Source organism: Myiozetetes cayanensis, unplaced genomic scaffold (genome assembly GCF_022539395.1).
Source record: "Myiozetetes cayanensis isolate MyiCay16 unplaced genomic scaffold, myiCay2020 scf6-25, whole genome shotgun sequence".
NCBI lineage: Eukaryota > Metazoa > Chordata > Aves > Passeriformes > Tyrannidae > Myiozetetes > Myiozetetes cayanensis.
The window spans coordinates 31,164,204-31,283,975 of NW_026087853.1; the positions used below are offsets into that span (position 1 = coordinate 31,164,204).

Consider the following 119,772-nt stretch of genomic DNA (forward strand, 5'->3'; position numbering starts at 1 on the left):
AAAAAAAGAAAAGAAAAGAAAAAAAAAAGACCACCACAAAAGTATTGTTCTCCACATCTCTCTCGTTTTTCTGGCCATTGCAACACACAATTAACCACTCTGCTCCTCATATGATATGACACACTCATACTGACAGTGATTCTCCTCCCATCTCAAGAGGATTATTTAGTATTTCTTTCAGAGGTCTTCTAAAAGACAAATATTTGTTCCCATTCTGCACATCCTGAGTGTTTATCTCAAACTCTTTTGCTAGAAAAGTGTGCTCTAGTGTATGTTCTTTTGTATGAATAATTTGTACAGTAATCTACTTTCCTTTCCCCACATGACTGGATTAAAGTTTTATGGGGCACAGGGTAAAACCAAACAATAAGAATAATCTTACTGTCATCATCACCAAGTTTCACAGCAATTCTGTTCTCATGTTTTCCTCATTCCGTCCTTTTCCTTCTCTGTTTTTTAGTCAATTAATTTCTCTACTTGCTGTCCCCCAGTCTAAAGTCTTCCCTGCTGCTCACATGAAACAGTGTAAGTTACTGACTGTTGAAAACTTCAGCTGAAATGCAGCCAGGTCAAGATGAGGTTATATAAAAGTTTAAAGGCAACATTTTTAGGTCACATTTTCAGCAGCGCAGATTCCAAATGTTTCAGTAAGCAGACTGTATTTAACACTGTAGATGACAGTATTCATTAAATAATTACTGTGCCCATAGACAGTTCATAAAGTGCATTTTTACCATGCACACCCTATAAGCACATGCTGTACTTGTACCATTCCGAGACTACCTATATAGCCAGGCATTTATTTGTACTCATGCACAGAAAGGAAGAAACTTTGAAGTAGTTGTTTTTACTAAAATAATTCAATAACAAAACTATGGCTTTTCTTTTTTTTTTCTCTCTGTATGAAAATGACGTAATATTTGAAATTATAAACAAAATAAAAAACCTAGTCATTCTAAATACTTTATGTTGTGCATGCTTATTTTCCTGTCTTAAAATCATTGCATGTGCCAACTCTCACCACTGTGAGGAATCTTCACGAAAGTTTACTTTTGTTTTATTCCCTTAGTAAAATGGCCTTTCCAGTATTTTGGTTAAGTATTCTTATGACTGGATATTTATTTGGACATTTTAGATGTGAAACCTCTTGGTACCTCTGGGTAACGTATTGTTTGGTTGCAAATCCTGAGAAAACATGTGTATTCATTCATAGTTTCAATAAATTCATAGAGCCTATGACTGTAAGTATGGACAGACCAGAAAAGAGTAACAATACAGTTCTAACAGCAGCTGCAAAACTTATCCTTCAGAAAAAAATTACCACATTTTCCTTTTGCACTTCCTTACATCATAAACTTATATAATCCCATACTATATGGCTGCAGATACTCTAGTTTACCTAGTGGTCAGTATGTTAATGAGAATAGTACATCATTTTATGAGTTTAAGATGTACAGCTTCTCACTCCAAACACCACCACACATTACTCACTGTTCTGTGGTACGATTCAGATACATTGGTCACACCAATGGATACAGCTTTGCATCATACTCTAGCTATACTCTTTGCTAGAATTTGAATAATGAGTTCCATCTCCAGCCAAAAACTAAAATCTGAGAAACAAATGCTTTTCTCACTGAAAACTTGGAAAAAGAACATAACCCAAAGCAAAATACAAATGACAGTAAAAAAGTGGATTCTGCCACTTGATCATCAGGCCACACACAGCTTTCTGGTCTTACTAGACTAACACTCCAGTATAATTTCCTATGATTTTCTTAGCATCATTTCCCATATATGCACTCAGAAAGAAGAAGAAAATAAGAAGGAGTCCCTGTAAGCATGATTCAGATTGTTATTCAGGATGGGAGTCCAGGGGGTTGATAACAGCTTGTTCTATACCCCTAAAGATATGGCCCATGTGGGGCACAGTTAGTTGCCTGGAAGTTAGAGCTAGGTTATACTGTTCAAAAGGATCAGAGCTGAGCAGAGAATGCAGAATAAGAAATCTGCAAAATCCCCAGAAAAATTCTACCTTAAAAACACAAAGTGTGCAAAAAGCAACAGGCCCATAAATATTTTCAAATCATTCCCATTGAATGGTTTTTGTGTAAGAGATAAAAAGCATTTCAAAGTACAAAGTTTACTTACAAATTTAAAACAAAACAAAGTAAAAAAAGGCACAGCCTTCTTCTATCAGTCTTGCTCTCTGAGAGTCATCTTTGACTGTCCCACCCTCCAGAAACTTCCCTGAACCTTCAGATCTTGGTCATGTCTTGTTACATCATTGCAGACACCTGAATAAGATTTATACTTTGCTAATGCAGTTTTATTGAAACATCCTCACATCTCCCATGCCAACAGCATTGGTTTTTAAATTATTTTTAAAGCAGTTGTATAAAGGAACTAATACAACTCATTACCCTCTATCTCCTGCTAGCTTTTGACTGAAATGGATAAAGATAAGTAGTGGAATCTATCTATCAAAGCAATGCATTATTTGACAAGATAAAATTTTTTCAAACATTTTGAATTCATAACAGTATCATCTCTTTCATATGCTGTATGTATTTCATGACTATCCTACCATTTGTGATCCTCATTGAAGACGTGGGTCGTCTGAGGTATGGAAAATTGACTTGGCTTGCCACATGGGAAGCAAAGCAAGTGAACGGCAAGGCTCAGACGTGTAGGTTGTTTATCCTTTGTACTCCCACCCAGTGTACTCATAAATGTTCTTGTTTTTTCCTTTTGCCATCCCAAGTTCAAATTTTTCACTTCCTACTTGACTCTACAGTTACCCATCTTTATGTGGAAACCTCTGAGGCTGTTTTGCTGCTAGACAAATTTACATTTTAATAATTGCTTAAGCAGAATTATACAATCTGGGAAGGCAAAGAATCAAGAACAAAACCAACATTCCAAAACAGGGCGAGCTTCCCACTGTAGAAACAACAATGGTAATTAAAGAGGAGTTTTGCAATTATAAAAATGCTTTAACTATAAAAAGTAAATAAATGAAAATACTCTTGGTGTCGCTAACACCCTTGCATGATGAAACAACTACAAGCTAGTGTCCTTAAAGCATCATTTACAGGAAAAAAGAAATAAGCCAACATGCTCTAAAAGCAGTTGGATTACCATACACGATCCAGCATTCCCTCCATAAATGCATCAATGCATGCATTATAAACCCTGTCAGAATTTCCCTTTTGTGGTTAGAAGTGGTATGCCAATTAAAAACCCCATAACCTTGATATACATACTTTCTGCATTTTGGTTTTATATATTCAGTTATACAGTCCTCTTTAACCTATTCATATATTCAGTATCTTGTTTATATATGAAGAAATTCAAGACACAGGATTTCTTTTTTGAAAGAAGAAAACTTGTCATGTTTCCTTTGCATGAGAACAAGATGTGGCTACCAATGTATTCCCCTTATTGAGGATGTCAACGAAGAAGAAAAACAGTGTTTTCACCAACAATCCACTATGCGTGAAAAACGTGGATCAGAATGTGGCCAATAACAGCTAGCTCATTCAGGGTTAGGTCCCAAAATCAGGGTTATAACTGCTACAGCAACATCTGACTACTATCACATTCCAACCTGTTAAAGTCAACCCTCTCTCACAACCTTATGGTCACACATGTTGGTGTGCAAAAAGAAGTGCAAAATGCCCTCTTTCCGGTAAAAGTTCATATATTTAGGTGCTTACTTCCAAAATCCAGAGACCTGAGCTGCTCAGAGAATTTCTCCACAAACATGACGTTCTTTAACGTATTATAGGCAATGGGGTTTGGATTTATGCTTTTTTTTCCTTTTTTTTTCTTCCCCTTCAGCCTACATGGGCTACCTGACCTCAAATAACATCTTCCAACAAAGAAAAAAGGAAGGCATGGAGGAAAATGCCTACTTTTTCATGCCGATCCACGTGCCACATTCCACTGCATTTTTGGTTTCTAACTCCTGAAAGCTCTGATTAAATGTGTCTTCCTACTTGTTTGTAAAGTGTTTATTTTGTATGGAATTTTAGTGGCTCAGAAGTAAAACTTGGACACAAAGCAACATAAAGTGATTTATTCAGCAACACAAGGGCAGTTTCTAGCTTATGGTGAACTGAAAAGCTACATGCAGATTTATTAACCCCAGAAACTAAATGTCTTCCTGATTTTAATCCTTCTTTTTGTGTATTTTTATTTAAAAGCAGAAATACTCTGTTTTTCACTCTCTGAGGATATATACATTATTAAATGCAATATACACATACTTTATCCCCTTATGTTTCTGCAAGGGAATTAGAGGCTGTACATTTTCCCTGACTTGGGACACTTGTTCATGTTCTGAAACATGTTCTAGCAGTTCATTTTCTTGCACATGTATGTCGAATAGTATTCTCTCTTCAGCATGGCAAAAAAATTGTTCACTGACACAAAGCCAGCATCTGGTTTTGTTAGGCCTCTTAGCATAGGGAGTATGTTTGAGTAAGAGCCCTAAGAGGAAAATATGTATACTGAAAATCAGTTTCTCAGAGTGAAACTTCTAAAGTTTGAGAGTTGTTTCTCAAATGGAAATTCAGTGATGAGAGAGAAAAGCAGAGAAAAAGAATTTACATTAACCAGAAAGGTTAGGCACTTCGGATTAAGAATGATATCATTTAAATCTGTATATGCCTGAGAATGTGTGCAAGGATACTGGATGTGCACAAGTGCATGCAACAGCTAGCAATTTAAAGGAGTATCTCTGCACTGATGAATCGTTCTTTTAATAAGTACATTTAGCACCATTCTACACTGGGAAACTACAGGTAGGTAATAGCTTCTGAGAGAAAATTGCAGTCGGTATACTCAGATCTCAGCTCTCTTATCACTTGTGAGAAATGTTAGGCTGTCAGTGTAAGGCAGTACAGTGCTTCATCTACCCCCTGAGGAAAAGACTGAAAACAAAGATTCCGTGTTTGTCTAAATGAACAGTGCAGATAATCTTAACATAGATAATGTATTAAGGCCACTGATAGACTGAGCCAGCCAGACATGCACCACCTGTGGTATAGAGACACTGCTGGCTGGTGCTGTGCCCGAGTTACCCAGCGTAGCTGCAAGGCTGTATATATATTTGGCCTCAGACCCAATATGCTAAGATAGTACTTACTCCTAGATACAGACACTCAAATTACCTTCCAGGTTTTGCCTTGGCATGGTGTTTTCAGATAGGTTCTTTTAGTCAAAATTTTCCAAACACCCTTCAAATTTGGATGCCTTCACCATTGCAGGAAATCAGGCTTATTCTTAGGAAGCGAATCGTTTACATTTGGCCGATACATCTAAGGCTGTGCTACAAGAAGACAAATTTTGCACTGGCTATTTTTGAAAACATTACTGCTAAAACCTTCCTTCGTGCCTCTAATATCCACCTCTGCAACTGAATAATATGGGTTTTATATTTACATATTTTTTATATTTACAAATATTTAAAGAATATTCTTCAATAATTCTGTAATAAATGCTGTAATACAGATAATAACTTCCAAACAGAAGATAAGCCTTCCTGGCCTGCTCTGTGTAGGTATATCAGATCCTTGGTCTACCTTAGCAAAGTCAGCTAAAATCATGTTCCGATACAAATAGCTCTATCCTATAAATAGTCTTGTATACAAAATACCTAAGTGGAAGTTCATCACTGTGAAGACCAAGTCCTGTACCTATGGACAAGAAATCAAATACAATGCAAAAATAACTGGCAAGACAACAGAAAACATGGACAGGACTTGAGGCCTGTATTAAATAGGCAGCATAAAGATTAATGATATGACACTGTTGCAAAACTAAAACGAAAGGAAGCCACTGTCATGCCAGCATATGCCACCAGAAATATTCTATATAAAAGACAGTAAATATTTTTCTTCACTAAATTTTACTAAAATTTCAGCTGGAATATTGCATTGCATGAGAGGTTTTGTTACCATGCTTTCCAAAAAGCTAAAGAAAAGCTGGAAAAAGTCCAAAGTGGAAAAGAAGAGGTTCAGAAAATATGAACTATGAAGAGAGATTGAAGAGATCAGGTTTGTTTAGTCTAGAAGACTGAGGGAAGACATGATGGCATGAAAGATTGCTTGTAAGGGGACAGTAACCAATCTTTATGTCTATTGCAGGAAGGTCAAGAAGAAATCAGTTATTTGAAATAAAGAAAATTGTAATATGAAAGCACATCTACAAGTGTAAGCAAGCTGCATGGGGAAGCTGTGGAACTTAATTGAACAAAAATAGGTTAGGCGATTGGGACAGTCTGCTGTCCTTGATCCTGTTTTACTGTAGAAGACTGGATTAGACAGATAATGATCTGAGATCTCAATCTCATTTTTCTATTTTTTTCCCTCATGCTGCTGGTATCATTCTAGAATTCTGCGTACAACACAGAATTTTTACAGAAACAAGTAGTAGTTTGGGTTTCTTTTTACTTGTATGCCATGTTGCATATCTTCTCATCTCACCTAGTTCTCTGTGCTCTGAGGTACCATTTGACAGCCCTAGTTCCTTCCCATACTGACAACCTAATCTATCTATGTCCTCGGTTCCCTGCTTATTTCATCTGCATGATGTCTGGGAAAAAAGAAGCAAACATGGGGGCTGGCTAAAAGTGCTTGCAAATAAAAAGCTTGGATGGAGCAGCCATCCATGAGTGGGCTGGTTCCTACAAGTAATTGACTGACAACTCTACCTCTAGTTTCAACTCCCCTGGCATGGGCAGGGACACCTTCCACTAGACCAGGTTGCTCAGAGCCCCATCTAATCATACTTGGAACACTTTCAGGAATGGAGTGTGGGAAATCTGGTCCCGTGCCTCACTACCCTCACAGTAAAGAATTTCATCCTAATATATAATTAAAACCTACCCTCTTTTAGATTGAAGCCATTAATCCTTGGCCTATCACCACATGCCCTTGTAAAAAATCCCTCTCCAGCTCTCTTGTAGCCCCCTTTAGGTACTGGAAGGCTGCTATAATATCTCCCCAGAGCCTTTTCTTCTCTAGGATGAACAACCCCAGCTTCTCAGCCTGTCTTCATAGAACAGGTGCTCCATCCCTCTCATTATCTTCATGGCCCTCCTCTGGACTTGCTCCAGCAGGTCCACAAATTTCTTCTGTTGTAAGTCCCAGAGCTGGACACAGTACTCTGGGTGGGATCTCACAGTGGCAGAGCAGAGAAGCAGAATCACCTCCCTCAACCTGCTGGCCACGTTTCTTTTGATGCAGCCCAGGATGCACTTGGTTTCCTGAGTTGCAAGTGCAGACTGCTGGGTCATATTCAGCTTCTCAACCACAAACACCCCAAAGTTCTTCTCCCCAGTAGTAGTAGTTTGAGATTGCCCCGACACAGGTGCAGGACCTTGTACTTGGCCTTGTTGAACTTCATAGTTCACCTCTGAAGTTTGTCAAGATCACTCTGAGTGACATCCCAATTTGGGTTGTCTTTCCTTACCTAGCTGCCAATTTCCATGTGACTTGTTAGAACCTCCTTAAAAATGCTGCTCCTCTGTTGAATTTGTGTTTGACTGTGTTTGAAAACAGTTTTAAAGTTATAAGAAGGATAGGAAGAGAGTGAGTAATCTGTTACATAGACATAGCCAAACAGACCCAGAGCATGATTACATGTATCTCGTTTTCTTACAAAATTTGGCTAAAAGAAAAAATCTACCCCTACTAACTCCATTCAAATCATAGATAAAGCAATTTTGATGTCTACATTCTTAGTTCCTAGCAACTATTTTCACTGTTATGTTTGTTAGACTGAAGTGTTTGCTAACAAAGCAAGGCTACTAAAAGAATATGCTAGGCTGTGACTTTAAGGACCACATGTCATTTCCTAGAGGATTTCCCTAATATTGAGTGAAAGCATCCCTAGGCAGAACTGTTGCAGCGCTCTGCTTGTGCTTTAGTTCTTTTTTGCAGATTGAGTCTTTAGCCTCAAAAGAGCCATAAGATTTTTTCCTCACTAAGGATGAAATTATTTGGTGTCTCTAATGTTACTGAAGGAGTCAGATTTTTTCAGGGGAGAGAGGGAGGTATGTGCTATACATGACACTTCTTTAGCTCCTGCATGACTCTCTCCAGAACTGCTTACTCTAGTCCACGTACTGTGCAACTAGGCAACACTATGATTTCAAGCAAACTGCAAAGACAACTTTCTCAAAATTTCCATCCATCCCCAACAGTAATTAAAATGACACAATTTGGGAGATTACTGCAATTGATATAGATATTATACCACATGTGATTTGAATTTAGAAGCATAGAAGTCACAGCAAGCTGTACTTCTGACATGGTTTAACCCAGCAGGCACCTTAACACCACACAGCCACTCGCTCACTCCCCCACCAGTGGGATAGGGTAGAGAATCGTAAGTGAAAAAAAAGTAAAATTTGTGGGTTGAGATAAAGATAGTTTAAAATGATAGTAGAAAAAGAAAGGAAAAAGAATGGCAACAATAATAATAGTTGTTGTTATTGTTAATATTATTTTTATAAAATAATTACAATATACAAAATAAGTGATGCCCAGTGCAATTGCTCATCACTCACCAACAAATGTGCAGTCAGTTCCTGAGCAGTGGGCCACCACCCCTTGGCCAATTCCCCCATTTTATCGTTCAGCATGATGCTGGATAGCATGGAATATACCTTTGGCCAGTTCAGGTCAGCTGTCCTGGCTGTGTCCCCTCCCAGCTTCTTGTGCCCCCGACTAATCCCTAGTGGGGTGGGGTGAGAAGCTGAAAAGTCCTTGGCTCAGTATAAACACTACCTAGCAACAATTAAAACAGCAGTGTATTATAAACATTATTCTCATCCTAATTCCAAAACACAGCACTGTACCAGCTAATAGAAAGAAAATTAACTCTATCTCAGACAAAATCAGGACACCTTCAATAAAGCAGTGTAAGAACCTATAGTTTCTATACACTTTTCACTTCACGTATATACATTATGTGGCTTGCAGTTCCATTAAGCAGCAGTCTGCTCAGGAGTTTCAACTGGGGCGTGTCAAGGATTCTTAGTCATAAATTTCACAGGTCATTTTATTTGCTCAAAATAATCTCTTGGCAAGACATGTTACTTCCCTGCCCCCAGGGCATTGTTTGTAATAAAAGCCTGCAAATAACTATACCAGGCAATTTTGTTATTCAGTCTCCTCTCTCAACATGAAACAGAATCTCTTCCAGCCTGTGTTCTTCCTAAAGTGTCTACTATTACTCTGTATGTGCACGTTGTGCAACAGCTGCTGCATCAAACTGCTGCAGAAACTTGTGCAGAATAAGGGAATGACTAAATGCCAGTATTCTTTATTTTACAGCTCAACAGTGAAGTTCAGCATTTGTCCTATCTTGTTAATCTAGATCAAGTTCATAAAACAGATAAATTGTAACATAGGATGCCCTCACGGTTTTTGTGCAAGAAGAAAAAAACAGACAGCTAAATATGTTGTGGTAACACAGAGAGGACCTTGGAAATTACAAGACAGGCTTTTTACAATATATTTCAGTCCCTTCCAGACACTGTTTTAAGAAACTGGTCTTTAAGAAACTCTAGGCACATCACTTCCAAGCACAAGGTTAATCTTCCCTCTCATGAGCCCATTACTGTTTATTCATCAATTCTCTTAGTTATTTTAAATGCATATCTTTCAAGTTGTGTAATGACAGCACAGTCCTTTTTTAATATACAAGTTATCCGCTTTCTCTACCACATGACTGCCAGCAACACCAGCTATGTATTGCACAGATCTTTCAGTGCCTTTTTCCCTTATGTTTAGAAGAAATTATGCAATATTAAGCAATTAATAGCATTATTAAGAGTGCTCTGTTGGGTCTGTGAATAATGAATTGCTTCTGCTTAATTAAAAGAAGAAAATAACAGGGTAAAGCTTTGTATATAATGTGGTATTCTGTTCAAATGTGGTTTCATGTTGTGGTAAAACGCGTATGTTCTGTCTAATTGAGCCTTGCCTGATTGTGTAATACGAAGTTAATAATGGAGATGAAAGATACTCTGTTTGATAGGTAAACATAAACATCTTTTTCACTCCATCTGTGATTATCTTGTGAGGAATATAAGCTCTGCAGCTACTTGCTAACAGCACACAAAAACACAGGGACACAGACTGCTAACAGATGCAAATGAGCAGCTTTCATTCACCTCATGGGATCAAAGGTCCCAGTATATAAATGTACAAACATATGTACTTATGGTCACTTCTGCTGAGTAAAACATCTGAAAACACATGTCCACAAGTATGTCTTGAATTCTAATGAAAACCAAGGAAACTCTACCATGTGCTTGAATTTGAATACATGCTCTAAGGACACACTGACTAGAAATTCACTGAGGCAGAGACTAGGTGCCCATATCTAAGGTTACCTTTGATCCACTGCTGACAAAGGAAGAACATGAAAAAGCCTTTCGACAGAGAATACTAGGCTTATTCCTCTTTATTCCTTCATAGACAAAGGAAACCCACTTGAACTTTGAAGTACAGTAAATATTTTTAATTTCAGGAATAGAGTGGGAGGGTATTTCTTTTCTTCATGCTTCAAGTTCTAAATAGTTCTTTAAAATAAATGTTTTTTCTTTCTGAGAAAAAAAAAAGGCTTAAAAAGTATTTAATGGCTTCACCTTTTCTGGTGAAAAAAGGCTACTGGTATTACAGTGGTACAAATCTATATGCAACTCTGTAAGAAATTCTATCACTACAATGAATCCTTTTGAAGCCTATTCTTCTCATCAAATTGGAGTACCTTTTGCCAACCTCAAAATCTGAATAATAGTAAACAATACACTGCACATCCTTTACAATTTAGAAGAACACATCCCTCCTTGTTACGGTGCAAAGGCTCACCTTAATGAGTCAGCTATCCATTGGTCAGACATTGCAACTTCCCACACGTTTTTGATATGGGAGAAGGTCTGCATTTGATGCAAGAACTTTGAAGACAAAAAATATCCAGTCTGACTGGTGTATGCAGACAGATTATGACTGTCATCTGCACATGGAATATGCCTGCAAAGAAAGAGTACTGATAAGCAAGGCATTCTTGTCAAACACATATGCACCAACTTAATCTTTTACTACAAATTATGTACAGTGACTCTTTCACAGACAAGACGTAGCTTCGTCAAAGAGCAATGTCCTGGATTTCACTCCAGTAGGGAAGGGTTATGTCCTGAATTGAAATCTGCATTCCTCCAACAGTTATCTACCTCCTCTGGGAGCCAACCATTAGCTTCCATACTGTTAGGATAATAAACACCAACAGAGGATATGTCCCAGAAAGTCATAAATGGTGAGATCCTTTTCATCTGAGTTTAGCCACTAAAACTAAACTCATCAGCTGTTTCTTTAGAAAACACAGAGCACCTCTGGAAGGGGATTCATTTCATTCTAAAATAAATGAGATTTTCTGAAGATGTTGTTTAACGAAGGAAGGAATGAAGCAGCAAACTGGGATTAAAAGTCTACCTTTCAGATCATAGGCAAAATTAATTCCATCAAAAACAAGCCAAAAATATTTTCTGAATCATAAAATTTTATTAGTTCTTTGCTAAATTGTAAAATAATAACAATAATAAACAACTCAACTCTGTATTTTTAATGCTGTGCCAAGAAGTTGATATTTTACATATTTATACATGTACATTCATATACTTTATACCTTTATAAAAAGGTATATTATGTACTCTTAAAGTTCACCTTCTATGTGACTAAAACTTAGCAGATAAAAGTGTGAATTGTTTTAACATTCACTTCAGTAGCATCATTTCAATGCACATTGCCTATCTCATTAACCCTAAATTACAATTTCAACATAAGTTATTAAGAGTCCTTATTGCATTTATCTAACTTTAAAAAACCCACACTCTTTCTTCATTCCAAGGAATAACATTATCAAAAGATTCTAGACAGAAGGTCTTATCTAGAGAAAACTTCACTTCTTCTATTACACTAATTTTGCATTTATTTGTTGTTTGTCCTAGAAACAAACCACACTTGAAACCACACTGATTGATTCTTTGATCTAATTTGCATATTGTTATTGTAGCAGGTACTATAGAATCATATAATTGTTTAGGTTGTACGGGACCTTAAAGATTATCTAGTTCCAACCCCTATGCCATGGGCAGGTAGACCAAGTTGCTTGGAGCCCTATCCAAAATGGCCTTCCAGGGATGGAGTAAAAATTTTCATCCTAGTATCCAATCTCAACCTACTCTCTTTCAGTTTGAAGCCATTACTCTTTTTTCCTATCCCTGCATGCCCTTGTAAATAGTCCCTCTCCAGCTCTCTTGTAGGCTCCCTTCAGGTACTGGAAGGCCTCAATAAAGTCACCCCAGAGACTTCTATAGGCTGAACAATCCCAATTCTCTCAGCCTTTCCTCGTAGGAGAGGTGCTCCCTCCCTCTAAGCAAATTGGTGGCCCTCCTGTGGACTCCTCCAACCTCCCTCCCTAATGTCCTTCCTGTGCTGAGGACCCCAAATCTGGATGCAGAACTCCAGGTGGGGTCTCACTAGAGCAGAGTAGAAGCACAGCATCTCATCAACCAGCACCGCCAAGTCCTTCTCAGTGGGCTGCTCTCCACCTGTTCATCCCCCAGCCTGCACTGATACTGGGGGCTGCCCCAACGCAGGTGCAGCACCTCGAACTTAGTCTCATTAAACCTCACGAGATTACCATGGACTTGCTTTTCAAGCTTGTCCAGGTCCCTCCATATGGCATCCCATCCTTCAGGTGCATCAATTCCACCACTCAGCTTGCTGTCATCTGCAAACTTGCTGAGGGTGCACTTGATTCTTTCATCTATGTCATTGATAAAGACATCAAAAAATACTGGCCCCAATACAGACCCCTGAGCAACACTCCTTGTCACCAACGTCCATCAGGACATCGAGCCACTTACCACTGGATGTGACCATCACACAAATTCCTTATCAGCAAACAGAAAACAGATAAGCTATTCTTTCTTGTACTTTATACCATTATACTCATGGATGTGAAATACTCTGTGATATGATCTGATATCCCATTCACTATGCTCTTCAGCTTTCTGCTGAGGAGGAGGATACTGACTGCAAGAAGGGAGAAAAATAATCTCTAGCATAAAATGTGAGCCATTAAGGAGCTCAGACAAGTTGAAGATCCAGCTGTACCTTTCCTCAGTTTTTGTTTCCAACATCAGCAATTTGGAAGCCATACTTGTATCGATACTTTGTCTCACCTTTCCCACTGAAAATTCATCTGTTTCTTCAAGTCCATGGAAGTTTATAAAAAGCTCTTACATTTCTCACTCAAGGCTTTTTGTAGTAAGTAAAATTATTCTGTGTAAAAGTCTAAATTAATTCTGCATATATCACCAATTAAAGGAATGGAACTGCAACAGAATTAATTATTCAAATTCTGAGGATATCATTAACATATGAATTAAGTCCGAGTCAGTAACTACAATGGAGTAGGACAATATTTACACTCACAGGAGTGAAACCATTATCAGTGTTCTTCCAGATACAGTATATTTGTTACATTTTTTACAACTAATTTTTTTACAGTCTCAAATGAAACAATAATAAGAAGTTTTGGATTTGTAACTATATTCTGCAATGACCATTCAATGAAAATACAAAAGGACCTTGAACTCAAGAGAAAGTAAGGAAAAAGAAGAGACTCCAGGATTCAAGACAAGAGAGTGAAAAACAGACTAACCACATAAAATATCCATGCACTCCCAAGACCTGGCTACCAGTTTTGACAGAGCTTACATTCTTGAACACATCCAGTACACAACACATAAATTCCACTAAAAGTGTTTCAACAAGTTGGTCATTTGCCTACTAGAGGAGATCTAAGTGGCATCAGCAATAAGTGTGTAAATTGGTATTAGCTCCACAGAAGTCAACAGAGCTAGGTCGACATACGGTAGTAAGAATTTGAACCTGAAGTGTGGGACATGCTGAAAGAATGGGTCAGATTTTGACCTCAAACATTTTAGTGTATTTCTGGTGTAATCAACTTCAGCTCGAAGTTGAATTCATGTTCTAAACACATTCTTTAAAATTTAAAGATGGGTCCAACTTACAAACTGTCACAATACAATTTACAAATTCTCACAATACCCATCAATCTGACCAAGGATTATGGATTCATCCACACACATTTGGATGAAATAAGAGACAACTTTGGATATTATTTTTCATTTTGAAGTGGACTGTTACTGGTTGCCAGCCCAAACTCCTCATTGATATACAGAACACTTTTGAGGTTCTCTCACAGCCTTTCAAGTCTAACCTCATCTTGACTTACTGCCACATAAAGAAAAGGTCATAACTTCCCAGGCTTCAAGACACAAGCTCACATTAGCAGCAGCCCCTTTGGCTTCCGTGAGAATATCCATCAAAGAAACTCACTGGTATATAAACAGCTTAGTGAGCTGACCACTAAGAATTACAACTACCTGTCAGTTAAACCTGTCTACGTAAGAGTAACAGTATGTTTTGCTTGTTCTCTCTCTTGCTGATCTTTTTGGGTTTTTTTACTGACATGTTTTTTATCTTGAGATGCTTGACGCTTTTTTCCTATGAATCACTGTACAGTAAAGAGGCCTACTTCAGACGGTGTACTCTATCTCCTAAGTTAAAAGGGCAGACAATCGTTTTGGCTTTGCCCTAATATACACAGCACTGCAGCTATCTCATTCTCTGGGTCAAGAATTTCCCAGAGCATTTCCTGGAATAATCTGCAGAGCAGTAATGCCTCCTCATACATTAGCCAGTCTGCTTGTCTGATGCATTTTACACAGTTCTGTTTTAGAGTCCAACTCAGTCACTGCTCACTCCAATTTTCCCTCACCACACACACAATTGCGTGACGAGATCCTTCTCTCTCAATGACACTCAGCTTTCCACAGGAGCACATGCCAAGCATACAAAGGCCAGGGAATGCAGAGGAATTAACCATTTTTGGAATTCGATTACTTCAAAGCTGTTTCATACGTTCAAGTCACTTCTAGTCATTCAGAGCATGATACGATGTAGGGAACCTGCCTTTTAACCTTTAAAAGATTTCCTGTTATCTGAAATTCGGATTACATGGAAAATTCTTAGCTGAAATAGTCATTTTGTTCATTAAACAAAGCTGCTTTGGGAGAGTCTCAACTGCAATATAGCGGTGGTCATTTCACTCCTAAGGCCAAGTTGTTAGCTGAGGGTTATCCCCACACCTTTCTCCAGTGACAAGGAGGGTTGCAGTCAGAAGCAGCATTCCTCCAGCCTGAAGTCTTCCCGACCGTGTTCCCCTCTCTTCCCCCACCACAGCCCGTCTCTTCCAAGGGTGGTCAGGAAGAGCTAACGAGAATTCACGATATTCCCCCTTCTGTGGACCCAGTGCCCCATGTGCTGTGTATTGTGACCAGTGGGCAGGAAGAGAAGCTCTCATTAAGTGAATTGGGTTAATTAAGCGAAGGATGCTTCAGCAGCGCCTCAGGACAGCCAGGGGCGGTGGCGTCTGGGCGCACCTCTCCCGCACGGCCCAGCCAGGTGCCGGCGGTGGGAGGCGCCCCCAGCGCCCCTCCCGCGGCGGTGCGAGTGGCTGGGAACCAAGGGGCCGGAGGGCAGGGCCGGGACGCCGGCCGGGCGGCGGGATAGGCGGGAGCGGGTGTCCGGCGGAGTTCAAGGCCGGTTCGGGCAGGAGGCCCCCGGCGGCCCCGCTGCCGCCGCCGCCGGCGGTGAAGGCGCCGTGGCCGCGGCGCGGGCGGGCGGCCCCGGGGGAGCAGCGCCCTCTCGCGGCGCAGCGGCCGCCGCTGCCCCGGCCCGCGGGGCGCGCCCGCCCCCGCCCCCCGGCCCCTGCGGAAAGTTGTCCCTGGCCCCGGAGCCACCCGCCTCCCGCCTCCCGCTTCCTGCCCCGCCGCCGCCGATTGGCCCGCCGAGCGCCCAGGAATGTGAGCCATCCCTTTAAAGCCGCGCGCGGCGGCGGCGCCCGCAGTGTCCCGGCAGCGCTGCCGCAGCCCCCGCCGCCGCTCGCCCTCCCGCGCCGGGGCAGTCGGGGCTCCCCCGGGAATTGGTCGCCGCTAACTGGAGGCCGGCGCTGACCGCCTAGATCGCTCTTGCCGCAGGTGAGTGCAGAGGCGGCTCCCGCCGCGCTCGCTGTCCCGTCCGAGGCCGGCCGGGGGCACCTGGGGCACCTGCCCCTGCCCCGTCCCCGCCGCGCTCCCTCCCTGCCTGCCTGCCTGCCTGCGGGAGCCGCGCTGGCTCCGCGGCGCCCGGCGGGGGTCCCGGGTGGGACGGCAGCACGCTGACCCTCTTACCTGTGTGTGTGTGTGTGTGTGTCCGCAGGCTGGTTCGGACACAGACCTTTGCCATGGGGCCAGCGACTGCGCTCTGCCTCCTGCTCCTCGTGCTCGGCGGCTCAGAGACCAAGCGCACCGCAGGTAAGGCCACCTCTGTGCTGGTCCCGAAGCAGGCAGAGAAGGGGGAACATAAAATAAAACACTTCTTTGGTGCCTGTTCAGGCAGATGGAGTTGTGCTCGGTGGTGAAGAGCTCCAAAGCTTTCAATGAACAAAACCGTTTCAACTTGAACATCAGCTAGTTGGGAACAGAAAACTTCCTCTGGTGTGGAATTTGTGAAACCTTCAGAAATAGGAGTGCAGAGTCTCCAGGACTTGAGCGTGTAGCTGCACTGGGCAGAGGAAAGGGGGAATATAATGCAGGAACTGTCTGAAGAAAGAGTGGGGGAGTAGGGTACCATCATGGTGCCATAAAGAAGCTGCTACTGTGCTTGCTGTTACTCAGCTGGATTAAGCAAATTCACTTTGCCGTGTACTAGCATAGGAATATTGCAGTCAGGACTTTGCTGTCTATTTCTCCTCTGCTACAGTATACTGAGGTGCCAGAACGGCTGCTACCTTTGTGTGTCAGTCAGCAGGTACCTGGCAGTCCTGTGCTGACTGGCTTCTGTACAAGAATGCACATGTTCTGCCATGCTGCAGCTCCTGGGGGGAGTGCTGCACCATCAGAGCTACTGTCTGTGCTCTGATGTGAGGTGCTCTGCCATGCACGATGTGTACCAGGAGCCAAAATGTTAAGTAATTGTGGAAGATATGCACTTACTCAGCCTTTTCTTGTCCTTTTCTCATGATGCTTCTCCTGATTTCTCTCTGCAGAGTCCAGGAATGATGATAACAGTGTTTTCGATCTCTTTGAACTCATTGGCTTCATGCGGAAGGGAGGTGGGCGCCGGGCACCCGGGGTGTACCTGGTGAAGGGACCAGAATCCTCCAGCCCTGCTTACCGCATTGAGGATGCCAGTCGCATCCCTGCTGTCCCTGACTCAAAGTTCCAAGACTTATTAGATGCCATTCATGCTGAGAAGGGCTTCATCCTCCTGGCCACTCTCCGGCAAGCCAAGAAAAGCAGAGGCACGCTCCTGTCCGTGGAACAGAAAGATGGCTCTGGTCATGTCTTCAGTCTAGTATCAAATGGCAAGGCAGGCTCCCTGGACCTGAGCCTTTCTGGTGATGGCAAGCAGCAATTAGTGTCAGTAGAGGATGTCTTGCTAGCTACAGGACACTGGAAGAATATCACCCTGTTTGTGCAGGAGGACCGAGCTCAGCTCTATGTGGGGTGTGAAAAAATGGAGAATGCTGAACTGGACATCCCCATCCAGAACATCTTCACTAGGGACCTGGCCAGCAGTGCTAGGCTCCGTATTGCCAAAGGGGGAGTCAATGACAACTTCCAGGTAAGACTTTCACCAAGGTTTTTGTCTAGTATTTTCAGTCATCTGCTTTGAAGGTGCATTAGCTACTCAAACAGCTTAAAAAGCTACAAAGACCTCTCAATCTAGTAAACTTTAATAATGGAATTTGAAGGGTGAAGTATTAGATTTGTAGGGATGGAACTTTCTGCAGCAATAAGAAAGCACTAAAGCTTCAATACAGGTAGCTTCATAGCATAGTTGTAGCTTCATTGCTCAGCTTCTTATATGGGGTTCAGAAATTCATGAGGTTTTTTTGTTCCTGCCTGGAGAGTCGCCAGGTCCTTGTGATCAAGGATGAGATTGTTAGGAAGCAGGGCTTGTTTTCATTAAAGAGACTAGAGAAATATGTTTCATTTTTCCACGTGTCTGTCATGAAATTACTCTTAAAGATCTTTCATGGCCTTCAGCCATGGACCACTTGTCCATGCAAGTGGTACTTCTTTCCCTTAAAGTTCCTGCAAGTAGCTGTAATTCTTCCTCCATCCACAGGGACTGCTGCAGAATGTGCGGTTTGTGTTTGGAACAACTCTGGAAACTATCCTGAGGAACAAAGGCTGCTCCAGCTGTAAGTTTACAATCTTCTGAATTCAATGACCTATTAAAAATAAGATTTCTCATTACATTAGAAAGACAAGTTGAAACAGAACTCAGAAGTATGCTGACATGCAAATCCACATTGCATAAGATATAAGATTATATTTCTGCAGGCACCCTTGTGAATCTGGTGGCAGCTGTTTAGCAGGTGTTAGCCTGGAATGATAAATGCACATGGTAAAAAATGCCTTTCCTATGCCTGGTTTTTCTCTTAGCCACTAGTGCAATCATTACTTTGGACAATCCCATCAATGGTTCCAGCCCAGCTATTCGCACTAATTACATTGGCCATAAAACAAAGGACATCCAAGCAGTCTGTGGATTTTCCTGTGATGAACTAACAAATATGTTTGTGGAACTGCAAGGGCTTCGGTCCATGGTTACAACACTTCAAGACAGAGTTCGCAAAGTGGTGAGTGTTGGTTAAATTCATGATACATTTTTTTTAACTGGCACTTAGTGCATTAGTTATAACCTGCCTTTTGAGAGGCTGTATAAACAGTAATAAATTTACTTTGACTTTTGTGAAAAAGGGTGTTTTCTGTATTAACTTCTAAATATCTTCTCTTTGCTTCTCACACTCCTTCCCCAAGACTGAAGAAAATGAAATCATTGCCAAAGTGGTCCAGATCACTCCTGGAGCATGCATTCATAATGGAATCTTGCACAAAAATAAAGATGAGTGGACTATTGACAGCTGCACTGAATGTACTTGCCAGGTAAGATTCCTCACATCCATAAATCCTCTGAATAAAAACTCAGGAGAAAGAATTAAGATATTTCTAAATTATATTCTTTGTTAGCGTGAATCATATCCGGAATTGGGCATACTAGACTACCAATAGAATTACTCAGTTTATTTCATTCTACTAGATCTCTGGTAAAAGCAGCTTTCATACAGTGTTACAACAACAGTATTTTAGAAAACTGTACAGAACGTTGCTCTGATATGGCTATTAACACCCTTTTACTTCCTTAATTTGGGGAATGCCTGTATTCTTGACACAAGTCCATAAGTAAACTAAAAGTCAGCATCAATAGAACAAATGTATAATACTATGGGCTTTGCTTCCTAGAATACTTTAGATCTACCTTCTGTCTTCACTGAACCTCCTGCTGGCTTGGTAGGATACGATGTTCTAGTACTCGGTAAAGGCACTTAAACTTGAGGTGTTTATCTAGCAAATGCTTCTAGCTGTTTCCTATTAGCTGTTATAGATTATATGGAACAGCAATCCCTTTCAAATTTCAGGTTAACTGTTTAAATCCCAGGATCACCTGGGAAGATATCTGTGCTTTGTTTCACTTCTGCGGAATGTTGTAAACATACACAAAATATGCAGATTCAGGATTTCTTTAAACTATTTGCTTGTTCCTTTTAAGTATACCCTAGCAAAAGCTTCTTGGAGTACCAGTCTACTGAAGAATGGGTTAACTAGCCTTACAATCCTTAGAAACTAAAAGCTATTTGTATGTGTGCAATCCAAGGCACCTCAAATTCTGCATCTGCTTCTTTAGCTCTTGATATCTTTTGTCTTGTAGTCAGCAAATGATACTGACTTCTGTATCTGTGTCTTTCTTACTGACCTTCTTACTCAATGTTAGCTGTAATTGCCTTAATCTAGTCATTTGCTTGGGAAGACTAAAATAGTAATCATGAAAGCTTTCTTCAGACAAAGCTGCTACCTTCAAGAAACAAAACTACAGACTACCCTTTAGCTCTCATTGAGATTGGAGGTGGGTGTTCTTACCCTGCCTGTTTGGCTTACAGATCAAAAACCTCTAAGTATAAGTTATAGATTTCATAGCTCTTGAGCAGAGTCCACTAAACTCATTTTATCTCTACCATATAATTACCTTAAATCCATATTAACTGAAAAGAAAGATGGCTTCTGCTCTTGTTTTGTTTCCTTAAAGTCTGACCTTATACTTTGGGAATCACATAGTAATCCTTTACTCTAGCCAGGATCTGATAGCTACTCCTGATAAACTCCTGCAAAACAAAAAATAATGTGTGAGAATGGAAATGAGATGAAGTTTGATGAAAATGCCTGGGACTACTCTTGGGTTATATTAGTTCTAACTACAAGGATCTCTGTTTTAGATATGCTGTTGAGTTTTAAGTGCTGCAGAAAAGATCTCTATTATTTAACCAGACTCTAGACACTATTTATATTCCACTTGCTTATTGCAATTCTCACAATTCTTTATAGAACTCTGCTACTATATGTCGGAAAGTGTCCTGTCCTCTCATGCCTTGTTCCAATGCCACTGTGCCTGATGGGGAGTGCTGTCCCCGGTGCTGGCGTAAGTACTTAGTACATTCATACTTTTATAGCGCTTGGCTTCATCTAACTAGACACATGCTGCTCTAAAGTATCTCACAACTGGATATACAAGGATAACTTTGCACTGCTGAAGTACAGTTAGTCTGATACCTCTTTAAGGTTAATCACTTAGGGGATGCATGTTCAATATTTTCTACAATACGCAACATACTGAAATATTCAAGTTCATGGCCTTTATCTTGTCCATGAAAGGAAGCCTGTGGCTTTTGAGGACAGCTGTGATCCTTTTGGTGGAGAGAGGGGTGGGAGAAAAGACTATGGAAAAACATGAAACATGTACATGTAGTCTTATTCAGAGCTGTATCCCTCTGCAGCTAGTGACTATGCCGATGATGGATGGTCTCCTTGGTCTGAATGGACCTCATGTTCAGTGACCTGTGGTAATGGAATTCAGCAGAGAGGACGTTCCTGTGACAGTCTCAATAACCGCTGCGAAGGGTCTTCTGTGCAGACTCGGACTTGCCACCTTCAGGAGTGCGATAAGAGATGTAAGTACTTAATCTCCTCATGCTGGTAGTAAAACATAGGCTGCTTTTACTGGCTTGACACTAACAGCAAAGATTACCATGTAGTTCTGTTGCCGGTGTGGATCACTGTCTTGTAGCTTTAAGGACTTTTATTAAACAGGTAAAGGGGAGCAGATAGTGCAGTAAACAGGTGTGTTTGGGCACTGCTCCCAGAACAAAATTTGACACCAGTTTAGGTATGAAATTTCTCTAGCACCAAAACTTGACCTGTGACCGTGCAGAGACTATCCATTATATATGGAGTCTTTGGTGCAGTTCTAGTACTGGCTAAATCCTAGGTGCTCTGCAGCTGAAGTCTTCAGAAGCTATTAATAACAGACATCTCTCTCCTGTAGTTAAACAGGATGGTGGCTGGAGTCACTGGTCACCATGGTCATCATGTTCTGTCACTTGTGGCACGGGCATCATCACTAGAATTCGTCTCTGCAACTCTCCAGTACCACAGCTGAATGGCAAACCTTGTGAGGGTGAGGCAAGAGAAAACAAAGCCTGCCAGAAAGATCCTTGCCCAAGTAAGTGTGTCCTGGTGATAACTACTATTTGGTGGCTTAAATTGTGATCTTCCAGAGTAGTTGCTATATAACCTAGTTCTAGAATTCTTCTCTCTTTAAACTTAGAGGTGGGTCACGTAAAACCTCATAAGTTAGTTTCAGATAAAACTAAACTATTTTCTATGCCTCCTCCATGGAGTCCTTTAATTCTGTCACTTATGTTAGAACAATGTCTGAACTGCTCTCACTACAAAAATAATAGTTCTTAGCAGGTAGAAACTAGTTGTAGCACTGAATTGAAAGCTATACGTGTCTTCTAACTTCTATCTCCCTTCAGTTAATGGCAACTGGGGACCATGGTCTCCATGGGATGCTTGCACAGTGACATGTGGAGGAGGACTTCAAAAACGTAGCCGTCTCTGCAATAATCCTGAGCCTCAGTATGGAGGGAAGACTTGTGTAGGTGAAGCTAGAGGGACTCAGGTCTGCAACAAACAGGACTGTCCAATTGGTGAGTATCTGTTTTCCCATAAACTTCTGAAGATTGTTGACAATTTTGAAAATATTGATTTAAAAATTTTACATAAGTGCTAGAATTTTAAACCAGGATATAAGTCAAATACAGTACTGTAGCCTCATGGTAAGAATTCCCCACTGTAACATTTTCTCATTTGTTTTACAGACGGGTGTCTGTCTAATCCCTGCTTTGCGGGGGCTACATGTACCAGCTCCCCTGATGGTTCCTGGAAGTGTGGTGCCTGTCCTGCTGGCTACCATGGTGATGGCATTCACTGCCAAGATATTGATGAGGTACAAAGAATGTAGCTTGCTCCTTGAAAGGGAAGGAAAGAAGACGGAGAGGGAGAATAGAATCAGTGTTTTCTAATGCTAACTGTTGTTCTCCTCTATCTCAAACTCATTTCAGTGCAAAGAGGTTCCCGATGCCTGCTTTGTCTTCAACGGAGTGCACAGGTGTGAGAATACTGAGCCTGGGTACAACTGTCTGCCTTGTCCACCACGTTTCACTGGAACACAGCCGTTTGGTCGCAGTGTTGAGGATGCCATGACTAACAAACAGGTACTGTCAACTTGAAAACTGTTCTGGGTTATGAAATCTCACGAAGTTTCTAAAAGAAAACCAAAAAATACCTATGCTTTTTAGGCAAGAAGGACTTGATATGTCTAATAAAACACCATCTTCTGTGATTCAAAACAGAAGGAGCATTAAGCAGTTTCTACTGGAGTTCAAAATGAGTTCTAAATATAAATGCTCTCCCCAGCCATGGAGGGCTAACATGTTATACACAATTTTAGTTGTAATTTAGGAGTAAATCAGTATTCACTAATGATACAACAATATGTGCCTCAAAGGTATCTTAGTTCTTGGTTTCATTTGAAAACATAAGGTTTGAACAAGAGAAATAACTAGTGCCAAGACTGGTACTGGAGTTAGGGACTAGAAGAATGTCATGCATGAGGTGTGGGGTTTTTTTTCCTGATTGAAGGATAAAGATCTGTTTGAATTTCTGGAGGGAAAAAAATGAGGGATAAAAAGATGTTTTTAGTGAGTTTTTAATTTCTGTATGGTCTTCTAGGTCTGCAAGCCACGTAATCCATGCACTGATGGAACACATGACTGCAACAAGAATGCCAAATGCAATTACCTTGGCCACTTCAGTGACCCCATGTATCGCTGTGAATGTAAACCAGGCTATGCTGGTAATGGCATAATTTGTGGAGAAGATACTGACTTGGATGGATGGCCAAATGAGAACCTTGTTTGTGTTGCCAATGCCACTTACCACTGTAAAAAAGTGAGTTTATCCTCTTTTCCCATCTACCATTATAACAGCCTGACTATCTAAGAAATGCACAGAACTTGTTAGGTTTGGGGTGTACAGCCAGTCTCTGTCTAGTTAGAGCTATTAAACTATCTTCTCTGCAAATAACCCTCTAGGGGTAGAGGAGTTGTAGGGATACCACTGTAAAGGCATTGCTAGGAGGCTCTTGCTGTTGCTGTATTGCTTTATATATTCTTGCAATATGGGAAAAAATGAAGCCTGACACAATTATAAACACTTGTTGTAAATGTTCTAGGAAAATTCTAGTTTAGGCTACACCTATATCAGCTTTGCTCTGACACATAGTTATCTCCAGGGGAAGAAGAACAGTAAGATTCTTAAAAGCAATCCAATCTTTATTTTAAAAATTATTTGCACTGTGGCTTTCTTATCTTAAGTCATTACTTATCACAGTAATCACTAGCTTAATTTGAGAGAATTACAGTAAGATAACACCTGCCTCGTTGAGGTATTGTGATTTTTGCCTGATGGTTAGATGTTACCTGCTCAAATCCCTGTTGTATTCACACCAGGAGTGAATGCATCTGTGTACTTTATCCTTTCTAGGATAACTGCCCTAATCTGCCTAACTCTGGGCAGGAAGACTATGATAAGGATGGGATTGGTGATGCCTGTGACAATGATGATGATGATGATGGCATTCCTGATGACCGGGTAAGACAACAGCCTTTGAGAATGTGGCTCTCTCATTCCTCTTCCTAAACATGAAGTCTAGCTTCTGACCTTAAGATTAAGAGAACACCATAGGAAATTGCTGGCACTGACAGCTATCCTAGAAACCTTTGTCCTGCATAGTTATGCATATCTAACTTTCTGCAGCTGTTTGAGCTTTGGCAGTGAATTTTCATTTTTATTCAGCCATTCTTACACTCATGTAAGGAATGGAGTGTTTTGATATAGTAACATTCCAGTCTTAACTGTTTCCCTGCCTTTATTTCTTCTGGTTAAAGATTTAATTTGACTCTTTTTAAAGCTTGACTTCTGTCTTGCTTTTTCAGGACAACTGTCCATTTATCTACAACCCCCAGCAGTATGACTATGACAGGGATGATGTTGGTGACCGCTGCGATAACTGTCCCTACAATCACAACCCTGATCAAACAGACACTGACAACAATGGAGAAGGAGATGCATGTGCAGTAGATATTGATGGAGATGGTAGGTGGCCTCTAATCTCTGAAGAATCAAATGTACCCAATGTACTACCGATTTCCTACAAAAGTTTCATGCCTGAACACAAGTTCTCCCGTGGTGGTTTCAGGACATGAAGGCTACTGGAGGGACAGTTAGGGCTAATGGAGACTCACTTTGGAATGTATATGTTTTGGCACAGTTCAATTCTAGCTCCACTCTCACAAGCAGTAGGAACACATGTGTGTGGCAGACCTAGTGATGAGTCAAGCTTCAAAGCTTTCAAAATGCTTTCAAAAATATATCAAGAAGTGTGTGAGGCTTTACACAGTCCTTTGCAGCATTTATGTCTGCCTTTCATTCATGAACTTTTCCTAATTTTGCAGGGGTGCTTAATGAAAGGGACAACTGCCAGTATGTCTATAATGTAGACCAGAGGGATACAGACTTGGATGGTGTTGGAGACCAGTGTGATAACTGTCCACTGGAACACAATCCTGACCAGGTATGGGATTTGCATTGTGTAAGTAGAGGACTGGTGTGATAAATATATATGTTGTGTCTTGTAGAAAATATTTGAACAAGTTACACCTTAAATTTGACTTGTCATAAATCATTCTTAATAATTTCCCAAATGGTGCCTTTATCAAATAACATACCCTCACAGTTTGAACAGCTGTTAGGTATTTTCTGAAAACTAACTCTAGTTAAGATCTGTGAGAGTACTGCTTGTACTTGTATCCTAAATATTTATTGATTTTGTCAGTTGCGGTGATCCTTATAGTGAGAATATGAAATACTTTGGGAGCATTGTATGAAACCTAGGTAGTAGGAACTACCTTCTTCATAGCCTCTAGTGATGTGTTTACTTAGACACAAAGTTGCACTTCAGTCTATGTCTCTAAGCTTGAGGCAACTGCATTTCAGAAGATAACTTTTATACCAGTAAGTTGAAGGCAGCACAAGTTGATTTTCTCTAAGGAAAAGGCATATTCATAGTTTTAAAAGCCCCTTCATAAGATATAGGGGGATCCAGACTCTCAGACAGCTTACTGATTCAAAAACATTCAAAGGCAGAAGTAGATAAAGCCTGTGCCATCCTGTCAGCTCAAAGACTTAAGTTTAAGAGCTTCAGGGACATGGTTGAAGGGTTAGAGAAGCTTATCAGTGGAATGTAATGTCGTATGGTCATGTAGCCTAAAAGCAGTGTTATTCAAAGGTTTTAACAAATAATATAAAATTTCTTAGTCATTGTCACTTGCTTTACTACTTCCCCACCTGAGGGAGGGAATTGTCTGAAGATGCTTTCAGGCAGCATTTCTCTTATGACTTTGTCTTAATGTAAGGCTCTAACAGCTTTCCCAACACTTTTCTAATCAAGGTCTCGAAGTAGTGATAATAGATTTCAAATGGCAGAACTAGTACTACTCAAACTGTGTGGTATGCCTCCTGCCTACACCAGCACCAGGGTCATCCACCAGTGTTAACAAGACTACTAAACTAAGCCTTGAGGCAAGCTCAAGGATGATGGGATTGTTTTTATTTCAGAAGCTGATTACGCAAATGACAGGCTAAAATATGTGATCAGCAAGCACAGCAGTTAATGCAGTCCATGACCACTACGGGAACAACTGTCTTGACTGATGAATCAGGGGACGTGAAGAACATCATAGGCTTTTATGATAAAGAAAATTACGATATGGTGTAGAAGCTGTAAACTAAGACTTTATAGACTCTGTTTTAATGTTGCGGTCTCTAATGACTAAGTACAGAGTAGTCCTACCCTTGTATGGCCCTTGAAACCACACTGCTGCCAAGCAAGGTGAGTGGTAAAGTACCCTGCATCCAGTATAGTAGACTAGTGACAGAAGAGTCATGTGGCAGGAGGGAGAAGATAAGCTGATGACTACACTGCTTTCTGACGCTGTGGATTCAAATTAAAACCAGGGCAGGACAAAAGTAGGATAAAACCAGGTAGCACAGGCAGCTTTGTGTGTATTAATCCATTCACTACATCCATCTTTGCTCTTGATAAAGCAAGCAGAAATCTCAATTAACTCTAGACATTAAAACTTCTATTTCAGAGACTCCTATCTCAGCCTTCTTTAATTGGCTTTTTAAAATGTTTCTTTTCTCCTCTCATAGGAAGACACAGATTCTGACCGCATAGGTGATCAGTGTGACAACAACCAGGACATAGATGAAGATGGCCATCAAAATAATCTTGATAACTGCCCCTATGTGCCCAATGCCAATCAAGCTGACCATGATAAGGATGGAAAAGGTGATGCCTGTGACCATGATGATGACAATGATGGTATCCCTGATGACAAAGATAACTGCAGATTGGTTGCCAACCCAGATCAAGCTGATTCTGATGGTAAGATGGCCAGTATCATAATAACACTTAAAGAGTATCTTCCAATAGTTTGATGCTATTTTTTTCATGCTTTTCAGCATTGAACAAAAATTCCAAGTAACAAAAAACTAGGATGTCTGTACTGTTGTTGTCATGCTTCTCGGGAGTAAAGAGCAATGTAGAAATGGCCTCATACTCAACTTATTCCTAAATCACTATCAGGCTGGAGGGAAAGGGCATTTATACACTATCTGTTGCAGCTTCTTTCATGTGTCTGCCAGGAGTACCTGGGCAGTCAGAGTCCTGCAATTAAACTCCCAAGTTGTAAGACTCAGATTCAAACAAAGTTGGTGATATAATGCTAAAATTCCTTTTATCCTGCAGGTGATGGACGTGGAGATGCTTGCAAGGATGACTTTGACCAAGACAGCGTGCCAGACATTGATGATATCTGCCCTGAAAACGTGGAAATTAGTGAGACTGATTTCCGAAGATTTCAGATGATTCCCCTGGACCCCAAAGGAACATCCCAAAATGATCCAAACTGGGTTGTTCGTCACCAGGGTAAAGAACTGGTTCAGACAGTGAACTGTGACCCTGGCCTTGCAGTCGGTAAGGGAAAAAATGTAACTCTAACAGGCATTACACTGTTGTTTGGGGTTTTTTGGTTTGGTTTTGTGTGGCTTTGTTTGTTTGGGTTTTGGGTTTGTTTTTTGGGGGGAAGGGGCGGAGAGTGGGTTGGTTGGTTGTTGTTGGGGGAGGAGAACCTGAGAAATTACTAAGGAGTTGTTTAAGAATTGCAAAAGAGCAGCACCTAAAGTTTTATCCTTTAATGTCTCCATAGGTTTTGATGAATTCAATGCTGTGGACTTCAGTGGTACCTTCTTCATCAATACCGAAAGGGATGATGACTATGCTGGCTTTGTATTTGGCTACCAATCTAGCAGTCGTTTCTATGTTGTTATGTGGAAGCAGATCACTCAGTCTTACTGGGACTCCAAACCAACCAAAGCTCAAGGCTATTCAGGTCTCTCCATCAAAGTTGTGAATTCCACCACTGGTCCAGGAGAACACCTTCGTAATGCTCTGTGGCACACAGGAAACACTCCTGGCCAGGTAAGAGTAGCACTTGCTACATGCTAAAGTACTCTTAATGTGACAACATGATTATTCCAATGCAATAACCTACTCTTCTGTACTATAAGATAAGCTGTTCTTCCAAAAAGTTAGACTTACAGGGGGTCTGCACATGCTGATTAGAATGGCATAATCTTTTTGGCGAAGACCAGTAACTTTGTAATGACTTACTTGAAGCCTTTAATAGTAATAATGATGATTGACAAGGCATCTTTATGTCAAAATAATGGCTATGTTATCTCAGGCCTCTGGTTAATAAAAAATATTCTTTCATAGGTGAGAACTTTGTGGCATGATCCTCGTCACATAGGCTGGAAAGACTTCACTGCGTACAGATGGCGTCTTAGCCATAGACCAAAGACTGGCTTCATCAGGTGAGCATCATCCATCCTTTTATCTGAAATAATTATCCACAAGGGAAGTGGATGTCTGTAAAGATGAACCTAACAGAAGCTTGTCAAAGGTGACTGAGCTATTTGTCTCTTTGTAGGGTTGTAATGTATGAAGGGAAGAAAATCATGGCAGACTCAGGACCGATCTACGATAAAACCTATGCTGGTGGTCGGCTGGGATTATTTGTCTTCTCTCAAGAAATGGTGTTCTTCTCAGATCTTAAATATGAATGCAGAGGTAAGGATGACATTGTATTTAAGAGATGCCATATAAATTCAAGAAAGCCACTGTCAAGAAAAGATGAAGACAAGATATAAGAGGGAAAGTTCACCCCTAATCTTTCATGGCTCAATCTCAAGCAAGGTCTGCAGGCAGACATAGAATACCTTCTTGATAAACTTTTCACAGTTAAAAGTTTTCAATGTGTAAAATCTAAGTATATTTCTACTGTGTTATTTCAAAGTATCAGAAATACATGTTGAGTTCCAGACACTAAATATATCTTGAATCTCCTTTAAAATGCTGACTAGAATGAAACAACAAAACAGGTAGAAATGCAAAATATTGGCTTTAACAAGCAAAAACTGATTTTTTAAAAGCAAGCAAAATATAAGGTTGTCCATATATTGCAGTCTTGTAGTTTAATGGAGCTAGGTGCATACAACTAGTTCCAGATGCTCTAGTCTTCTTAAATTGTGACTTCATCATGTAATGGTTACATAGACTGGATTCTGAAGTCTAACTCAAGAAAGTGCCTAAGCACTTTGAATTTTCTTTACAAATGTCTCTAGGCATTAATGACTTGGACAGTCATGGATAATACACAGAAGTACTTAAATATCTCAATATTTTCTTTTTCACAGATCCATAATCACAAGGTTGTTGGATTCAGAGACTATTTAAAAATGCTGGTAATTGCACCTTTTGAAATGTTTAGCCTTACAAATCCTGGGACCATTATATTATTCCTTCCTTTCTTTTTTCTTCGTAAATGTGGACTCGAAACACATGACCTGCCTCAAGAGAATGCTTTTGAGAGAATGAAAGTGAGAACGTACTTGGTATCTGACCTCTGCTGAAATGGAAGGAAACAAATGTCTAGCGAACGAGAACTGTCTTCACTGAATAAGCACATTTCTTTCAGTAGGAAAGATATTTGTTTGCTGTTTATCACAGTGCAGTGTCACTGCCTCTCTAACTGGAGGTCCCATGGAGTAGCATTTTGTAAAAAGAACATCTTTGGATGTGCTGTGGACTACTTAAACTGAAGACCTTTCATTGTGTGGGGAAAAGGGGTCTTGGGTGGGAGGGGGAACTCTACATCTTTATTCTTTATGGGGGAGAGGAATTTTAAGGAGGGCTGCGCTACCTTGGTTTACATCCATTGAACTTGGAGAAAATATTTGTTTTTTATGTCATATCTTTCAGATAAAAACACAGCCTTACTCTATTTGTGGTGAGCTAGATCAGCTTACTGTAACTACACAGGACAAAACAGATATCCATCCTAAAACTGATGTCTGTCATGGGAGGAGGGAAAGAGGACAAAAACTGGTACACTGGATCAACCAACTTTGGGAGAACTGGGATTTACAATTAAATTCTGTTTTTTCCTGATTAGATGCAGATCTTGCTTACCTTTAAATGTGTTTCAGATACGGTGCCAGAAAGCACCACCATCTCAGCTAGCAATGTGCTGTCCTGCAGGAGACTAGCATGTGCTTCACTTTTTATAGTTAAAGAGGCACAAAAATAATAGTAATGAAAACATTCCTTTTCTACATGCCATAGATGCCTTAAACCCTTCACTTCTTTGGAGGGGAGGAAAAGGGGCCTGTAGATAAAATTGTAAAATATTTATTTTTGCCTATTCTTGATTTATAATGAGTGAGGGATTATTGATTAAAACAACAAGAAATGCGTCAAGACTATCCACCTAATCATTGTTACAAGTCTTCATGACTGTAAGATTGTAAATACAGATTATTTATTATCTCTGTTCTATACTGAAACTAGAGGGGGTTTAGTTGAGGAAAAAGAATCTTCTCTGGAGCAGATAGTGGTCATCTATTTGTTACAAAGAGCAATTTTCCCATAAAGGCTTTGAGGTGCAGGGAAAAGTGATGGGGTGGGAAGTGGGATGTTTGTTTTTCTCAGTCTGAGCTCAGTGTTGGCTTTTTCTTTCTTTGTGCGAGGCAGTTAGTAGCCTGGCAGGCAACTGTTCTGCAGTGCTAAAATTCAAGTCCCTTTAGCTGGTAGCAGTTTCTGTCCCATCCATAGTGCTAGAGATGAGGGAATGCCATTTACCATATTAGTGTTATTCAGTGCTGGGAAATGTCTGTGGTGCTTTACCACGGGTCAGTGGGCCTAACACAAAGCCAGGATACCTGCCCTGAGGAGATTGCAGGAGAGTCACAATGACTGCCATCAGTAACCATTCAAACCAGCTGCTTGAGCCACTGCACGCTAAGTATTGTAACTAGTGATGTGCAGCTACAAAAGAAGGAATTCTTCATGGACTAGACAGAATTTCAGGAGCTCCTTGCAAAAGAGGGAGAGGGCTTGATGTACTTTAAAAGACTGTTTTCCCCAACAGAAAGGGCAGCATCCTTATATGTATAATACTTCCTTGTCTTTTCAAAAAAACAGAAAGAAACGATCATGGTGAAAGTTTTACGTACAAATATTACCTCATTGTTGTGTGACTGAGAAAAACCTTTGGATTAAGAAGAGTTCAAATGTCTAATAAACTTTAAAGCTACTGTAGTACTAAAAAGTTAATGCTGTACATAGTCAAAATTTCTTTGCAGAAAATGTATTCCCAGTAAGGAAATGGCATTGGAAAAAAAAAAGTCAAATACAATTTCTAATGTTGTATTATATTTTTTCTGTCATCTCATATACCATTGCTTGTATTTTTATAAATTATTTTTCTCATTGCCATTGTAATAGTTAATCACATAATTTTGTAGATAGGCTATTTAAATAATTTATCATGAAATGCTACCTGTAGAGTTAGTATTTCTATTTTTATAAAAAGTTTGCACACTGAAGATTTTTTGCTTCCTTCCTCCCGATGTTTTTGCTAGCATAATTTTCTAAGAATGTGCTTTTTTTGTAAACATTTTTAACCATTTTCCATTTTAAAGTTGTGGAAGTTGTACAATAAAGCTTCTTACATACAAAGAACAATAAACCACCAAGGACATTTATATTTATACTTTTGTGCTCTGGTTTTATTTGTGTTTTGTAATCTCTGGATCACTGATGTGTTATTTTTTGTCAAATGTGGCTTCAGTGCAAGATACCTCTATGCTGTTTAATATTAAAACTATGCTGAGGGGATGACACCTGAGCTCTTCCCTAGGTACAACAGCTGCTCCCCTTCAAATAACTTCTGCAGTTATGTAGCACAGGCAGCTGGCACATCTGATTTTGAAGGCTGCAGGTAAAGACTTCTGTAAGTGTAGACACAGTCATGCTGCTCTCGGTGCAGCCACAAGGCAAAACCCTCTTGAGAGGTTTCAGTCATACCCAGTCACGCCTATCCCCTTTCACATGGAAAGAGGCAGCATACTGGCTGTTTGCAGGGGCAGAGGAATCTAGACCCTTCAAGACTGAAACCGCTAGTGTGATCAAAAAGCTGATGACATGGCACTATATCAACTTCCAGAACATGCAGCTAAAAATAAGAGCAGTTAAGACTGGTTGCTCAGTCTTTACTTGCAGCAGCTTGTCTCTTGTGCTGCTCAGCAAAGCCAGGTGCTATAGTAGGAGTGCTAGATACCCACACGAGAAGAGTATTTAGGGGCTCCTGCAGATACAGAAATTAATCTCCTTTTCCTGAGGAGAAAGAGTCCTGTTCTATGTTGCTAAACTTTTGAGGGCAGTCATGTATATCTGATTTTTTCCCATTGAGAACAAGAACAAAGAAAGAGCTCCTGTGTTGCTTCCACAATATGAGAGACAGCTGAATTTCTGCCCTCACCAGTTACAGGATTGTCTGCTTGATGGGGTCCTAGGAGTGTACTGTCAGTGTAACCCATCTGATTTTATCTGGGGCTGCCGTACCAAATGTCCCGCAGTTCTGATCTCTAACTCTCTTCTTGCCTCCCAAGGACACCAAGAAGACTGAGAACTACAAAAAACCAAAGACATTTCCCACCTGGAGGGATACCTTTACTGTACTTGCAGGAAGAATGAGATACCTTAAAGTCAACCATTTGTCTAAACAGATATGTCTCCATAGAGATATATGTAGGTTTAATGAGAAGTTTGAAACAGAGATCTGCTGCTGATGTGGGGAAGGTAGCCTTGGCAGAACATTCCAGTGACCTTGTCTGAGCCCATGCCAAACTTTCATCTAATTTATTACATGCATTTATGTAGCTTTTACTGTCACTAGAATAAAAAAGGCAAGCCACATGCTTTGTATTAACCCATAGCTTAAGTAAGTCCACCCACTTTTTGTTTGGTGAGTGTGAATACAGTAGGCACAAGCAGGAGTCATAGTTAAGGTAAGCTGGGCCTTGACTTGTCCAAAGAAACAACTACTAAAGAAAACCAGGAAGAACATGAATAATGGCCACACTTCACAGGGCAGAAACTCTGCAGGTGAAGCCTGTCAGAAATTTGCTGCTCCCACCACCTTGGAGACTCATTAGTGGGACAAGTAAGTGTACCAACCAATGCATGCCACTTCTAGTGTTATTTGGTATCTGGCCACCTTTTTTTGCATAGGTAATCTTTGAATTTGAGGCTATTGAAGAGAACACAGTGTTTTCTTACCACAGCACGCTTTGCTCAGAGCCCATGCAAATGCAGTACCTTACATTTTAAAGTAGTCATCTGCATCAAATCTATATTCACCAGGTGTAGCAGTTTAACCTGCAGATATTTATAAGCTATAAAGACTGAGATAACCATAGCAAATCTGCATCTTAATGACAATACTGCAATTTTCATTGATATTGGCATGATTTTTGCAGTGAAGTCCATAGTATGGTTATTGGCAGATTTTCAACATAAATTCATTTTGGAAAGGATTGCTGAGATTACAGAAGTGAGCATCTTAAAGAATCCACAAAGTGAGTTCTACTTCTTATTTCTCATCTTTTCCAGGACAGAAAAAACAAGTGCACAAAGTTATATAAATATTCAAGCAGAGTTATAAAAGGAGGAAGAGAACTCATTAGAGAAAAGTGTTTGGCAAGCAGAAGTCTTGAAGATAAAATCTTCCACAGGAAATCCATAAAATTAGACAAGTATCATAGAGAAACTCGATTTTCAAATTTAAACAAATCCCAGGAAGCCCAGACATTCTTTGTCTTTAATTTTTCAACTGCTTTCAAAGTCAAGAACTGCTAGCCTAGGCAACATCTACAAGAGCTAAATCGAGTGCTGCTTTGATACTGTGTCAGTCTGCCTTGATGACTCTGCTCACAAAATGCATATGGAGAGACCATTTCAGTGTTATTGGAAAATTAGGGTAAAATGCCTCTGGCAATACTCTTCCCACCAAAACTATGCACACCAAATACACAAAGCAAACAGTAAGAAAACAATGGCACAGATCAGTATTTTCAGAAGTTCTAACTGCAGAATACTTGCCTACAAAGCAAAATTATTCATGGACTTAAGAGAGTATTCCAGTTTACTGGGGGCTTTTTAAGCTTAACAGATAAGATACCTCAGAGTCAACTGCAAGCAGTGAACTATTTCACATAGACTTAAATGACAGGGAGCCTTTTATTCTAACTACTGCAACTGGATTCCAGCCAATCCCTCAACGAAACGTATAATTGGAAAAATGTAGGTTACAGTATTAGTAGTATTCAAGTGCCTCTATTCTATCTAAAAATGAAACAATTTTTCTGACCTTTAAATGTCCCTACAAAAAAAGGAGCAATTATTTCTCAATAAATGCATCTGTTGAAAATTAAAGAAAAAAATCAGTTCTTTTCCCCCAGATTTCATAAACCCTCCTAATTTATCAGCTTCCTGAGAATCTGCCAAGCCACCTTGTCTTCTGTGTCTAGCCTTCACACTGCATGAGATTACCAGAGGTGAGGCTCTCTATTCATCAGTGGGGGAGGAAATGTCAGCTCTTGAAAGTGTCAACTGTGGCAGATTTTGCATATAAAAAGCAAGAGAGAGAGGTATTATTCAAAGTGGTGCTTAGAAAGCCTTTTTAACAAGCATAACAAAAAGGTGCATTCTAATTTCATTTGCTGAAATTTTATCTAGCAAATAAGGGGTTTTAATAAAATATCCAAAGTTCTTATAATTATTGAAATTACAGAAATTGAGCCAGAAACAACTGCCTCTCACCTATCCCTCCCTGATCTGGAGGTAAAAATGCACCCTTTCCAGCACATGAATTTACTGGCATACTTTTTTGCATTTCTAGACTAGTCCTTGTTACTCTGATGACATGTTTAAGCAGCCCTTTCCTCTGATCTATGCAGCAGATAATTTTTGCACAGCCTGTTTTCACTCTGCGCTCAGCATGCCCACTGGCTCTGCAGGAGTTCTGCTGGGGAAGTGAGAGGGAAAGCATACACTACAGATCCACAAAGTAGATACCAGCCAATGTCTGGCTTGGAAAGAGGCATGAGGCTGAGAATTTTTGTGGGGCGTTTTCTTCTTTTTTTTCTTTTAAAGATGAAACTGAAAGTTTTTTAACCCTTGGTAAATCTCCTTTAATTTAAACTTGAATTCTGAGCATGTAAGAATAATTTCATTCATTTTACTGTCTAGATGCAAACTTTTTTTTTTTTTTTTTTTAATCAGGATATTTAGTTTGTTCACTGCTCTTTGAAATAAAAATCCCTCAAACCACTCTAAATCTGCATAACTGTAAGGCTGGACTGAACTTCTCACACCATTACAGTATATTGAAATCAATACTGTAGTTCTTGAAAATATCCTACTCAAAATTATAGTATATTTTGTAAATTATATCTTCAATTAATACATATAATTTATGTATACATATATATACACACATGTGGTTCACAAAAATGAGTGAATTACCCTTATTTTCCACTTTCAGAGGAAAACAATGTGGGGTTTGTAATTTAAAAGGGCAAACTGTGCAGCATTGAAACATAACCACTTGAGGAACTCAGTATCAACAGCTGAGCACTGGCCACTACAGACAGCAGCACTGTATGTGTATTACTGAAGGGTCTCAGTGACAAAGACAGAAAGGTTTGGTCATATATTGCTCAGAATTTGACACAAGCACACCAAAACCTCTTCACGGGTATGTTGATTTCACCAGCATTAAATTTTTGGAACGAAAGCATCTATCTTGTCCTGTAAAATCATAGTAAGAAATAAGGAAAGCAAACAGCATAAACCTACATGCACACACAAAATTTCTTATTCCTCAAACATCTCAAAGCCCAAATGTCAGAAGGATAACTTTAAAAATCAGTCTCCTCTGCTCTGCTGTGTTTTGGGATGGAAGGAGCTAGGAAAGACAGTTAAGAAGCTAGTTATCAGAATCTTTTGCCAAATACAACTTACGGCAAATGAAGGTATGTATTTCAGAAAATCTGTTTCCAAATCATGAGTTAGGCTGCAAAAGAAAATTCATTTAAATATCTTAATCATCACTGCAGCATCACTCCCTGAGGAGAAGCTGCCACATTCCAGTGCAGCTGGAATTCAAGTGGTGAGCCCCGACAGAGGGGTTATTGCAGGTCACAACACAGAGTAACTGGAAAAACAAAGAAAAACCCATGAATCCTCCTGGGCTCAACTTTCCTTTTACCCTGGTATTGGTGATGTTTCAGCAAATGACCTTGTCATCATATTTTATATAAGATCTCTGTTTTTGTGTACATCTTACCAGTAACCATATTTTACTAAATAATTTTATTTCCTACAGTTTTACTTAAAACTGAAAATAAAAGAAGAAATAAGGGCTGGAATTGATAATTCACCTGTAATACGAAGCAAGAAAGAAAATATTCCCAAAGAACCTGTTATTTAATATAATGCCGTAGAAAGCAAGCACAGATAAATACTAGGTCACTAGTTTATGACAGTCTCTGTTTGGGTACTGACCCAATGCACCTTTGGAATACCAGGCCATGAGTGCTACATCCCTGTGGTTTGCAGTGACTACAGCTGGTGCTGGGTGCTCAGCATTTCCCAAGACTAAAAGTTAAGTCACAGAGTTCCTGTTGGAATATACACTTCAAGTCAATAGTCATTCAAACTTACCTCCTTATCCCTGAAATGGCAGACGTGAATAAAGAGTGCATTCATGGCCTCAGGGATCTTGTAAGGCTTAGTCAGCAACAGTGACCCTGCCTTGAGGAAAAGCTTTTTCATAACATCAGGAGAGTTAAGATAACATAAAACCAAGAAAATTAAAAATTATTTACTATATATAATCTCTAAACAAAACCTGATTTTCTTAAAAAAATACCCAAGCACCTGGAACACTTGTTTTTGAGAAGGTCTCTATAAAACACAGGTTCATTGTGAAAATAACTGGATTGTGGAAAGATTATAGTCAGTGGCCAGCAATGCACGAATATCATATAGTCACAGAAAAGAGGCTTGAAAAAACTTGTTGGTATTCCTTTGATTGTATTTACGCTACTGAAATTATGACACAGGCTTAATATCTTTAAGGAAGATGAGAAATACATCTAGGTGAGATTTACAAAGCTCCATGAAACGTGCTTACAGGAATTCTATGCAGAACACCCAGTATCCACAGGTTTGTTATTGCTGTTGCAGAGTAAGTAAAAATATCAGAAAATAAAGGAAGAAATAGCACTTGCCTGTGACAAACATAATGTCCCATCCTGATTTTAAAGAAAAGCAAGTAGGTTAGATTCTGATCTCTGTTATATCCACACAATTACCACTTCCCCAGGAGTGAATCCACTCCTAATGGCAACTCTGTAAATTAGATTAAAATCTGGGCCAATATGTGCATTAATTTAAACATTCAGATTAGATCAAGTAAGCCCTATGTGGTAACAGCCGTTGTAGAGTTGTATCTATACATCTTTTCTTGGTGACTGTTAAATGGCTAGATTTGTCCTTTTAGGTCAAATCACAGGATAGTTTGTCAATGGGAAAAATCTATTGAATCCTTTTTGCTAGAATATCTCTCCGCCTTAACAAAAGAACTTTTTAAGAAGAACCACATTTTTTAATAATGTCTTCTTTTTTCTGACACTGCAGTGCATGAAATTAAAAACTGACCATCAGCTGAGTAAATAAGGAGAAAATCAGGAAAAACAGTAGTTAAAGACTAGACAATCAAACACCTGTAATGAATTGTTACTATTGTCCCAAACACAAGCCAGCTGTGTTACCCTCTCCTCAGGTAGCCATTACTATAACATTTCACAATCAAGTAACTTCTGAACTCCTTCACTTTCACTCACACCAAGCCTTTCACTCACACCAAGCCAGGGACTGTGATTTCTCCTCATTTAGTTACATTTCTTAACTAGAGGATACCACCGTTTGCTGTGTGGTCACACTCTATGCAGGCAAGATTCAGGCAGACCTGAGCAGACAAGTGCTGATGTTCTAACTCAGCAGAGGACTTGTGCAAGTCGAACCTTCAACCAAACCAGCTGTCCAGCCAACAGACAGCCCCAGGGCAAAAAAACAAGTACATAGCTGGATCCTTCACATCAGGGCTCTGGTTCAGACAGGCTTCAAGCTCCAGCAAACTGCAGTGGGGTAACGAGAGGCCAGGTTTTAGCTAAATGTATGAAAAATCTAGACTGTGTGTGTGAAGAAAAATAAAATTATTACATACATTTCACATCTGCTCCAATAAAGCCCTGTCAGTAGAGACTGAACTTTCCAAGTTTTATTTTACATTTTTCACAAACAAAGACATGCATATCTATCAGACACACAGCTACACAAATGTGTGCATACATTTATTTCTTAGGTATTTAATTTAATGAAATGCAAGAGTTTATTTTGAAATCAAACTGCAACACTATATAATAATGACAATAATAATTATCTCTTAAGAATAAGTCAACTCATGGAACATTTTCAATGATGATAATTCATACCCTTCAGGTTGCTTGAAATTATACTGAATCAGAATAATATCACTGATGGAGGTTTAACCACACCACACTCGCAGAAAAACAGTTGGGCAAAGAAGCATACAGTCACTCTCCCCTCAAATTTCAATGTTCATATCACCTGGGGAAAAAAAAAAAAAAAAGAAAAATATGCTGAACTGTTGTAAGTATAACATTATTTGCAATACGAAAAAGTAACAACAGTTTGTGATACAACTTCTACTTAAAACTTAATATAGCCCCCCAAAACAGAGCTGGAAATAATTACTATTTGGCTTATACAACTGAGAAATAATAGCCTTGGATTCTGCTTCCCTCAGTAAACATCATCTACGTTTACATGCATGTGAGCGGGATGTAGATTACTGCTTCTTTCAAGAAACAGGAATTACTTATCTCTGAAGGCACATGAGAGTTTCCTTCATATATATATATATACACATATACACACATATATATACACACACATATATACATATGCATTATGTTCATAATTATGTTTCCCTTAAAATATGTATCATTTAATGTATTACAGTAAATCAATATCACAGACTACAGTACCATAAGGACTGCAAAACCAAAATTGTGCCAAACCAGTTTCACACAAACACAAGTTTCTTTGCTTACCCAGCACTAAAGAGAATTTAAATCATGTGTAAGTTGGTAAGAAAATCAAACTACTTACAAAAGATTACACATACATGCTTAAATATCCTTTAGAATTAAGACCATAACAAAGCTCAACTATGTAAATATCTCTTAAAAATAAAAATAACAACTGACACTTCTCACACCTTCATTTGCAGATGTATTTATCTTAAACTGGATTCCACTGGGATCTCCATTCCTCAATATAATTAGCATATCTAATCATGTCTGAACTAACAACCAGATTATCTACAGAATACATTAAGCAACTTTACAGATTTGATAAACATCACACCCTTTTGCTTATGGCCAGGAATAATTGCTTCAGACAGAAATGAATCACCTTCGTGGGAAACAAATTAATTCCACGGAAAGGTACCAGGATTTTCTATTTTATGCTATACACTTACTTGTAAACAGCACATTAACAAAAATAGTAAGAATGGACTGCTGACTATTAAAATGCTAATTTTGGATGTTTGTTTAATCATAACAGTAATACTAACAGAATACAATACATCTGAATATAATTAATTTACACTTAAACATCTATATCTGTAAAATATTTAGCAGTTACAAACCTCTGAAGGGGGGGTGTTTTTTTGCACTTTTATTGTGCCTAACAGTTACCTGTTCACACTACTTTAAAAAATTAGACACTGATACAAAAATTCAAAGCCTGATGACATTAAAATATCTGTAATTATCTCCTTGGTTTTGTTTTTATCTTTCTGGCAAAAAATTTAAAATAAATCAGAGACTGAAAATTCAGAATACTTCCCCCCTCAAAAAAAAAATTGGTAAGCAAAACAATCATAAACCCAAGCTGTTTATTAACCATACAGAATTGAGTTCTACATGGTTGAACATTACTCAGTCACTACTGAAAACAGATAATTAAAATACCCCTCGCATTACTCTGGCACACACGATTTTTACTCAAATATAATTCAATTATTATGTGATAAATGTTAACAAATTCACCTTATAGACTTTTACCATGAGATGTCCTATATGGAAATTTACTTAATAGTGAAAATCTTCCTCTCTTGTGCAATAAAATTACGTCATAGTGACTATGTATACGGTTACCTGCTCACTTCACTACCTAGTGGTCACACTGCATGGTGTTTTGCCTTGATTTACCACATCCCACCTTAAAACACATTCATTATGTGAGGTGGTAATTGTGGCTGAGTCACACTTGGCTCTAACTGTACTACATCTGTTTGGACAAAAAGAACTAAAGTTCTAACTAAAGAACTAAAGCTGTGAAGGCAGCAAGTTACTGAGTTTTTCTCACTGTTGGTTGCCAAAGAAGACTGGTGGCACAGTATGTAATCATGTCACTCCTGCGGGAGATCAATTGCTGCTGGCAGAGGTGACCCTCTGTGGTGTTCCCTATGAGCACCACTGCCACCCTGCTCTCCTCTGGGGCAGATGGCTTCCTCCTTCCCTTGCTCTGCTCTTCTGATGCTTGCATCTACATGAAGAGCACAGCTGGCATGTAAAAGTAGCTGAAAACTAACCTACCAAAAGAAACCCCAAATCACCCAACCTTTTCTACAGGTACTATTTTCTTCGTGTTGCAGCAGCTATGACATAAATCTCATAAGGGGCAAATATGGCAAGTGACTCTGGATATCAAGTTGTTTGGCAGTGTAAAAGCAGCAATAACAAGACTTCCTGCTTTCCGACAGGTGGAATCCCTCTGAAAAATAATAACATTCTCTTCACTGTAGAAAGGTTAAGTATAAAAAACCAATGAAACAGATGTGATCATAATTAAGAAATTATAACACAGCAAAGCAATATTAGGATGTTCTTCTAAATCACCAAGGTATGTGAAAAAAAAAAGTTTCTCTAAATTCAGAATAGATTACTAGTATAACGAAGACCAATCTTGACAAACAAAGCAGAATGTATTCTTTTCTAATAAAATTAAACTGTAGCACTGTAATCACAAACTTCATACTGTCACAACTTTTATGAAAGAAGTGAAAGATTTACCCGCCTAAAATCTGGCTTATTTGAACACTTGGTTTTACAGGAAGAGAAGTAATCTTAGGCTAAAAATCTAAATGTAAATTTAGATTACAATATCACTATATAATTGCACATAAATAAAGGACATAAAAACCAGAGGCATTTCCACAATCCTTTTATAATGCCAAGTAGAGGTTTTCATTTTTTGCTGGTTAAAGCCTATTCTTTCTTTCTTTCTTTCTTTTACCAAACTAAAAGTAATTAATAGAAATTGTGCAGTATTTATTAATTTTGGTATCTTCTATGTGTAAATCTGAACTCCCTGAAAGCAGTTTAGTATTTTTAACACAGCTAAATCATATTTGTTTCTATACTACTGAGTGTACTTTATTAAAAGTTTGCATAAAACACTTGAATTTTTGAGTGAATTATTGTACCAACTACTGGGAGAGTATTTACTCTCCACAGAACAGTGAACGGGACTTCCTACTACCAAAAAGATAATCCATATGTGTTGTCAACACTGTTTTCCAGTTGACAGAATTAATCAACATCAGTGAAGTATTTCATAAAACTCCTAGTCAATTATGTCAGAGCAAAAATTTTAATAAACATTCTGTTACTTTGTGTGTATTATTTTTGGCAGAGTTTTATAAAAGAACATCCTTGGTCCACCATAATGATCAGTGTGTATTGATGCATACCTTTGGTGAGAACCTGCTTAGTTTTTTTTCTTTATAATCAAAAGCCTATTCTAAAGGGTTGTTAAGAGTCTCACCTCCTTTGGTTTGCAGTGGTATGCTGAGAATGTCAGCCTCTGTGCATGGCTCATTGTTCATGCTGATGCAATATAATGGTTCACCCAGGAAAGAAGGTTTCTTCAATCTTTTTGTGTTGAGTGCTCTTGACATAAAGTAACCTTCAGTAATACTCTTATCTTCCATCTTCTGTAAACCTTCTAGGTCATCAGGTTCCTCTGTTTGGGCCAGTGAATCCTTTGATAAGTGACTACCAGCCAATGCTTTGCTGATATAGTAGCCAGGGATTTCACTCTCTGCACATAAGCTTTTGTCTTCGAGTCCAGCCTTTTCCTGAGCCATTAACATCCCTACAATATGGTCTTCAACTAACATTTTGGAAAGAGTAGATGTGGAGTGAAGAGTGGAGTCTTGACTTGTGTAACAAGGGGGACTTAATCCAAAAGAAAGAGATTCCTGAGACTTTGGCATGGTAACGTTACTTATTGTTCTCTGAGGCTGCATACATTCTTCCAGAAGGGTCTTAAGCTGCTCTTCAGAGAGGCTCATTTGTTCTTCAGTCTGAAAAAAAAAAAAAAGGAGAGAATTTCTTCTGTCAAAATATAATTAATTAAAAGTAGCACCATAAAACAGTTTGAGAGATACAAAAGCACTGGCAGAACCCTTAAACCAATATAAATGTTTTTTCAATTCAAACTTAATTTAAATATACATTTACATAATTACATCATTTACGTAACATTCTCACTAGGTTCTAGATAGATTCTGTGCTCAAAGTTAGGACAGAAGTCTGATGTCTGCAAGGCACTGAGGCCTTTGCCTTGGCATAGTCTTGCACTAGATCTGACTGCTTTTTAATTACCAGAGCATGTACTTTTTCATGTATCTTGGTTTGTTGTGTATACACAGACATGCACACATTAAGATTTTAGTTATTGAAAGAAAAATAGCACATTGCTAAAAGACTGTTGGGACAATGCAACTGGGGTCAGAAACAGTTTTGGGCAGCACCAGCCCACAAGACTGTCACATACTGACTGAAGTATTCCCAGCCTCTCACTGTAGAAATGCCACATAGTCTCTCTCAACCACGTCAAGCATGACCCATGGCATGAGACAGAAGAAATTATTCTTCTGCCTTCTGTAGGACAGTTTTAGTGCTTCCTCCACGCTGTCACTGCTTGCATAGCTCACAGATGTATCTTTTCGGTGAATTTCTTATTCAGAGTGTCACACTCCTATAATTTTTTATCATACAGGTCTCCATTTCTGGACATTTCTTAACATTTGTTATTAAAGATAACAACTGATATTAGCTGGTTATGGTGATGAATAGCAAAGGATATTTTGCTCAAAGAGGTTTGCAATGGGAATTTACTTCCAGCATTTACAATCTTTAATGCTCCTGAAAACAGAGAAGCACAATACTCTCTGACACTTTAAAGATTATAATGGTAAGTACAAGACCTATTTTTGATACGCATAATGCACTTGAAATGGGAGATACAGAAGATTTATTAATATGTATTAAAATGTTGGAAACAATATGCAAAATTTAATGGAAAAAGATGCTTTCTACAATAAAAGCCTCAGTTTTACCCAACCTCCAAGAGACAAAGGATCAGCTGACAGTCTAGTGAACTCTTAGGCTACAGTGATTTATGTCAAACAACAATTTTATTCATTGTGTAATGACTATTACAGAGAATTTACTTTCCATTGTGCTAGAGGATGGAGCTACTGTCATTTCAGAGGAGAGATCAATATCAGATGTAGAGTTGATTTTTTTTCCCCTGAAGGTCTCTATTCCAACTACAGGAGTGACATGATCCTGTTTGATGCATATGGCATGAGGAGATCACAGACCAAGTAGCACTAGGTGTATGGATTACACCTGAAACTGAATATTCATGTTGATGAATAAAGATAATTTTCAATCAGGAAGGAATAGAATTTCTTTGACAAAATTGGGGCTATCAAAAATTACTAAGTGGCACTACAAAGTGAACATTTCAGGTTACTCTCAGTGACCATTCTGTACTTACATATTGAATCATTAAGAATAGCTAACAGTCACTGCTACAGACGGAATACCATACAGTTCAGGCACTAATTGATGTGCTTAAACTCAGCTTTATAGATTTTCTCAAAACACTAGTCTTTCTGCACAGATTAATTTCTTTCCCGAAGATACTACAAGTTCCCTTCTTACACCATATACAACAGAAGACAACTGCATTAAAGAAAGAGATAATAAGGGCTTTTAAACATGCCAAAAAAAAAAAAAAGGAAAAAAAGGAGCATCAACAGACTATCTCTGTGGGTATGGATCATTAGTTAGGTGAACACAGAATCAGGTAACTACACTGGCATTCAGATAACCTTGTATTTTTGATAATATAACTGAAATCAAATCACTAGCTTAAACACTTATTTAGATAACACGGAAAATATTATGATTTCTTCAAACTTTTTTCAGTCTTTCAAATTTTAATCCTAGTGCAGAAAGCACTCACTGATGAAATGTAAATCAGACAGGGAAAAACAATTAGCAGCAAAATACTGTGAGGAATCAAAAACGAAAACATGAAATTTTTCAAACTTCCACTCTCAATTCAATCTACTAGCTCATGTTGAATTCCTTACATTTCACGAAAGAATATTTTAACTCGCATGCCAATGTTTGTTTACAAGTAGCCGTTACCAGAATGGACTCGCTGTAAGAAACAAGACGCATTCACTAAGGCAGAGCACCACATAACAGACCACTGCTGAAGCACAGCTGCATCTACAGTATATCCACTGAGCAGATTATTACACTGCATAAACATGACTATATTTGTAACACAGAAGATTCTCACATCTGGAAGCCCACATGGATTCCCACATGTTTTTGAGTGTGTGGTTCTATACTAACATATTTCAAAGCTCTTGGCCAAGACCATTTGGAGCTAATTTTATGTTAATGACAGGGCAATTCACTCACTGCAGAAAGGAATTCTGCATCTGGAGTAAATGAGTGACCAAGTACAAAATTAACATTGTGAGGAAGATTATCTTGTCCTGCCTTTCTCCTCTCCTTTTATTCTCCCCATTCCCACCCCATTTATCTGCAATCCACTTTTCCCCATCCAAATTTACTTTTTTCTTTTTTTTCCTTTCAGGAAAATCATATGGTTTGTATTCATAGATTACCTTGATTATTACCAGAGGGTTAAGTCGGATGATTTGGAGCCTAAGGCATATGGGGAGGGAAATGAGTATAACAGCTATAGAGTGAAAAAGTTTGGGAACTTGTGGGCTTTTCCTCCAGAGTGGTAGGCCTGCTGGTAAATCAGACAGTGTAAAACATTACTTTTTTTTTGCTTGTTTGCTTTTTCTTTCTTTCTTTCTCTCTCTTTCTTTCTTTCTCTCTCTCTCTCTTTCTTTCTCTCTCTCTCTTCCTCCTTCTGGATTTTTTTCTAAGATATGCATGCTAAGATACAAAGATAAGGAAAGAAAGTATTTAATAAACCTCTCCAAAAATTACATTTTAAAATACTAAAGGTTCACTGTTCATTATTTTCTTGTGCTGAAGTCAAGAGGCGACTACAGGCTTAAGGAAAAATATACAGTGGAGGAGAAGACAGCTCTTAAATAACTGTCAGTCATCCACTCAGCAGCAAGGAATTTACATTGAAATGAACACAGAAAGGCTGCTGTGGAACTCAGAAAACTGAGTTTAGGGAAACATGTAACACCATAAGGAGAGTCACCTCACAGCAAAAAAGGCTGTGCATTTGCAGACAAATGAGCATTTTAACTTATGGAATTGCATAATACAGCAACTGTATTAGAAGTTTGCAAAATATACACTTGCACACACCAGAAGCCACCCTATCACAATTAACTGTAATAGTTTAGAGTCACAAGACCTGGATTCAATAACACAGTCTTAGGGAGACACTAGATTCTATGTCTCCCAAGATTTCACTGCCCTCATTGTAAATAATTTACAACTCCTATACAGAAAAAACAGTTCAAGATATTTCTTTGCAAATACAAGGACATAAAATTAATGTCATTCAAAACACAGAAACAGCCCACTAGACAAGGAAAATGAGGCATCAGGTCTGGTTCCCATTAAAAACTGGAAAACCTTTTAATTGTTCTGGCTAATTTTTAATAGGACACTGAGTCCTATTCATTTCCTAGGCTTTTTTACCGTTAACAATCTAAAAAACTAATTCCTAGCTAGGAGTTTAGGAGCCTGCTAATGACCTTTAGTGTTTATGTGTGGCTAGCTTTTCACACACTTGTGGCCCTTCTCTGACTGAAGACTTCTTGTTCCTTGCTAAATTCCTCGGTGACAGGAGTCTATAGAGAAAACCTTACTGCATGTGGTAGGAATGCAAACCTGTAGTTCGCTGCGGACAGCCCTGCTGTGACAACAAGTTTGCAAGTTCAAATCTTTAGGCTTTTTTCCTACATGTACACAGTAACAAAAACAGACTAACAGTGAAAGCCCTTATCAAATTTTACCATGGGGAAAAAGCTAGTATGTCAGGATTATTTCTAATTACAGTAAATAATCATAAAATGACACACAGTAAATTAGTAAGTCCGGACTATTTAAGGACTCATATAGCTGGCACATTTATAGACACGTAAATTTTGTTGCTTAGTCTGAAAGTATTACAATAATAGTTCTCATGATACTTTATTTGCTTGAAATAATTTACTTTGGTACTTTATTTTGCTTACATATTTACTGGTGCGTGGGACTGCAACAGTCAATTCTAAAGTAACTGCTTTCTTCCTGATAAAACTACTCCATTTTAAGAGTATACTGATCTATTGAGACAAAGTTCAGATTTTTGACAGACCAGTACATGAGAGTTTTGAAAGTTTTAGTTACTTAATAACTTATTAACAGTTTCTCAAATAGCTCTATTCCACTTTGAAAAGGCAATTCTTGCCTTCTATCTCCATGCTACTCAACTCAACGTGCACCATCAGCTCCAAGGTCTCACCTTTCTGTATCTCAAGAAAGCATCACGCACATGGCTATGAACCCTACTGGTCAGTGCAAATGTGGAATATTATTAATATATTACATACAAACCAGACACTTCCCATCATTGTGACCGGGCTTCTTACAATTTCCAGAAATGTTAAAAGCCCAAAGTTCTTTTGTATCACACAAGTCAGTCTGATGTCCATAACTTGTAAACTAATTTAAATTACTGGAATATGTCCTTATGAGACCATTGTGGATTAACCCCAGTAGGCAGCTAAGCATCACACAGCTGCTTGCTTACTACACACACCCTCACTCCAGTGGAACAGGGGAAGAAGAAAGGAAGGGTAAAACTAATAGACCTCGTGGATTGGAACAAAAATTGTTTAATAACTGAAGGAAAAGAGGAAAAGAGAAAGAGAGAAAGAAAACAAAACAGGCATGCAAAGGAAATAACTCACCATCTCCCACAGGTAGACCATTGCCCAGTCAGTTCCTGAGCATAAGATGGCTAACTTTGTAGAACCCTCTCTTTTCCCTTTTATTGCTGTGCATGATGCTATATGGCATGGAATTCCTGTTGGGTTAGTTTGGGTCATCTGCCTCATATCCCAGCCCATTGCACATTCCCAGTCTCTTCACTGGTGCTGTGCAAACACTGTTTGGCAACAGCTAAAACACAGGTATGTCATCAGCACTGTTTTGGTCACAAATCCAAAACACAGCACCCTGTCAGTTGCTATGAAAAACATTAACATCCCAGATAAACCCAGTACAGAGACCCACACATCCACTTTCACACAGAAATTATGTGTCCAGCAAGTCATTTTACTGCTTTCAGTGCTTGCTTGTTTGTCTTACAAATGCTACATTACCAGAAGAAGCTTAATGAATGTAAAAGAAAAAGTTAATCTTTCCTCTGCAAGGCTATTTCAGAAGGGTTAGTTCAGAACGTAAGGAGAGAAAATGTTAAATAGAATAGACCAAAAACATGCTTACAACTCAGTGAGTTTCTGGAGAGGACAGTAATGTGTATTGATTTGATGGTGTTAAAAATTAAGAATGGAAGCTGAATAATGGGTTGGGAAATTAAGAGCTCTTCATGCTACAATCAGGATTTACCATCTGGTGGTTCTGTGTTTATGTCTTATTTTAGTTGGTTTGGGGATTTCTGTACTGTTTCAGGAAAGACAAAAATCTTCAAGAATGAACAGGATTCCTGAGCCACAGGAGAAAATCTGCTTTTGCTTTTTTCCTTCTACTGCTGTCTTTCCTTCTGTTAGTGACATTTTCCTTTCTCTTATTTTTATCCACTGCTTCTGTTTGTGTAAGGGCAGAATGAAAAGGTCTAGTAGTCAATTTTCTGGAGCTGCAGCTGCTAAGAGCCAGAAAGCAGAAAGGACAGAAGCATCTTGGCAAGAAAACAGAAGCACCAGACAAAAAGAGGCTGAGATTAGTGGGCATCTGGTAACATCACTGTCTGAAAAGAAAATTCAACTTGTAACATTATGAGCCGTCAGAACCATAACATCAAAGTCATTATCAACCTCACAGAATAAAACAAAATCTCCATGAAAAAACTAATTTAAGAAGAGTATAAAATTTCAGAAGAGAAAATGAACTTCATTAATAAATTGAAAATAAAAGCCCCTAAAATACTTTTCTCCTCTCCTCTGACAAAAAGAAATCTTAACAAAAATCAAAAGGAGACATGAGTTTATACAATTTAGCTCTTATTTAGAGTAGCAAAGTAGATGAAAATTGTGAAAAAGAGACATGATAGTTGCAGCAGTTAATTTTTTTTAAAGATAGCCTACAGATTATACAGGTAAAAATAATTAAATTATTTTTGCCTGTAAGAACTTATAATATTTCAGTCATTACAAAGAGGCATAATACTTGCTTTAGTTTTAGCTTTCTCAAAAATATCAAGTCAATCATTTCTGGTTTGAATGTGCAAATAAAGGGAAACTGTTTCATCAGCTATGCCACACTGTAAACTTTAGAAAGAGAAAGCAACTGGTTGCCAGAGGTAACAGAAGTAGTAAAAAAACCAAAACCAAACAAACAAAAAAACCCCTAAAAGATGTTTCACAACCCTTTTCTTTTCATTTGACATTTCAGACACTAAGCTACATTGCTTGCAGCTGCAAAGTTTACACGGTACTCTACTAGGATATAATGAAGAGGTTTTGGTGGCTGTGTGAATTTATTCTTGGAAGCCTATGGAAATAATTCTATAATTTTTAAAGATCCAAAGAGCTTTATTTCGGAATTGCTACAAGTTGTACTTTTCACCTTTCATTTTCTGAAGCCTATTTTCAATTTAAACTTCATTTCGTGGTAGCTTTTGATCTACAGGTTGTGTAATGTTTTCTAGATGCCTATATATTAGGAGGGAAGTTCTCACTATGGACACTAAAATCTAAATTTGTACATCCTCATCAAAATTTTAAGAAGATAATTTTAGGAAACAGAATTTGAAAATGCCACAGAGGTTTAAAGTTTCTAACATTCCTATCAGGCATGTAATTATTAATAAAAAAATAATATTTTTCAAACAATTGAAAACTACTCTCATAATTATTTTTTCTCAATTGAGTATATACATATGAGAGGAAGATTATGTCTTTGAAACTCCATTTTCATTAATTGTATCAAATATGGTATTTGTAAGCTTTAGACCATAAACAGTATTGAATTCAAACCTAAAAAGCTAAAATACCAAATATTAAAATCTGTATCTACATTAGCATGATGGCTTTTTCCGTCATTTTAGGAGCCAATAGAGCATAAGACTTATGTATCATGTTATATCATACCTCTTGCCCTGAGATTCAAACCCTGGCTGTAGTTGTATAGCAAATTTGACTTTTGTATTTATTTTACAAGAAACATTTTCTTTAGTCAACAGTTTTTAAACAGTGTTGTCTTGCTACTCAAGTTAACACCAGTTTCCATCATTAGCAGCATGGCTCAAGTTTCTATTAAGCAGGAATCAACAAAGAAAGCAACTTTATTTATTATTGTTAATAGAACAAAAGAACTATAATTCTAAGTAAATACATATTAAACTGTATATTTAAATGCGCATGGAGTATATTTTCCTGGCTAGGGCAAAAAGTACTGACTTGATGTAATGAGCATATTTAAATGAAAATTGGCATATCCTAGTAGTCACTAAACAATGAATCAAGCATTCTTTAGAGAAAATAATTTCAAAGTTTAAGAATTTTAAAAGTTGCATAAATCATTATATAAATCCCCCTTGATTTAAATACCAAACTATGAGAAAATTTACTGATTTAAATCACTTTGAATATAAATATCCATCTACTCCAAGGTTGCCAACAGATGTTTTGCAAGAATTCAGCTCTTCTAACTTCAGATTAGTTCAAAATTAATCTAATTAATCTAATCTACTGCATTTGTAGATAGAAAAAAGCTTAGCATTTTACTGTATATGAGTCACTGTAAAATTTTTCTCTCATTTATAAAATCTTTCTCAACAAATAGTTCCTTGTTTTTAGAGCACTTGATTTCATACAGTTTCAAGTCTTTGTAGGTTAGAAAGCAAGCTGGTTTTAATTGAACACACTGACGGCGTGCGAAAATGCAAGACAAATTCGTGAATTGGTATTTACAATCCATCATTCAGAATTAGCCTCTCATTTTCTAGCCTCTACTGAAGAAACAGAACTTCTGCAATCTAAGTTATTTAGCATTCAAACCCAGTTTCCTAAACATCCCATTTTGTGTTTTTAACTGTTTGTTATTAAGCATTTAACAGATTTCATTCCATACGAATACCGTCCTTGAATATTAAGTTGTGGCTTTAATTTTCAGCAAAGCCAGCAGAGTAGACAAAAATGCCTTGATGTGGTTGCAGCTGTTTTCTGTTAAAAAACCCATTTCTTTTCCTTTTTTTTTTTTTTTTTCTGGTCACATTGGCTTGCTGGCTTTCCTTCCTTCCTCCTCCAAGAAATAGATACAGTGTAGCATGTCGGATCACAGTATCATGTAGTATTAAGAAAGTATCTTGAGATTTTAAGAATGCTTACAGGTCTATAATCTACTTGGGGAACAGAAAACAAACAGCAATAAAACTAAAGAGCATACAGATTTACTTCTTAATGTACAAAACTTCACTGCAAGTGCTAAAACACCTATAAAACTGACAATTCATCCAACAAGAAGGAAAACTTCTCTTAGACCTTAGAAAGAGTACAAAATAAGAAGGAAAACTTCTTATACAGACCTGTTGGAGTGAGTCCAGAGGAGGGCCACAAAGATGATTAAAGGGATGGAGCACCTCTCCTATGAGGAAAGGCTGAGAGAGTTGGGATTGCTCAGGCTGGAGAAGAGAAGGCTCAGGGAGACCTTGTAGCACCTTCCAGTACCTCAAGAGGGCTACAAGAGACCTGGAGAGAGACTGTTTACAAGGGTATGTAACCCTTGTAAATGGGTTGGACCAGGGGACAATGGCTTCAAAATGAAAGACAGCGGGTTTAGATTGGATATTAGGAAGAAATTCCTTACTGTGAAGGTGGTGAGGCACTGGAACAGGTTGACCAGAGAAGCTGTGGATGCCCCATCCCTGGAAGTGTTCAAGACCAGGTTGAATGGGGCTCTGAGCAACCTGGTGTAGTGTAAGGTGTCCCTGCCCATGGCAGGGGAGTTGGAACTAGATGACCTTTCAAGTCCCTTCCAACCCAAACCATTCTATCCTATAATTCTATGAAAGCAGAGAAGCCACAAACAAATGATCTAGGTTACCTACACAGTTAGGTGTACTTTAATCTTACTAAATATGGAAAGGACCAGCCCAAGGAGCAGTAGGCCATAAAGACTCATCTCAAGCAACTTCAGACAGAAGCTTAAAAAAGAGAAAAAATAGTTTATGTACCAGACTATATTTTCCAATAGTCTTTAGAGGTACCTTTTAAAGGAACTCTTAATTGGCTTTGTATCAACAGCAACAGGGATCTCTGAATACTCACTTTTTCTATATAACATATTAATGTATATGGTAAACCTGACCTGTGGTATGTATTTTTGAAGACAAATATTCTTTTCTGATAGCAGAAGTATGATATGAAGAAAGTTCTGCTATATGTAGAAGAAGAAGAAACAGAAACCCACAGGGTTCTCTGGTGAAGTAATACAGGTTGTGTACAATCTCAATTATCCAATTTAAGCTAAGTACAGTTTCTTTTACAAATGTTCTTTTCTTACAGAGTTTCTGATATCCTTTCTTTGTTTCACAATCACACTACCTAAATCAAGAGCCTCAGCCAAGTGCTAATGTCACCTGTAGTTCCTCAAGGTCCTCATAAGCAGCAGAGAGATACTGGCACCTCAGATCGTAATTCAACCCAGCTAAAATCTAAAGACTTAGAATTTTTCTCAAAAATTACTGTTTTAAACCAGAAGCCTTTCTGACAACACAGATAAAAGGACACTCAGCCAAAAGAGAATAAATGGGAAGAAGTAGAGATCAATATTACAAAAGAAACTTGGCAAATCAGAGAGTATTAGAAAAAGCTATAAAATATACTACTTTTCAGTAGTGTACACTTCAACTAAATATGCTGAAATATAGAACTGCAAATACATCTAGCTTTAAATAACAAGATCCATAATGTATCACACTAGCTTTGTTTTCATTGTCTTGCTACAGTAGTTCATCCCACAAGCTCAATAAAAGAGCATATACAGTATTGCCATGTATTGGCAAATGCAAGCACTCGAACACTGAAAGCCAGCACACCTCCAAAAATACAAAGAATCACAGAATCAAGTAGGTTGGAAAAGACCTCTGAGATCACTGAGTCCAACCTTTGACCCAACACCACCTCCTCTACTAGACCATGACACTAAGCGCCACATCCAGTCTCTGTCTTAAAACACCTCCAGGAAGGATGACTACTACCTTCCTGGGCAGCCCATTCCAATATCTAATCACCCTTTCTGTGAAAAAATTCTTCCTAATGTCCAAACTAAACCTCCCCTAGTGCAGCTTAGGACTGTGTTCTCTTGTCCTATCACTTGTTGCCTGGGAGAAGAGACACCTCGCTACAACCTCCTTTCAGGTAGTTGAAGAGAGTGATGAGGTCTTCCCTGAGCCTCCTCTTCTCCAGGCTAGAGAACCCCAGCTCCCTCAGCTGTTCCTCACAGGACTTGTGCTCCAGACCCTTCACCAGTCTTGTTGCCCTTCTTTGGACATGCTCCCAGCACCTCAATATCAATCCTGAATCGAGAGGTCCAGAACTGGACACAGCACACGAAGTGCAGTCTAACCAATGCCAAATACAGGGGCAGAATCACTTCCCTGGTCCTGCTGGCCAAACTATTCCTGATACCAGGTCTAGTATATCTAAAACTGTAAATTTTCTTGGTTTGATCTTTCAATTGTTACTGTTTTAAAGAAAGGTTTGGGTTTGTCTCTTTCTTAATAGGAGTAAAGATTCTAGTACCATTGTGACACTGCTAAAATCTAGTGCCTTAACAGTACCAAAAATTACACAACTTGTGGGAATGATAAAGAGAAGTTGTCAATATTTGTAGTTGTGTGAATTTCAAGTATGGAATCCCATCTCAGGATTTCAACAGTCTCAGGACTATAATGTCTCTTAAAAAAAAAGGAATCAAGGTTCCATTTACTGCTCATGAAATGTTTTTGACCCTTTCAATCCATGACATAGAAAATTATACTCATAAAAGAACACCCCATCTAAAATGTATGAAACTGTCATTGTCTTCAAGAAAATAAATCCCTGTACATAAGTATGGATAAATGAGTAAGGGTACAGAGTTGTGCCTCTGCTTAGGAGAGGCCAGAGAAAGAAAAAGAAAATCAAGTTCTGTTTGGTAGTGCCTGCTGCCACAAGGCAAATGCAAAGTTTTTACAGGGAACGTCAGGTTGTAGCTGTGTTTGTCAATGTGGGTATATACTTCATGGAGGACTGCAAAAACATATTTTAAAAAGAAAGAAAATAATAATAATCTGAATTAAGAACGGAAGGATATTTTGAAATGATCTGGCTCTTGTATTTCCACTCAAAATGAAAACTCAAAGCCTTTAGGAAGAATGTAATGAACAATATTGCCCCAAACATTTTGTTTGGAGTTTCAAGCCTGCCTGCACCCATTCTTGATTTTGGATAGGGGGCAGGGTACAGAACCTTTCAGTAAGTACATGAACAGGAGTTAAGAGCTTGAAACATTCAAATACGTATTACTAGAAAATTCACATTTACCACGTAACAATAAAAAAGGTATGACTAAGGTAATACAAGTGCTTATCTATTGTTATTACTTGATGTTTAGCTGTTTTTGCAAACGAAAAAAGACATACAAAAAAAGCAAAATTATAACATTATTCTTTTTTTTCCTAACTACAAAGGGCACTGCTCAGAAAGTCTAGTTCTTAAAGTAAACTTCAATTTTGATTAAAACCCTTACAGTTTTTCCTGAGGCTTGTCTTAGAAATAGTAAATGTGCAACAGTACCAATGACTACATTTCACTAAGTTTATAGGAGATTTTAATTCACTAGGCCTTAGAAACAAAAACCACTTTCAGCATCTTTGTTCTTCTTCTCATGTCCCAGAGCAGACATCTAGAAAAGTAAACGAATTCAAAGTGTTGCAGTTCTTATTGCTATTATCCTGATTCATATAATCAGAAGCAGGTATCCGCATACAGATAAAAAGCAAGAAAGCCTTTTCTCTCTTTAGAGAGACAGTAAGTTGATTTGACTATGGAAGCTATAGACCAAAAGGTACATAGCCCAACACTGTAGTACACTTTTCCTTCCTGCCTGGTAAATCCATGCCTGGTAAATAAAAGATGGCTACATGTTTGTAACTAGAAGCAACAACGGCATTCATCAGGTCACACAATTTCACTAGGCAGGTTCCTGTACTTCTTCATCTCCACCGAAGAGCATGCCCCAAGCCAAGTGACTCGGATTTCCTGATGTACAGGAAATCAGATAGCTCAAACAGCATATACTAAGCATAAGCATACCAGCTTTCCTGCAGCAGGGATAAAAAATAATTACATTCATGCAGAAATCTAAAGGCTTTATAGTAAAAAGACTCATCGCTTAAAAAAATAATGTCTTGATGATATAAGAATATTTTAGGCTTGAATTTTTCACCCATTTTCTGCAGAATGTGCTTATATGTAAAATGCAATTCAAAACAGCTGAATAAACATTGATTCTAAGAAATTTTGTTTTTAGAGAAATTAAGTCTAGAAACTACAAACGAATTACCAATATGTAAAATGATACAGCTGCATGTAACTCACAGAAAAGTTAGCATTTTGCAGTTTGAAAGGTATGCTTGCAATAGCAATAGCAATAGCTAAAATATATACTTTTAAATGCTTGGGACAATCCCATTTATACCCAATGATGTACACCACTGTACAAGAAGGAAAAAAATTTCTACTATTTCCCCTAGTAAAAGACATGAAAGCACCAAAAGGTTCATGTTTTTCAAAAGACAGTTATGTAAATTTATCATGCATTTGGGATACAGGTGACTCTGCTGAAGCCAGAGCCTGTCTTTTGCCCATGAAGTCAAAGTTCACATGTCACTCATAAGATCTGAAAGATTAATTTACAAAAAGTCTGTGTGATCACATTACAAGGTCAATGGCTTAAACACAAAGCACTGTGCACCCCAGTTGCTTGGAACTTTCTTTACTGCACATTGGAATGTTTTTGCCCAGTTGCTTTGGTAAAGAAGAACAATCAAAGTTCACAGCTGTGTTTCTGATGAATTAATGATGACATTGTTGGTTTTGGAGGACACTACACTACTCTCAGTTATGTGGAATCACAGCTACTGAATCAGTAGGCAATGACAGAGTTAAGTGTTTCATGTGCTTCTTCCAGGCAGTTAGGAGAAAGCTACTTATTCATTAGGCTAACTCAGATAGAGAGTTCCTGTTGAAATACACTGAAAAAAAGAACAGATGATATTTTTTGAAACAAAAGTAGAAGCTTAGGGTGGACAATAAATATTTAAAAATCATAATTTTAAACAAAGACACCTACTTCTTAGGCTAACATTCTTTACCATTAAGCTTATTAATATTTCAAACTTTTAAAGGACTTCCAGGATAGACCATCAAATTATTCAAATTAAATGTAACAAGGATCAGATTGAAACACAGTTTATATATCAAACTAAGACAAGTATGACATATGGTCATAGAAAAATATACACCTCTGAAAACACATAGCATAGTAGCAGTTTCCAGCACTATTCTACTGCATAAAATACAATGAAAGGATATCAGGAGAGATGGAAGTTCCACATAACTGCTTATTTTATCTTAATGACAATAATAAAAACATACATGAACATCTAACCTGTTGTTTCAGAAACAGAAGTCTATATAAGCACCAAGTTTGGATACAGCTACAATCTGGAAGGATGATGCTGTATAGTAGTATAGCCCTTACAATGTGATTACATGTGTGTATACCAGCCTGGTTGGCACAGTTTGAGAGTTATATTTAATTCCTTGAATTGAATGGGTTTTAATTAAGACAGACACATAATGGATCTGAGCCACACAATGATTTTCTATCCTTTCCAAGGACATCAGAAATCCATTTCTTCTGGAATTTTAAGAATGAATTGTTGTGGATCTCACTGATCTGCCTGGCAGGAGACACAAACAACTTGTTCTAGCCTTACAGGATCTGTTGACACATGGATCCCCTAACAGTACTAAGAACCACCTGATACAGGAATTATTTTAATGCACTTGATGTATTTGACATAGCCTGTGTTTTACTTCATGCATTATTGGAAGAATATTCCTTACATGGGTGATTAATTCTTAGTTTTATGTGGGCCAGTTTAATACTGGCTAGTGGGAGCTATAGACTGTCAGGCACCATATTAAAAAGCCATAAAAAGGAATATGGAGAGAATAACAAGGCAAGGGACATGACACAGGTATTTTTATATTTTATCTCCAAGTCACTCTTGGGAAAGAGGATTAAGACACTTCAGTCTCCCTCCTCAGAGCTGAATGTGCTAAGCACTGTGTCACAACACCTTGCACCTCTCTTTGGCTTGGCTTTCTCCACATGACAGAGCCTAGTTTCATCAATGGTAATGAACAATACTGCACTGAATCTATTCTATAGCTCATGGAGGATGGATGGTTTTCTCTTAGAAGATCACACAGATGTAGTTTGAAACAGGGGGCTTACAAAGAACTAAATTTAGTTCCACCACTGATAAGCAAATGTTTGAACCATCAAATAAGTTGAGTAATTAGAAGAGCTCTTCCCTGTTTGAAACAAAAATATTTTAAATGTGCCTAGCTTTACAAAGTTCCTCTAGGTTTTAGATCTTAAGAAGACAAAGACACCTGACTGAAGCCCACAATAAATAAAATCCCTAAGTTCCAGAGAGGGTGGGTCCACAAGTCCACAGACGTTTGGGTTTTGAGTTTGGGGGTTTTTTTACCTTTTATATGTCAGCCTTAGGCTGTTCCCAGCTCAGTAAACTGGCTGCTCTGAATATTATTCTAAAGCCACATAATCCTCATTCTGAACTGCAGAGAAAGCCCAGGAATTAACATACATTCTCTCAATACAGCTTTAACTGACTTGCCCAAAGTCGGAGGGCAGAGTTTGCTGAGCCACTCTATCCACCTTTCTCTCAAACGTTCCTAAAATTTACTTCTTGTTTAAAAACAAAACAAAACACACAAAACAACAACATCAAAGCAAAACAACAACAACAAAAAGGCTCACTAATGAAAAGAAATCAGTCTCTCTATATCTTGTCTTGTATCTCTGTATGTGGAGTGGGATGAGGGTGTGTAAGTATGTATGCATACACCCACCATGATCCTAATGAGTTTATTTCATCATTTACTGGCTTATTTACAAAACCAAAAATATCAGGATAGGCACAGGAAAAGGCTGCAAATGAAACCAGAATAAAATAATAAAGTATTAAGAGTAAATGTGAAGTGGATGTGTAGAATGCACATTTCTATTCTGCAGTACACAATTATATAATTTTTTTAAATTCCAATATTTCACTCTAGGATATACAAAGAAAATCTGGATCACTCTATCTCCCAAAACCACAAAACAGACCCATATGTTCATGAAACAAACCATATGGGAAAAAAAAATCAATCTTTTAAAAATATTCAGGAATAATAAAAAGATTCATTGAAGAATTCTAATAATTTCTACAATGAGAAACTTAAGATTTATTTTTCTCATGACATAGGAAAAAAGTTCATGCTGAAATCTTTAAAATGTTACTCTGGGAAAAAAAAAAGTGGTGAATATTTGTAAAAAGAAAAAAATTTGTTTATACAACAAATACAATAAGAACTAAAAGGACAGCTTCCCTTCTCCAAATGAAGCTTCTTTATTTCTGATGAGCAGTACTTGGTTGAGAGTTTTATAAGGAGGGAATATTCTGGCTTTTGGACAGCCCTGAGGGGCAAGTACAGTACTGCCCATGCAAAAAGGGGAATACTGCAACAAAGTGGGGGAGTGAAAGCCTTGCCATGCTCCAAGTCCTTACATCTGGTTATAGCTACAGAATAAAGCCACGCTTGTCTGAAGTTAGAGCACTGTATAAAAGGTGCCAACAGATCCTGGAACAAGAACAGTTGGAGAATCAAGGAATTAACAATACATCTTATAAAATCTCTTCTCCTAATACAAAAGTGAATCCAATCCTAAATTTAAAAAACATCTCTGGCTATTTTGAAGCTGCCACAGTTTAAACTTCAATTGCTACTAAAAGTTCTATATACAGTTTCTATCATGCAGGAAATAAAGACCAAAGGTCCTGTACTCACAAAAGGGTACATTATGCTTACCATCCAATTTCTACTCCTAGCTTTTCTATATGATTTTTTTTTTTCTGTTCAGCTACTTACTCTATCTCAGTTTAATCTATCTGAAAAAAAAAATTGCTATTAAAGGGACAAAATGATTTAGTCAAAAGCTTGGCTGGAGAACTCTGGGTTCCCTGAATAAAATATGATGCAAGAAAGAATACTAATATGGGCAAGTTGTGTAATATTGCATATGTTAAGAATGAGAATTCAGACCTACAAATCATTTCATACTGTGCTATGTTTTTATTCATACAAGTGATCGCAAAACTGAGACTACAGCAAAAAAAAATTAGAGTTTGAGAAAGGAAAGCACAAAAAAATGAAACTGTGAAGAGAAAACTGCATTCTATATTGCTTTGAAAACAAATCAGACACAGTAGGGCACCTCAAGTGATTAAATTTTACATTATTTGAACACTAAAGCAAAGTATTTTATTGAAAACCATGTAACAGCAAGATTACTAAAAATAACGGAAAGACAAAAATATTGATGAACAGAGCTAAAAACAAGAGATGACATACATCATCAAAACTGAAGGAATGTTTAATTCAACCTCCTCAATTATTACTGCCTTCATTAAATATTTCATGTGATTTAGGACCATATACTACCATTTTCTCTTCATTTACCTCACACAAAGAAAAATAACATAAGCAAAAAGACTACGGTCTGTTCAGCAGCACACATCTTCTAATCTCTGCATATGTATTGACACAGACTGTAATCACGTCTGATTTGTTAGTGCAGTCCAGTGAATCCTTTATTGCTGTTTAATCCTGACTGCTATATATCCTACAATTGCCAACTATCTACACAGCACCTATTGCACAGTATGTCTGGCACCTAAAAGTAGAGAAATGTAATTAAAATTACAGCATTACTAAACATACTAAAACCATTCCTAAAGATGAGTGCCAAAGGTAGCTTTCTGAAGGGGACTAGCTTGGATATTCTACAGCACTACCCGAAGAGAACATTACATTTCAAAGGTGTAAACATCTCAGATGATAAAAAATATCACAAGGTGCCAAGGCATACTGATATGCTCTTTGCACCTGCATATTTCAGTGTTCTTCTCATATAACTACAAGGACTTTGAGTAGAGACACAGACAATATCCAGATGTGAGATTATCTGATGCATCTTTTAATAGTATCAAGGAACTCACAGCCTACAGAAGGTAAAGGGTAAAAGGATTCAGAAAACTTCCTTTGTAACTTCGGCTTGTTCAAAGAGTTGCTCATGGGCAAGGTGCTTCAAAACCATTACAGGGTGGCCCACTGCAGTTTAACTCTCCTGCTCATCACCTCCCTTGGCATCTACATATAAGAGAAATTCTTGTAAAGCAGTATTAAATTTTTATTTGTATTTCCCTGCTTCAGAGGATTTTCTTCCTATAAATCACACCACCCTTAGGGTTCATATATATCCTCTAGCACCTTTATCTAGGATATTTTCCAAGGAAAAGATAAATGTATCTAGGCAACATTCCTCTCTTCAAATTTTAGACATGTACCTTATCCCAACCTTGCCAAAAGTCAAGGGTTACTATCATTAGACACTACCATGATGTAATTTGTAGTTATAACATGTGAAGTATGGTATTCATATACACGGTAAACAAAAACCTCATATTTAAGCTTTTGATGCATTTCCTCCTTTCTTCATAAACATTAAGAATACCATGTTTGTCTGGTTTTATTCAGTATGAAATAGTCAATTAATAGAGTATGTCAAAATAAGAAAAAAATAAATACAAAAATCCTTTGGTTCAAAGAAGTTGATGTAGGTAAGTATCAAATATTTAGTCACATTTTTTCAAAGATACAAACGCATTCTATCAAATATAGAATCCCAGCATCATAGCATAGTTGAGGTTTGAAGGGACCTCTGGGGATGCCTAGCCCAAACATCCTGCTTAAAGCAGAGTCAACTAGATTAGGTTGTTTCAGCTATGTCCAGTCAGATTCCAACTGTCTTTGAGGATGGAGAGTTCACAACCTCTTAGACACCTGTTCCAATGCTCAATCACTCTTAAAGGTTTGGGATTTTTCCCCCCTAGGTTTAAAACAAACATCTTGTTTTTCAGTTTGTACTCATCTCCTTTTTTTTTTTTCTGCAGGAAAAGATATGAAAATAAAGCCTGTAAAGCATGATTTGTGAGCTAGTTACCACCAATTGCATTCTGATTCTAGTCAAACTTCAATAACCTTGAAATACTTACAAAGGAGTGTCTGAAAAACACTCACACAATGTCAGGAATTTAATACTCTTAACCAACCCAAGATTTTAAAGCTCTTTCTTAAGAAAACTCAAACAATATGTGCCACCATCAATAAGCACAAGGAAGACTCTCTAGCTCACATTTCATCTTCTAACAGCAAGTTAATTAATTTTCCTTTAACAATTTCAGTAAATCATTGTAACAGTTTAACAACACATTGTTCACAAATATTTACATCCTCTTCTGGGCTTGCTAAAAATCACTATTTTCTTGATTGTTCTAAAAAAGCCCAAGTCATCAGCCAATTGTTGGATTTCATAAGATGGCTAGCAGAACAACATTTCAAAAATACCAGACAAATATCTTAAATTCTGAGTACATGAAAGAATGGATGAAATTCATCTGAGTTTTACACCGGAATTTGTTGTCAGGTCAAACATTTACCAAGAACTTTTTAATACAAAACTGCTCTTTGTCAAATACATAAAATGAACGTCTGAGTCTAAAGCTGTGTATGGACTGCCATCCAGTAGGATAGCTGCTGTTTGTGAAACCATATATAAACAGTTTTTTAGAAGGAAAACCACAGAGCAACAGAGAACTGTTTGGGCCAGCTATCATGGAATCTACTCATTATCTCCAGGCAGCATCTGCACTCCATGGTGAATCCATTCTAATTACAGCTTCACGATCAACACTAGTGTCACTGCCGTGGTCACGCTCCGGACTCTCTAGAGTGAGAGATGGCAGAGTGTGACACAATACTCATACTTGTAATGCTGTATTATCCTGTACAGAAATTGCATACTTCTGCTTTACCTCCCCACCCTCTTGGGACAAGGAGCCAGTCTTGCTGATCACTCCCCTCAAATATATTTTTCTTTTTCTTCCAGATGGTTTTAAGGGCAGCTGATTTACCAAGTACTTACTGGACTTGTGCTAAATATCACGTCTGTTCCCACAGTGTACAGACAAGTGACTTAAGAGCCACAACCTCCTCCAGTTCACAGTGTTTCTGTCTTCAATGACAAAGAACAAGTCCCAGGTTGCAAGTTAAGAAAAACTAGAGATTTCTAGTATGAGAGTCTAGACATATGACATCTGTGCAATAAAACTAAATTGATGCTTGCTATATCCCATCCTGAAATCCAAGTGAATCAGAGAGCTCAAAGGTTATTTTAAACCTCTCAGCCTTGGCTGAAAACTCTTATTTTATTCATGAAACTGTAAATTATTACTAATACTCAACTGACTTCTTCAAAGACATTGTCCCTATTGCTTTTTTTCAAATATTAGTACAAAAATGAGAAGTTTGTCTCACTGATTACTAATTCTATGAGTTTTCTTTGACAATGAGAAATTTACTAGATGTGCCTTAGTAGACCAACAATTGGATTTAAAATTGGATTTAATGAGTCAGGAAATACTGTTCTGCATCAGAGTTACATTTTTTCCTAAACTCTGTAACAATAAGGTATTCACATTATGAAAACAATTTCAGGTGTCAGGTTAAGTTAATATTGCAGAACCTGAGATACAAAGCATTTTTAACTTTTACTGAGGCTTCATGACTGCTTGAAGAATCAAATCCATACTTAATGCTTTCAAATGCAATAGAATTAAAAATGGAACAAAATATAAAATACATAAAGAAAACATTTACTTCACCATGTTATATACACTGCTAATATACTACAAAAAATAAATTACGCTACACAGTACCTGTTGATCTACCTTCTTTTAGTGAATGAATTTAAGTAAGTGAATCTTAATTCTCTTCTTTACTACCTGAGGATGTTTTACATGCACTTCCCAGATGACTGTTATTGGACTGCCTTCAGATATACCATAGTTTGTATTCAGCATTTTACAGGTACAGATGTATTGACTACACAGAGAAATTGTACACTCCCCATAATGTCTTATTCAGCATATCCACTCCACATCTTACAATAACTAATTCTTTGGAGGACTGCAGTTAGTGCTACTGTCTGTGACTGCATCTGGCTCTAATTTGTATGAAATTCTGTGACATCTCCTCATGCCTATATGGAAAGTTAGACATTTTGAAAAGAAATGTGAAAAATCCACTAGAAGACACTACAAGAGATCTCCTACTTGAAGCCCTCTAGAAATATTTAACTATTCTCATGCCATTTCCAACATAACTTTTATCTAATCTCTTTTCACGCCTCCAGTGCATAGAGCTTACTTAAAAACCCTAGCTATTTATTGTTTTCTTAATATCTCATCTGGATTTTTTTCTTCTTCAAATCAAGCACAATTTCTCTCTCGTCTTTTCACTATGAAAACAATTTTCTTCATTCCGCTTTGCAGAAGTGCATACTTGAAGACTGTTACCACATCCTCCCAAGAGTTCTCTCATTCATTCCTACTCACCCTAGGTCTTTCCATATTGATGTAGTTATCTTCTAAGCCTGTGGTCTGTGATCCAGGCATCTAGACATTGTTTGATGCTCTCCTCTGCACTCTCAATAAAGAGTCCACTGCCCTTTTACTAAGGTTTGCGTAACAGAATATGGGATTCTAACCAAGACCTAACAAAGCTGTACAGAACAGAAATATATCTTTTTTATACCTCACAGTATGATGTTTCACATTTTTTGCATCATGACTCATGCAGTTCATGAGCTGCTATAAACCTGAGAAGCTTTCCACCTAGACAATTACTGTCCTTTGTTGTATTTGTGCTGTTATTGTCCTCTGTACTTGTGCTGTTGTTGATAATCACCGCACCCAGATGAACTGGATCTTAACTATTTTTGGACCATTTCTACCCAACAGTCATTTTTTAAGATATTGACACACCTGTCAACTTCATGCTACTAAAAATTAATAAGCATACTGTTCATTTCAATTTCCAGGTCATAAATTAAAATTCAGAATAAAACTGAGCCAAGGACAAATCCCTTCAGAGCCACAATTCACTGACTTTTTCCGCTGAGAACAATTAATATTTCTAGTCTGCTTATGTAAATAGATTTGAACCCAACTTCAATGTATCACTTCTATCCAAATTCCCTCTTGCTACATTGTCATAGGAAGGAGTTCTTTGTTTTGATCTATTTTTCTTGACAAATCTGCTTGCTGTTGCATCCTTGTTATTTTTCCATATTTTTAAAAAATAAGCACTATTTTGCCATACCCAGTCTCTCAGTTAATCACTCTTGTGGCCATCTTTAATTTTGACAACTAATATTTCTGGTATCTTCTTGCAGTAATTTAAGTCTGATGAGCCCCAACAAACAGATAATTTGAAAACACCCAGTCTATGTACAGAATCTACCTTAGTTTTGCGGTGTTTTTTAACTTATGGATAGAGATGCTAGTTCACTGATACTAGAAATGGTAAGGTTAGCACTTGCGTACAATTTTTTTTATCGAAGTGTAAAAAACCCAAAGTATTATCAACTTTGATCTTTAACATGGCTTACAAGAGATAGTGAATGGTAGGTTTTGGTCCTCCTTTTAAGTAGAAGGATTTTCTAACATACAATGTTGCTTTCTTTGAGCATATCTTGCTCATTTTAGCTCCTATGAGCCTTAGCCTTTTTGAAATTATCTCTCTAAACTGGTATTTTTCTTTTACATTCACCCATATTACGTTACTAATGCAACATTATTTCCCTTTTCATAGGGTATCTTAGTGTGCTTGAAATCAATAAACAAGTTCCAATCCCTCCTTTGCAATCGGATTACTTTCACTTCTGACCTTGCAATTTTCAAATGAGTTTGAAAGTTAGGGGAGGGGTGGGATGTTTGTTGTCTTTTAAAAAGCTTTCCTTTCAATCCTTATTCCCCTGAGATCTTTAGTTCTATTAGTTCTCAGAGTCTGCTTCTTGACATCTACTGTTTCTATTTTGTTCTCTTTATTGAACATTGTGAGCACCATCATTTCATTGTCACATCAATCAAGTTGCCTTCCCCTTAAGCATTTCTAGCTGGTTTCTCACTATTTAAAATTACATCTATAGAAATTTTCCAGCAAGATGCTTTCTTCTTCCTTCTAAAAAAAAGAACCCCACTACGACGTTACTAAAAGGAAAAAAGTCACCAGTGAATGCTTGTTAAACTTGCTCTATTATACCTTTCTCAAAGGATATTTGGGTAATTAAACATTTCTTCACGCCACTGAATCCTAGATTGTTTTGCTAACTCCTCACAAAACGCTGCACCCATTTATTCATCTTCTGTGGTGATCTGCTTATTTTTACTTTATTTTATTTTTCCTTCAGACTTTAACAGTTCATTCAATAACTCTGGATTCCCCTACATTTTTGACACATAAGCTTTTCTCTCCTTATTCCTTGGCCTGACTTGGAAAAGTCTATACCCCACTACAGTAATATTCCATTCATATGAGTTCTCAATAAATCACATCCATCGTGTCACATACCTCAATCACATATTAAGACTTCCAATTATATGATTTATTCAGCATAATTCTCACAATAATACACTTGTCTAACATCAATCTACCCTACCCATGTATTGCTTCTGCATCCCTCCACTGCCACAGTTGACAAGATACATAACCATTCCAGTTTCTACACCAACCCCCAAGTTTCCCTTCCTGTTTACCCACAGATTTCCACTGCTCATTCTGCTACTCATTACTTTGCATATAGCTTGTGAAACACCATCCTAGGGTCAAAAATTAAAAGTACTGTTGGCAACAGCAACCTATAGGGATAAGCAGGGAGCAGGAATCATTGTATGGCTCTAAACAGCCTTTCAGCAACACCTCACATTAAGAATACCAGAAAGCAGCAGTTCACCTCCCAGACAAGTGCTTTAGGCTGGCGAGTCTCATAACTGCTCCCATAACAGAACCCTCAAACACCACTACCTTTTGGTGTTTCTGCAATACAGATGTAAGATCCTCACAGTGACATGTCTTTCACAATTGCTAGGTTTTTATCTTCACTTCTTGCCTGGACACCATACCTATTCTCGATCTCAACAGGTGGTTAATTAGAGGTGGAATACAATCTGCCTTCTGATGATACCAGAAATTACTAGTTTCTTCTGTTAATGTTGACATTACAAGCTTTTCTAATCAAATGGAATCTTTGTTCTTTGAATACACTGTGTCAGAGGATATATTAATGATTATCTTGTAACTTGACTGATTCTCCTTCTAATTCCCTCACTAATTAGTAGAAATAGAGAAGAATAAACCAGAATTAATATTTCAACAAATATACCACTTTGTCATGTTCAAGATAGCTTAAAATCTGGTAGCTTAATTTACACTGCTTTTTAAAACATCAGCCATACCTTGGCTTTTCCTGCACTTACATTCACATCATCTACTACTAATGAGAAAGATGTCAAAATGCTTAGAAAACTAAATACGTGAAGTGATAATAAATTACACTGGATTTCTTTTTCCTAAAAGAAGTTAAAGATGGACATCACAAACCTGAGGGTATCATCAGAAGTAATATTCAAATTCAAAGATTTAATATCTTTTGTCAGAAATATGTCAGAAAAGAAACCTACCATGAGTGATCACAGAATCAAGTAGGTTGGAAAAGACCTCTGAGATCAATCTGTGACCCAACAACCATGTCAACTAGACCATAGCACTACCTACGTGCCATGTCCGGTCCTTCCTTAAAAACTCCAGGGGCAGTGACTCCAGCACCTCCCTGGGCAGCCCATTTAAATATCTAATCACCCTTTCTGTGAAAAAATTCTTCCTGATGTCCAACCTGAACCTCCCCTGGTGCAGATTAGGACTGTGTTCTCTTGTCCTATCACTTGTTGCCTGGGAGAAGAGGCACCTGGCTACAACGTCCTTTCAGGTAGTTGTAGAGAGTGATGAGGTCATCCCTGAGCCTCCTCTTCTCCAGGTTAAAGAACCTCAACTCCCTCAGCTATTCCCCATTGGACTTGTGCTCCAGACCCTTTCTGCCTTTTTCGGGACATGCTCAGCCCCCAGCCTTGCTGACTTTTTCTGGACATGCTCCAGCACCCCAACGTCCTTTTTGAAGTAAGGGGCCCAGAACTGGACACAGTACTCTAGATGTGGCCTCACCAGTGCTGAGTACAGGGGGACAATCACTGCCCTGGTCCTGCTGGCCACACTGTTGCTGATACAGGCCAGGACATCAGTGGCCTTCTTGGCCATCTGAGCACACTGCTGGATCATGTTCAGCCAGCTGTTGACCAGCACCCCCAGGTCATTTTCTGCTGGACAGCTTTCCAGCCACTCTGTCCCCAGCCTGCAGCACTGCACGGGGTTGTTGTGGCCAAAGTGCAGGACCTGGCACACCTCATACTGTCGGTCTCAGCACACCGATCCAGCCTGCCCAGGTCGCTCTGCAGAGCCTTTCTTCCCTCCAGATCAACATTTTGATCCAACTTGGTGTCATCTGCAAATTTGCTAATGGTACACTCAATCTCCTCAGCCAGATCATCAATAAGGAAATTAAACAGGACTGGGCCCAACACTGATACCTGAGGGACACCACTAGCGACTGGACACCAACTGGATGCAGCACCGTTCACCACCATTCTCCGAGCCCAGCCATTCAGACAGTTCTTAAGCCAGTGAAGAAGGAAATTCTTCAAGCTGTAGGCTGCCAGCTTTTCCAGAAGTATGCAATTGGAGACAGTGTCAAAGTCTTTGCTTAAGTCCAGGTAGACTACATCCACAGCCTTTCTGTCATCCACTAGGCAGGTCACCCGGTCATAGAAGGAGATCAGGTTGGTCAGGCAAGACCTGTCTTCCCTTCCCTAAACCCGTGCCGGCTGGGTCTGATCCCTTATTTTTCCTGTATGTGCCATGTGATCACACTCAAGATGATCTACTCCATAACTTTATCGGGCATTGATCTTGTATGCTATAAAAGCAGAATCAGATTCCACTCAGAATTTGTACAAGAGAGATCTGATTAACTCCTAGTTCATAACTCAGGTGACTTTCTGAATAAAACAGCCCTACTGTCCTCCAGACACATACAGAGGTTCTGTAATACTACCAGCCTCATCTGGAATTAGATCTAAAACTAGGGGGTTTAATAACTGTGCTAGAGAGATCCCTCAGCACTTCAAGCATAAAAGTTTAAAGTTTACCACCTAAAACCCCCAAATATTCTTTCTCTTTAAATTCTTCCCATAGTTTCCACTGTAAGAGATATTTGCCCTCATTTCCTGCAACAAAGCTGTTGCTGTGCTTTATTAAAACAACTGTGCTATAACCTGCTAACATCTGTGAAGGGTTACATTTACTGGTTGGTTTGGGTTTTTTGCTTAATGTGGTAAGAGACAGCAAAAGTGATTTAAAAGTGTCAGCCATTAAGCCTAAGCAAGATAGCAGTCAGTAGAGCTTAAAAGTATTAAAAACTGGAGGGAGGGGCTAAGTCTTTATATTTAAAACACATTTATAAACATATGAATGCAGTAATGTGAGGAAAACCATTTCTATCTAACTTGGTTCCCATTTGCTAGATGTGTTTTCACCTTCATAACGCTCCAGGCTGAGATTCATTAGCACAGCAACTAGCAAGTTTGATTTGAGTTTAAATAAGGTGAGAGTTGATTATAACTGGAGAATAACCAATACAGGTTTTAAATACCTGTACAATCTTTTATGTTTTTAAAAAGCACCTGCAGAGCCTTGCAGCATTCCTCAGCAACTACTTATTAAGAAATAAATGGGCAAGCATCCAAACATGAAACTTTTTCTTTGCAAAACACAAAATGTCCACCACAATGGACTAACACCATGTAAATCTTTTTCTATTCATTCAAGACATATAAATTAAGAATAATAGGAATTATTTCTGGAAGAAAGGCAATAATTTCATGTGAAGTATTCCCAAATTCCAGTGAACATGCTAAGATGGAGAAACATATTTCACACTTCAAAAAAGAAGGAAATTTACCAAAAGTTGGGGCAGAAAAAATTTGTAAAATGGATAGTAACATAAATGTTAACAGACAATGCTCTCATTGCTTATAAATACAAAAACATGATAGGAAATTAAGATAATTTTAAACAATAAAATATTAAGTAATGATATGCAGAAAAATTAAAATTTGCCAGAAGGCAATTCCAACACAATTTGGAAGTGGCTGTTCAGTGCCTCAGCTGGCATTTAATATAAAGTCAAGAGTCTCAAACTCTTACTTCTGATTTTAGTTTTGTCGTATTAGACAAGCTCTCAATTTGACTTGATCTTCATCTTGCTAGCAAAGGCAGTCTATATTAGTACTCAATTACTCTTCAGGATATCTAGAACAATCTTTCTTCTTTGTTGAAATGAAAATTACGACTCAGGGTTTCATCCAGTCAGGTCTTGAAAATCTCCAAGAAAGGAGATGGAACAACCTCTCTGAACAACCTTTTTCATCACCTGACTGATCTCATGAAAGAGCTCTTTCTTTCATCCAGTCTGAATCTCTTGTTTCACAGTATGCCCATGATCTCCTGTCCCACCACCATGAAGAGGCTGGATTGTCATATGTTTTGGGAGGTTGCTACCAGTAGCCACCTCTTCTCCAGGCTGAACACGTCCACTTAGCCACTCCTCACAGGGCAAGTGCTCCACCTCCCAGATTTCTCTGTTGCAGTCTTCCCTGAACTGCAGCCTCCAGGACTGCCTATAAAATCCAGGTAGGTGCTGAGCTGAGATGCTAATCACTTCCTTCACTCTCCTGCCTCTGCTCCTGTGAATAGTGTCCAGGATGCTGTTGTTCTTTGCTGCCAAGGCACACTGCTGGCTCCCATGCAGCTTGAACCCCTCATCCACCAGGAACCGCAGGTACTTTTCAGTGAAGCTGCTTCCCAGCCTGTAGGTCCCCAACCTCAAACCCAGAACTGTTGTTGGCAGTTCTTCTTTCCCAAGTGAAGGAATTTGCTTTACCCCTGCTGAATTTCATGAACTTTCTGTTGGCCCATTCCTCCAGCTCGCTGGATGGCAGCCCTGCTCTCAAGTGCATTGACTGGTGTCGCACCACCCTCTCTGCCCTCCAACAGTTTGGTATCATCTTCAAACTTGACAAGAATGCTTTTTATAATCTGATTTATAATCACCAATGTAAATAATACTCCCCATTTTCATCCTATTCTATGGAGAACGTTTATGAATCCCATGACTAAGTAAAATCTAGACTCTCAAGGAAAGTGTCTGTATCCCCTTCCATCGTCAACTAGTAGCTAAAACTTGTTTAATTTTCTAAAGTGATTGGATTTTATGCAATAACCAAAGCTTTGTATACAGCTTAAACCAACTCTGAATATTACAACAAAAGAACCTGAAGTTACATGCCTCCTCTGACTGTCTGGATTGCTGACATTCATACTTACTATACAACACAATTCCATTAATTGATGTCACAGTAGAAGAATTTTACTTCCTAGGAGTCACATATTCTTGAGAGGTGAGCATTTGGGACAAATACAAAATTCAGTACCCAATTACATGTTCATGACAACAAAGACTGAAAAGAACAAGAAAAATTATAGCTATGTTAATAATCATAGTGGTACTCCAAATACAAAAATGTATCTCTCTAGTTCACACTCCCAACACTTCCCCACAATATGAAGTTAGAAGTGACAATGGACCCAGACTTTCTCATTGAAGGGAACTTGGGCAGAAATAACAATGTGAGGTGCACTGAGAGCAATAATGCAAGAAACAACAGGGGTTGAAGGATTAAAAACAGTTTGAATTGAGACAACAAAGAAACAGACAAAGATACGAAAACAATTACTTCACTTTTTTTTTTAGTATTTCTTAAAGCATTATTCAGTGATCCACTGTGCACTATTTAATTCTTATTTCAGTATGAATAAAAGGATCTCATCAGGGTAGGTATTGTGATGTAGAATTCAAAGCACTGTTAACAGACATTGTCCATTCATCTCTGCCACCTGGCTTTGAATCCAGTCTTACTGATGGCAACTAAAAGCTTGAACTTAAAAGCTTTATGGACTGTTTCCCTGCCAGTGGAAAAAGTGCTTCCAAGAAGGTACTGAGAGTAGGGAAAGAATTTCCCATTTGACCTCTTTCTCTTCAACATGGGGAGAAAGGGAGCTCAAAAGAGATCCTATACTTTGCTCATCTATTCCTACACTCCCCGCTCTACCTTCTCTACAAAAAGTAGTTTCTGCAGTGGCTAAAGATCAGAAATTTCTTCCAGGAGACATGAAAGAAAAGGAGCATGCAGGGATCAAGGGAGGAAGCTACATAACTAAAGGAGACAACACAAAGCATGAGACCACACAAATGATGGAAAGATTTCATAAGAAATGAAGAGATGAGTGGGTTGCAACCATCGTAATGGTTCAATAACAACTCAAAAGAGGCCATCTCTGTTGTGGGGAAAAGAGGAAAAGATGGGAAGAGGAAAAGAATATGATACCAGAAGAGGCAAGCAGAAGTTGATGTGGGAAATACTAAACAATATAACACAACTCAAATTTGAGAAACAAGAACAGAGGGAGAAAGACAAAAAAAATTATTTTCCATTTCATCAAAACAGTTGATCTGCCTCAAAATGCTATCAAGACACACGAATAAGCCACAGATCTGATCACCTCATCAACTGCCCTGCTACATTACCACCTAAAATCACCTAGAGAAAAAAGACAGTGCACAAGAAGCCACACTGCACTAAACAAACAAAAAAAGGCAACTCATGCTAAAAAAACCCAGCAAATCCCAAACTTTCAGAAAACACTATGAATGCTGAGTGTTTTTTAACATTATTATCACTCCAAATAAATATTTTGAGCCTCTTGTTATTGGTGTACTCTATGTAGAACAAATGGATAGAGATGTATTTGCATCCACTTTCACTCTTGCCAGTATTACATGGCTTTTAATATGAAAATTTATATTTAGTAAACAGAGTCACTAGTATAACTGTATTTACTATGGTTTTCTTTATGGCACAGTGTTTCTTGGATAACTATCAATCACAAAATTCTCCTAGGCATTTCATATCTAAAAAGACTTCTAAAATGTTCAGTAAGAATGTGTCCTCAGCCACAGAGAACTAGTCAAGGTAAGATGTAGTGGGTTGTTTGGGGTTTTTCCCCCCAGTATGACAGCATTCTCTCCAAAAGTCTTGTTCTTTATGTAAGGAAAACTACAAAGTATACCTCCTTCTGCACTTAAATCACATTAATTTATTGAGCATGATTTACAAACATGGTCATATACTCATGGTTTAAAGGCAGAAATAAAGTAGTGAACTTACTTCCTTGAAATAGTCTAAATAGCCAAATCCCAAAATTTATGGAAGCAAACAGAGGTGGATAAATCAAACTACAAAAAGTAGGCAAACTGGTAAGAAGGCAAGTACCCATGTTCTGGCCTAAGTAGAGGGATCTAAATGACTCAATCAGTTCCAATAGAGTCATCATTATCAATGACACAATGAAACAGGTCAAGAAACCAAGCATTTTAACCCTATACAAGGAGATTTATAAAAACTAATTAAGTGACTAAATTCCCATTACCTCAGCATGAGCTCTGTGCTTTAATTACTCCAAACAAATCTTCATCTCCAGAAATTCTATTGCCCCCTACGAAACGGTGTGTACATCTCCTTGCTACTTCTTCAGAGGCATGAAGTGTTTGACTTCAGACACAGAGTTAGCACCACTTAAGTATTGTTCTCCCCCACTTCTACTCCCAATGTTTGTAAAAATCACTCATGAAAAGGATTCCTACAAATATAAACAACAGTAGAAGACACAGGTTTTATTCATTCAAACAGTTTTAGAAATTTGATGCAATATGCATTGCAGCGTATCATGATCCTGTGCTAACTACTTTGTACCCTGAGTTTACAAGTAATACTATAAATTTGGAAGTTCTCCCAACATGAAAAAGATGTGTTTGTTAACTCTATTTCCTAGAGACCTGAGATTTTTCCAAGTGCTAGATGTCCTTAACAGATAAACACTGTGATTTCTACAACCAGAGAGTTGTAGAAAAATGAGTGAATATTCCTGCATTTATCCAAAACCTAAGCTCCTTCCAATGATTTCCTTCTAAATTTAAAGAAATACCTTTATGAACTGTTTATTTATATGGTGTACTTCTGAAGAGTAGTCAACAACTCATTGCTCTTTTTTTGCCTCTATTTGCCATTAATATTAAAAAAAAACCAAACAAGTGCTCAAATGTCTTTATGTAGGACTTCAAATCTAAAATTTAGTATCTGTAAACATAAAAATGGTATGAATTAAATATTTTTAATGTTAGTAACAAAAAAAACTGGTCATATCTCTTCACCTACCAACCCAAGTATTTTAATAAAGAAGACAATTAAGTGCTACATTAATTATAAAAATAGCAACGATTTGCTAAAATCTTCAAATCCAGGGAATGCAATTAAAGAGTTTATATTATTCAAAATCCACATGACTTTGAAAACAGTAAAGTAAAGAGTAAAGAAACAGAGCAATTGCTATTTCACCACAGCAGACCTACTTCAAATTGATTAATGGCTTGAAGTTCTTAACATTTACTATTTCCAAATTCTTCACCTTATTACCATATTTTTCCTCAGAAAGAAGGCTGAAAACTAGGAAACACCAACAGAACAGAATCCTATCAATGGAAGAGATGTCAGGGATTTTGCTGTGTAAATACAAACTATCAACTCCTTAAAATAATGACACATCTAGCTCATAAGAGAAGGTTATTTATGCACTGCTTTTCTGTATTATAGTTATTGATGCAAATGGAGTAACATTTTGGTTTATTGCTGTTTTTCTAAGTGCCTGATATTTAAGTTTTAAGAATAATGCATTTAGATTTCTTAACAATATATGAAGCTACATCTTTCAACAAGTTTCTAAGCATCTCCAGTTTCTGCTGTCATCAACATAAACAAAATACATTCAGCAATATGCTGCAATTTTTAGTTGCCCTATGTATCTAAACTTGGTGAAGTCATGGATGTGTACGTGAATGCTTATAAACAGCAGCAAATGCATGAAATCAAAAATACAAATCATATGAGCATTTGAAAGATTTAAATCTATTACTTTTATTTCTTCCTTTTAGAAATATATTTCTCCAACAAAAGATTAAGCTACCTCTCTTGAAATTAATCCTGCAGCCAGATATATTCCTTACAGCTATGTAATTTAAGAAACAATATTAAATCTTAACAGTAAATCGCCTTCAATATTTTGCATGCCTTTGGGTATTGAATTTTACATCTGCAGTTAGGAAAAAAAGACAACCGTCTTGCTATTACTCAGCAGGATACAGATTCCTTTTTGTAAGTGGAATTCCAGACATTCTGTCTGTTTCCCATAAAAGTAGAAAATAGTAAGTCCTAAAGTAGATCAGTAATAGTACATTTAAACAGTGTAGGTAGAAACCACATCCAGCCAAACAACACAGCCACAGCAGAAAAGTTTTATTCCTTTACACAAAATGGATGCATATGAACTGCTGCTTAAGCAATTATACAATTTGCATATTAGAAGGCTGATATTTCTTGACTAGTAAAGAAATGAAACAAACTTTTTAAAATCAGTTCTGCAAAATGACTTAATACAACAGACGACTACCAAATAAGAAACAAAGGAATATCTGTCCTGTTTTCACTGGCTCTTTTCACAGTCAGCCATCTGAAGGGACTATAGCTACCTTGCAGTGTCTCTTCTGGTCATGCAAAAACTCTTTTCACATGATTGAGTTATGCATCTAATTTATTATGTATACACAAAGGGCACCTTCCTATTGTGAAAGCAAATCTCCATGTTACTATGCTAAAAGCAGTAACTAGATATGCAAAGAATAATTTGCATAAGAAAATGACTCTGCAAACAGCCTATGTGTGCTGTACAGAGTTTAGTGATACAGCAGTGCTTTGAAAATTTAGCCCTGGTTTCTACTGCCTGACTTAGCAAGACAGTATCTAAGCAAGCATACACATCTAAATACACAAGTATATCTACAAAGCTTATCTTATGATAATTTAAAGATCACACAAAGGTCAAATTTCATAGAGGGGACCATCATATTTCTATCCAACTTTTAGTGTAGCAGGAGCAAGTTCATAATTGTTATTGTAATAAAGAAAATATAAAAGAGTGTTCCACTTATTATATGCAACCAGAAAATTGCACTTGTCTCCTAGAAGCATGCATTTTTGCTATTTAAGAAATCTCTGAAATTATCTAAACACTTGAATTACTTTTTAAAACATCTCCTAGGCATAGACCACAATAATGAGTTATGTTACTTTTCTGTCACTTTGATGATTTCCAGTAATGAAAATTACAGACCTCATCATAAATACACACAAGACAAAATTAAATTACAAATACTTCTTTGAATTCATATTACAGTCATGAACTTGCAGGATCAGGCTTTATAATATCAATTTAAGTAGTGAAGACAGATTGACAAACCCTATAAGTACTTGAACAACCTTAAGCATGTGTACCTTAATTATGACAAAACCACTCTTTTACCCCTTTACAGTAAATGCAAGTATATAGTAAAAATATCTAAGAAACTTAATCTGCACCACAGAAGTGCATCTAAAGTGTATCTAAATACACAAATACTGACCAAATACAAAATTATTATGTTCATTCTGGAGAAGTAAAACAATTGAAAATAAAAGGGAGGAAACAGTTATGTCTAGAACTATTATTACATATCTTTCATCTATAATGTGAAAGGGAATGCCATAATACTTCTCTGAAATCCAATAAGAATTATTAACACTTAACCAACTTCACTGTTTAGTCTACTTGTCACACCAACAAAACACCACTTACAGCAAGGTTCCCCATTTTATTAAAGACTGTTGTGCAGGTAATATGTCAATAAAGCATAGTCATAATTAAAGGATGCCAAAAGCTAGAGATGAACTACAGACATTTCAGACACCCTGAGCCAAAGGGTCCTGCTCATAAAATCTCATACAAAATCATCCTGTTTTTATAAACAATAATGTAAGAGTAACACATTTGTTTCCTGTATACACTGTTCCTCTTCTACAGAAAATAAGCATAGGAGATTTCCTCCTACTTTATTTTTTATATGAATGGCCCTGATAAATCTGTCAGAATGAAAAACTCCAGGAGGAAGACTATTTCTAACACTGTCTATATAGTCATTGCTTTAACAGTTCTGTGGCCAGTATTCCCTTTTTCCAACAAACCTAGCAACCTAAGTTTTAACTCTGAAAAAATGAAAATATAAAAAATAGGTACTGTACTGAGCTAAAGACACACCATTCATTGTGTTCTGTATTGTACTGCTGTTTCAATGTATTATATTTTGAAAAGCTAGCTCTTTTTTCTTTCTGCTTTGCACAACTGATGTATTACGAATGTTCAAACAATAAATATGCTTTTTGACTTACCACAGTATTTTTATTTCATTGATAACTTTACTACTTAAGTCATTCAGAATCAAAGAAGAGCAACAAAGTTGGTGAAGGGTCTGGAGCAAAAATCCTATGAGGAGTAGCTGAGAGAGCTGTGGTTGTTTCGCCTGGAGAAAAGGAGGCTCAGGGGGCACTTCATTGCTCTCTACAACTACTCGAAAGAAGGTTGCAGGCAGGTGGGGGTCAGTTCTCTTCTCACAAGTAACAAGTAATAGGACAGAGGAAATGGCATCAAGTTGCACCAGGGGAGGATTACATTGGGTATTTCTGCACTGAAAGGGTTGTCAGACATTGGAACAGGCTGTCTAGGGAAGTGGTTGAGTCCCTATCCCCGGAAGTATTTAAAAGTCACGTAGAGGTAGCAATCAGAGACATGGTTTAATGGTGGACTTGGCAGTGCTGGATTAGTGGTTAGACTTGATGACATCAAAGGTCTTTTCTGACCTAAATGATTCTGTGCAAACCTTCTTAGTCAAAACCTCACTATACATCAAAGAAAAAACATTTTTTTTTATTTCCATTTATTTCAGAACTATGAATTCAATATATTCTAGGTTGAATGAAAATATTTGTGATGTTTATAGACAAATGTTTTGAACAACTTGTATACCAGTAGCTCACTACAGAAGTCCAAGGTACAAGGCCTTTATTTCTATTGCTAGTTTTCTTTTCCACAATTTATCACTAAGACTACTGTGCTCAAACACAAAACATCCACAAAAGAGGTAGATGATAAATGTTTTTAAGAAAATTAATGTCGTTTGGAATATTTGGAATATTCTTTTTCAAATATATATTCTGCTTTTTCTCTGTCACATCACAAAAACATAACAAAGAATAAGGCTCTTGATTCTCCAGCTTGAACATTTATGATAAACTCTGTTCCAAAGCCCATAAATATTACAGCTCATTAAACAACTGGCTAGTTTACCTGTAAAGATTATTGTGCATGTGTATGTTTATATCCAAATAAAATTTTCAAGGAAGCAGTAACTGTGAATTACTAATTTGCAATTAATGCATATGCAATGAATGCACATGCAGGACAAAGGCTACATTCAGCTAAATGAAATCCACTTTCTTGCACTATACACTTGTTTATAGAGTATCAAGATTTTCTACAGTGACTGGTCTTGTAATGACTTAAGCACTTATATGCATCTTATCTGAGATGCAGTGTTTTAACAGAATATGAATTAGCAGATTATTAAGGTGCAAAAATTCTTAATTATGTAGGGAAAAAATTAATAGGTGGACTTAAAAAAATTATCTCATGCAAGTAATCTCCCTCTCTGAACTTATCTGACACCTGCCTAACTGCATCTACAGTTAAAAAACCTTCAGAGCAGACCAATCTGCATAAGCCACTTTGCTTTCTGTACACAGGCATTCTATGAAGGATCTCGTAGTACACAGAACTTTGGGCAGAGTTCTCCTTTCTTAATAAAAGAAACTCAGAAGTCTGAGAGAATATCAGCTTTCAAAATTATTATGTCAGCACTAATGAGAAATCAAGTTTATTCTTGTTTTAATTATTGTTTAATTATTTGCAGACTGCATTTTTTTGGTGCCAATGTAATATTTATTAGTCCATCAAGTTGCAATATGCATGTTAACTGCCTTTAAGCATTTTACACTAGACAGCTATGCAACAATGATTCAAAGAACAGTCCTGCAACTTCTGTACAAATCAAGTGTAATTTCAAGAATTTTTTTTTCTAATTTTTTCTTGAAATGACACATATCCACAATTTGAATACTTTGCTTCAGAGCAGAAGCTACAATTTTCAGCTGTGGCTGCTGTATAGAGGAAGCAAACTCATTGCAGGGGGCATTAATTTCACAAAATCGTGTTAATGATTAATTAGACTGCACTTCAAATGTTGTCCTATAATGTTTAGCTAGTTCAAGCCAGAGAGATTGTTAAAAATCACTAAATTCAAAATTTAGCTTGCTATACCATAAAACCCTCAAGAATGTGATTTTTCAATCTTGCATATTACATTGTTCTGTATTGCTTGATTTGCTTTTACAACTTCCATTAAAGGTATTAGCAGTTTTGTGTATGAAAGAGCTGAAGTCATTCCCATCTTTACTTTGTATAGTTTGTTTTCTTTTGTCTACATCACATTTAGATACAATTAGAAGAGGAGTGTAGGCTTTTTTAAGGCAACAATTTTTCATTTTTAGTGGGAAAAAAACGACCTAGTAAAGTCTAACGATATATGGAGATGAATCAACACAATTTGCCTGTTCTCTCTAGCTTTCATCAAAACATGAGTACACTGTGTTTCTGCATGAGATTCTGATATCCTGTACCGAAACTGCACATCAACACTACTTAATTTAACCTAACCTTAAAGATCACATAGTCAGTGAATTTACACATCACCTGGCAGTTTATAATTACATTATTACTAGGTAAACCACAGAAATGGTTTTAAATTAAGAAGATTAAAAACAAATTGAATTAGAAAGCATTTGCTGCATGCTGTGTTCTAGAAACAAAATGAGGGAAAAGTAAAAATCATTATTAAAATTGCACCTTAAAATCTGTTGTCCTCACAGTGAATTTTGTCTTCTGTTACTTGCCTGCTCAATGGAATTTATGAAAGTAAACAATATTACTCCACATTCAACACTGATTAAACATAAGAGTAACAGAAGAGATATACCACTGCCTTCACACACCACGAAACACAAAGAAAAGCACTACAAATAATAATAAACAGAATACAAACAGAAAGCCTGCAAGACAGTAGAGAGAAAACACAAAAGCTAAAGCTCTCAAGAGCCCTTTCCAAATACATAACCCAGTCTCTGGAGTTACCGTAACAGGTTCTACCAATGTCTTAGATACTCACATCAAACAACTATTTTACTTGTATTTTAAAATATTTTTGGTAATGGAATTACAAGCCATGAGTTAATAACTTCAGGAGTGAAGGACAGGAGTGGAATTCAATTTTTTCACAAGCAATATAAAGTTTGACAATACCTAAACACATTTTTTTCCCCATAAAATGTTACTTACCAAGGTTTTTGGTTGAGTTTTGGTTTTGTTATTTTGGTTTTTTTTTCTCCTCTGTGGGATTACAGTGAGGTCAACTGTGAAAGTACAAGTAAGATTTGGCCTAATCATTTTCTACCTGGCAAAAATCCAGATAGTAAGTCAAGTAGTATAATATAATTAGTAGCTTGGAGTTGTTTTGTTGTATGTATCTGCTTGTGAAGCAAGCTCAACAGTTTATCAATCTTTAACTGTAACATATCTCTACAGATTAACCAAGGTCCTCCCTTCCCATATTCTCAGCACCAATTATTGTTTTTATCCACTGTTACCTGTGTTCCCATATTATTTCTGTCAAGCACAGAAAATACTTTCATGAGGGTCTTACCAAGCCAGATTTTCCAAGTATGGTTGCTAAACTTTCATTTACTGAAAGGTCTGAGTATCAAAACCAACTAGTGACTTATTATTTTAAATTTAAAATTTAAAATTTAAAATTTAAATTTTAAATTTTAAAAAAATTAAATATTAAAATTACTCTGCCCAAGGAGATCTCTATGGCCAGTCATACTACTCTGTGAATTCTCTAATGATTCTGTGGGATTGCAGCTTGTCTTAAATGATTTAATTTCTAAGAAAATGCAAACAAAAGAGCCCTAATGAAGGTAATTATGCAGTAAGAATTAACAACAATGCATAGAGTAGGTATACGTACAGAAAGTAATTGATTTATCTAATATTCTTTTCAGAAAGGGTTTACAAAAATGAGAAAAAATAGGATTCTTCAAAACAGAAAAAGCCATTTAATGTCACGTACCACCCGTTTGGTAGATTGGAAAAGCCTCTTCTTCTTCAGTGATATCAAAATGCATTCAATATGCTCATAGAAAGATTACCCTAGTATTAACAATTCAAATATTTAGTAATCCAAAATTTTTATGTAACACCTTTGTTTCTACAGGCCATTAAAGTGCTGCATGAAACCACCTAAACTGTCAGTTAGAAAATAAATCAGTCAACTGTTGAGCAACGCTTATCTAGAAAAGGGGAAAAGCAGAAAAGGATTCCAACCAAACATATCAGGGTAGAAAAAGATGCACCTTACACCAAAGAAGGGTTTAAGTAGGAATAATAAAATTAGCTAAACTGGAATTGGTTCTGACATTGGTGTTTATTTCTACAATACTTAAATAAAATTCTGATATTTAAAGAATAAAATTTCTATTATTTCAGTTCTGTTTCACTGTAGAAACTGCCTGTTTCATGTCAAGAATGTTAAAAGAAATCCAACTGCTCTACTTGAAGAAAACCACCAAAACAGGGAAAACAGTTTTTACTCCAAAAGTACTTGCAAATTGAGAAGATAGGAACTCTAATTTTATTATCCTTTTAATATAACGATATTTTTTAATAGATTTGATAACTTAAGATATCTTGTACATTATCCCTCAGAGGTGAAATGTAAGTACAAAAATCAAATACCTAATTTTACTTTCCATCTCATTAAAAGATCAGAAGTTATCTCTCATGCAGCAGTTTTGTGGACTCACATTTTAGCTATAGAGAAAATAGTCTAGGAAAGCAAAAGATAATTAACTTAGTAGCCTAACACTGATGGCACAAGTTTCTGCTCTTGTCCTTTCCATGACACTGAATTTAAAAGAAGAATTTAAATCAAAATATTTCAGTTACATGATCAGCTTTGTCACTTGCTCACCAAAACCCTGGCCATGTTTTTTGTGTCCACTACACCATTCATAACATATCCAGTTCTCTAAAATGCTTTGACTTCTGTAACGCAACACCAGAAAGAAAAATTATGTAATACACTATTTTTTTGAGGCTTTTATTTTCCAACACAATTTTCCTGATTTTAAAAAGCATCAGTCGCTCGCATCTTTTTTTCCTTTGCCCGCTGTTGACACATACAGCTACTTAGTACATGGAGAAAAATATCTGGTTTATCACTACCATCTGAGAAATTTGCATTTGGACTCTTGATTTAACAATTTCCAAGGCTTCTCAAATTAGCAGAATTAATTGTATTAGGAAAAAAATTACACAAACCAAAATAAAACCACTAATTTCAGCTCACTTTCCTAGACTTTCCATAGAAGCTTAATCCCATAAAATCCAAAGTAAAGCCTGTTAGATATAAAAGAAAAGTGCAAAGCTCCCCATTTAAGGACTAGTTACAACTCATTAAAGTAAGGACGCATATAATTTGAAGGATTAGAATGTATGCTGAAATATAATTAGTGGCTATGAATCAAACCTGGATGGATTAAACTAATTCCTGGAATGCTATTATGGAGATTACCTTGTAGAGAATGAATGCTCCTTCTGTTTGCACAGCAAATAAACAGCTTCAATTTACTTTTAAAATTGACTCGAATAGAAATAAAGGCCCAGGATTTCAAAATGTGGCCTTCTAAATATAATCAGCCTGAATTATGCCTGTTTCACACTGTGGTACTTGCAACCTGGTTACAGGCAGCAGGGATAAGGCTGCACTCAGCTTATTTCACTGCCTAATTTATATGGTAATTACCACACCACGGCCGAATGGAGAGCATCTGCCAAAACTGAAGCCCCCAGAATAATAAAACTGACATGTGCTGTGATATTGTTGAAGTGCTGACTAAGAAACTTCTTTTATCTTCTCTTGAAGCTATAAAATGGTATTCATGTTATTACTAGCAGGGAATTTTAACAGCCTTGCACTGACAGCAATTATGTAACACATGCACAAAACAATAGAGTTTCACATCACTTAATAAATCCTTGAGCTCTCTTAGCTCCAGATCTCTCGCTGGCTGGATTTTATGGTCTGGTAGTTCTATCCGACCTTCAGAACACTGAAGTATACAAACCACAAAAGCACTAGAAAATTATTAGAAACAACTGGCTTTTCTCCCTGTTACATCTATTTAATGAGAGGGCATGATGTGTAATGATGGAGGTTAATTAAAAGATTTGTCCACTCACTTTTCTCTGGAGCTAAATGCTGCTGTGAACCTCTGACATTAAAACAAGCAAGATACAGATATTACTTTTCCTACTAAGATCATCCTCTTACTAAGCATTAAAAAATAAAAAAGGCAATTCCTATAGCATGTAACAATAAAAAAAATTCATCTAATTTACCTTCTATTTTTATGAAAATAAAAACATGTCATTAACTTAAGAAATCTTCATTTGCACCTGATTTTCATGCTAACATTATCAATTCAGTTTCCAATACAATGCTTTATTTTCTTAGCTATCATATATTGCACCTGAAACTCCTAGCTTCAGTACCAAAGCTTCAAGCTTCATAAATGGACTAAAACCATTGCATCATAAAGGTTTAAAAGGGAAAGTGTCAGATAAGGAAGTATGGGTAATTAAAAAACAAAGAATACAAAGAAAAATTAAAAAAACACTTTTGTATCAGAAGTTATACTAAAGGTTTCGTTTACATGGCATAAATTCTCCTCCAATTAAAAATTATTTCATAGGTGAATGCATTCAAAAGGGAAAAAGTTTCCTCTTGAGAAACTAGACAGTCACTGAAATTCACTTGGTAATGAGACAGAGACTGAAATACCTATGAAAGTTATTGATAGAATAATTTCAAATACTGATAATCCAGTTTTCATAATATTCACAACTGGAAAGGTATGTGTTTGAATAAGGACTGTTGGCATTAATTTATTATGTATCCCTTATTTATATATCTATATTTCTGATCTATTTACAGGTTACACTCTAAGTGTATAATTCATAAAGAGTCTGATTAATGTATGCATAATAACAATTTCTAATCTTTCTTCTCAAATCAGTCCATACTCTCTACATTCTATATAATACTTACTCTTGTCATTTCTTGAATTTACATAATTCAACATAACTTTAAAACATAAATTTATTGTTATTGTTATAAAAGTTCAAGTTAATGCCTTCCTGAGAAGGACCATCATCACACCATACTTGAAATTTCTGTTACAAACTCAGGTCACAATGCCTTCCTTTGCATACAATACCAAAAAGCTCACTGTTCTTTTGCTGGTTTTCTAAACTAAAAATTTTTAGCTGGTTACTGCTATCACTTTGAAGTCACTTACCCCATTACTGCTTTCTAGCTTTGCCACTAAAAATACTAATAATAAAAACATTCATTGGTATTTATACTAGATTTTATTTCCCCAACCAATTATCTTAAACGAAAATTAAGTACAAGATATTGCATACAAGTGACAATTCTAACCATAACAACTCTAAATACTTTTCCAATCACATAGATAGACCTGTTGAACATACAATCAATACAAAAACTTTTACAGTGTGTTATATTTATATGCAATGAAACTGAGAAAGTAATAAATACACATGGCTTCAACAAAAAAGGCCAAGTCCTGCAGGCTGCTCTTCATAAAGCAGGAGCTTTCACCACACTCCTAATAAGCTTCTAGTACACTTAAGCCAATAGCAGAGGACAGGCACAAAATGTTTGTTTCCTGCAGAATGAAGACTCCCTGCTGAGAGACACCACTCTTCCTTGATATTTCTTTGAAGGAAGGCTTTGATTTACAGAAAGAAAAGCAGCTAGGAAGAAAAAAGGTCTGCTACAACCACATGTTCATGTTTGTGGAAGCAGTTATCCTGTTTTAATCTCTTTTCAACTAACAGCCCAGAAGTGAAACCATTCAGAACATTTAGAGTAAAATACTCTTCTTAGCAATAAATATTGTTTACTGTTCATATACGTACATACACTCAAACATGCCCCACAGTATAATTACACTACTTTGCATTAAGGTACTAGAGAAGATAAACACAATCAAAAGAAAAATATATACCCTTTAAAGAAAGATCATCAATAGTCTAGGCAGAAAAGACTATATGATATGAACAAAGACTAGATCTCACCAGAAAGGGATGGGGAGTTCCTTCCCCAGAAAATTAAGACAACCATATAAGGAATAGCAAGTTGTTCCAAAAAAAGGGAAGTGACAGAAAGCATACAAAGGGAGATTATTAGTATGGAGATGTGTTTAATTTTGACTAGCTTTTGCATTTGGGAAAAATAACTAACTACACTATTAAAAAGGAGGGGGAAAAAAAAGAGTCTGTGAAGATGTAGTGCAAGTACTCCTAACAGAATAATTTAGAAGTGTGGGACTTCTTCTACAGAAGGAATTCAAATAAACCTATTCACTCCTAAGTGTAACCGGCAGAATAGAAAACTAAAAATGGATCATATTAAGAAGCAAAGGAAAACACTTCTTATAAAGTCCTGTCAGTATCTTCTGTCTTTCAACATCAACTTATAATAATGGTCTTCTTTTTCTGGTACTACCTGAATAGTTGAAACTAAAGGTAACACACCATTTAGTAAGCATATCTCCATAAATAAGTAGTCCAGAACATATAAAGAATGGTCACTGTCATGCACTATTATGTATCAATGTATATTTCTCAATATTTGTAAGCAGAACAGTACAAAATTGAAGAAATAATGAGGGGAATCACACAGAATCACAAAGAATATTCTGAGTTGGAAGAGACTCACAAGGATCATTAGGTCCAACTCTTACGTGAATTGCCCATACAGGAATCAAACCCATGGCGCTGGTGTTATCAGCACTGTGCTTTAAACCCAAAAACTAAACCCAAAACTAAACCAGACAACAGAAAAAAAAACAAAGCGAAGATCCTACATCCATGCTTCTTTAAGATTTGGAGGATTTATCACAAAGTGTGTGGCTGTGCCTCTTACATACATTTGCCCTGCATAGTTACAAAAGTACAAGTCCAGAAAGTGATTTCTAAGTCTCAATCTACTTCCCCTTTTTATGAGGAGAGATCTCGATGGCAAGGACAGAGGTAAGTCTTAATAAAAACTCTTTTCAACACAGCCCTGAAATGAAGCACTAGGAAAAATATTCATTGTGTTAGAACTATTAATCTAGGTCAACGATGAGACTGTCGTCTGCAAAAAAGGAAGTTCCTAGTTCCCGCACCACGATCTGTTCATACATTTTGCATGAGAGAATCAAAGTCTATACAAGCAGTGCTCAGAATGTTATCTGCTTTTCTTTCAGAGAAGCATTCCACTCATCACCAGGCTACAGAAATATTGTCCAAATTTATACTGGCTTGGCTCTGAATACTTTGTTCCTGGATGAATATCTTAGTTCACCACTGGAGAGATGATGTCCCTCTTCCTCTAAATCTTAGAAGAATAATTATGTAGGGCTAGGTCACTCTTGCCTGAAGCAAAATAGAGATAAAGCCACTGAAATGAATTTATTGAAGGTGAAGAAAGTGAAGAACTGCTCTAAGATGCTAAGTTTCCAGGCTGTGCTTCTGAAAGAAAATAGACATAATCTTGATCATGCATGGTAACATGCTTTGTACCTATGGCTGCTTGGGTGTATTGCCATCCTCTGAGCATGTGTAGCAAACAGAGGCCATAGAAAAAGGAACACTCAGTCCAGGAATCAAAAAACAGACTCAGGCATGAGACAGTCCACGAGGTGCCCAACTCTGCCAAACTGGCAACCAGTACAAATAGCAGAATGTTAAGCATCTACCTATTTTTTTCATCAGAAGTTTATATGCCCTTAGCTCTTCAGATTCCTAATGAGAGGGAATATTTTAAGTGAAGATTTTCTGGAAAAGCAGCATCCCACCCTCCAAAGTATTTCTGATATTGGTCTGCACTGTGCAGCATAATTACAAAATATGCTGTATAACAATACTATTCAGATCAATGAGAAAAAACGTTCAAAGCTTTTCTTCAACAGTTTGACTCTGTAAACAGGATCACACTATTTCTGAAAATAAAATTATTGCATCCATGTTAGAAATACTGCTGTTGTCACCTCAGAAAACTCTTTTTAGAAGCCAAAATTCCATCAGAAATACTTTAAACTTTCAACCAAGCTTTGTCATAAAACTCTGATTACCAGATTTATCACAGTATGCCGTCAGCTTGTGTTAAAATATTAACTGCAATATCCATCTTATCTACAAATTTAACATGTTTTTTTATATTCTTAGGAATCATACTGAAAATAAATTTTTGTTACTACTATTGCCTTTCACAGGTGAAAATACATAAAGTATTATATGGTTTAAATGGAAATAAATGAGATGTCAACCGCAATATTACAAATATTTACTATATAAGCTACATCTTGCTAGGCCATTTAAGTGGGTTTTGGCCTAGGAGCCCCGAGTGGCTGTCAAATAGTTTGATGTAGCTTCCAGCAGTATCTCCACTCTGTGCATCTGCTATGCACTTTACATCTTCCACTTTTAGAGATGCTGTACGATTACACTTCCATCCCAGCCTAGTAAGTTAAAGCATCTCAAGGAAAGATTAAATCTCTACTAGATTTGTACATGCAGACATAAAGACACACATAGGTATAAGATAAATTTACAGCCAAAATTTTCTATGTCGGCATTTATCACAGACTCAAAATTACAAAAACATCAGCCCTAAGAGAGAGAGATGTTCTTACATGTTACTTATCAAAAGATCAAGATGCTAATACCCACAGAGGATAAACTACACAAGTACACACTGCAGAAGGTTTCCTCCAGAGTGGTGCTATTTTTCGTTTCTCATTTTGCATGGGGCATCCTATGGCAAAGCAGAAACAGCCTTCCCCAACAATATTTCCAGAGAAACAGAGGCTTTTTCCTGACTATTTCTCTTAGAGCACAGGGTGCAAGCAGACCAACAAAAACAACGCTTCTTTCCTACAGGGATTAAAGAATAGTGCTAACTGGTAGCAAGGAATGAGGAACTCCTGTATTTGCCAATAGAGATGTGTAACAAGTAAACACCTTCTCCCTGCCTCAGAAGGACATGCACACTTCAATAACAAATATTTTATGCTGCCTACACCTTTACTTACCAGAAAAATTGTTAAGCATTACCTTAATATCACTTCAGCTAGAAACTGTAGTTACTGCATTGAACTGTGATGCTACATATTGTACAAACAACAGAAGAAAAAGGAGTAATGAAAATTCCAAACAAACCTGTAAGTATATCCATACAAAAGCTACATGTACACAGATAGTCAAGTACTTGGAATTCCAACACTGAAACGCCACTGATCAGCATGCTTGAATGTCTTAAACCAGAAGGCTTCCCTTCTGGGGGAAGCAGAGCAACATGAAATTGTTTAAAAATAGAGCCACAGACACTGTCCTGCTTTGAAGCCATGTATTTATCTCAATCATGAACTAAAAATGACCTTTTAAAGGGGAGTTAAGAAGGAATGAAAAAGAGATTTGCAAGTGGATACATGGAACCCAGTTTAGACACGATGAAAGAGGTCAGGGGTAGATAAATAGATGACATAGTAACAAAAAGTAATGGGCAAATACAAGAATGCTGTTATATTTGTTGAGGTCAGAGAGGACAGAGGGTGTAACAAAGATATACTGAAGGAGTAACACAAGAGTACAGAAATAAATCAGTTTTTGTGAACTCTTTCATTCTCCAAGAAAAAGCACATTTCCAACAATGATCTGTTTGATGGTTGAATGCCATTTATAAATAAAGAAAATTAAGAAAGCAGTGCAATTATAGTCAAATTTAAATCATGCTGGAGACACAAAATGTGAGGAGATAAAAAAAGTACACAAATTTAGAGATGGGTGGGTAGCCAAAGATGGTTTGTTTGTTATTTTTAGAAGGCAAACACCACAATACATATTTGACATCTAAACTGGAAATTACATTTTGGGAGAAGGAGGATCAGTACATTAAATGGTCAAAAAAGTTTGATCATTCTTACATAGAAACTCATTACGTTTAAAGCAGGTCTCATTGCAGGTATCAAATTCCAGCAATGATCTCTCATATATGGTATCAACCCATAATTAATACTTATGATGCAACTGGCAATGTTGCTTATCACCATCATATGGACACAGTTCATTTTATGGGCTCCAGCATCTATGTAATATTTATCTTCATCTACATAAATATTATCTTCATAATTTTCTATATAAATTAGACGCACCATTAAGACTTTAACTGATCACTACTTTAGTATATGCATATTTATATTCAATACGCTTTGAAATATTTTCATTCATATAAATTTAATTTGTATATTTAACCAAAACGCCAAAACAGACATCTGTGGGTAGATTTTTGGCAGGAAATAATTAGCTTGCAGGGTAACACATTAGAAATAAACACACATAGAGCCAAGCAAAGGTGAAGCTATCTTATTTAATAGCTTGCATTGAGGTGCATTTAAACCTAGTGTCTGCCATGAGGAAACTCAACACATCATCAAATGTGCCAGTGCATTCAACACATCATCAAATGTGCCACTGCATTATCAAAAATGGCCAACTAGATGAAGCCACAATTGAAAAATAACTACATTTATTATTCTTTCTATATAAAATTCTTTTCATTAATGCTCAGCAACACGCATTTGGCAGCTGAACTTTTTTTTTTTTTAAGCAGTAGTTAACAATGCAATTCACGAAACAAAGATAAGCTCAATGGTTTCCAGGAAACTGAAAGATGAAAGAATGCAGAGAGAGTCAGACATGATTTCAAATGAAGAACAAGTGAACTAAGGTCAAACTAAAACCTAAAAGAAATTCAGCGAGAAACCAGATACATTTCAGTTGGATTGAAATTTCACAATGCATTTCAACAATGCATACAATACATTCTTTGGTATATTAATTCACTGGGGACAATTTTTTTTCAAAATAAAGGAGGAACTCAGATTCCAAAGCCCTTAGTTTCATTAATTCAAGCAGAATACTTAGCAGATTTTCTGGGTTTATATTGCATGTAAAGTAGGTTAAAGTTTTATCTTCCAGCTTTGTTTTGTGAGTTCACCCCCAGACTTAGGCGAAACCATGAAGTCTTACAGCATACATGAGGTAAACTCTTGTGGAAGAATCCATAAATGTTATAATTTCAGAAGCAAGTACCTACTAAAGAGAAATATGATGAATGTATTCCTCCCCCTTGAAGAGATCAAAGTAAAACTACCATTACATGAATAAATTTGAATAATTCATTTTGCAGTAGTGAAGAAACACAGCATTCTACCATACACACAAAAAAATGCTACGTAAGTTACCTTTATACCTATAATGTAAGTTATTCCCCAATACACAGAGCTAAATTCTGCTTAGTTAAACTCTCCACAATTTCCACATAGGAAGCAAAAACAAAAACAAAAAAAATTTTGTGTGAGGGATTTTTTAAAGTACACTTAACATAAGTTCTCTCTCAGACATTAAATTTGTAAAATACTGTATTTTACATACTCAAACCCAGTATAACCATGCATTCAGAAACAGAATTCCAAACTGCTGACAAATCACCTTCTCTACTCGGAGCAGAGAATTTATTTATAATTTTACACAGTAAATTACAGTGACTTAGGAAAGAGTAAAGGAGAAATTGAAATGCAGTGCAAATTTTTAAAAAGTGGATTTTAAATAGACAATTTTAAAGAAAGCTAGAAGAATAACAATGTTAAAAGTTGTACAGCTGGACTCTTGCCAAAAGTGAGAGGCAACCTCTCACAACCTGTATTTTATAACGCAGGAATGACAACTTTTTTTACCAGTCAAAATATTCCCTAGAGCCATGCCTATGCATTCCTGCTCTGACATACAGTGAAGAGTGCCACCTATTGAATAAAAACCAGTATTTCCAGAAATCATTAAATTATTCTGGAAACATGCCATCTGTGTACTCCTTTCATCAACCCAAGCATTCAGTTTCGCTTTTCATCATGCAGTTTCCCAGTGGAGAGCAGTTTTGACAAAATATAACTTTGCTATAGAAACAAGGTACCACATCAACACTGCATAACTTATCTGATTAAAAAAAAAATTCAATTATGTGTACTGCATTTTAAAAAAAAAAGTCTCTTTTAAGGTTGTTCTTTGTTCACACAAAAAGTGTACATTATTTTTTTATATATTTTACTGTACTGTATTAGAAGGAAAAAACTTTCTTTCAGAGTTGAACACTTTATTTGCACTGACAACCAAAGTATCTTGCAAATGACCTAAAGTAAATATTTCATATCCATATACCATGATCTCAGTAATACTACAGAGCAACTACTAAGAAGACACAGTGTGCCCTCCTGAAGAAGCCTTAACAGGTGCTGCATAGCACACAGCAACATTAGTCTGGCCATGAGTTACACATTGGTACAGGTGACATTCTACACTTATAAACACTGTAAATTATCATTACAGTCTATCAATTTAGAGCTTTAAATACACACAATCTAGTCAAGGAAAAATGTGTGGTATGTTGCAAGAGTCTGCTGTAATATGATAGCAAACAGAACTGCTATAACCCAACCAAGACTTGGAACTGACCCATTTATATACAAAACATTTGAATGAGTCAGCAGCCCACTGCATTTCCCAGGCTGCTGTAGACTATCATATAATTCCCAGACGCACTTCCTCAGATTGTGCTTGCCTCATGAACAAGGTCAGTAGCGACAAAAAGAGATATAAAGGTCAATGGCTAGGAAAATATTACAATATACAGACTTATTTTATCTGTTTACCCATTAACCTATTCAATATACTGAAGTTCACAGAATTCCTCTATTTATTTGTCTCCCATCTTTTAACTGTTTAATATAATAGAGCAGTGTATTAAAACGAAGTTCTTCTATTGTTTTGGTCTGTGAACAGATAAGAACTAAATATGCTGCCTTACTGTAGTCATACACAGACAAGTGAACAGCCTCTAAAACAATCACTGTTTCCTTGTCTGAAGTCTTTGTTCCCATACTCCATATATACTCCAGCACTGCCAGAATAAACGTTGCTTATGTAGAGTGGCTGAAGTTTTTGCAATGATAGCAACAGTGCTATCAGTAATTGAGATTATACCACTGCAGTTATGCTGCTACCTGAATCACAAAGCTTTTGATCTGCGCTGGGGATCCCTTTCTGAGGGTGATAAAAGATAAGTGGAACAGTACTTGTCCTAACTCTGATTATTGCAGAGAGTAAACATACTGCTGAATAAAGACCTCCACAAGCCAAAAGTAAGGTAGATGGATTTTTGATCTGACACTACAAACTCACATATTTATGTTTTTATGACTACACGAAAAACACTAAAATCAGCTACACACAAGAAACAAATTTCTACAATGCACAACCACTAAAAAATACAATTTTTACTTCAATCTAGCGATAATAAAGAAAGATTACCACAATAACTTAATGTATACAACATTTCAATCAGACCTGGTCCTTCAAAGAACACTGAAGTATATGAGACATTAAAAAATTCTTTTAGGATATATTTATATATTACTGTTTATGCTATCCATCTCTGGGGAGGAAGAGAGGATAGTAGTATCTTTCACTTTGAAAGACACTACGTTAATGGTAAGCACACATTACAACTAAAAAATATATTTCCCAGATTAAAAAAAATTATTTGAAACTTTGCTTGCATATTTCTTTGGGGATTCCTCCAGAAATTTACATAAGGTTGCAATATTTGACTTTAAGACAGGTGGAATGATAAACTCAAAAGTTTTCAGACTGAGGGAAGAAAAATCCAACAAAAATAGGACCCTTACAAGATTTCTCTCTAGGGATTCCAGTTGGTGATCTATTTCTTTCAGACGATTCTGTTGATCACGTTTTTCCTTATTGTCCCGGAGAACCTTTTCACCTGGAACTGTTTCTAGGCTTCTGTTGGCATAAACCAGAGACTCCTGACAAAGGAATAGATAGAAGTTAAACACATGACTTTATACTGCTTCATAGCCAGATGGGTGTTGTTCTGATTTCTATTAGGAAACACCAAAATCTGTCAATGTCAAATTCTGCAAATGCTTAGTTTTCATTACGCACATTTTCAAATACAATAGCTAAACATCAGGCTAGATGTATTAGAGTAAAAGAATTCTTCCCCTTTGCATTTTAAGAGGAATTCTGTAGTCTCCAGAGCTAATACTTTGATGCTTAATTTCTACCACAACAATAAAAATGCAGAGACCGGGGGAGATAAAATGACTGGTTCAAATCTTGCTGTTATTAACCATACTGGGATCAGAATTAAGTCAGAAAGGAAAGGAAGAATTGAGCTGAAATGACAGTAGCTTTTGTTTATTAGATACCATGGTAAATGAGAAATAACCCTCTCTCAGTAAGTTGTAGTTAGTTGCCCAACCATTATTAAGGATTCAGGTTACACACTCTCACATCCTTCAGTAGTTTTGAATTGGATCCTGAAGTCCCAAACACATTCAAGGTTCACTATTACATGTAACTCGGTTCATTAAGAACGACAAGTATTGACAGAACTGCAGTTATGCTGTGATTGGAAAAACAGAGCTTTCTCTTGCAAACCAAAGATTCTGTAGAAGAATTCAAGGGATCCAAACAACAGCAGAGGAGAAAAAAAAACTAGCAAAAAACCCTCCCCCCACCTTGATAGCCAATTCAATCCAAAGAACAATCAGCAGCCATATAATAAAAACATAATCTACCCATTCTTATTTTCAGAAGTAGCTCATGGAAGCTTAATAGACATACACAAGGAAAATAATTCCAAGTAGCACGTTTAATTGGAAAGAAAACAACCCTCCCAATTCAACATTCAACACAAAATTTCTCAACTACAATATACAAAAAACCCATATCTGTAAACAACTTCTAAACATCAAGCAAATCTACGAGTTCTGGCATTTAAATCAAACTATTAGTTGCTTGAAAATAACACAATACAAATCTTATTTACAATCAGCAATAGTTGGCAGTACTCCAATGACTGAAAATTTTCCCATAACAGAGAGTCACATTTTCTGTTTCATTCTGTATTGTTTTCATAAATATTCCTAACAACCTATTTGAATATTTGACCACTATGGAACATCAAGTTGCAGTTTCACAGAGGTAGTTGTTACAGTTTCATTTCTCTCATCCCTGAATAGTAACAGATCAGAATTCACACAACATGAGTAAAGTTAAGGCTTTTCTCACATAGTAATATTTTTGGTTTTTTCTCAAGATACCATAAAATAAATTTAGAAAGTATTATATCAATGTAAACATTTTATTGTGAATCTTTCAGATACTTCAAATACTTCAATACTTCATTACTTTATGTTTCAATTATATAGCAAGTGTATATAGTGAAAGTCCATTTGAGATTACCTCATATGATTTTTAGATCTGTAGAAAATAAAACTGTTAAATATGTTTACACAAGATAAAACACAAGTCCTTAGCAACAAAGCTGTAACAACGCAAAAGAGTATTTGAAATGTCTAAAATTACTCATTGCATTCCCTTTTCTCCAAAATTCTATAAATAAATAATAACAAAATCCCACTTAATGAAATATATTAGTGTCATACAATCTTCCTGAGACATAAAACTGGCTGATCAGCTTATCAACCTGCTTCTAACCATGCCCTGAAACAGATACATCCGTGAAAATCATTTGCTTTGGTAAAGTGCAGGCAAAGGGTATAGGCTATCAAAGAGTTCAATAATTGAAAAATTAGTGCATCTTCTGAAGTTTTTAATGCTTTAGAGTACTTATTTAAACTGTTAACTATAGCCTATTTCCATAATTGAAAAAGGGAATATTTTTCGGATAAAAAATCCCAAACACGGATGAAAGAACTCAAGGTAATACTACATTGATTCCCTTATCTTTTAAGACAACCAAGCAAACAGAAATTATTGTTTCTTTAACAATTAATGCCATTTATTAAAGATTTCAGAGTCACAGCACAATTCCTATATCCTGTCAAAGCATCCATCAGTGTCAGAAAGCAGATCTCTCACTGAGGCAGTGGGGATTGTTTCCATTTTGAAAGCTGTATCTAGTGCAACTCTTGGAAGAAAAGAACGTGCAGCTTTATAATACGCAACTCTAAGCTAGTCTGTTTTAATTACTTCTAAAATTCAAAATGAAAATCCCTTTTATATACTGCAAAACAAAGTTGAAGGGCAATTGCTTTTCACAAATGAAAGGTAACTTAAGGAATTAATTACCTCTTTTTGGTTGTTAGGTTTAGTATTATTAAAAAAAAAATACTGTTCAATCAGCATACACCTAAATGCCAGTTTCTGTTTAAATATTTCTGAGCTGTTACCTGAAAGGAAACAACAATAACCACTTGAACAAACAGTCCCAAACAGTGAGTTCATTATCACAGGCAGCTGCATTAACTTCAGGCTGATGTCTCGTAACATTGAACACAATTGTGTTCAGGCAATCATTGGCATGCTCAGTTAGTTACTGAAGTTACTGGGTAACAACTGCATTTGGGTTAGACACTACCAACTAGAGGGAGGTGCTCTTTCACACATTAAATCCCAGCTGGTAAATGATCAACATCAAAATGTGACTCCTCTGGAACTGAGCTACAGAAAATACCACTAGAGGTAAAACAAAACCTCACATTCAGAAAGAAGTCAATACAAACATTATTTTGAAGTGACCTTAGAAAAAGAGGGGGAAAAAAACCACAGGTATTTTAGCCTTTTGAATAAATGTTTCTCATACACTTGTAACTGCCTCTGATATACCAGTTCTGGCCATAGAATGTAAATAATAAAGAAATAAACAAGCTTTGTGCAAAATAAGAATTAAGTTTTTTTATTTTATACCCCATCATAGTAGAGGTAACACTACTGGGGTATGGGATAGACTGGAGTCTTCTAAGTACAAAATTCAAACAATCACTTCTCAATGCTGAGACCTTGATTCTTAATCTTCATGGGTTCTTAATATTGCTGCCAAGGGAAAAAGACGAAGACCACTAAAAACAAGGGGCATACGATTCCAATCTATTTTCTACAGTCATTGCTTTATCTTTATGATCGTAAGTGAAGAGGCACTTTTAGAATCCTGAGATAAGAAGAAACCTAATTCTTATTCCCAAAGATGAACTGAGATGAACAAAGATGAGCCACTGAGACCCTCATGCAGCTAAAAATGTCTGTTAGCAATTCCTGAACATGAAATTTCTTAGAAGTGTGGAATCAACAAATGCTAAAAACAAGACAGTCCTTGAATTATATACCACTCAAAACAGCAACAAATTATTTTTCCACTGTTTTTCCACAGCCAAAATTTTTCACTTCATTCCTTAACACATATACTGGAAGTAGAAATGGAAGATACTAAAGAAAAATGCCAAAGATACAAATACAGACAGACACTTGGTGTATTGATCTCAACACATACTTAAAAAAAATCTGCAGCATAAGCTCTGCTCTGCAACCTACCTGATAAATCTGGCTTGGAGCTTTTGAGTAAGAGCTGGAAATTGCAGAAAAATCCCCATCAGATAGTAGTGCTTGAAGCTTAATGTCTATTTCATTTAGGAGATGAAATTCTGTCGGTTCAGGTGTGTACCCTTCTCCTGGGGCTAGCCAGACAGATACATCCTCCTATTGAAAAGTACAGAAAATACTTAAACCTCATACCCAAAGGAAAAAGACCTTAAAGGCAGTTAGTTGCACATCAAGTGTGTTTATTTTTCAAATGAACATATTTAAGAGTAAAATGTACATTTTCACCCGTCTCAGTATATATCTGAAATCTCCCAAATATTCATGTACCTAGCACATTCAAAAGCAAATATGGACAGAACAAGTATAGGCATACATTTTTCATTTTAAAAAATAACCAAGCACCAACTTAATTGGACATAAATAATATATATATATAATTTTATTTTTATAAAGCACATACATTCACATGCATTGCTGTACTAACCTAAACAGATTTTTGCTACTATTATACTTATTTCTATCAAAGTCCAAAGCCTGTGTCCCCAACAGACTAGCTGCTCAGAAGCCCTAAAACAAAATTGCTTAAAGCCAAATGCTTTGCCTTCATACCAGCTGGCCAAAGAGCAATCAGACAGCTCCCAGGTTCCCCTTCCGTTCTTCTCAAGGTTATACAACTACCTTGATCAAGTTCTCCTACACTCAAAAGAAGCTCTTTGGATAGCCAACCCCTTTTTCTTAACCATACATCTCACTTAATAGCCTCTTAGCCTAGTTAGTCAAACCTTTAAAACAGTTTCATGCCATGCAATGCCAATCTCAGCTCCCTTCCACAGAGGCAAACTGTTGTGGTTTATGTATTTGTTCAACATGGCAGAATCAGCTCCCTTTTGAAGGAATAATTGCTTGTTATGGCCTAACTTGCATGAACATCTTGCTGTTCAGTGCTGCACAGTAAGCGTCACTTTCTGATGCCACTGACATGAAAATCAATTTAGAAGTGTTTGCAAGATACTGCAGAGGACAGAGACAAAGAAAAGTGTCCAGAAGATGTAAGACCCACCAGTCTTAAAAGAGTAAACACAAAGAACATGCTATAAGCTCACATTTTCAATGCTAATATTGAAGTGGAAAAGCACAGCCTTCAGAAACTGCTCTAGGAGCTTTCTCAACATCATCGTAAATCACTTCTGTTGTCAAGCATTTCAGCACTCCTTGCTTGCATGCCTATTCTTTTACAAACTAAGTACAAGGAACAGTACAGAGAGCCAACCATATAACTGAAACAGGAAGGTATTTTTTGTTTTTAAAAAAGACAAATGAAAGTCCACAGGCATAATGAGATGTTCTTATCTACACCAAACACATCTTCTTGAAAAATCCCAATAAACTTGCATCTCAAAGTCTGGTGGCAAATGCAGAGACACATCTATTCTGCTACATATTCAAATACACCTGCACAGCAGCACTTTAGAAGTCCAAATAAAGTGGAACATAATACCCCACTATTGTCCTCTGAAGGAAGTGGAAGCAACAGATCCCTGTGCAAGTCAAAGAAGGAAATAAAATCAGCAGCTATGTCTAATAGGCAAACTACTTTCCATCTGATAAAGGAGTCAAAAAGAGAGAAAGCCTGACCAAAACTAGTCTTGGAATGGAACTGCAGAGGTGGATGCTATGGCAGAAACCACCCAAAGCCAAATTTCAGGGGGAGGGTATGAGATGTAATGTGACACTTGCAGCATATCACCAAAGAAGGAAACACAGCATCCATAGGAAATCAAAGGAACTGCTCTGAGGTGAGTAGCTGCCATCCTTCTAGAGGCCCAGAAAGACTGGGAGAGGCAGAAAGCAGAGAATTCTTGTTCCCGAACGCAGTTTACATGACTTTTTCCTCTTGATAGCAGTAACATCTGAATAAAAAATATGAATATATAACCCTACTACAGACAGTTGCATAATGTGTGTGAGCTTGGCCCACTTGACCCAAGCAAATGAGCTCATATTCACAGATGGATACAGGTTCTCCACAGTAACTTGGCACTCCTGCCTCAACACTCAGGGAAGGAAGCATGCACAACCACCATTCACTGGGCATGACAGTAGCAGATTACATCTCTGCCCTGACCACAGTGAAACAGCAGATAGGACCTTAGAAGAGCAGGGATGTGGGGAAGGACATGAGTGTATTGCTGGTTTCCTTTCTTTTTCCTACCCAGAATAAGGGAAGCACCTAAGACTCTAACATCTGTTTTGCAAGGAATTCATGTCCACTATTCCGTTACAGCTTCCAGATTAGTCCTTTGGCCATTCAAGCAGTTGCATCCATACAAGAGGAGGAAATATCAGCTTCCAATAACAATACCACTGCTATGAGGTCACTTGTGGTTCATTCCCATTACCCTAAAGCATACTAGTTTCAAAAAGAAAAAGGCATACTCCAAACACCTGTCATAAATTGCCTCCATAATAAATTGAAAAAAATAAATAGTCAAGAGAGAGGCATGCTTTTTGAGAAACAAAATCAGTTCTAATATTTTCTCATACAAATATGATGAGACACAATCAGTAAGCCTGACCAGACCCAACCTGATTCCAAAACAGCCACTCAGAAATGTCTTAGACGCTTCCCAGCTTTCTGGAAACATCTGTTCAGGTGGAACAGTGACCATCAAAACATAACTATCCAGCATGGTTCTACATTTGTGTCACATTAACCACCCCCTAATTCAGAGAATGAAGATCACAGCGCAAAAATACAGAAATTACTCTACAGGAGTCCATTAAGATGCAACTGGACTCATTAGCTACAGCTCAGTGCCTATATTCCATGCTCCAAATATCCAAATTACTCCAGTAGTCACTTTAGGGTGAAATGGACTCACACATTCTCTTTTGTATTTTTAAGATGGCTTTGCTTGGAAAATAAGCTTCTGTCCTGTCAGTGTTTCCTGTGTGTTAACTCAGAACAATACTTTTATAACAGCACAGTCAGTGCTTACTGTGGAACATCTGAAACAAATTATATCCCTGCAGCTTCAGCTTTGACAATTAGATTAGCATGAATATGTACTTGTAAAATATTTTAAAAACTCATAAAACACCTTTTCAAAAAGTGAGAAGTGCTGTTTGGATATCTGACATATTTAGTAGCATGAGTCACATCTGCCTTGACTGAGAGCCTCCAAAACATTACTTTAGCCTATGTGATTGCACCAGCTTTTTAGAAGTCAGAATAAAATAAGATGAAAAAGACCATCAGCTGGACAATTACCTGGGCCAGCTTGAAGCTGTCTAGATTACTCACTATCTGATAATTTCCTCATGATCTTTGTTACAAAGCAGCCACAGGAAATGCCTCACCCATAATAAAACTGAAATGTGGGAGAGGAAGAATCACCAGACTAGACAGGTTTAAGTAACTATTATCCTTTCTTTTATTCCACTTTGATAGTAGAGTCAGGAGCATTTTTCTTTGAAGAGATAATCTAGTATAGACTAGAGTGACCCAAAAATTACCATTCTTGTCCATGGAATAAAGAACTTACAGCAACAACACACGTCCTATGAGGCAATTTAGTTAATAGCAGATATTAATAGTAAAATCTCTTAGATACATGCCAACATGATAGTGACATGTGCCAAATACAAAATGTGGGTAAAGGTTACACTTTCCCTTGCCTTGATGCTTTGAGAATTGGTCCAAAAAAAGGTACACATTGTTAGTCAGAATTTGCATTAGCTGTTCTGCATAAACATCTCTGAATTTTGTGAAGGATACCAGCTTAAAGAAAAAGAAAATTTAGTAACCACACATTTTGAGAGAATACTTTCACAATCAGAAAAATATTATACAAAAAAGGCCAGAATTCCCTAGGTCAGAAAACTATGTTTACTAACAGAAGGCTGCTTAAAACATCTTCCAATTTTTAAATGCTGACGTTTATCAAATGGAGAACCATCTCCTCAAATTGAAACATGTCCTTGAACAGGAAAGAACAGAACAGACAGCATCATTAATCAAACACTGACCTTTCCAACATGAGGAGAATAACAGAAACAAACCCCCCACAATCCTCTCCCTCTGGTTTCTTCCTATTCCAAGTCAGGATGAAGTACTGTTTCAGCTGAACATTTTGCCACCCTTACATGGGTTTGCAATGCCAAGCCTGTTGCAAGCAGATCCAATAGAATACCTTCAATCTTTTCATAAATGCACAGATAAAGATTAAATAATGATCCAGTGAGCTCTAATTTTGTTCTCCTAATATGCAACAAATTAAAAGTACAATAAAAATCAACTCCCTAACCACAGATCAACATTAGACCAAAGAATTTCCACTGCATTTTTTTAATGCTAAACCAGGTCAGCTAAGTCAAACACCTCTGTGTAACATTATTAATTGATGAATATTTTACACAAACAAAAAATTCAATCTGCAAGCTCAGTGTTCATGTTCAAAAGAATTATATTAGCATCCTATGTTAAGTGAGGGAACAAATGTCAGGTAAACAGGAAGACTGCTGCAATTTTACAGAACTTGAAGATTTTCATCTGATGAACACAAGCACTGAGTGTGGCTGATAGTTTTAAACCTTTGCACATGAACAACCAACAATCAGCAAAGCATACATTATCTGTGCTTCTACTTTATCTTACCGTGAAAGAACAATTACTGTTAAAATACTGTACATTTATATAATCTTAGTCATTTGTTCATCAGGTTTTCCTGACTGATACCGATTCCTTCACATATAGCCCCACAAAGCTCTGAAAATACCAAAACACAGTGTGTATTTACTAGTTTCCCTAGAGCAAAAAGAAGTTTTGAACCATAGACCCAGTGACTGTCAACCTAGAAATCACACTGAAGTTGGATAAATTACAGATCTGTTTAATGTCACAAACCACGGGCAGGCTAGTCCTCTGTTTCCACAACCAGTTTAGATTCAGATGGAGAAAACAATAAGCTCATCTCCTTACCCCATATCCTGAAAGAGTAATTTATAAAGAGTAATGAAGAGCATCACCTCTTGGATGTCTTCACAACATTATTAGAAAATAAACAGAACTAAAATATGGGAAGAAACAATTAAAAAATAATACCATTGCATTTGCTTTTGTTTCTCTCACACCTAAGTTGTTACTTAACCTACTGAAAATTAATTTACTCCAGATCATTTTTAGCTGTATAAATTAAACAGAAAGTGGACCTTGGATATATTTTGTTCACTCTATGCAGAGTTCACATCTTTCTTTTTAGATACTGTTATTCAATGTATACTTACAAATGTAGCAGAAGTTCAAATGTAGAGAAGAAGTTCATAACACTACTGTAGATTTAACTTAATGTAATTTTTAATGTAAAGCAAATTAGAAAAGCCACCTAATTTCTTTACACAAAGTATTTTTCCAACATTTCTTTTTATTTATTAAAATCCAAGTTTCTTGAAAAGTTATATCAAGTTTGTATTGTTTGAGGATATTCATTCTATAAAACCCTGTATCTTTAGCATATTTGATACCATATATAGTTGAAAAGTACTCTAAGTTCCTAGTATGATTCATTTTTCAAATGAAATTTTATCTTTCCATCCTAGCAGCTTTTGTAAAACAACAGAGCCTCTAAGAACATCTTCACTGTGATATTCCCCTCAAAGCAGTAAGAAATAAAAGCCATCTCCAAGTAGCTGGGAGATCAAAAGATTATTTGATGCCTTCACATTACTTGGAAAAATTTTGTTGCTCAGACCCTCCTAGAAGCAGTGATCAGTGGGACAATCAAATACCCTTTTTTACTATCTGTGAGAAAAGGTATTTTTACCTACTTCAGCTGCTCCTCCACTACCCACACTCTACACTCTTTAACAATATTGTACTAAAGCATAAATGTCTAATACTTAAGCAGACTTTGTCCACTCTGTATACTTTTAAGACAGAGTGACTTGGAAGCCACAGAAAGATGTCATGCTACCTTTCTAAATGGACGTATAAGCTTCATCAAAGTATACTTCCTCAATTGCTGCATTTTTAAGGTCATGTCCTTAAAAAACTCTTGTTGGGAGTGTTCTTAAAAAAGCTGCTGGCCCTTCTGCCTGAGACTACAGCATCAGCCATTCAGACTGATACTCTGTAACTTCAGTTTATGCAGAATAAATAGGTCATCTACTCCAAGTGTAGCTCTAAGGCTCCTTCCACCTGTGCCTAACTTTGAAGTTCTGCAGTTAGCAGAATTAACAAAGAAATCGATGCAAATTCATTCCTGGAGACAAATGCAAAAGGATTTGCCCCCAGCTTTTCTCTCCTATCTCAGTAGGGTACTCCATGGTAGGACTAAGATCAGTTTTGGATTTACTGTAAAAATAAGCTAAATAAACAGGACAGAATAAAGTTTTCATACCTCAAGACCTTGCAATTCAATTCCATCTTCTGTATCTTTCAACAGTTCAGTTAGCCTTTTCCTTTCTCCTTCAAGCATAACAAACTGGTTTCCTGAATCCTTTGCTAGCTGAAATATTTACAAAAAGGAAAAAATTAAACACACTTCAGAACTCCACTAGCTCAAACAACACTAAAACAAAGTTTTTAAACTCTCTGAAATTAACATCCAAAACTTGCTTATTGCCATAATACCACTGACAGAAAAATATAGCAGTCTACATATAATAAATTTATAATCTTGTAATAGTCTTTGACATAGCAGGGAGGCAAATATTTTTCATTGGATGAGGAATCATTACAGGTAATATGTCTTCAAAGGAAAAAAAAGCACAAAACTTGGGGACGCATTTTCTGAAAAAAGAGATCCCATGCAGGCTATACATGAGCACCCTGTATATTTATCCCTTATCTATGCATAAGGACATCTTCCTTTAACTTAACAGGAAATATAAGTCTTATTTGTCCTTAAAGTAAGCTGTGTTCAGGCACAAACAGAACAATTCAGTTGCCAGTACTCTTTAGCAAAGATATAGAAGTAGTAACACCCTTACCAACATGAGCATCCAAGATGAGAATTACCTTATATAGTACTCTGCCATAAATAACAGTTCTAAGAAAAAGGGTGGGTTTTTAAAATTTATTTCTAATTAGCTTTTAATGTTCCTGATTTAAAAACACTGTCTCCAGAAGTACTTATGACTAATTTTTAGCTAACATTTAACAAAATGTTAATGATTTGACACTTTAATGCTTACCTCAATGTTCTTTTTAATGAAATCCTGGTTGCTTTTATTTTTGCTATGTGTTTTCTCCACTGTTTTTTCTAATTCTGTTTCTAATTCACTTGGATAATCTGAAGTTTGAGGAAGAAACGTTTCTAAGTTATAATCATTCCTATTCTGGTTCAGTAAGAGCAATCCCATTTAAATCTTTAGCAAACACACAAAGTCTATAGACAAAGCTTTTATATGGTGTTTTCATTATTTATGTAAACACTATGGTTATATTTAAAACATAGCTATTGTCAAAATCTATTTTCATTTTTAACTTTTTATTATATGAGATCATTCAATGTTATAAAGGCTAAAATACTTCTGGATTTCTGACCTCAAAAATGTTAAACATGGCAGCCTTAAAAGCCACGGCATTCCTTCAAACCCTATCATCATGGCAGTTTTCTCATCAGGAAAAAAACAGACAATAATTTTTTGAAAACCACAGAACTATTTGGAGACATATCAAGTACATTTTTCTAAATAAAACAGCTGAAAAACAGATGATATAGTTGATATTATTATAACAGCTTATAAAACAAATTTTGTTAAAAAATAAAACTCATCATAGAGCTGTAAATCCATTAAACAGACACATGATATTCTAATAACAATGGGTTTCTATCCATCACAAAAAAAGTGGGCAAGTATTATGTTTTTCAGAAACTTTTAAGAGGCTTAAAATAACAATTCCTTTATGAACAGCAAATATTTATCACATTAAATAACAAGCCTAAGCAAATATAACCAACTTCTAAATCTCAAGAACTACTTTAAAAGTAGTCATGGTACTTTTTGCTTTTCTGGAAAGTAGAGATTTGAAAAATGGGTGGGCTCTTTGCCTTCAAAATTTGACAAATTAGATAACAGAAGACAGGCTATGGAAGTTGACATGGAAGTAGCTTTTTTTCCACAGTGAATAGGTTGAAAGCAAACTCCCAAAGATATGAAATAAATTCTATGCATCCTTTTGCACAAAAACTTTAAAGGACTGAAGTCTTAGATCTGACCAAGAAAACCCATCGCAGTTCAAATGCACAACTGTTTACTGAAAGCATCCCAAACTTTAACATTACCAGGCAACACCTGGAATCTGTCAAGGAACTGGATGATATAAGAACTTACCAATCTACGTAAACAAGAGATGTCACATTCTGAAATAAGCAGAACACACCAAACACCAACAACACACAAGATATACATTACTTTTAAACTACATCCTTCTCTTACTGTAGAATAGCGTTTTTGAGAGGGAACTACATACAGAACATCTCAGAACATTCAAGTAAAGAACGGACAGACATGGATCACTGAGACAAAGACAACACTGAAGATTGACATGGGTAAGTAAAAGAGAGATTGCAGCTCAACAAATTTTGCATATGAGTTTTGCTAGACTTGGTACAAATTTCAAAGATTTGTACAAATCTCAATGAGACTGATGAAGCAATAGCATAAAATTAATGCATGCATTCTTCTTTCCAAATTAAGCTACTCTTGTTGAGAGTCAGCCTTTATGACAGCTGTGACACAGAAATCCAAAAGCAACCAAAACAGCAAGTCTTAGCTATTCAGACACCACATCATGAGCCCCCAGAAGAAACAGTAAGTCATTTAAGCAATGTATTGCCCACAAGCTGTAAGAGATCTCTACTTCACACATTCCCAAATTAGGAGCACGTAGAACATCTCAAAATAGAGCAAGTGATTGCAATTCCCAACACCCTGTGTACTGGAAGCTTCAGAAGTCACTGCTGTCCTCAATATTGGCAATGAAACCTATGTTGCTATTCAATGGCACTCCAGCACAACTCAGAAATTTTGAAGGTAAAAGCTGAGGGTCAAGATTCATTTTAAGGGAAAAATGAAGACACATGATAGGAAGAGAGAGAAATGAAAAGCACAGCACTGCTCAAGCCCACTAAGTTAAGGTTGCATACTGGTGGACTAAGTGATAAAATGAGGTCCACGTTCAGAAATTAAAACATGCAGTCACATTCTACAAACTGCAGAGATTCTGATGCCATCAATGGTTCAGCCTTGAGGAACACATGTTTATTATGTCCTTGTCGTCTTAGACAGTCACCAGGAAGATAGATTCCTTCTGTTTACATAGAATGGTAGGCGACAAAGAAATAAACAATTGCAAGTGATAGCGATGGCAGCCAAAGCTATTTTTCATGTCACAGCACATATAAAAAGTTAATCAACCACGCAAATTTGAATTTCAAATAGGGGAACAACAGAGGCACAAAGGCACAAAGGCGCAATTGCATTTATTTTGAAGTGTGGGACACACTACACTACTACCAGCATTTTAAATGTCTATACAGCTCACGTTAACAAGTGATCTCTAAAAGAATCAGCAGGTGTTTGATTTTTGCCAGACAGTACTTCATCCATAAAAGCAATGCAGACTTAACAATAATCAGCATGACAAAACATAAAATAAGTTGTCTGAAGATTTACATTTGTCACAAATATACAGCACCACTCATCATTTTTAGGTGGTTTCTTGAATATGAGCCTACTAATTAAAGTTATGATACTTTAGAGTAACAGTAAAGACCATTTTTAAAGAATTTCCATGAAGAACCATTTTAGAATATATCAGTTACACACCTTTTCATTTCGAAATGAAAGGTAAATGGTTTTACAAACCCCAAAGTAAAAATTTTCTTAGCATGTTGAGTAAAATGTTTTAGGTAAGTCACAAAACTATTCTCTTTTATCATTTGCAAAAAAAGTAAGAACTGTTGCCGTTCCAGTAAGCAACCTTGCTTTTTCCCATTTCACTGGCCTATCCACAAAGACCAAGTCTTCATTGCCCACCCATTGCACATGTTGTTTTGTCGTATCCAAAAATACAAACTATACAATTAATAAAGCTTACCCTTGCTTTTTTGGGCTTTATGACAATCACAATCTTCTGGATTCACTTGTGTGTGAATTACTGAAGTACATATTTCATTTTCTTTAGTATGGGAGGGATCTGCAAGGAATTTTTTCAGTAAAATTTAATTGAAGTGTAGTCAAAGAAGATCTAGATTCATATGTATCATACTACAAGATCTCACACACGAAAGTTAAAGAAATTCACTTGGATAAATTACATAAACACCATACTTCTCAAGAAATAAAGAAGGGGGAAAGTGTAAGATGTGACTCATGAATAAGTATGCTGTTTCATATGGCTGTGTTTTTGTTTTTAACAACTACTGCCCATAAAGGACAATCACATTCTCAAAGACACAGCCCAAGGTGCTAAAGTTCAAATGCCTCTGCAGACACCATGTGGCAAATCATCTAGAAATTTGAATGAAAATAAAGTATCCAGGTTTTCACAGCTGGTGTCTGCCTGTGCATGAATTATTAGACTTCCAAGTGGCTGAGGTCAAGGTTACAGCCTAGAAAAACAGCATCCTACTTGTTTCAGTCACACAAAGAAAAGAAATCAGTCACAGTATTGACATGTATCAATTAAAAATATAGTAGTAATTTGCAGTCTATACACCCACCACTTACAGAAAACAACTCATATTGCAAAGAAGCACATGAATTACGTGTTTTTCACAAGGAAAAAACCCAAACAATATTCAGTATTAGGAAGTGCCATGGACTCAAAAGTATGATTTTGATACACAGACCAAAGGGTAATGAATTTAAGGCCATTTAATTAACTTCTGATTTACATTCCTGCTGTGCGTGTGCCAGAGGGTTTAGTTGTGCCTGACAGGCTGGGACACTTGTGTTTGATTTCACAGCCATATTAAAAGCTATCATTAAATAGCTCCCCATATAATTTATTTAATAAAGCTCTATCAAATTCACGTTCTGAAAAGCAAAATATGTAAACTGCATCCCATTTCAATATCAATAAAGGCAGCTATGAGGGCACTCATTTAAATAAATAAATAAATAAATAGATAGATAGATAAATAAATAAATAAATAAGACCTTAAAACTAAGGCACAAGTACATTACGAAAAGTTAAGATAAAGGTCAAACTAGAGGAAAAATATAAATCTAAACTATGCAGAGTTTTGTCAGTAAAGTATACCACAAACCATATGATGCAGGACTCACCGCTGAAAGAAAGGAGATTTGTTAGCAGTCTTGCTTGTCTACTGTTTTTTTAACATATCCTGACATCTACTGGAGAGTTTCTAAATATCACCTGTATCAAATTCAGTTTTGTTCCCTTAATAACCCAAACATTAGCATAGAAATAAAAGCACGTTACTTGAAATAGTAGGTTTTGTTTTAATGTTTTAACTACACATTGCTACCATTATTATGCATGGACGTCCAACATTCAAGCCAAGATTTCTGGTCATTTATAACCATTCAAACGTCAAATCTTTGTTCTCTTCCCAACAAGGAAAAAGGGAGGATAACCCAAAATTCTGTTTCCTTTCACTCAAGAAACCCTTTCACCAAGGGTATACAAAGGATGGGGATGCAAAATGTGCATATGATTGACATATCCCTGAGACCTCCAGCACCCACACAGATTATTCAAACAGCAATTTTTTAACAACCATTCTCAAGAAGATTTGACATGGTATATTCTTAACAAATTCAGTCTGGTTTTGTTCTCCCTCCCCCTGCAAAAAATCATGTGTGTTTGCCAACAACTTGAAAAATGCAGTCTTTACTTTTCCTGGACTTCTACCCTTCTAGAATATCCAGTTTGTTGAAAAAAATGCAGTTCCTATAAGCAAAATTAACGGTAAAGTACAATGTCTACATTTGTGCTAACGTAAAAATTATGTCAGTTGATTTTTCAAATATTCCATTTATACACTTTTTCATGCAAATATTATTCTACTGTAAAGGTTTGAAATATTTACTTTTATCATATCCAACAAAAATATGAATATTAATCAAAATATAGGATAACTATACCAGGGTATTTATTTGTTTTCACTTACCAGCTGTATCCTGCCATGATGAGAACAAAGCTAAAAAAATGTTTGTATTTTCTATCTCCTCATGGCCTCCTGTGGTTCTGATAGACTATTCAAAAGGAATAAAGTGTAAATATACAGATACATGCATGTACTAAGAGTAAACTCTTCAAAGTGAAACACGTTTGCTTATCAAATCCAATGAACTTCAGACCCTATTAAAAATTCCTTGTTCAGTGACAACATTTACTTACCACTTTATTTTCTTCTTGAGGTTATTTGAACACCTGAATTTATGATAAAGCATGGTAGAACTTTAAAGCCTCTGTTACATATTGTCTCTTACTTGGAGACACATTTCACAAGACAAAGAAGTTCTATAACCTATATGTGGCCCCAAATCCAAATCCAATGAGATTATGAGATGCAGTCAAACCAGTCACGTCTTGTTAGCAACATACATTTGTATTCATGTAAAATATACAATATTTAACCTTAGAGAAAATACTAACCTGTTTCAGTGCTTAAAATGGCATTTCATTGCTAGAAGCAAGGGTAGGAATGTGTGAAGGAACTTGTGCTGTAACATTCTTATGCCTTTTTCAGGGGGTATCTCTATTTCTTCAACAATAAACAGTACTGAAATAGATGGGCCTAAGAATGGTCACACTAGAGCAGAATGAGCGCTTTTTATCCTGGGTTCACAGACATTACCTCTTGTCACAACTTACCATACCTGCAAGTGGTGAACTAAAGCATAATACTATGCTAGTAGACCACACTTAGACAGCTGTATATTTGACAATCAGTCTTATCAATTTTTAAGGACCATGACCTTTTTTCAAAGTCTGCCTAGCCAATATATATTAAAACCTATCCAATGTCACTTTTTAAGATCCATTTCTTCACTTTAATCAGTCAACTGTGAATTAATTATTAAAATAATGCTTCTGTGAAATATAATTCTGTAAGACATTAGTTTAAGATTCACCATTCACAAAATAAGCAGAACACTCCTAACCTGAAGTTCTTCCCAGAGCACTGCCCTCATTTCTTTGCCTTGTTTTTTAATTCCTTTCTCCTTAAGATGTTGTTTTTCAAGTATTGTGTCAAGTTTATTCATTTTCTTTATAGCTGCTTGAATCTGAGGATCTACATCTGTGTCTTCAGAACACTTCAAGTTTGCTGTAGAATATATTTAAAATTAATGTTAGCTTGAAGCATGTCAACTTAAAAAAAAACAAACAAACACTAAAAAGCATAACAAGTAAGTTGGTAACAACCATAGACAAGAGCACAACTACTGTCAAGCACATATATTATGTTAACTTCTAAACCTATTTGTAGCAGGGAAAAATACAGAAGTCTTTGCAACAGAATGCTGAATCAACCTCTGAGCTGCAGCAGTTGGGTATGGAGGTGTGGGAGAGGAAAAGACATCCAATTTGGGCAAGGGATTTGACTCGAAGTTATAATGGAAGACTGACAACATCTCCACAGTATCAGGAAAAATCATAAAGTAAGCTTATAAATAAAAAGAATGTCTTCAGCCTGACAAGTAGAATATATGTTGAAATTAATAACTCTGGGGTTAAGAGAGACTTTCTAATATCTCTACCTTCAAATGTTACAGAAGTTTCAGTCTTGACTTATATCTCAGACAAACCAGATTCTGACACTGGTTCTAGAAAAATGTTGCTATGAAAAATAGAAATGGTGAAACATTATGAAAACTACCATTATTTAATTGAAGTAGATTTCTGTACTGTCTCTTTTTTTTTCCTAAATATGCAGACTACTATTTCTGATCACTTTCAGCTCCTCCCCTTCCTATAGCATCCTCATGCTCTGTCCTCTTTCCTGGTCAAACTTAGTTTCCATATCACAAGTAGAACACTTGTAGTACTGTCCCTTACCCCACAGACTTACAAATTTTGGAGTCATTCAATACTCTCTTTCATTTTCTAATCTTTTGAGGTCAAATGCTTTATATAGTCATTGATCCAAGCATTTATTGTGATGCATAGGTCTACTTTATGCCATAAAAATGATGAGTGATACAACAAGAGGAAACTTATAAAAATCTAAGTGAGTTCCAGGGAAACTCCAAGGACAGATGGTCAAAAAAGAGCTCTTATTTCAACTGGCCTAAACCCAGTAGAGAGTTTAAACCCCGGGTTTAAACTATTGAGTTAAGTTTTGAGGTTAAATTCTATCCAATTTCTGTTCTGAATAAACAAGTATCATGTTTGCTGCACTGGAAAGAATCACCCCTGGATTCTGCCTGACTAGACAGACCAAATATATGTAAAACTAAATTCTATCAGAACACTGAAGAAAGTGAATATCCATTAATAAAACAATCTTTAAACCAAGAATTCATCCAACACCTCTTGAACAGCACAATGCATACATGTTTTCAATTTGTAGTATTTTTTTTATAACTACATAAATATAAATAGATCAGAATACCAAACACTCCTAGGAGCATTAATAGGAAAGAAAAATGAAGAATTTATTGCACTGTTCACTTTATACACCTGAAAAGCAGTACCTGATTTTGCATTACTTGGTTTTCCTTGGGAAGGTTCACAGAATTTCAGAGTCTGTGTTTCATTGTCTCCACAATCTGAATTAGAGCTACATCCTGAAAAACACAGGGAAAAGCCTTTCACAATAACCGAGATCCATTTTTGTGAGTTAAGGATCCCCACAGAGCTTCTACACTTTAAAAAATGGTTATGTACTAGTACACCAGGACTCATGTTAAATGCAGGAGCAGGAACCTAGGGATTTCTTTTGGTCCCAATTTTTAACTAAATTTGAAGAAGCTATCCAATCTTCTGCTTCAAATACTGGCCTTTGCATCTGTATTTTTCAATAGTCAGAAGCTTCAGAAAGTTAATTCATTACCATTTATAGAATGAGAGAAGAATGCCATCCGAAGAACTTCTGCGAGTGCTTTATTAAAATTATGTATTGCATACTTAAAGTATTTTATTAGTATTAACAACGTTCAGTTGTTAAATAGTATAACTTATAACCATAAATCCAATTTTTTGGACAGGTGGACCATTGTTAGGATACACAGTTTCTAACAAATGATCATGATCTCTGTGAAATGTTTGATAAAAGCACCTTAATGAATACATTTTCCAGCACGGTTCCCTGGAACACACTGTACTGGGTTTGCATGGCCAGAGTTTGGTAGTGAGGGGGCTTCAGGGGTGGCCAAAGAACACAAGAAAGTGCTAGTCATTTCCACACCTGACAACTCGCTGGGATTCTGTATACATTTCTGAAGAGAGAAGGTCATACTCTCCATTGTGGTTTGCTGATCTGTTCTTACTTCCTCGACATCAGATTTCTCTCTTTTGTTTTCTGCTGGACAGCAATCTTCTAGACTGCCTCTCTGATAACCATCAGCCACACTGAGAAGCAAATCAACCTATGAAATGCAAATTCTTACAATCATAAAGATAGAAATATTTTGAGAGTAGATTTTGGGTAATCACAATACTCACATGCTGTCACAAAGGCCAACAACAATTCTGCACAATACTGAAGTGTACTTCTTAAATAAAAGAACCATTTTCAGGTCTGATACAGAGGTCAGCTCCTTAGTCATCACTTTGATTCTCAAGTTCACCATTCCACAGACTGCCAGATTTGGGACTGCTAGGCTAGGAAATTATTACGAAGGTGTATACCATTTCTGCTGCAGCAGAGATTCTACGTTTTGCAGAGCACTCAGTGTCTGGAAATGGATGAGGCTGTTGGACACACAGACTCATGTGTGGTTGTCTGTGTGTCCAACAGCCTCATCCATTTCCAGACACTGTGAGTACTCTGCAACATGTAGCATCCCAGTCTCTTGCTCATACTACAAAGAAAGGCTGAAAAGCTCATGCTTAATTCATCAGCCTCAAGAGATTACAATTTCCATTCAAGAGCCTGTAAGTTTAGATCAGAACTTGGATTCAAGAGTTATCTGCTGTCAACCTCAATATCCAACTGTAAATCTATAAAAATAATTTAATACTTCTGTGAAGGATCTAAGTATGATCCCATTCTACAGACAAGTGAGCAGAGGTACAACACAATTGGACTAAGATAAGTAAATCAATCTAAATCATCTCTAATTCCCAAGTCCCAGTTTCCCAAAAAAATTATCTCATATCCCATCCCCAAAATTAAGTTAATCCCCAATACTAATTTTCTCAGAGGATGGATGAACACCTACTTCCAACAGACTTTGCAAAATTCCTAGAGCTGACATTTCTTGGAATACTATGAATTGGTTTTTAAACATAATTCAAAGATATCCTGAGAGAACTTTGTAGTCAAAAATTCAACTTGTGAGGATTGCTCAAATGATTTTTTTTAATAAGCAAAATCAGTTTTGTTCCAACTTAAACTTAAAAGCACAAATGGGATTAAAGTGAAATTATTCACATGCTGCTCATGCATCAACAACCTATAGCCATGTATTTACATAATACTGACAGAATTTCGAATGTTTTTTCCTTAAAATAAAATTTATTTAATAATACAATAAAATATAAAGATGAAGACAACCAAGTTTTCCAGGTTGCAGTACTAAATTACCCTTTTCATGGCAAATATAAAAGTAACACAGATTCACAAAAATGAAATTAAAAATTATTCTATTGCTGCAGAAGGAGAAGACCACATTCAGGGATGTTCACATAAACCCTCAGCATACCTGCAGAGCCCAGAACTGCATACAAAGCTAAAAAAGCGGAATATGACCTTTTAGCATTCTTACGAAGAATTAGGCATAGAGTTTCTAACCTGCTGAAGGTGAGAATTACCTTTTGCAAATGTGGCTCTGGTGTTAGTAACTCCATAGATGTATTTAAAGATCTACAATTGTGTTTTGAGCCAGATGCAGGCCTTGAAATGTCATCCGCATTCCCACTTGCGATGTCCACTAGTACCTAAAAGTGGAAAAAATCCAAAAACAACCCTTCAAACTATCAGTTCCATAGGAAAGCAATACAAGTCTTGTACTATTTCAGATGTAGATCAAACAAGTTTCAAATCCTTTTTAGAAATTCCATGTTGAGAGGTCTTTCCAATTTAGATCTGCTACCCACTCAAGTATACACTTTTTAACAGAGGTGCAAATATATATTTATATCATCAAGCCAACCAAAGTAATAAAATGTGCTTACTATCAAAGACACTTCAAATGGTGTAAATCTTAAAAGTAGAGAAATTATTATGGTTCTTTTTTTGTTCTTTTTTAAAAAAACACTGGACTGGTAAAGTTAGCACAAACAAAAGAATTAAGCATTTTAGAGACATCTCGAAAATTATTAAAGCAGCCAAAAGCTATTTATGTTAAACGCGGGAAATTCCCAAGTCCAAATGATCACATTCCCCATCCCAGCTCAGTTTTGAGTTTAAATCACAGAAATGCATGTTTCTCTGCAAAAATTGTGTGAATTCCCAGGAATTAAACATCTTGAGCATGTGACATGCGCTGGCAACTCTCTGAAGGCCCAAGTGAATACAACTCTTTATTTCAGCACAAGAAACGGAGCAAACCGAGTCCTGTACACAGGTCTGTAACATGACAAGGTACAAAAAGCGGGCAGAGAAGAAAAAGAGTAGTTTGCACCCATTCACTTCACCTCGTGCACCCCGGGCTCATCCCCCGCAAACGCCTCTTCACACCAATCACCACGTGCCTCCACGGACGATGAAGCTGCCGCCCCGCTTCCCACCGCGGCCAGCCGGGAGCCTCCCGATTCCCTGAGGAGTTCTGGCCTACACGAGGCCTCTGCCAGCGGCGGGGCGCACAGCACCCGTGGATTTCTGGGGAGGGAAGGCGGGTGGGACACCGGAGCCCCGCTCTCGCCGCGGGAGGGCGGCGGGACCCGCGGAGCCGCCGCTGCCGCCGTTGCCATGACGACGGTCCCCGCGGGGTCTCGCGAGAACGGGCGGTCGGCCCTGCCCGGCGGTGGCGGCGATGGCGGTGTGGCTGCGCCGCTCCCGCTGCTCGCCCCCTCGCCCTCCTTCCAGGGGTGCAACCGTGACCGAGCCCTCCCGCAGGGAGCCCCGCCGGACCTCGGCCCTCTCCGCCCTGAGAGAGAGAAGTGCTGCTTGGAGGGCACCCTTTCCCTCCTCCGTGTCCCCCCGCAGGGCTGTGCCGGGCCCCTTTCAGTTGCAGAAAAGTTACTGGACTGACCCTTCTAAATAGTGTCTGTGTGCTGTGGACTATTATTGCTTCTTTTGCTAGTCTTGTTTGTCTAGGCTCCTGTATTAATTGTGTCAGGTTTACTTATCAAGGATAGATGAATCACTTTTAAATAAACTCGTTAAAATTATTACAGTGGTCACCATTTTTTACTTGAATATTCACTGTTAGTAAAGAATCTAATTATTTGAGGAGTGTAATTGCCTTCCTAATCCCATCCCTTTTCATATCTTTTCTGCATTTAAACCAAATGAGAGGGTTAATTCATGCGTTCTAATTCACTTGCAAAATTACTGGCTCCTACAACTAATTTTGATAGGTACGTCAAAGCAGGTTTTCATTGGCAGCAAAAATTTACAGGAAACAGTTTGAAAAAACAAAGTGCGTTTCATTCAAAGTAAGGTTTTGATTGATTATTTTTTTTTCCTGCCAAAATAAATCTTCCTCTGCTGGGGGCATGTATTGCTGTCTGCAGTAGAGCTTTCATTGATGCTTATAGTGTATGGCATTGCACTGTCACTTGTGCCACTAAGAGAGCAATTTGTTCTTCGTATTTAGTGTAATAATAATGCAATGTGCACTAGTGAAGCCTTTGTTTTAGCCTCCTTCCTAAGCATGCTGAGCTCCAGGTATGTTAAAATTTTAACTTAAGTCTTGCAATTGCTAATGCAATACCAGAGTGCTGTTAGGAACCTGTGGTGCTTTCCAGATGGTGCAGAGGATGATTTGAAGCAAAAAATAGAAGAATGAACATTTACATCTGCAAGCTGAGTATTTAAGGCCAGTAATGGCAATAAGAAAGCAGTAAAATGGACAATATGATCCAGAACTGGCTAAACTAAAATCTGGGTTTTGCTGTATTAGGAATTAAATTAGCTATGAATAATGAGGTATGGCAAGCAGCTAGGTATAACTGCTCCAGTATTTATTTATTTCTACAGTACTATGTATATACTTAACAGCTGACAGAGTTTGACTTGCTATCAGCTTCCCTATTACACACTGCCTAAAACCTCAGAAGAGTCCATGAAAGGAGAACATCCAACTCCAAATCTAGTAAAAAACCAGACAAAAAACTCCTTTGAAAGTGGTGCAGGAATAGGCTCCTTATCACTGCTTGTCATATAGAATCAGTGAAGATTTTCAATGAGGCTGTCACACCTGAGAGTGAGTAATAATGGCTTAGCAGGGATATCTCAAACTGCAGTTGAACTTATGTTCTGTGAGCGTTACACGTCCTAGTAGACACAGAAAGGAAAAGAAGAGATTCACAGAGTTCATCTCAAATCCTGTAGATCAGGCCATAAGAGTCTTCCTGTCCAGTAAGAGGACTGAAGTTTGTAAACATCATTAAACATTGCAGAATCTCAAATATTGTTATAGGTGGCAGGTGTACTTACACTGAAACTTGAAGAGCAGAACCAAGGTTGTGATTTTTTTTTTTTTTTTCCCTTTCCAGGAACAGGTCAGTTTTATTCCAAGCTAATCTAGATACTTCTCTGAAGTATGATGATTTGAAAAAAAACCAAACAAACAAACTCTTGTGTCTAGGAAGGGCACAGCAAGAAAAGTACTCCAAGATGTGCCTTTCATCCTAAAAGATGGGTTACAACATAATGAAGTCACATTTAGACAAGCTGTCTTGATATCCAGAACATAGTCACCGTAGTAATAGAATTCATTTATTCCTTTCTTCCTAATCCAATCAAAAAGAAGCACAAATTAAGGGAGAAATATAGGGAACTTGTTCCCAATTACTACTGCTTATCTGCATGCTCCTCTGCTCAAAAGCATTTTAATACATGAATAAGTAGCCAAGACACTTTCATTGTCTCATACATGTTGGAGAAAAAATTAGCTCATTAGTTACTTATCTTTGATTATTTTTAATAGCCTTTTGTGTACTCATCTGAAGTACATTTCATTTACCAAAGGTAATATTTTTAAGGTAGACTGTAAAAGTTCTAGTACTCAGCTCAGGACAAGCACAATTAATATTCACTATTCATTAACATTCCTCTAAATGTTAGGGCAATAAACATTTTTGTTTACAGACAAATTTGTCCTTTTCCTGCAAAGGACAAATAGATTATGTATTAATATCTTTTGACTGGCATGTACCAAGTCAAGGGCAAAGAGCCAGAAATTTTGGTCATATTCCAACTTTTCCAGAAACCCTCAGTGAGGTTGAGTAGAGTTCTGCAGAGTGCCCCATCAGCTATAGTGATACAGCACAGTGACCTGTCAGCGGACAAAGACAGGCCAAACTAAAATGCAAAGTCCAGAGTCAGTGGTGAAACTTCCCTTTTGTTTCATAAACCCAGGTTTTCATTCTTTAACTTGTACTGGGAAAGTTCCTGCCTTGACAAAGTTCTTTCATGTTGCCACACCTTCTGCTGCAGGTCAACAGCAGAGCACAGGAAGCAGGAGCTCAAGATGGATTGTGTTGTGCTGAAATGCCTCAGAGCCACAGCGTGCAGTGTGTTGGGAGTTTGCTACTAGAGAGGTGCAAGGGAACCCAAACAATGCGATCCTGCAAGTGTCTCAGGACCTTCTTCTGCAGCTTAGGATGTGATCCAGGCAAAAAAAGTAGAGGGTTTAGTTTTACAGAAAATGGAGGCAAAGAAGCTATAATGCTTAGTCAAGTAGTGTGCACAAAGGAGTTTCTGGAGTAAATCACCATCTCAGTGCATTATACGTAGCCATAGGGAACCTCGGGATGAAGAACAGCTGTTACAGAAACCCTGGTTTGCATTAACAAATGTATATTCAGGAATTGGATCTCACTTGATATTTCTTAAGCTTGCTTTAAAAAATAGTCCACTTTCTCACAGAGAATAAACAACAGAACTTTCTTCTCACAGGGAAGAACAACAGAAACTGCAGAACTCTGCTATGTGCTTGCAGAGGCCTTTCACAGAGATGAAGAATGCTTCTGCATCCCACTCCTATATTATCTCTGAAGAAACCATACAGAAAAATCAGCCTCTGTGTACCCCTCACCACCTTTGGTTAGTTTAGCAGACTTAAAACAGATGTGGAGCAAAGACTATTTTGGACCAGTTCCTGCTGTTCCACTTCTGTGTCCTCCAGGGACACAAGAGAGGGGACGAATCAACCTGCTCATGAGTGCAAGCATCTGCATCTGGAGTTCTGCAGCTTTCCACAAGATGTGTCGTGTTTTGTTATTTTTCTAAACTGCCCTTGAATTACAAATTACTCAAAATTGCAGTAACTAACCTTGTGGCCCCAGTTTGATAGTTAAAAACATCGTTATGACTAGTTTAGAAATCCTGCTAATATCTCTGTTTTGCACAGAGAAAGTTGCTTCAACTAAAATAAAAAAGAGTCACCTTTTGAAAAGGTAAGAAAGTTTTAAGTCTGAAGCCAGGACTTCAGCCAAATCTTTTGGAGGGGTGAGGCTGAGTCCTTCAAGGCCAAAAAAAATAAACCCATTTATTATGTCATACTGACTTCTAGGTAGGTTAAAGCACATTTACACAGTAACTTGTATCAAGTAAGATTAGAAGGCAAGGACATTGCTTTTTTAATGTTGACATTCTTTATCAAATTATGCAGTGCAAGGTCAGGTGACATGAACAAGAGGAACAACCTGAGTTCTGAAGGGCATGTAATCATGTCCAGAGTTAGTTATTGTCACAACAACTTACAGGACAGATCCTGTTTAGTTAGAACCAGCTTCTAAGTCCACGTCAATTGATCTGGAAAAACACCTTGACTTTCCTCTTTGTTCTTCAACTTCTAGTCCACTGATAGAGTAATATTATCCCAGGAAACAGAATAGAAGAAAAGTTATTACAGAAATACAGCCATCTTTTTCTGGAAAACATTATCTATAAGTGTATTTTTAAAACCAGAACAACTGCATTCATTAAATTATTGCAGTTTAGTAACAATTAGATCTGTTCTACAATAGAATACTTGGAGAGGTTCTAAAAGACTGCTTTTCTGTGGAAGTTTTTCCCACTGTGCAAAATAAATTGTTTTCAAGTATTTAACCAACATAGCATTATTTAGTACTGAAGAACTGTGTCGGGTTTTTGTTGGGTCTGAGGGTTTTTATATTATTTTTACATGATGTTTGAATTTTAACAGTATTTCTTGAAGATGTCGCAGAACAATAAATTGACCTTGTCCCCATACTCTTTTCATCCATTTCAAATGATATCTTCTTTTGTTTAATATCCACTCCATTTTCCTCCCTTAAGTGGTAGAATAATGAGTTTTAACTTTATTTTCTCCATGTTTATTCTCGTGTAGTAAGATTTAGCCTTTAAATCTATTTGCACAGGCCAAATTACGCCAGGCTTTCTCTTCATAAATTCCCACATCTTTGCTTTGTAGTTCACTTTTGTTCTTGTGAGACACTGGATATTACTTATTGGCTCAGACCAACTCAGGTGGTGGGGGGGAGCAGGATAGGTTGAATTTCTCGAAGGTGTCCCGTACCCCAGCCCCTTGGAGTCTGTCTCCTTGGGCAACCCTGGGGCAGCTGTCAGTCAAAAGCAGCCTGGGAGCACTGCTCACACCACACTCCCTGGAGCCAGTAACCCAGCCTCGGAATGGCTGGCACACTGGGAACACTGCCCCTCTCCCCACCCTGGAGCCACGGAGTGGCCGCTGGCCCACAAAATCCTGCCGGGGGTGGGGGGGGACTGTGGCCACAGGGGGCCAAAGCAAATAAAAACAGCAATATGTGCTCTCCATGGTGTTCGAACCCTCCATCTTCTGGACTCCTGTAGCTGGATCTACACTGGATCTAGGGGTGGTAGCTGTAATTCTTTCTTGAATTCTAATCTCCTTTCTTGGTATTTTGGGTAACATAGGATCAGATGGGTTGGATTTTGCTAAACTGTATGGGTTAGCATGTGCTAAGTCAATGCTTTGTGGAATGCTGTATTTTGGTTGAATGTTACCTTTCCCCGGGCAGATGGAGCTCGTTAGCCCTTAAAGGCAACCCACCTACGTCCTGAGGACCTGGCTGCCACCTTCCAAGCTCGCTTGGCCCCGGCAGATGAACCTTAGGATTAAAGGGTGGGCTCAGTTCCGCGCACACTGTGTCTCACCTAAAAAGTCCAATGCGCAGGCTGAAAGGTGTAAAGACCTTCCCCGGATCTTCACTCGCAAAGACTGGCCATTATTATTATTATTGTTACCTTTCACACTTTTGCCAAGTTCCCTTATTTTCTAAAGTTTAACAGTTAAAGTACTTCCCGAGAAAACACGTGCAGCATCTCTCCATTGCACTCTCTCTTCAGGTTTTAAAAGAACTGAAGGCTCTTCTAATAAATTTAGCAGGCAAATTTTTGGAGTATTGTATATTTTTAAAGTAAAACTCCTTTGGGGAGCTCAGACCCTGAGTCTTATTATCTTCAATAATCTGAAATATTTATCTTACCAACACCGTGGCAGTCAAAACCAACCATCATTACAAAAACA

The 119,772-nt window shown here is 37.2% G+C and overlaps 2 protein-coding genes across 3 annotated transcripts; one reads left to right on the forward strand and one right to left on the reverse strand.

The window, feature by feature from the left end:
* Window positions 1–16,005: 16,005 nt before the first annotated feature.
* Window positions 16,006–29,928, forward strand: THBS1 (thrombospondin 1). The gene is made up of 22 exons (XM_050335635.1): window positions 16,006–16,150; window positions 16,371–16,465; window positions 17,200–17,777; window positions 18,285–18,360; window positions 18,605–18,801; window positions 18,983–19,108; window positions 20,603–20,696; window positions 21,052–21,225; window positions 21,600–21,776; window positions 22,093–22,266; window positions 22,438–22,565; window positions 22,681–22,833; window positions 23,351–23,569; window positions 24,164–24,271; window positions 24,616–24,775; window positions 25,135–25,253; window positions 26,894–27,128; window positions 27,492–27,719; window positions 27,952–28,223; window positions 28,521–28,618; window positions 28,735–28,874; window positions 29,501–29,928. Exons 2-22 carry the CDS (start codon window positions 16,396–16,398, stop codon window positions 29,506–29,508), a joined length of 3,534 nt encoding a protein of 1,177 aa, XP_050191592.1. The 5' UTR covers window positions 16,006–16,150; window positions 16,371–16,395; the 3' UTR covers window positions 29,509–29,928.
* A 7,334-nt stretch (window positions 29,929–37,262) lies between these two features.
* FSIP1 (fibrous sheath interacting protein 1) lies at window positions 37,263–113,927 on the reverse strand. Of its 2 annotated transcripts, XM_050335639.1 has the most exons (13): window positions 113,747–113,927; window positions 112,922–113,047; window positions 111,354–111,534; window positions 110,641–110,733; window positions 109,108–109,271; window positions 108,111–108,195; window positions 106,070–106,168; window positions 103,159–103,256; window positions 102,363–102,470; window positions 95,956–96,120; window positions 92,286–92,423; window positions 42,135–42,675; window positions 37,263–38,843 (listed from the first exon to the last, which is right to left on the reverse strand). In XM_050335639.1, exons 2-13 carry the CDS (start codon window positions 112,955–112,957, stop codon window positions 38,821–38,823), a joined length of 1,731 nt encoding a protein of 576 aa, XP_050191596.1. In that variant the 5' UTR covers window positions 112,958–113,047; window positions 113,747–113,927; the 3' UTR covers window positions 37,263–38,820. The 2 variants fall into 2 exon arrangements, with proteins under 2 accessions (XP_050191596.1, XP_050191595.1); XM_050335638.1 differs by lacking the exon at window positions 113,747–113,927 and having other exon boundaries at window positions 111,354–111,517; window positions 112,922–112,985.
* Window positions 113,928–119,772: the final 5,845 nt, after the last annotated feature.

Excerpts from the sequence above, each read along its gene's own strand:
- FSIP1 (XM_050335639.1), bottom strand. The coding sequence starts at position 112,957 with ATGGAGTTACTAACACCAGAGCCACATTTGCAAAAG. Across the intron at positions 108,196-109,107 it reads TGCTCTGGGAAGAACTTCAG|TCTATCAGAACCACAGGAGG; the intron begins GTTAGGAGTGTT and ends CCTTTTGAATAG. Across the intron at positions 102,471-103,158 it reads TCATTAAAAAGAACATTGAG|CTAGCAAAGGATTCAGGAAA; the intron begins GTAAGCATTAAA and ends TAAATATTTCAG.
- THBS1 (XM_050335635.1), top strand. The coding sequence starts at position 16,396 with ATGGGGCCAGCGACTGCGCTCTGCCTCCTGCTCCTCGTGCTCGGCGGC. Across the intron at positions 18,802-18,982 it reads AAGACAGAGTTCGCAAAGTG|ACTGAAGAAAATGAAATCAT; the intron begins GTGAGTGTTGGT and ends TCCTTCCCCAAG. Across the intron at positions 27,720-27,951 it reads TGACCCTGGCCTTGCAGTCG|GTTTTGATGAATTCAATGCT; the intron begins GTAAGGGAAAAA and ends ATGTCTCCATAG.